The sequence below is a fragment of the Phyllostomus hastatus genome, unplaced genomic scaffold (genome assembly GCF_019186645.2).
Source record: "Phyllostomus hastatus isolate PE091 unplaced genomic scaffold, TTU_PhHast_1.1 phas_contig_329, whole genome shotgun sequence".
Classification (NCBI taxonomy): domain Eukaryota; kingdom Metazoa; phylum Chordata; class Mammalia; order Chiroptera; family Phyllostomidae; genus Phyllostomus; species Phyllostomus hastatus.
In genome coordinates this window covers 5,895,867-6,019,198 of record NW_025333854.1, presented here as the reverse complement: position 1 = coordinate 6,019,198, position 123,332 = coordinate 5,895,867, and the positions used below count along the sequence as shown (strand labels likewise).

Sequence of the window (123,332 nt, the reverse complement as noted above, 5' to 3'; positions counted from 1 at the left end):
GTTCGAGTGGCCCAGCTTCTCATCGCTGCCAGCGTTTGGCGTTATCACTAGTTATTTTAGATGTTCTTACAGATGTGTAGTAATGTCTCCTGGTGGTTTCAGTTTTTATTTCCTTAATGGCTAATGATGTTGAACATTTTTTTTCCCATGTGCTTATATCACTCTTTGGTGAAATATGCCTTTTGCTTCCTCCTTTTTTGGATTTTATAAAAAAACCTTTCGTTTTGGAGAGATCTTCACATATTCTAAACACAAGTCTTATAGTTACCTCTTTTGCAAATATTGTCTCCCCAACTGTAGCTTTTCTTTTTATCCTCTTAATCAGGTGTTTTGCAGAACCAAAGTTGGGTGTGTATGTGTTTTATGAGGTTGAACCAATCAATAGTTTCTTTTTATACACCGTGCCTTTGGTGTCATGCCTAGCCCTCGTGCTGTCAGTGGGAATCAGGCTCTCCCACGGGGTGTCGAGAAAAGCACGCCAAGGACCCGTGCACAGGAGCCTGTGGTGCGCCTGGTTTAATCGGGCAGAAATAGAAGCTGCCCCTGGGTTTCCAATGTCCCATCTCTGTCCGTCCCACCATGCAGGAAGTCCAGCCCTGCCCTCAGCAGGCCCAAAGCAAAAACCAGTGTCCAGGGTGTGTGCTCCCTATGAAAGCCTAGTCCAGTCCAGCGTCTGGCTAGCTTGGCGTGTGGTCTCAGCTGCAGTTCGCTGCTGTGCTGCAGTGTTCAGGCCCCCTCCTGGGGCCCGCAAGGGGAGTCCTCACTGCCATGGGGCATGTGGCTACTAGGGCCACATGGCCAAGGAGAGAACAGGCATGTGCACTGTGTGAGTGCAGGTCATGGGGGGTGGTGGAGGGGGAGATAGAGATAGAGATAGAGAGAATACACTTCTTTGAAATCCCCAGACTTTCATGGGCTTTGGTTGGGTTTACACCTCCTAGTTAGACTGACAGGCCTCTGTGGCCCAGTGCCTCCCCCTCAGCCCCAAACAACCCGGTACTGGAGCAGGGAAGGGACGAGTTTTAACCCCCTCAGCGGACACAGCGCTGTGGTTCCCTGGAGGATGCAAAGCTGTCGCTTCCTGGTAAAGCAAATAGGCTCGTGCTCTCCAGTTTATCAAGCTCCAAGTCTAGTCACCTTGTTTCCTTTTCTTTTCTAAATAATTAGCTAAATGCTGATGGCAACACTAGGTCCTGAAGATTTTTCTATTTTTTTTTTCCTGAAAGGTCTATGGTTTCATAGCAAAGTCTACATTTGAGTTTGATTTAATTATTGTGTAGACTGTAGGCTGAGATTCATTTCCCCCTGTGGCTGTCCAGAGACTTCAAAGAGGCACTCAAAGAGGCTCTTTCCTCCCAGCATGCACTTTCAAAAGTCTGTTAGGTGCCAGACCCCGGGCTATCTTCTTTACACGAGTTTTTTCTCCTCTTCAAAACAACCTACGAAACAGTTACTTAGCATCTGTTCTGTGCCAAGCACTGTGCTAAGCTCAGGGAAATGAGCGGAATAAGGCTTTTGGGAGGCTCGACGGAGGAAGGCAAAAGCTAGCCCCCGAGGACCAGCACGGATGAACTCACAGGGAAGGCGGGGACAGTGTTTGTTCCAGGCCGATGTCGAGCTTGGGGGGCGGGGGGCGTAAAGCGGCTCTGACAGTTAGGAAGCAGTATTTCCTGATGTCCTAAAAAAAGGAGAGCAGGAGAGAATTTTCTCAGGTTGAGTTTGTCGGGGGTGGGGGGGTCTCAAGACTCCCCAGAATGCCCTACCTTGGCAGGCAGATTATTCTGAGTTGAAAACAGAGCTCAACAGAGTCAAGGAGAGGTGTATTTTGAACCTCCCCCTTTCCTGCCTGAAGAAATTCAGATAGAAACTGCTTCAGGAAAAGGACCTTAGTATACTCAGCTTAGCACACATGAATTAAGGGTGGCAGACTGGGCGGATATAAATAAAAATATTCCCTAGTTTCCTGTGTCCCATTGTTCCTGGGCGGCCTGGCAAGGATTTGCTCGCCACACGTTTGCTTTGCTCGTCTGCGTGAATTGCTGTGCCTCCCCCTCCTTAGTCCAAAAATGACACACCCCATTTTGCCTGTCATTGGAATTCTCATGCATATGCAACATCCCCATGCATATGTGTTAAAATCTGATTTCCTCCATAAATCTGTACGATATTTGATTTATTCGATCAGCCAGAAGACCGAAAGGGGTAAGAGGAGTTTCCCTGGCCTGACAGATTTAAGACCTGTGGATGACATTTCAGTGAAAATGCCCAGCAAGCAGTTGGCTGCGTGGGTCAGGAGCTTGGGAGGAAGACTGGAGCTGGACATTAAGCTCTGGGAGTTGTCACAGCACAGTTGACATTGGACTGCTGGGAAGAGAGCAGTTAGAGTTCAAAGGAAGGAGGGCCAAGGGGACATTTGAGATATTTGCAATTCAAGTCGTGCAAGAACTGAGAATAAATGGTTACAGAAGTCAGAGGAGACTGGAGAGGGGAATGACAAAGACCGATGGAGGTGAAAAATTGTGGTTTTTGCTTTTTTTTTTTAAATGAGCAATATCTTTTAAAAAGTGTTATGCCCTGGCTGGGTAGTTCGGTTGGTTAGAGCACCCTCCCAATACCTCAAGGGTCTGATCTCCAGTCAGGGCACGTACAAGGAGCAACCAATGAGTGCATCAAGAAGGGGAAGAACACCTCTCGCCCTCAAATCAATAAATAAAATTGAAAAAAAATCTATGAAGAGATGTTTCACAAAACTGCCTAAAACATGTTTGAACTAGAGTTTTCATCAAATGCAATATTTAAAAAGTTCAGTATAAACACGGTAATTGTAATTAAGGGGTTTTATAGTCAAGTGGTTCGACATGGTTATATATGTGTGTGTGTGTGTGTGTGTGTGTGTGTGTGTGTGTGTGTGTTTAGGTGGTAGGCATTAGACAGACCAGAGCAGAGTGAGAAGGAGGGGCTAGGAGAAGGTCGTGAGCGCAGAAAGCCCAGGGCAGCTAGCAAGGGGTAACACTGGGCTGGAGCCTCACCCCCAGGGTGACCTTTCTTCCCCTAGCATATCTCTGGTCATGCAGTTTAGACCCCTGACCTTCCCTAGTGCTGGGTATGTGGTTTGGACCTTCCCCTGACCCGTCCTCCCCTGGCACGTTGCTAGTCACTTGGGTTAGACACCCCCCCCCGCCCCCACAGAGGGGGAACAAACAAGGGGCCAGAGAACAGCCCTTAAGCGTGAAGCCCCCAAAGACAGTGAGGTTCTGACCGGCATCAGATACACCCAGGCCTCTGTTGAGTCTCAGCTCCAGGCCCAGAAAAGCAGCAAAACCAGACAAGCAATGCCACGGCTGACCTCAGGACCAGCAGCATCGATGAATGGCCCCTGCCCCGGAGCCGACCAATCAGTGCAGACCGTGGCCCTGAAAGAACACACCTGCAAAGGTGATGAAAAATCGATGGGATCCTCCCCCCGGGACCTCCAGATAAAGACCCTCAGGACTGAGGACCCAGCTTGACTTTCTCAGTGCAGCCCCTCCTTCCCCGACCCCCTCTCCCCGGGCACGTTCCCTTCACCTCTCTCCTTCTCCCGAGCTCCAAGGGTCCTTCCTGGGCCTCTGTGACGTGTCTCCTCGGCCCCTCTACATCTCACTTCTTCTACCCCTGCGACGCTCTGAGTAAACTTTCTCTTACAGTTTGAGTCTTGGCTCTGAATTCTTTCTCAGCGGAAGCAGGGTCTGGTCTGACCCGACCAGTCTAACACCTGGTGCCCTTCTCACTGCCAACCGTTACATATTAAAAAGGAAAAGGGAAAACTCAATGAGGGTGAGCCTTTATTAAGAAAGCAAAAGTATAGAAGGGCATTCTTCTAATTATCCATGCAAAATGACTTTCACCTGAATTTCCCAAAAATAATTTGGAGTTTTACTTTGAACCCAAGCACTGGGGAATCTACCTGTGTTTCAGGAACACCCCCGCAAAGCCACTCTTTACCCTGTGGCACCCTGACACACGGAGGGTGCCCCTCTCCTGGGCTGAACGGCGTTCCTCCCCCAAAATTCGTGGTCACCTCTATTTGGAAACACGGTCCTTGCAGATATAATTAGCTAAAGCATCTCAAGATGAAACAGTCCTGCAGTTAGGGTGAAACTTACACCCACTGACTGGTGTCTTTATAGGAGAAAGAAGCGGGAGACTTGGGCACAGAGACACACACAGAGGAGGTGGCCACGGGGCGAGGAGGTGGCCACGGGGCGAGGAGGCAGACGCTCGGGTGATGTGCGTGCACAGCAAGGAGCACCAGGAATTCTGACAACCAGCTTTTTCTCCAGGATCTGGAAGAGGGGCGTGGGGCAGTTTCTCCCGCAGAGAGGCCGGAGGAATCCACCCTGCTGACACCTTGATTCCGGATTTCTGGCTTCCGGAATAGAGAGAGAATACATCTCTGTGGTTTTGGGCCCTTAGGTTTCTGGTCATTTGTTAGAGCAGCCCTAGGAAGTGAATACAGCCTCTGTCCCCCACCATCTTTCCAGCCCCTCAAAGGTATTATTAAATAGGTTTTTATATTTTTAAAAACATTGAGTTTTAAGAAAGATTTTATTTATTTATTTTTAGAGAGGGAAGGGATGCAGAGAGAGAGAAACATCCATGTGCGGTTGCTGGGGGCCGTGGCCTGCAACCCAGGCTTGTGCCCTGATTGGGAATCGAACCTGTGACACTTTGGTTTGCAGCCCGCACTCAATGCACTAAAACATAGAGTTTTTAAAAAGATTTTATTTATTTACTTTTAGAGAGAGGGGGTGGGAGAACGAGGGAAATGTCAACAAGTGGTTGCCTCTCGAGCGCCCCCTGCTGGGGACCTGATCCACAACCCAGGCATGTGCCCTGACTGGGAATCAGACTGGTGACCCTTGGTTCGAAGGCCAGCACTCAGTCCACTGAGCCACACCAGGCAGGGCAAAACCCACAGATTTTTATCATTGGCACTTGACTCTGTGGAGAGAAAAATGTCCACATAGGTATGCTAAGAGCCAGTTTTTAGATCTGATAACAATTCTAAATACGAGCTGATTTTCCTGAAATAACTTAAATGGACAATGACTTACCTTTGCGTTGGCTGACTGTCAGTCCTCCCGAAGTCTCTAACTAATTAATGTTGATTTGTGTACATACATTTACCTGGCTAATATTTGCTTCCTCAGGGCAAACACACTCTTGGCTGGTCTTCCGGGGAGAAAGGGGAGCACCGGGGTTGAGGCTGGACGGCGCCTTGAAATCTGTCAAGTGCCTGCATTATTCAAAAATCCCTGGCATCCGTCTCATTGACATCGTTCACTTTGTTAACAATTACTTACAAAAAGGAAGCTTGAAACAATCAGCGGCTGATAAATTGTGTACCGTGACCATCACCAGGAAAATCCAATACATGGACTCGTTCTCTGGCCTGGTTTTAACCGGAGGCAGGGAGGTGGCAACCTGCCTGTAGAGTTCGGTTTTCATCATGTATCTTCTCAGGCTCAGTGCGCATTTCGGTTTTTGGGTTTTGGACACCTCCCTGGTTTGAGGCTTCAAAACAGAGCCTAGTGGTGTGTTATATTCTTCTAAAGATTTTACCTGTTTTGCTCTTAATTACACTTTCTTTAAGTTATTTGTGGGGGCACAGTCTCCTAAATGAAAGAGGGCTTAAATTTTAATGTGTATTCTTTTTTAAAAAAAAGATTTTATTTATTTATTTTTTTAGAGAGGGAAGGGAGGGAGAAAGAGAGAGAGAAACATCCATGTGTGGTTGCTGGGGGCCGTGGCCTGCAACCCAGGCATGTGCCCTGACTGGGAATCGAACCTGCGACACTTTGGTTCACAGCCTGCGCTCAACCCACTGAGCTATGCCAGCCAGGGCTTAATGTGTATTCTAATTTTGAAGCATATTTAAAATTTAAGTATCCGGTCACAGAACAAGGTGTCACGAACACTGGCACGTATGTGCGCGTTACTGTTCGGTGGCCGGGAAAGCCGATGGGGAAGGAGCAGATATCAACCTGGACAAAGCCCTCCCACCTTGGTGGGGATGTACGATCTTGGCAAAAATTTTATACAAGACAGTGGCTAAGATTCAGAAGCAACAAACAAATTCTGGAACTTAATCCAATTTTCTTTGGGGACTCACGCGTACGTTGTAATTACTACGCAGGAGCGTAAGGCCTCACGCAAAACCTTCCAAATGACAAATGTTTTCATTGGGAGCCGTGGTCCCCAGACGCTGTTGGACAAATGAATGGAATAAATTTTATGGAATTGGAGTTTTATGGGATAGAAAATTGGAAAATTTATTTTCCAATAAATAAGTGGAATAAAAATTACCGTAGGCGTACATTAACAGAGTAAGTGAAAAGCCGTCTGTCATCTTTGGAGTTGTTCCAGGGGGTACGATCATAGGTAAGTCAATTAGATAATCCATTGAACATGTATGTAAGCGAGTGTTTCTCAGTCTTAGAACTACTGACTTTTTGGGTGGATGATTCTTTGTTGCACAGGGCTGTCCTAGGCGATGTAGTGCGTTTGGCAGCATCCCTGGCTTCCACCCTCTAGATCCCTCCCCTTTTACAGTTGTGATCACGTAAACATCTCCAAGTCCTGGCTGGCATAGCTCAGTGGATTGAGCGCCGGCTGCGAACCAAAGTGTCGCAGGTTCGATTCCCAGTCAGGGCACATGCCTGGGTTGCAGGCCACAGCCCCCAGCAACCGCACATGGATGTTTCTCTCTCTCTCTCTCTCTTTCTCCCTCCCTTCCCTCTCTAAAAAAATAAATAAAATCTTAAAAAAAAAGAAAAAAGAAAATGTCTCCAGATACCAGGGGACAAAACTGTCTGCAGCAGGAGCCACTGATTTTTAAGCTTTGTAAAGTAGCAACCCCTCAACACACACACACATTCTAAAACAAGAACTTGGTTTTTCTTCCTCTGTTTTATTGAGAAATAATTGACATGCTGTACTGTATATGTTTAAGGTATACGTAGCATAAGAATTTGACTGACACGTGTTGTGAAAGGAGTTTAGTTTCAATCCTTATCAGTTAGTCCTGGCTCATTGCACCTGCAGCATCTTGCACCCGTCCCTATGGTTACACTTGCCACGGCTCACTACTATTTTGAAACACCTGGCTGCGTCTCTCCCCCTCTGGGAACTCTTCCAGGACAGGGACAATCTTTCTCCCAGTCTGGAGGGCGGTGAGGGTCCATTAGTTGAATGACCTTTGTGAAGGTTAAACACAAGAAATATCCTCAACGTAAGTGTTTCTCTGTAATATATTTCTTTTTAAGAATATGGAATATCTGTTTTAGATTCACCAGTCTTTTAAGTCACCTCAGATATTTCAATTAAAGTAAAAAAGCCGTGCCCTACCTCCCAGACGCTTGGTGATTCAACTTTAGGGGGGATGTGCCGTTTCATACCCTGTATTTCATTCCCCCTACTCTCAACCAGGAGAGGCCTGTAGATTAAGTAAAAGAACTCTGTGCAAAGAGCAATGAAGTCCTTGAGTTCCGGAGTCCTCTACGAGTTTTGCTGAAATCAGCCTAGGCCTGGTCAGGACACTGAAAGTCCCACCAAGGGTCCTCTCCACCTGACGGATATTAATACTAACTAAGCACACAGAGTTCTCTGGGCCACCTTTGGACAGCGAGTTCGCAGACTGTGCTAAGTTTTGGGCCCGATATCTTTGCCGGGGAACTTAACTCTACCTCTCTGGCCAGCATAGAAAAACAACGCAACCCTGCCAGCCCTTCACCAGCCCCTGGCTTCCTTCCACTTTCCTTTTGGTCCTATCCCGTTACAGAAATTCTGATTTCTCCTGGAGAGGTAGAGGAAAGTCGGGTACCAAGAACGCAGCTCTATTATCCTCTTATTTGCTCCGGTGGGACACCGGAGAGGAAATCACACTTTGTAACTGGCTCTCCAGGGAGAGGTCAAATGTAGCCCTGAAAACCCCAGCGTCGCGTTTGGCTCCAGGTTTGATTGACAAGGACTGGCAGAGGGAACACGCGGAGGCGGGGAGGGGGGCCGAGGGAAAGCGGAGACAAAGAGGTTTCGGCTTCCACCGAGGACAGTGCAGGGCCCTTTGGGGTACCTGGCCTTGGCGCTCAGAGGCGGTATTTGGTGAGGTCGCTTTGCGGGCCAGAGGATCGGCGGAGCGGGCCGGGAGGGCAGCAGGGAGCGCGCCGCCCCCCCCTCCCCCCGGGCCGGGAGCGGGACCAGGGAGCGAGCCGGGTGGGTGCCGCGTCGCCGTCACGTGGCCGCGGCTGCCCGGCTGGGGCCGTGTTCTTCCGGGTTGGAGGCTCAGCGGCGCGGGGCCCGAGCCCGGGTCGGCCAGCGCGGCGTCCCCTCGCGGTCCCCCGAGCACCGCCCGCGACAGCCAGGCCTCCCCGCCGAGGTGAGCGGGGCGGCGCGGGTGCGCGCCTAGGGCGCAGCTGGGGGAGCGCGGTCGGAGGAGGCGCGCGGGGCTCCGGCGACTGTCCGGGCCCCCCGGGGAAGGAGACCTGTCAAGGAGAAGGGGGCGGGGTCGGCAGGGACCCGGGCGCCCGCCCGCGGGACTCTGGGGTCGGGAGTAGAACGGTGCCTGCCGAGCGCCCTGTCTGGTCTCTTGTGGGGGTGGGAGGTGGATTCGGGAACTGGGTCTCTGCAGCGAGCAGGGGACGAGGCGGCAGCTGTGCAGGTACAGGTCTGGGGACACTGTGGGGAGGTCGGGGTTGTCCGGGATCGTTTCGGCCAGCCCGATGGGAGGAGTGCGGGAGGTCACAGAGGACTCTTGGCAGGGATGCACCAGGAGAGGTGGCAGCTGGACACCCCGAAATTGTTCTTGCACCTTAATGGGATTCCGAGTGGGTCACTGGCTGGAGACATAGGTGTCGAGGGGAAATAGTGAGTGTAAGTCGCGGAAGGCTAATGGTGGTTTGGGCAAACCTCTAGGCGGCCCAGAGCGGGGCCGGGCTGGAGGGAGGGAGAGGCAGCGGGGGGCAGGCGGGGGATTCGAACTTTGGGGGCGGAATGACATTATGCAACCTCCGCCAATCGGCTTCGGGGGAAGGCTATAAATAACGGTCCCAGGCAGATGCCAGCCGATGGCAGTTTAGTTGCCTAGCAAGGGGCGGTACCGGTGGGTTTGGGCAAGGTCACGCCGCTTGCTACTCTAAACTTCTGTAGGCTATTTCGTCCTTGGTTGGTGTGTCCGCTGCAAAGGCACGGCTTGTTTACGCGTGCAGGCGTCCTTTATTCGCCCCGTGATGCTGGGCAGTGCGTAAGCCATCTGTTTCGAGGAGTCTTGTAAGGACAGGCTCCACTCCGACAGGTGGGGTTTGGGTGGCCACTTTTATCTGACACGCGCCCCTCTTCTCCATCGCGCCCCTGTAGCGGGCAAATCTCGGCTGTTTTTTTTTTCTTTTTTAAACTGAATGGACAGACAGTTTAGAATTACTTTCTTATAATCAAGCATGCCCAGGCAGCTTACCTTTGCTGATGGAAATAGTTTTCCATAAGGCTACACAGCATTTTATTTTCCAAGGAAATTCCCCGAAACTCCTTGGAGGCTGTGTACCAGAGACCCTGGGGTTCGGGGGGCCCTAGCCCTGGGTGTTCACTCGCTGGGTCAGAAAGTCCTTGTTGATTTCCTCTACGTTGTGCAAAGCACTGGGCCAGAGGTAGTACCCAAGTGAGTGACACTGGCTCACAACCACCCTATAAGGTAGGTGCTATTATTATTATTTCCATGGTAAAGATGAGGAAGTTGGGTATGAAGAAGTTAAGTGCCTGCCTTGACAAGGCCACACAGCCAGTACACTGCGGAGTGGGGGCTTCCGATCCCCAGGTCACCCTCTTAGCCTCTCAGCGAGCCTCTCAGCTCAGGTGCTTGTCCTCATGGTATGTAGTATCACTGAGGGCAGATAACCACCCAAACAGCTTACGTTACAGGGGGCCATAGGGATACCATATAACCCCCACCTTTTATTTTGATTTTGAGTTGTAAAGCTTCCCTCCCCTGTTGCTGGAAAGCCGTAGAAGCACATGGATACTAAGACAGCAGAGAGCTTTAACATGAAGAGAGGCAAAAACGTGACAATTACGATGGAACACTATCTTTGGTAACAAGTACCAGCCTGTGGTAACGTGGTTCAAATATTTATTCTCCGAATATCTTTCAGGGCCGTTTGTATTTGACTTGGGCTTGGGACTGCTCCTGACAATAAACTTCTCTTGATCACTGACTGTGCTGTATGTTCATAACTTGAAGCAAGTGGAATTTTGGGGAGAAATTGACCTCTGAAGGCTCTGGCCCTGCTGACATTTGGTGCCAGGGACCTGCTCAGCATCAAACTACCGTTTTCCAAGTAGGCGAGAGAGCCTGTCCAGACTCCAGGCGGTGCAGTGGGGCTTCAGCTTTAAAGCATTGCAAAATCTCATCTACCGTATTTTGCTGTGTATCGCGTGCACTTTTTTTGCCCACATTTTTGAGAGGAAAATAAGGATGGGTATTATGCATGGGTAGTACCTGAAATACCTTGCATCTGTTCTTGTGTTTTGTAATGATTTGTTACCTAAAATTGTTTGCACCATACTATGTTAAAAAATAAATGCTAAAACTTCTTTATAATACAAAAACCAAGTCTCTGACTATAAACAAATAAATAATTTAATTAAAAAATTAAAATGAAAGATTTTTTTCCCCTGAAAGTTTGGGCCAAAAATGTGGGTGTGCATCATAGGTAGGAGTGCCTTATACACGGCAAAATACGGTGATCCTAAGGTTGCTAGATCCTCATGCACCAGCCTTCCCAGGCTCTTTTCACGGAGGAGCAGACCGAGGCACATGCTCAGGTTGGACAGTGTGTGAGCGGCAGACAGACAGGGCCTGGGCTCCCGTAGCGCCAGCTTTGTTTCTTTGCTGATGAGGCCTGGGCAAGCCCTGTCAGGCCCGAGAGACCGGCAGTCGTTGGGGAGCTGGGGCGGTCCAAGGAGAGAAGCTAGGGGGAGTGGGAGGGTTCGGGGAGGACTAGGTCGTCGATAACGGTAGGACATGGTCTCCCTCTGTATTTCCCTTGGTTCTTGGCATAGCTTCAGGGACTGTTTTGAATGAGTGGCTGACTATTGAACTTGTTTGCTCTCCATCCTTGGCCATGAATGACCCTAGAAGTGACCTATGAATGAATGAGGAGGCTATTTATGGGACTCAGGAATGCTTTAGGACAGAAAGGAGATGATGTATGTGCAAACACTTTGAAAATATAAAACCTTCTATTCAGACGCAAAGAACGATTCGTATGTATTTCCGTTTGCATGCCTGAACACATCTCACACGCTCCCTGTGCCGTAGCTTCTGTTCACGTCGCCTTCCCCATCTCACACGCCTTTTCCTTCCTTTCTGAGCTCTGGAGGAGGACATGACCTCCTCTGGTGGAGAACTTTGGACCTGCCTCACTCTGCTGTGTGGCGTTGTTGCTTGTTGACTCTTCTTATCTCCAAGCATGTGACCTGCCCACTTTGATTCTCCAGATGCTCCCCGTGGCTGTGGCTCTGAAACCCGTCTGGCCCTCGGCACAGGGTTCTTGAATTCAAGATTTCTCAAGGGTCAGGTTGGGACTGAGGATTGCCCCTCTCCATGTTTCTTTCTGGTGTTTGCAAGAAGTTTGCTGCAGGGAGTTACGACAGCAGTTCTGAAATTAAAAAGGAGCTAGACCCTTCTTTCCTCAGAAGGCTGGAGGAGTGTTTATGGAGGTTGCTGTGGTTGGGTGCTGGGTACTGGGTGCTGCGGCGGCCCACACGATGGGGCAGAGTGTGAATGAAGCACAGTTGGCGGAGTCCGCTGAGCCTGACTGACAGAGTTCCAGGTCCTCTGCTTCGTCCCAATTTTGAAGAAAAAGAAAGAAGCATGGGGGAACATTGGAAATCCTGGGGATAGTGGGGGGCCTTCCATGAACCCCTGGGAATCTGCTATGGAGAGCAAGGGAGGTGGCCACTGAAGCCTAGGTCAGCAACAGCAAAGGTCAATGTCACTGCACCCAGCCTGGCTCGAGCTGGCAAAAAGTGGCCCCTTGTGAGCACCCCGGGCAGAAGAGCCCCTAGTTACACCCCCATCTGCAAGCACAAACTGGAATTTTTTCCTCTTTTTTTTTTTTACTGGAGTCATATCCCACACATGTTTAGCTTTCTTGCGAGGTGTACTTGGCGAACCTGAGTCTTCATTCAGTCTCAGTTGGGGGGTTTCACAGGATGAGCAGGCAGCCTGGCGCACGGCCCGGGAAGCCGTGCTTTCTGTACGACGCGGCATCTAAACAAGCTCCTGCTGTTCGCAGTGTTTCAGACAGTTTAGGGGACACTCAAGCGTAACTGTCATTCTATGCAATTTCTGCTGGACGTGCAGACTTAGAAATAACTTTCACTCTAAGATGAGCCTGGCCTCTGTAGCACTTTTTAAAACTTTCCAGCTACATTAAGGATCAACTCGAGGTATGTGACTAGGCCCCAAACTGAACAGTGAGTTATAATTACAATTTAAGTGAGAAAGTGGATTGCACGTTTCAAACACCTGAACTGGAAACAAACTTCTTGTTCTTCTTCTTTTTTTTGTTCTTTTAGAATTTTTTTTAAATCTTTATTTTAATTATTGTTCAAATACAGTTTTCTCCTTTTTACTCCCAGTCCAGCCCCCCCCACTCCTCCCCACTTCCCTCCCATTACCACCCTCCCCCTAGTTTATGACCATGTGTCCTTTAAGTTTGTTCCCGTGAACCCTTCCCAATGTCCCCTGAAATTCCCTTTTCTCTCCCCTGTGGTCACTGTCAGCCTGTCCTCTATTTCAGTGTCTTTGGTTATATTTTGCTTGTTTCTTTGGGAAACAAACTTGTGTAAGTAGAAGACTTGGCAGAGAAATTCATTGCAGATGCCCCCATGTGGCCGTTGTATTCCCAGCTCTTTGGATAAGTATGTTTTATGTTTCTGATGTTCAAAAGAAAGTATGTTTTTCTCAGCACATACACATTTTATTCTCTTTCCTCTTAGTGACTTACCTTCAAGGACATCGGGGACTCGGAGGGTCGGGAGCTCGGACGAACATGGCGAACCTGCTGAAGACAGTGGTGGCTGGCTGCTCGTGCCCTTGGCTTAGCCATCTGGGGTCCTGCAGGGTTCTACCTGGGAAGAAGGAGTTTTTACGAACATTTCATACTCATCAGGCGCTGCGGTGTAAATCCCCTACAAACCAAGGTAAAGTCTCACTTCAGCGTATGTGGAACCAGCCTTTGAGTCGTGGGGGCTGATCACCTCCTGATGCCTGAGAAAAGGAAAAGCCGCGTGTCACAGCCTGGTGCTGGCGGGTGATCATTCCGACTCCTTTCTTACATTGTCCACGTATAGACGTTCCAGATCGTCAGGACTGACGGAGAAGGGAAGGCGATAGAATAAGAAAAAGGGCCAGCCGGTGGAGTCGAACCCTGGGAGTTAGTGTTCTCGGTAACCCCTTCTCCTGGCAGCTCCTCCCCTGTCCTAGTCGGTGCCGGCCAGGCGCGCCGCGGATGGCTCACCTGCACCCGGGGCGGAGGGACTGCGTGTGCGAGTTCATCCGCAGCAGCGCCTCTCCGTTCAGCAGGCGGCGGCTTCGTCTCAGGCGCTCGGGCCGCAACCCCTGGATTTTGCCTTAGATGCCCCAGGTGCTCCCCGTAGGCGCAGGTCAGCTCTCCCTGGTCTCGAGAACCTGTCCCCTTCTCACCGTCAGCCCTGTTCCCATTCTGGTCCCGGCCCCGTCACCTATCACCTGGACTCCTGCACTACTTTTCTTTTTTTTTCTTAAAGATTTTTATTTATTTTTTTAGGGAGGGAAGGGAGGGAGATAGAGAGAGAGAAACATCAATGTGCGGTTGCTGGGGGCCATGGCCTGCAACCCAGGCATGTGCCCTGACTGGGAATCGAACCTGCGACACTTTGGTTCGCAGCCGGCGCTCAATCCACTGAGCTACGCCAGCCTGGGCAGCACTACTTTTCTGAATGATCTCTGTGTGCTCTACCTCTGTCCCCCTACCGTCTGTTCTCTGTGACAGCAACGTCCATCTTCTACCCAGAAATTGTCATTAGCTTCCTGGCTCCGGCAGGGTAACATCTGGAGCCTTTCGGTGGTCTGTGAGGCCTTCCCGGCTAGAACTGCCCGCCCTCCCCCTGCCTTCTGTTCTGGGGTGCAGGCCAGGAGGAGGAAAGGCTACAGGGGGCCCTCCTTAGCTCGGTCAGACTGATCCCTGGGAGCGTGTGACCCAGAGACCGGCACTCTCGTCCACACCTCACTGGCCAGACCTCAGCCGGGGGCCAGATGTCACCGTCAGGGACACTTGGACGTTTCATCTTTTGTCCAGATGGCAACATTCTCAACTAAAAATGACATTTGGTGTCTAAGGTGGGTGGACAGGATGGATATCCGGGGGCCCTTTTAAATTCAGGTTCACAGGGCTGCTTGTTGCACACGAAGGGCCCTGAGCTCCTGGGCCTGGGAATCCTCACGCCTGCCTTTAATGGGTGCCACAGCCTCTTGTGTTCCCGTGCTGAGTCCCCTTGTCAGGAGCCCTGCGCCTGCGAGTCCTCAGCGTTATCTTCAGGTACTCAGACAAGTTTCTAGAAAGCCGTATTCTCCAGTGGGATAAAACTGTGTGTAAAATAAAATTAACTGACTGCCCTGAGGACAGGACAGTTGTTCCTGTGAATAATGCACAGACATCAAGACCTCCGTATTGATTGTGTATGAGGCTTTATTTTTGTTCAGTCTCTGGTTCTGGACTATTTCCTGGATAGTTACTTTTTAATCTTTAAAAGATGAGCATTCCATTTTTTAAAAAAACATATCACTTTTTTTTAAGATTTTATTTCTTTATCTTCAGAGAGGGAAGGGAGGGAGAAAGAGAGAGAGAGAGAGAGAAACATCAATGTGTGGTTGCTGGGGGCTGTAGCCTGCAACTCAGGCATGTGCCCTGACTGGGAATTGAACCTGCGACACTTTGGTTCGCAGCTCGCGCTCAATCCACTGGGCTACGCCAGCCAGGTGATGAGCATTCCATTTTATCCTTAATAAAACCACAATTTCATTATCACATAGAAAAGCATGAAAAGTAATTCCAGTGTTTATATTTTCTCAATTTTTTCTTTTTTCTTTTTCTTTTCTTTTCTTTTCTTTTCTTTTCTTTCTTTTCTTTTCCCTCCCTCCCTCCCCTTTTCCCTTCCTTCCTCCCTCCTACAGTTGTTTTGTTCAAGTAATAAACCAAAGAGGGTCCGCATGTTGTGTTGGCTTGCTATGTCGTTAGATCCCGTTTGATTTATACATCCCCCTCCTCTTTTTTCCTTTTATTTTATTTCTTGATGAATGTAGTTGCCGCCGCCCTGAAGAATTTCTCAGGTTCCAGGTTTGCCTGGCTGGCTTCCCTCGGTATTGTTTAACCCGTTTCCCTGGGCCACGTGCTTTCTGCAACACTCAGCCAGATCTGAAGGCTGGATCAGAGTCAGGGCTGCTTTTTCTGGCAAGAACGCTTCCCGGGTGACACTGCGTGCTGTCTGCTGCGTTCGGTCAAGAAGGTCAGTCTGTGAGTGTAGAGGTGGTCGGTGCGACCCATCCATCGTGGAGCTCCGCCAGTTTTTCACTCGGAGGCTATCGCAGCCATTTGATGGAGGATTATCCACTAAATCCTTGGTTTCATCGGGGGTTTAAACTGGTGATACTTCCTCGTTCCATCTTTGTTTATTAGGCAGACTTTTTCTATAGAGAACAACTTTCCCTCTACTATCTGGTCACCCTGAGGTTGCAGTGGGAGGGTGGGGTAGGTGTGGATTCTTTCCTGTTACTCCTGGTTTCGGTGGCAGCCTGCCGGTTCCCTTATGTGAGTGTTCTAGCCGTAACAGGGGAGCACGCTCTGACTGGCTTCCTTTGGCCCAAACCTACCGTCTTCCACTCCTGGAAGCTGAGTCTGAAATGGCTGTCACTGGGCCGAACGCAAGGTGTGGGCCGGGCTGCGCTCCTCCCGGCGCCTCCAGGAGAGGACCTGGCCCCGTGTCCCCGCCAGAGCCCGGAGGCCAGCTGCGTTTCTTGGCTCGTGGCCCCTTCCTCCATCTTCAAAGCCAGCAGCACAGTGTCTTCAAATTATTCTTTGGCTTGACTCTTCTGCCCCCTTTTTTCACATCTAAGGACCCTTGGGATTACGCTGGGCACACCCAGGTAAACCAGGATAATCTCCCTATTTCAAGGTCATCTGATTAGCAGCCTTAATTCCACCCGCACCTCAAGTCCCTTCTCCTTTGCCTTGTGTTGTGACCTAGGCCCGGGTTCTGAGGGTCAGGACGTGGGTGTCTTTGGGAGACTGTTGTCCTGCCCACCACACATGCCTTCCTCCGAAGTTGACCGAGGAAGCTCTTGCAAAGTATTTATTTGTTTTTTTTTTTTGAATATCATCACGAACGCATGTATTTTAACATCCTTGGATGTATTTTATTTTTTCAATCATTGTTTTCTCTCTTTTTAAAAAGATTTTGTTTATTTATTTTTAGAGAGAGGGAAAGGGAGAGAAAGAAACATCAATGTGTGGTTGCTTCTCATATGCCCTGTACTGGGGACCTGGCCCACAACCCAGGCATGTGCCCTGACTGGGAATCCAACCGGCAACCTTGTGGTTTGCAGACTGGTGCTCAGTCCACTGAGCCACACCAGCCAGGCCCTTGGATGTATTTTACTATGTTGCAATTAATTGTTTTCGATGCTCAAATTTTGTCTTATTTGGCCATTTCAGGTTGTTTCCTAAATCCTTTTGGTGTGATCTTGATTGTCTTTCTTTGATTGCCTTTCTCTGATTGTACCTTCTTTGCCATGTGGTGTGTAGGGCCTAGATAATCGAGATTGTCACCTCAGGGAACTCTAGGTAAGTATCTGTGATTTAATTTTGTGCGTCAGTCCAGATGATTTGCCAGCCTTTTATTATTTCCCTCTCCTTCAAGTCAAGTATAAGATGCCGCATGTATTTGCCTTGAGTTTCCTCTCAATCGCTACTGCTTCAGTACTGTGGGATCTATGACTGTTCAAATGCAGATACTTGTAGGTTGACCTAAGCTCTCTAAGGTCTCCGTAAGTTACTCTGTAGAGATAATGCGACTTGCTAGATTTCCTAAACTTTAGTGAAATTCATATGAAAGCAAATCCTGTTTATCAGAAAAATCTGCTTATGCCCACCTGTGGAGTGCAGCAACAGAAGAAACTATGTACTCGAGCCGAAGCTGGTCGGAGGCGCGCGTGAGCGCTTTAACTGAATCACGCAGAATCCCACCCGCTGGTGTTTAGTGATGAGGGCTCAGTTGCAAGGACTGCTGGGAAGTGCGGGGGCCCAGGGAGCCCTCCGGCTGCTTCTTGGAGAAGTGGGATGTCCTTCTGGATTTCCCAGCTGTGACTTGCCTTCCTTCCCTGCCTCTCCACGCGATATTTCTGCTCCCGCCGCGAGCCGACCTCCCTTTGCGGACCCCGCGCCGGCCGTGCCCCCTGCTGGTCGTCATGCTGTTCTACTCCCTCCGCCTTTTCTGCGGGTCCGCCCTCCAACGTCCCGACACAGACCCTGATTGGGCGGGTGGTCACTGGCCACCCAGCGTGGCGTGTCCCCTGGCAAAGCTCCTGTACCCGTCATCATCTCGTCGGCTGCCAGTTTTTCTCACGTCCGGCCTGGAGACCCTTACCTTTGACCCAGCTGCTGACCCCTGGGTGTAACGAGCCGTGGCCGAGCATGTCAGGTCTCAGGATACGACACTTGGGCATCTGTGAGGCATGACCCGTGGCCAAAATGGCAGGAAGGTACCTTTGGGTGTCTGGTCTAGGGCTGCTCCTCAAAACAGCTAAGTACTCCTCTGTCTTCCTCCTTCAAGGTGAGAACAAGGAGCCCGTAAACCCGAGAGGGTTAATTTGAAGAGGGGAGTTAGCGTGTTGGGTGGGCTCTCAACCCAGTGTTCCGTAAGAATAAACTAAGCTGTCACGCACCTTGAAGAGATGCATTTGGTTAAATAAAATGTTTAGAATTTTCAGGAGAGTGGGCATAAAAACTGCTGGTCTTTTATTATTTCCCTCTCCTTCAAGTAAAGTATAAGATACAGCATGTATTTGCCTTGAGTTTACTCAAGGTAAATCTTACTGATTGAAAGAAGGTCAAAGAACTATGATTCTGAATCAGGGGCATCATTCTGAGCAGTAATTTATATGGACTGTCTATTGTGAAGAGATTACCCGTATCCATTTTCTGAACTGTTGTTGAAACATTTTTTTTTTTTACCAAAGGTTCTTTCTTTCTTTTTTTTCTCTTGTGGCTTTGTAGGAATTCCATATAAGCAACTGACCGTCGGAGTCCCCAAGGAGATCTTCCAGAATGAGAAGCGCGTGGCCCTGTCTCCCGCGGGCGTGCAGGCGCTGGTCAAGCAGGGCTTCAACGTGGTGGTGGAGTCGGGGGCCGGCGAAGCCTCCAAGTTCTCGGACGATCACTACAGAGCCGCAGGTGCCCAGATCCAAGGGACAAAGGAAGTGCTGGCCTCTGATTTGGTGGTCAAAGTAATTATTTCTTTCCCCCTCCTTTTCTGGCATGCTGACTTTTCAAAACCTTTCCATAGGAAAATGAACACTGATGTTGTCTGCTGTTAGTAGCGTTTCATAGTTTCAAATGATGCCTTTTTCTCAAAGACGTGGTGGCCTGTTAGGACTATTCTTTTTTTTTTTTTAAGATTTTATTTATTTATTTTTAGAGAGGGAAGGGAGGGAGATAGAGAGAGAGAGAGAAACATCAATGTGTGGTTGCTGGGGGCCATGGCCTGCAACCCAGGCATGTGCCCTGACTGGGAATCGAACCTGTGATACTTTGGTTCGCGGCCCACGCTCAATCCACTGAGCTACGCCAGCCAGGGCAGGACTATTCTTCACGTCCGGGCCGTGTGATCTCTTTAATCATGAGAAGAGAAAAAATGATCTTCCGCTTCCCATTTGCTATGTGGAGGTTTGCTTTTAATTGGCTCGGGCTCTTTGCACTCCATGGTTCGATGTTTCTCCACAGGTATTTAACTGCTGCTAAAATAGGAATTGTGGGCCTGCTCTTGGGACTGAATGTACGGTGATCTTCTGAAGGAACAGTGATTTAGCAGACGTCAGTGCTATTTTTAGAAAGGGCAGGGCTGTTCTGGAGAACGCGGCGCTGGCCTGAGAGGCGAGGAGCCTTACTTTATTATGTACTTTTAATAAAAGGTCTTAGGATGCAACAGAAATCTGCGCGCTGAAGAAGTTGAGCAGTAACTCTGAAGTAAAAAAAGTCATCTAGGGAAATGAAGAAAGACTGGATCTCTAATCTAGCACAGACACTTAGAGTTGAGCATAAACCTGAATCCTACACTGTCTGCAACCAAGGTGAACAGGGAAGTATAGAGTATATGAGCACGATTATTAGGTTAAAATAAGCTCACTTTTTCAGGAAAGATCAGCTTTTTTTCTGTATTAATTTCTCAGGAATCAATCAGATAGGGTTTTTTTTTAACATAAAGTCCACTGAGTATCTTGATAGGGTTAAATTGTAGTTCTTGCAGAAGACACAAAACCATGCTGGTTTTTTTTTTCCTATAGAATATAAATAGTAAAATGTATGTCCTGGTGATAAATTGTAATTTAGCTGAAGCTTTGAAAACTGTCTAGGTGTGCAGACAGATACTTGGTGATATGACTTGGTGTAGGGTAAAAGAGCTTAGGAAAAATAGAAAAATCGGTGCAACCCATTCTAATGTGTATTTTGGGGGTCAAAACTTTTTGAGATATCTTACAAAAAAGGCTTAGGAGGGCGCATGTAAGTCTGGAGATGCTCTGTGTTCCTTCTGGAGTTTTCCAGGGTGCGAGCGTGTTCGGGGCCCCGGGAAACCCCGTCACACAGGGACTCCGTCCTCGCTGTGATGAACCGCTCGACCCTGGGCCCGTCTTCTGAGTCAAGGTTGTTAGCATCCCGAGGAACTAGTGACCTGCAAAGCGCGTTCAAGGGGGCATTCTGTTGGCTTAACTGGCTCTGCTGGGCATCCATCCACAGCAGCCAGTAGGATCAGTTCAAAGTTGTCCTCTCATTTTTATTAAATCCACATTATAGATTCTCACTGAGGAAAGGTAGACCTTGTCAGAGGGTCTTCGTTAAAGTCCGGAGCCTCACCTCACATGCAGGACCAGATCAGCATCCGAAATGGGAGTAGCAGACAACGGTGTCTCGGCGGTAGATGGAGATGAAAGTATTGGCCCCGAGCTTGTGCTTGTTATTTCCTCTTAAACCCAAAGTCCCGGAGATGTCTTTTTCTTTCCCTATGCTTACTTGCCTAAAAGCACTACTGTGAACTGGGAGCTGAACTTTCACTGAAGGTTGATTTTAATCTTGGATATAAAACACACTTGAAAACCCTTTTAAAATGGAATTTGAAAAATGTGCCTTTAAAACGTGGACATTTGGAACTTTCAAGCATGTGGAGTGTGTACTTGTTGATTGACTTGATATTTCTTAACATAACAGAGTTTATTGTAGCTTTTTGCTTACACCCAATTCAGTGATACTTTGATTTCATCTGTCTATAAATACAGGGTCTGGCACAGATAATGCCCCTTTTGTATTGCAAAAGCTTTTATTTTATTTTATTTTTATTATTATTTTTGAAAGATTTTATTTATTTTTAGAGAGGGAACGGGGTGGGGAGAGAGAGAGAGAGAGAGAGAGGCATCAATGTGCGGTTGCTGGGGGTTATGGCTTGCAACCCAGGAATGTACCCTGGCTGGGAATCGAACCTGGGATACTTTGGTTCCCAGCCCGCGCTCAATCCACTGAGCTACGCCAGCCAGGGACAAAAGCTTTTATTACCAAATCATAAGCTTAATTCTTATAGAATTATAAGCATATAATTCTATAACATAACAACATCACACTCAAGCGCACCATATGACATTTTAAGTGAAATGTTCAAAATAAAACTATAAATTATTACACCTCTATTATTACCCTACTCACCACACACAGGCAGGCCTTACTTCTGCCGGACCTTGAATTCATCTGGAATGTTAGTGATATAAATCTATACACATGACTGGGAGATTTTAGCTTATAATGTCCTTAACTTCTCAATACCCCAAATGTTTATGCTTCTTAGAGTGAGAAGAATTGAATCTTTGAATACACAACCAAAACCTCCTGCTTATTATAATGTCTCTTAATCATACCAGAGTCACGGGTTTTGGGAGGACAGGTTCGTTGTAGGACCTGCGTGTGGTTCCCCTGCCCTGTAGTTCATTGTCACACCAGTCCCAGGGCTGTTTTAGGTGGTATGTGCTCTTACTCCGCCCAGTGTGACGCTCATCAGAGGAAAGATGCCATAGATCTTCGTGGCCTTACCCTTGTGTAGGAATTTAGCCAGGCATTTGTTGCTGGAAGATCACGTCTGGAGTATTATTTCCATCCTGGCATATTATTTCCATTGTGTTCTTTACTTGAAAAAAATGTCATGAAGGTATTTGCATGTCTAATCGGCGACTTGACTTTCTCTGCAGGTGCGAGCCCCCATGCTCAATCCGGAACTCAATGCTCACGAAGCGGACCTTTTAAAGAACTCGGGAACACTGATTAGTTTTATTTATCCGGCCCAAAATCCAGACTTGCTAGATAAACTTTCCCAAAGAAAAACGACAGTCCTGGCGATGGACCAGGTCCCGAGAGTCACGATCGCTCAGGGGTATGACGCGCTGAGCTCCATGGCCAACATCGCCGGGTAGGTGTCTTCTGTCTCCGCCCACGAGAGAGTCGCGGCGTCCCAGGCACACGCTCCCTCCCGTAGCTCTTCTCTCTTCCAGCGACCTCGCTCCTCGCCTGGCTGCAGACTGTAGCCTTTGGAGAGTGCACGTAAATTGTTTTTAAGGCTCATTTTATTGTTTCCCAGTCATCAGTTAGGAAATGGTTCTCCGTATCGTATGCACCTTTTCAATCTTCATGGGTAGAAGGCGAGGAGTATTTCTTCCCAGGGAAGGAAATAACTGACCGATTATTTGTAAGAGGAATTTAACTGTGTTTCATCTGTGTGTGCATATCTATCTATCTATCTATCTATCTATATATTTATATCAGGTTGACATAGCTGTTTTTCCCCCAGTGTCACTGAGGTCCAGTTGACACACAGCACTGTGGAAGTTTAAGGATAACATGTAGGTTCATGTTCTCTGTTGTGAAATGATTGCCACAATAAGCTTAGTTAACCTAACTTGCTGTTTTTGTAGGTCAAAAATGGTTGGATATGGGCAGTTTCCTATGTTTCAATCTAATATGTACATATTAGCAGATTTCAGCATTTTCATTAGGTTTTGCTCCAGTAAATTCATAAAATACTTAATAGGGAAAATGTCTACACTTGAAGAAGTTTCATCTGGTGCCAAACCTATGCTGGTAGCTGAAGGTGAACCGTTTTCTCTAACCTGTACGGCCAAGAGGGCGATAAGCTTCATTTGCCCCGTGCAGCACTGATGCACTGAGTCTGCCGCCTGGAGCGCCGTGTGGAGGGTCATCCTGGCTAGGACCCCGTCTGCTAGGAGGAGTCGGGTTCTGCGTAGCCCCGCCTGCCGCTGGGGAGGGATGGGCGTGGCCCTGTGAGTGTGGCCCGGTGCTCGCTGGGCTTGGAGAGTGGGAGGGATCTGGAAATCGGAGGGTGCTTATGAAATCAGCTCATCTAAGCAAGTGGCTGGACGAGATTTTAAACATGAAAACTATTAGTAGTCACAGTTTGCTAATATGAATGAGGCACCCACAAATGAAAAGGTTTGAAAAAACATTTGCGTGGTAAGAAGAATAACTCGAATAAAGCCTGACACACGAGCTGAAGGTTTTCTTAGGTTTTTATCTTAGATATAGCGCATCATATGCCACAGACTCTACGTTGGGTTTTAGCTGTTCACTTGGGACGTAAATGAGACCGATAAAGAAAAATGACAAAGTGAAAACACACTTTGTTGTCCTTAATGTAATATGGCAAATGGTTGGTTTAAAGATATTTTTTTGGTGATATAAGTTATATATACAGGAACAAAATAAATGTTTGCCATATTTATTTAGTTTGTAGAAAAGTTTTGCAATGAGGGACTTAAACTTTTATATAGAAAATGTACAATGTAAACTTTTAAGGGTGCTCTTGATTTTGTCATGTGCAATGTGCATTTGGGAAAGGTTATCAAAACCAGTAGCTCTAGAGTAGTGGTTTTTAGCTGCAGAATCTTTTGAGCAAATGAAATGTGATGAGGCAAGGGAAACAAACCCACTCAGGACAGAGTGGCCTCAGCTGGGCTGAGGGATGGAGGGGTGTGCAGAAACATGTTTCTTCTCTGTCCCACCCACTGGGGCTCCGGGGCTGGATGGAATTTGAACTTGTGGGGACCCATGGAACACAACTTAAAGAATCGCTACTTATGTCCTGAGCTGACATGGGCAAAGGGTATAGTTTGAGATGTATTATCTAGCATAGTTGTCACACAACATGTGATAAATCATTTTCCGTCTAAACCACACACACACACACACACACACACACACACACACACGGCCACACTATGCTGAAGACACGTTCCTTCCAGTTCATTGATGTTGATTCTGAGCTTTGTTGCCCCCACCAAAAATAAGTCCACTTTCACCTTTTCCCCACCATCAACATTTTCTTGTGCATTTCCTGTGGAATCAACTTTGTTATTTTTTCAGTGTAGCAACTGCATCTTTTAAAACATTAATTCCAAATTTAGTTTCTTACAGTGGCCTTTGAATCTTTATCATGTTTGCAAAGTTCTGTCACTTGGATTCAGAAATAGACTAACAAATCATGTAATCTCTAAAATATTTTCTGGCTTTAATATAATTTAACTTAAAACAGTGCATGCTTTTGCACCAATTATTATGTCAAGTAATATTTATTTTGTAAAAATATGATTAAGGTTTTATTGTAAGCCAGCAGGTGGGCCTTACCATTAAATTGTTGCATTATAACATGAAGCTAGAGTGTGTGTTACTGAGTGAGAATGTGTAAAAGTGTCTTTTAGGCCTAAAACGGTATGACAGTGAAATTCATGTAATGTGTTAAAAATATCCTGTTAAGGAAAAGACGGTGCATTTTACCAGTTTTTATTGCATGGGGTGTGTGTTTAGCTAAAAACACTAATACTTCCCGAGCACTCACTGTGACAAGCTTTGGGTAAGTGCTTTTCCTGCATTGTCTCGGTCAGTCCTCGTGGCAACACTGAGAGATGCTCTCTCGTCCCCACTTCACGCACGAGGAGAGCAAGGGCCGGAGCGTTAAGGACATGTGGCCGCGGTTGCCCCGCTGGTCGGGGGGTGGGGGCGGGGGGCCTTGCTGTGACCCGGGCCCTCTGTCTCGGAATCCCATGCTTTCAACCCGTAGAGAGCAAGGGAGGTGTTTTCTTTTCTGTATTCGTTCTGAGGTCGGAGTTGGGATTTTATTATATACAAGCATATAGCAAACCCAATTTTTTAATTTTAAAGTTTTTGTCGTATTATATAAATGCTGTATCATCACCAAAGAAAGCTCAGACAATATAATAAAGTAAAACAGAAGGTTTGAAATACCTGTGGTCCCAGCATCCAAAGAAAAGCATTGTGAGCATTTTCTTGTCTTTCCTTCATTTTTTTTTCCCTATCACAACTGACCTTCTGCAGTATTTGCTATAAAGAAGGTGGGGAATGTCAAGGATAAGACTATGTCTCTTAGGTTGGATGCTGGGTTAGCCGTCTGGCTCTGCCGTTCACTAGCTGGGGGGCCTTGGGTCGGTCTCTTCCTCTCTGTGTGTGTCAGTGTCCTTACCTGTAAAATGAAGATAATAATTGTACCTATGCACCTGATTGTTGTGAAGGTTAAAGGTGTAAGTGTATCTACAGCACTTAGAACCATTTCTTGACCCATAGTAGGTACTCTATAAAATGTTAGCTATTATTCCTTGACGATTCAGTTATAATGGGTGACTCATGAGGATATATGAGCCTAACATCTTTCACTTTATGGGATTATTCATGCATTTGTTTCTTTTTCTTTTTCTTTTTTTTTTTTTTAAGTTATAAGGCCGTGGTACTAGCAGCAAATCATTTCGGACGCTTTTTCACCGGTCAGATCACAGCTGCTGGGAAAGTCCCTCCGGCAAAGGTAGGTGAACCTTGGTACCGTTCTCATAGTAGGAGCTCCTTGGTGGCGAGGGTGTGTAGGGGTTTAAAAGACAGCCATTTTCCCAGTCTGTTATGTCACCTTCACCCTGATGACCGCTGTGGCTTGTACAGATGGATGGTGGGGCCTCAGAACTGCTTAAGATTGCTTGAAAAAAAAAAAGATGGTTGAGATTCAGAAACATTCTAGTCTTTTTTCTGTTTTTGATTTACTTGAATTCTTAAAGGGATTTTGGATAACTTGTTCTGTGTTTCCCATTTATTACTATTTTTTTAAAGCTTCAAGGTACCATTTAGCAAATTCTTTTTTTTTAAAGTCTATTTTTTTAAAATTTAACTTTTGAAGATTTTTTTAAAAGATTTTATTTTTTAGAGAGGGAAGAGAGGGAGAAAGAGAGAGAGAGAAACATCAATGTGCAGTTGCTGGGGATCATGGCCTGCAACCCAGGCATGTGCCCTGACTGGGAATCAAACCTGCGACACTTTGGTTGGCAGCCCGCAATCAATCCACTGAGCTACGCCAGCCAGGGCCTCCATTCAGCAAATTCTTGATTTCCCAATCATTGTGACATTTTGGTTCATTGAAAAGATTGTTTTGGTTTCCTCACTTTCTGTCTAATTTTGGGTCATGAGGGCAGGAGACGGAGGTGGTAGAATCAGGATATTTGGCAGGTGGGAGAGGGTGCAGTTTCTTTCATCTAAATTGAGAGCAGAGTGGAGAGTTGAGAGGCAGGGGTGGCCAGGTGGAAGAGTAGATGACGTTGTGGTCCCCCCAACCCTTCCTACGCACGGTGACAATATGAGCACGTCGGAAGGCACAGGAAACAGGACTTGAACTGTGGGCATCCACCTGCAGAGTGTACCTGTCGGTGGGGTGCAGGTGCACACGGGCACCCTGCGTTTCAGTGCTCTGTCATTATTCATGCAGCATTCTCACACAAAGTAAATCACCTAGGAAAATGAGATAAGCACAATAGCGGCTTTGAGCAATCTAGTTCATTGCTTTCAAAACAGGTCAGGCGGGGAAAGCGTTAAGCGTTTCAAGAGAGAAGGAGTATATTCCTCTTGTAAGGTCACATTGCTTTATTCTAGTGCTGTTCCCTCTTTTAAATTGTGGGGCCTTTTGCCAGAATATGTTTGTTCCCTCTGGTCCCTCTTTGTCCCCTTCCCTGTAGACGTGCCCCTCCTCCCCCCCCCCAAATACCCCCCCCAAAACCATCACCATTAAGAGCAATTCAGAGGATTCTTGAGACGCTGCCCCGGGGTCGCTGGAGCACCATTAGACCAGCCCAGCGTTCTGAAAGAGGGGAAGGAGGTGTGGGCGTGGTGGGTGGGTAGGAGTCCGTGAACTTCACTGTTCCTGTGGGTGGCATTCTCTCTCTCTGCTCTTTTTTTCTCCCTCCCTCTCTCCCTCCCTCAACAAGGACTTGCCTTCAGTGGACTGGAGAGCATAACAGGGCTTTTCCTGGATGGTTTATTCCGCACCGGAGACAACGGCTTTCTCATTTTGTTTCCTCGAAGGCAGGGGAGACTCTTGTTTCTGAGGAATTCTTTGGTTCCCTTGGCTCTGAGCCTCCTGTGGTTAGGGAGATTAATGACATTGCTTTGTGTTTCAGGTATAATTCATTCAGAATGGGTCCCAATTAGGCAGCGATTACCTGCCGTTCCTTTCAGAAGCACTTGAGCTCAAAATTGGGGCTGGAGTAGAGGTGTCACCGAGGTTGTATCCATCTTTGAAACTTATTTTGGTATTTTATGAGCTTAGTAAAACCTCACCATTTAAAAAGCGAGGGGTTAGCTAGAATGCTACACTGGGAATGTCAGTCAAAGGAGCTTTTCTGAAAGAACCCGTTGACCTGTAACACATATAATAATGCTGACCTTGCTGGGTGTAGCTTTTACCCTGAGATGCTGATTGTCGGGCTATTTTTGGTGATGGTTGACGCCTTGGCCAGCAGTGTCCCTTTGGTAAATTTTAAAGGAACAGTGGCCTTCAGTTCAAGAGCTGTCTCTCCACTCAGTACATTCTGGGGGGGGGCTGGTCATTGCCACCGGCACCACCTGGTTTGTTACCGAGCGCTGCCTGGGTACCAGGCCCTGAGAGTTACTAGCAGACGAGCTCTCGTCATCAGTGGATAATGACCGTGACTGAACACATACGGGCTCTGCCTTCCTTCCTAGATCCTGATCATCGGCGGGGGCGTTGCGGGGCTCGCCTCTGCAGGGGCAGCCAAGTCGATGGGGGCGATTGTGCGGGGATTCGACACGAGGTGAGTGCCGTCCTCCTCGTGACGGCTGTCAAGGGAGGGACACGTCTCAGGTGGATGCTCTCCGTAGACTTTATCAATTCAAGGCGCTCATGGAGAGCTTTTAAAATACGTCCACTTTTTCAAAGTCAACTCAAAGTGCAAACGTATTACTTAGGGGAAAACATTTAAAGACCCAGACTCAGTACACCAGATATAATTAAAAAAAAAAAACAAACCCAAAAAACAACCACCGCAAAACAAAAGAATTGAAAGCTCACACTCTGAAACAAAACATGAAGCAAGTTTTGTTTCTTCACGTGGATTAGCAGAGAGACCAGAGTTGTCTCTGTCCTCAGCGTCTACCCCGTTGCCCTCCTGTGCCCTGTCTCTGCTCAGAGTGGGTTGGCACCCGGCTGGGTGTGAACACCGGTGTTTGTGAGCCTGAAGGAGGAGCACAGGAGACGCCCTAGAGGACACACCGGGGTGTGTGCGGGAGGGGCGTGCTCTGCATTGATTGGATGGAAGCAGTAGAGCTGACTGGGCAACAGCAGATCCCTCAGGCGAAAGTGCTTGACCGGATTCATTGTATATTTCTTTAAAGCGGACATATCGACATTTTCCCAGAATTTCGTTAAAGAGAAGTTCCATTGAAATGAATCTTCCTTTCAGAAGATGCTGGATACTGGATTTCATTAAATGCTTACTGAATATTGTGGTCATTTGTGTTCTAGTTCTTCAGGTTGAACCACGTAGTTGCGTATTTTCAGCTGAGGTCAGTGGAGGAACAATGCCTCCGCTAACCCGCAGCATGGAGTGATCAGAAATAGGTACCACCACTCGAGGGTGGAAAGAATGTGACTTCTCCGAGGAAAAGGTGTTCTGTAGAACATGGCTCGCCGTGCTTGCCTGGGACTTGGAGAAGCGATGTGCTGATAAAAAAAGCTGTCCTGCGGAAATAGGAAAGGGCATTTCCAAGGTCGCCAGGACGAGCGCTAAGGAGAGCCAGAGTTGTGCGTGCCATCAGTCCTGCCTTTTCATTTTTGGAGTTTGCCGATGTGAGGTTTTGGAAGACCCCCCCAAGCCTGGGGAGAGCGGGTGGTTCAGGTCTTCCCTGTGGTGGACGATATTCTTAAAACGGAAATGTATATATTTTGCTTGACTAAGGGATGATTTGAAACTTCGTGTGGGGTCAACCACCGAGAATTTTTTAATTGAGCTCATTGGTTTAGATTGAGTATCGAGAAGACAGCTAGAATATAGCTGTGGCTTAACTTCGTTTTTATTGACCTTCATTAAGATACCTCAAGTACCCAGGGAAGAAGGCAGTGGTTTAACTGATATAATACTCTTCTAAGAATTATAGCCCATGAATAACTATTTCGAGACTGAGGGTTGGTATCATGTGATAAATATGTAATGCAAGTGTATTAGAAAACACACTTGATTTTAAATTCTTTTTGGAAAGCCGAACGGTATATATTTTCAGTTAAACATCCGAAAACCTAAGGACAACACATTGGCCAGTGATATTAACAGGGTATGATTTTCGAATCCTTTCAGATAGCTGGGAGATCCCCTTTAGAACAACAGTGAGTGTCTTGCCTAACGCCTGTATTACAAAGTTGAGAAACATAAAAGCACCATTTTCTTTCTTACCTTTGTCTCTGTGTGTGTGTGTAGTGTGTGTGTGTGAATAAAGTTTTATTTACAAAAGTAATTGGCAGGTCAAGGGCTGTAGTTTTCAGATACCTGTCCTAAATGCTTACTCTCTTTCAGGCATTGTGCTAAATGCAGATGAAAAAAATAGCTTTTTTCAAACACGGTTTAATTAGCACCTGGGGCCAAAATCATATCGGTAAAATATGTCTAAGTGAGAGTCATTCATGTGAGAAAAGTCCCCATAAATCGAAACATTTACCAACGAAAACCTCCACCCGAGTGATTTGAATGAAGCCAAATCTTAATGCTGGTCAGATTTCTTGTCATCATTGACCGGGGAGCCTGGTGAAGCACAGTGGGTTACCGGAGCTGGAAAGAGTGAAATCCCTCTTGTCCTTTGACTAAGAAGTTCCTGTCGTTTCTTTAGTGTCAAAATTACCTCCCTTTAGAAAAACACTTCCACAGTGCAATCAAAGTCATCAAAAGAAAGCCCCCACTTTTGAACACAGACAACCTCTTCTTTTTAAAAATGCGCATGTCAGTGAGGATCTCGGGTCTGTATGAAGGGCTTGAACTATAACCTCTGCTTTCCCTCCTGCGATACCAGAGCCGCAGCTTTGGAGCAGTTCAAGTCCCTGGGCGCCGAGCCCTTGGAGGTGGACGTGAAGGAGTCTGGCGAGGGACAAGGAGGGTACGCCAAAGAGATGTCCAAAGAGTTCATCGAGGCCGAGATGAAGCTGTTCGCTCAGCAGTGCAAGGAGGTGGACATTCTCATCAGCACTGCCCTCATCCCAGGTGTGTGCCGGCCCCGGGCCCCGCCGCAGCGCTGTAGCTCATGATGCCGCCTTCCGGCGAGGGTCAGTCCTTGTTGCACGTGGGGATTTCTTCAAGTGGAGCCCGGTTTGCTGTCTAGAACGTGAGAACGCGTGTGCGAGAGGCAGGGAAGACCAAACCGCGGCAGCCCCTAGAGAAAAACGGTCGTTGATGATTTGGTGTATTTGCTTCTGGTCTTTTTTTCTGCATTTTTTTTTTTTACCAATACATTTCTTTTTTCAAACTATTTAAAAAATATTTTTAAAAATTTATTTATTTTTTTTAGAGAGGGAAGGGAGGGAGAAAGAGAGAGAGAGGAACATGAATGTGTGGTTGCTGGGGGCCGTGGCCTGCAACCCAGGCATGTGCCCTGACTGGGAATCGAACCTGCGACACTTTGGTTCGCAGCCCGCGCACAATCCACTGAGCTACGTCAGCCAGGGCTTTTTCTGCATGTTTTTATCTGTGTGCACAGATCGAGTTCTTTGAACACAGATACATTTGTACATAAAAAAAGGTGATATTGGTACATAATTTCCTCTGTTTACATCCTTGACAAAGTGGTTTTTTAAGCGATTTCTGTTCTCTTTGGTACGATGCTGCCTGTTTATTGTAGGACACGCACACAGTACTGGAAACTGGAGAAAAAGTGCAGATCTGAAGCCCCACCAGAGAGGACTGTTAGGAATCTTTCCGTGATCGTTTTTCCAGATGTGTGAGAGGAAGAGAGGAGAGCTTTGCGTGCGTGTGCTTACTTATGGACTTTCCAGTATATTCAGGTCCGGCACAAATAACGCCCCCCCCTTTTATTACAAAATCATAGGCGTGTCATTCTGTAACATAACAAGGTCGCACTCAAGCACACCCTATGACAGTTTAGGTGGAACGTTCAGTATAAAACTGTAAATTATCACACCCGTCTCATCACCCGACCAGCCACACTCACGCAGGCCTCACTCCTGCCGGGCCCTGTCTTTCTACTTCAGGATATGGCACTTTCTCCCTGTCTGATTTTCCCCCTTCACTTGTTTGGTCTTCGCAGTCAAACTGCGAGCTTTTTCGATGTCAGCAATCACTTTCCGGCCCATCACGACATCCTCTTCTAAAGAACAGTTTTCACTCAGTGATAGTTGCCAAACCAGTAAGCACTTATTAATTAATCAACACTAGCTCGATCTCGCCCTTTCATATCCCACCTTTCACAGTCGCACCCCTCCGCCTGTGCTTGTGGTGTTGGGTAGTGAACAGCATGCCGACTGTGACCGTTTCCCTTCCTGAAAGACGGGGGGGCGTGTAATGAGAGCTTGCGGGGTTCCTCATGTCTGATCCCCCAGAGGAGTCCCCGCCGTCGCTAGGGAACTGCGGACAGTCAGCGGTTGCTTTCTCATGAGGTCCGGGCCGGTGGGGGAGAAGGTCTCTTCTGCCCCCCCTCCCCCGCAATTGCGGCTGTGAGAGACCCAGGGGCAGGAGGGTTACCATACCTACGGGTTTGTGGGGAAAACGTGCCTCCCAAGCCCCTCTTTCTGGCCTCTGTGTGTGCCGGTGATGCCTGGTAGGTGGGCTGGTCTCTGCAGACACCCCCATCCCGCCAGAGGTGGCTGCCGGGTACAGGGGGGTCACAGGGCTCAGCCCGCGGAGGAGGACGAGGGCGCCGTGAGTGCAGAAATGAGGCCTGCAGGTGGGGGCGGCTCAGGCCGGCCAGGGCCCAGGGCGGCGTCTGCGCCTGTGCCGTCCGCCAGAGGGGAGCCCTTCAGGATGCGTCCTGCTGTGACTCCTGGCCGGGCTGCAGCACAGGTGGCTTTGGAGGAGGGATGGGGCGGCCTTGGTGCGTGCGCCCTCTGACCTTGGAAAGGGAGCTGCTGCGGGCTGGGGAGAGGAGTCACGAGCTGGCTCGATGCGTCAAGTGGCCAGCAGAGGGTGCTGGAGCATTTGTTCATACTGTTGGTCAGACTTGACTGAGGAACTGAGGTTAGTTTGGACACAGCGTGTAGAATTGTCACTGATCATGAAGCTGGAAGGGAGTGATAGAACTCATGACTTCTTATCTAAAACACGTATTGACTTTTAGGGCATGCCCTCCATAATATCTTATTATCATTTTTTAAATGTTTACCTGAGGATATGTTCATTTAGAGAGAGGAAGGGAAGGAGGAAAGGAGAGAGAAAGAAACATGGATGTGAGAGAGAAACATTGATTGGTTGCCTCTCATATGTGCCCCGACCAGGGATCGAACTCACAGCCTAGGTATGTGCCCTGACTGGGGATTGAACCCACACTTTTCTGAGTATGGGACAATGCTCCAACCAACTAAGCCACCCAGCCAGGGCTATTACTTTTTATAAATAGTTTATAGTAAGTGAACTTTAGTGGAGGGTCAAGTTGTGTAATAAGTTTTTTTTTTAATTGATTATAGAGAGAGAGAGAGAAAGGGGAAGAGGAAGCGCGAGAGAGAAACGTCGATTTGCTGTTACTCTTATTTATGCGTGCATTGGTTGGTTCTTGCATGTGCCCTGACCGGGGGTCAAAGCCGCAACCACTGGTGTAGTGGGACAATGCTCTACCCACTGGGCTACCCAGCCGAATGCGCACTGGGCCTGTGTAACAAGTCTTAAGGAAGCCCTGTTGAGAAGTTTAATCGATGTGTTCCACTGAGTCTCTCCTGTTTGTAACCTTTTCTGAAGCTGCGCTCTGCCTCAGTGCATTAAACTTACGGAGACCCGTGCTCCAGGCCACGGCTCGTACTCAGAGAGCTGGTCTGAAGAGGGCCTTTCTGTTGATTTTTACTTTTTTGAACCGCCCCCCCAAAAAAAGTGAATTAAAATATTATAAGGGAGAAGATGATCTTTTTAAAGATCCTTTATATTTCTGGGGGGCTGAAACCTGAAAGTATGAGCACTAAAAAAAAGATTGAAAAGATTATGTATGAGGGGGAGGCCCCCCCAAAAACTTGGAATTATCTTCTGGAGGGTGGGCCCTTTATAGTACAGGCTTCCCCTGCTGGGTGAGTGTCCTCAGAACCCATCTGCATCAGTGTACCAGCTGGCGTTGTTGTGAGAGGCTGTGTTTGGTTCCAGCGAATTTTTTTGAAGACTCTTTCAACGTGTTTGCCCATCTCATGCTGGGTGATTTACGAGCGCACCTGCCCACACCGAGCTGAGTGTTCAGCAGTTCTCGACCAAAAATGGCATGACACCCATGCCCCACCCTTCCTGTCACCCGGTCTCACCCCTCCAGCGACGTTTTTTTGTTGTTTTTCTGGATGAAAAAAGTCCTCAAAGGGAAAAGTTTTCCTGATGTGGAAGAGGTGAAACAGAAAACAGCAGAGGCTAAAAGGCATTAAAATCGATGAGTTCAAAAACCGTTTTGAGCAGTGGGAGAAAAAAAGTCTCGGTAGATGTATTGCATCAAATGGAGAGCACTCTGAAGGTGACTGAAGTTGCAACATGGAAGAATAAATATACAATTTGTAATAGATAAGTTCGGGGTTTTCTGCCCCCCCTTGGAAAGGCACGAGTGCCCTTGGGAAGTCGGTGTCCTGGGCCTTGTCCCTCTGCGGGCTTTTGTCCCGGGCCTTCGCCTGGGCCACCTGACGGCGCTCTGGCTCCTGGAAGTCTCTCGGGGCAGAAGTTATTCTGAGGTTTTCCTTGGGTGGGATCCAAAGGGGATTAAGCTAAATGTCAGAAGTTCTCCGAGTGGAGGCTCCTGAGACGGGGATCCTCGTGGCGGCCCTGGAGGCCTGGCGCGGGCGACGGTGTTCAGAGGGACACGGGCGGCCAGCTTCGGGCTGCGATGTGACCCCCAGGTGGCCGTCCGTCAGTGGGCTCGAGAAAACGACCATGTCCCACTTAGGTGGGTTGTGCGGGGAGCGGAACTTTTCTGGGGCCTTCGAACTGCCCTGCTGCCGGGGATTTTGTGCCTCACCGTCGCTCCAGCACCTACACCCCCAGGGTGGGGCCGGGTGCCGGGTTAGAGGCTAGGATGTCACGCCGTGTAGGTGACTTCAGGATGGGGCCTCGCCGACCGTCCCGTTGGGAGGTGCTCTGCCCACAAGGACGAGCCCCCCATCTCCCTGTCCAGCTCTTTGACCTTGGACACCACCCTCAGAAAGCAAGGCAGCCCTGTTCCCGGGGACTGTTCAGGCTGTGCTCGTGGTCTTCTCTGCTGCACCTTTTGAGACACGAGAGGTTTTTCCCCAGCATCCCTCGTGTTTTGGAGAGACTTTTCACAGACTTGGAGTGGGTGATCGGGAGGAGGTTGAAAGTCTGGTCAGGGAGTTAAGGAAGGGAGAGTCGGGGTGGGGTGAGGAGGCATCGGGGAGCTGTAGCTCCGACTGCGTGTAGGCAGGTTCCCCCAAATTCCAGTGAGAACTGAGACTGTGGAGCTCACACCAAGCCTGCGCTGACAGAACCACCTCGTGGAACAATCCTAAGCATCAAGAGGCCATGCAGCTTTCCCACTGTCCCCTTCCCGCCCTCAGGTCTTGCCCTCGTTTTGTAATTGAGCCAAAGCTGGTGGAAGTCCTGGGGTTTGTTCAGTCATGGGGACTGTCTTGGGGCCCCGCAGTTCCCAGCATCCTTAGGGAAAGGCGTCTCACACAGTCAGGATCGGGGCACACCGGCCCCCCACGCCCAGCCTGTGCTGCAAAGCCTGCGCTCCCTGGAACGGACTCCTCACCTTTCAGTTTCTCGTCCCGATTTAGCTTCCGGGCCTCGCGTCAGACCGGTTTATTGCTCTCTGGGTCTGATTTCAGTCACGCTGGCTGCCCCGACCTCCTGGAATAGGCCAAGGACTTTCAGGCCTTTACACACTTTGTTCCTTCCCTTGGGAATGCGTCCCTGCCCAGCCCCGCCTCTCAAAGTCCTACCCACGCCAGCGAACACCTCCTCCGTAGTTCCTACCATCATCGCCTGCTCCACTCGGTAGGAAGCCCTCCTTTTCCCTCATTCACAGCCCTTGGCCAGGGCCTCCCAGGCCAGCTGCTCTCAGTGTCCTTGCCCTCGGTTGCCCTCGGTTGCCCTCGGTTGCCCTGTGCCCCTGTTCACGCGGTGAGAGTGTTTGCTGTACCCCGTCCTGGCGCGTGCTTGGCACGGAGCCTTGCCCCCAGCAGTGGCTCAGCTAACGCTGCCGAGCTACTAACCCTGGTGCCGTTCTTAGGTGTTGGTGGGCACAGTTCCTTTCATTTTCCCAGGGCCACCCAAGGAAAGATGGAGAATGCTCTGTCGACCCCAGTTTTGGAGAGCAACACTGCAGGGCATAATGTAAGGCTGGGAAGCCAGCAGTTTCATTTTCCTCGGATGAGTATCCAGAGGCGGATTTGCGGAGGGGCACGGCAGTTCTTATGGGCCTGACGTTCCAACAGGGCGAACCAGCCCGTGCAGGTGGGCGGTGAGATGCCCCTCCGCCTCCCCCTGGGTTTCTGCACCGGTCACTGCTCGGGGGACGGGATGACCCTCAGGTCAGCCAGGCCCACGCTGGAGCAGTTCTGGAGGTCGTTTCTCCCGCGGCTCTCGGACTGGGTGGAGAAAATGAAAACCAGAGCGGTGACAGGAGGAGGCGAAGGAGGCTGGCGAAACACCCGCGGAGCTCAGGGTGAAACCGTGCTCCTAAAATGACATTTCTGAGAGCGTGGATACTCTCGTTCGTTCGCAGGGTCTTCTCGCGCTCTGTTTGCATTTAGTCAGCGTGTTCGATACGGCGTCACATCGAGGAGTATCCCTGTCTTCCTACAGTTTGTTCGCGACACATGTATTTTGGTTTGGGTAAATGGGTCCCGTGATTTACATGACCCATCTCGTTGCTACTATACTGTTATGTATATATGGCATGTTCTTGTGACCGCAGGAAGTTTTTCCCGACCTGGTCTAATTCGATGCCTCCCAGGTCGGGAAGTTAAGGATTTCTCCATCTGATTACGTGCCCTTGAGTAGTTCCAGTAAATCATGCAAAAACGCTCTTTGGAAACATCATAAATTTTGTGGTAAACCCATTTCATCTCGGTCTCTTGTTCTTAATATTTTTAGTGGCTTCCTCTTAATTTCTTTCTTTGGTGACGCCCTTGAGGTTGTCTTCGAGGGCTCGGTGCCTTTCCTAGGAGGACAGAGTCCGAGAACAGTTTGGGTTCGGAGGACCGCGTCGGGCCCGACTCACTCGCAGGGGTGCAGTGCGTGGCCGGCGGTCTGGTAGATCTCTCGTCGTTGGTGTTTCGTTGAAGCTCGGTCCCTCTTTCTGGACTTAGCGCTGTAGAGAGACCAAGGGTATGTCCTTTTGCTGTACGTAGCGATAAGCTGTTAAAGCAATTTTTAGAAGTGAGTACATTTTTTTAGAAGTTTCTAATTTTAATACTTTTATAACTGCATCTTAGCATTCGATTAATGAGCAAATGCAGGACTGTGAAAAGATACTACGAACTGAGTCACTTTTAAGGATGGATCTGTGCGAGTCAGCCGCGGTGCCAACAGGGCGTGAGGGAGGCGTTTTGTCAGGCTACAGTCAGGTCTCGGTGCGCGCAGAGAGAGGGTCAGGGACACCTCACCCGGACCTGTGGCGCCCCCACTCACCCCAGGTAGTGGCCGCCCAACCTGGGAACTCTATACTTAAAATTTTTAGATGAGTGCTTCTAATCCTTCGGCTAGTCTAGTAACGCAACCGTTCACTAACCTTCCAATGCAGACTCTTTTAGGCCTAAAACATTAGACCTCAGGGCTATAAGTGAAATTTTCCTTCCCTACCTAGCCTGTACTTGGTGGGCACCAAGTAAGTATTAAAATGGATGTTTGGATGAGGGCTGTGAGTACGTGATGTCACACCAGTGCCCTGACAAAAGTATGGGAACCTACTCCTAGCTAGGAGGGACCTGGGTGATCTTACCAGAGAGTGATCACCAGGAGGAACCCAGAAATGGTTCAGGAGGTAGACCATCAGGCCAGATTTTCCAGCCACAGTTTGTACTGTGCCAGGAGATGTATTGAAAGTTTTTCCTCTCATTATTTTCTATCACAGTGATATTTTGGGGGGATGGGAAGGTGGCTTTGTGGAAATGTAGCAACTTTGGTCTTTGTATATCTCATCCTTTGTAGAAAAATGATAAAATTAACAGAAATGGACAGTCGAAAGGGGAAATCCCAACTTTGTCTTTAAAAATAACCTTATCTGGCCCTAGCCGGTGTGGCTCAGTGGATTGAGCACTGGCCTGTAAGTCAGAGCATCACTGGTTTGATTCCCAGTCAGGGCACATGCCTGGGTTGCAGGCCAGGTCCCTAGTTGGGGGCATGCGAGAGGCAACCACACATCTATGTTTTTCTCCCTCTCTCTCACTCCCTTCCGCTCTGTCTAAAAATAAATAAAATCTTAAAAAAACAACCCTATCTGCCTTTTAAAATGAACTGTTCCAACTTCTTCTACAGTTATGTCTTGAAACACCTGATATGCTCACTTGATCTTTTACCTTTGTATCCAGGATCTGTTCCAGGCTGTCTCCGGGGTATGTGGGACATCTCTTTGTATTTGAAGGTTTGCATTAATCATCGGATATCTTTTTTTCTATGTGTTACACTGTGAAAAAGCTGTACTCATCCCCCTGTTGGTTATCCACCCTCAGTTCTGTCTGTCTCCCTTTGCAAGTGTGGCGATGCACTTTTTGAAAGGTTGTCTCAACCTTTGCTTCAAGTGCTGTGGCAGGAGGGGCAGGTCACTTTGAGTGAAGCCATTCCAACTGGTCAGTAAATGGATTAGTCTAATGGCATTTCTACATTATTTTAACTTTTCTAGTACAACTCTCTCTTTTTAAAAAGATTTTATTTAATTTAAGAGGGGAAAGGTGGGAGGGAGAGAAACATCAATGTGTGGTTGCCTCTCGTACACCCTCCCTGGAGACCTGGCCTGCAACCCAGGCATGTGCCCTGACTGGGAATCGAACCAGTGACCCCTTGCTTCGCAGGCTGGCACTCAATCTACTGAGCCACACCAGCCAGGGTCTAGTCTTCAACCTAACCTATGTCTTCAACTTAAAGCAGAAACTGGTTGTGATTATGCAGGAATACTTTATTATTTATTTTATAAAAATAGTATGTGACTTTTGTTGGAAACCCACTAAAGCGCCAAGTAGGCAATAGGTCATCTATAATCCCTCTACTTAGTGAAAAATACTATTAATACTTTTCCATTTCCTCTCAGCTTTCTTTCATGTATTTTATCATGTTAGATCAAAATATAATATCTTTCTTACTTTCTCCATTTAATATAATATAATAAAATTTCCCCTTAATATAATATCAGAGTCATTAAGAACTCTTTGTAAATAAACACATTTTAATGGTTTTATAGAATTTTCTTGTTTGAATGTACTGTATTTTATTTAACAGTTCTCTCAAAGTTGGGCTTTTTATTTTCAGTTTTTGTCTACTAAAAACAATACTCTAACATTTTTCTGCATTATTCCTGTGTCTGGATTTTCATGAATTTTCTCAGGATTAACCGGCTCTTAGAAGTGGGTTTACTGGGTGAATGGGTAGCAACATTTTGGCCAGTTATGTACTCAGTGAACTACACTTTTCTGAACAATTGTTTAGCTCCTAATCTCACCAATAGACTGTCTAGCTAATTGTTTCATTTCAATATTTTTATAATTTTTGACTCTTTGAATTAGAGGGACAAAACAAAGTATCTCACTTTTTTACTTACATTTCTTTGATTCTCACCGAGGGTGGACATTTTTTTTTTTTCATTTGGTTTCCATTTGTCTTTAAAATGACCAGTTGTGTTATTGTTCATTTATCTACTAGGATCTTAGTGTTTTGTTTTATTTAAACTTCTGTGACCTTTCAATTAAGTTTTTGTCATATTTATGCTTTTTTGAGGATTGTTCATATTTAAATCCATTGACGTTTTCCTTTGTAATTTTCCCCATTGCTTGAAGTTTAGGAAGTACTTTCTAATCCAAAGACTAGAGAGATATTCACCAAGGTTTCTGGTTTTCTTTTCCTTTTGGGGTTGATTATCTTATATTGGAATTAATTTTGATCCATAGAATGTGGAGGTTAGTTTGAAGCGTGATATTTTGTCTGGGTAGATTTCCCCCCGATACCTACCTCATTGCCTTATTCCCTTTGTCCCTTCCCCTGTGTGACGCCACATTTATCACATGTGACACTTCTGTCACATTAGCCATCAGGGCAACATAACACAACATTTTGAAATTGCCTTCTCAGCCTTTTTCTGTCTCTTGACCTATTCTTCTCAGGACTTGTTCATTCAGACTTCTATGTATTACCCTGCTTCTTTTTTGGCCCTGTTTTTTTTCCCTTCTGCTTTTAATTTTTATCTCTGCACTTTGCAGAATTTTCAAAAAACTAATCCACATGTGAACTCTGGAAGGCAGCTGCTCTGTTTCATTCGTCATTGTGTTCCCTTTCACCCTCATTTGATTTTTTAAATTACAAAACTAAGTCAAGCTCTTATAGAAAATTTAGGAGGTAAGGAAAAATCACAAAGAAGAAAATAAATTAGTCTCATCACTCAAAGATATCCTGGTATTGTTAAACATCATATTATGTAGAATTTAATAGAAGCTATATAGTATAAGTAATAGTTTGTATATGTATGAGTATACATATATGTGAGGCATTTATATATGTAGCATAAATGTGTTATTTTTACTGAATGGGAGCATCTTATACATACTATTTTGTTGCATGCTTTCTTTCTTTTTTTTTAAATCCTCACGGGAGGACATGCTTATTGATTTTAGAGAGAGGAAAAGTGAGGGGGAGAGAGAGAGAGAGAGAGGGAGGGAAACATCAGTAGGTTGCCTCCCACACATGCCCTGATTGGGGACCGCAGCTCAGGCGTGTGCCCTGACCGGGAGTCAAACCCACGACTCTTTGGTTTACAGGATGATGCTCCAACCAGCTGAGCCATACAGGGCAGGGCTGTTGCGCGCTTGTAAAATAACAATTCCATATCGTAAACATCCCTCTATAACTTAAGTAAACTTCTTAAACGTACCCAGAGTTATTTGACTAGACGCTAAATAAATTAGTCTATGTGAAAGAATCTGCTATCTTTTCCAAAGGGACTGGATTTCAGAGGGGCATGCAGGTGCGCGTGTGTGTGTGTGTGTGTGTGTGTGTGGACGCGGAGGGTGTCAGCAACCGCAAAACTGTTTTGCGGAGGTTGAATGAGTCCAAGAAGACAGCAGGCGGTACTTCAGACATTTTCTAGGGAGCCTAAGTGGTCTTGGCCACTGGCTGTCTCCTAAAATGGGCAGCATTGCAGTCCGGGGAAGGATCCTTAGCTGTAGATGTCTCAGAAGAAAGATAGAGTCCAGAATTTCGAGGGCAGGAGAAACCAGATGCCAAATCAACTTTGTGAGGGCGGCGGCCGTAAAGTTGGTGCAGTTAGAAGACAAGCCGGTGGACCCGGATCCCAGTGGGCTGTGGTCAGGAGACTGGTGTAAGCCACGCCTGCCTGGGACTGCTGGGTGCCGGGGGGTGGGGCGAGAGCGGGAACCGGCCAGAGGCTGGTTACTGGAGAAGAGGCTCTGGACCGCAGGTCAGCGGGGAGGGCGACGGCAGTGAACACACTATTTACCTGGAAAGAGCAGGTTTGTGCTCTACCTTTGCCACTTCCTGTGGCTACAGCCCTACGGCCCATGGTCGCAAATCACCGTGGAGCTGACCTGTGATTTGCGAAGACTCCTCAGATGTGTGTGGGATGCATCCCTGAATTCCCACGCTCGAGTAAAGGTTCGTTTCGTAGTGAAGATGTCTTTGTTGGTCTCCCGTGGAGGGTTCGAGGAAAAAAATACTTCCAGAGAATTTTGAGAAGTGATTAAACTACTAGGAGCTCAGGGCGTTGTCTTGGGGGAAAACATCTCCTCATTCTTGCTTTTTCTTGGAGACTCAGGAGACAGACCCGGAGGTCATCTGACACGCCGTGCGGCAGCCGGCCAGCGGGGCTGGGGTGGAGGGTCCAGTGGGGCGGCAGTGCGAGAGAATGTTCGACAGAGCCCTTCGACCTCAGCCTGGGGTCCCTCATAGAAGGAGGCCGAGGGTTTGGACTTGATCTTGGAAGCACAGAGTGTGCATCAGAAATAAAGTGGGTACTATACAAACATCCACTTGTGTCTTTAGCACTTCTTTTTCCACATGTGCTACCAATAAAGGCAATTTTTCTTTTAAAAATTATTTATTGATTTTAGAGAGGGGGAGGAAGGGAGAGACAGAGACCTTGATTTGTTGTTCCCCTCATTTGTTGTCCTCCTCTTTTTCACCCAGCCTTTTTATCCACTGGCTGGTTGCTGTGTGTGCCCTGGCCGGGGTCAGACCCGCAGCCCTGGTGAATCAGGCAGATACTCCAACCAGCTGAGCTACTCGACCAGGAGTATTTTTTTAAATCCCGTTTATTCCAATCAACGAGACAAAAACAGATTACAATGCAGATTTCGATTTGAGTAGGTTTTCATTTATAAAATGAGTGTTTTCACTAAAATTTTGTAGGCACGGATTTGGCAACTTTCAAACGAAGAGATAAAGATGATTAGCCTGCTAGCTCTTTGCTTTTCTGACACCAGTGCCACAAGTTTCTTTTATTTTTTTGGCACAGGTATTTACATTGTTTCATGAATCTTGAACATGTATGGACAGTATGGGCCTCCCTTGAACATGTGGATGTTTATGAGCTTGAAAAATTCTTGCATTTGGTGCCTTATGTTTTTTTTTTAAGATTTATTTTATTTTATTTTTAGAGCGGGAAAGAAGGGAAAAAAAGAGAGAGAGAGAGAAACATCAATGTGCGGTTGCTGGGGGCCGTGGCCTGCAACCCAGGCATGTGCCCTGACTGGGAATCAAACCTGCGATGCTTTGGTTCGCAGCCCGCGCTCAATCCACTGAGCTATGCCAGCCAGGGCGATGCCTTATGTTTTATGTAAGAATTAGCGAATGAATTTAAAGTGCGAAGTATCTCCTGAGGAGGATGTTCCGTGAGGGATTTTGTGTTTCTCTACCAGTAGATTCCCATCACCGGGCGTAAGGCCTGGCCCACCAGAGTGGTCGCTGTGTGCGAATGGAAGTGTGTGCGTGATCTCTCAGGCTTCTGGGGTTGCGGCACCCTACTGATTTCATTCACAGCACTTTATTCTCTCCTAATTTTATTTTATTTTATTTTTTTAAAGATTTTATTTATTTATTTTTAGAGAGGGAAGGGAGGGAGAAAGAGAGAGAGAGAGAAACATCAATATGCGGTTGCTGGGGGCTGTGGCCTGCAACCCAGGCATGTACCCTGGCTGGGAATCGAACCTGGGACACTTTGGTTCGCAGTCCGCACTCAATCCACTGAGCTACGCCAGCCAGGGCTCTAATTTTATTTTTTAATCACAGTTTACATTCAGTCTAATTTTGTATGAGTTTCAGGCATACAGCATAGTGGTTAGACAATTATATACTTTACAAAGTGGTCCTCCCGGTATTCCCAGCACCCAGCTGACACCACACATAGTTATCACAATATTCTTGACTCTATTCCCCCTGCTGTGCTCTACATCCCCGTGACTATTTCGTAACTACCAGTCTGTGCTCCTCAACCCCTTCAGCTTTTTTACCTAGCTCCCAAGCATCCCTCCCCTCCACCTCACCAACCCCAGCAACCATCAGTCTGTTTTCTGTATCTATGAGTCTGTTTCAAAGTGTTTATTCACCTATTTTGTTCTTTAGAGTTCATACGTAAGTGAAATCATATGGTATTTGTTTTTCTCTGTCTGACTTAACTCACTTAGCATAATAACTTCTTGGTTCATTCATGTGGTCACAAATGACACAAGATTTCATTCTTTTTTATGGTTGAGTAATATTCCATTGTGTGTATGTACCATAGCTTTTTTTATCCACTTGTCTATCGATGGGCACTTGGGTTGCTTCCGTGTCTTGGCTCTTGTAATTAATGCTGCAGTAATGGGTGCACATATTCTTTCTGGTGTTTTGGGTTTCTTTGCATATATTCATAGAAGTGGAGTCACTGGGTCATAAGGAGGTTCCATGTTTAATTTTTGGGGTGACTCCGTACTGTTTTCCACAGCGGCTGCATCAGTCTGCATTCCCACCAAGAGTGCTTGAGGGTTCCCCTTTCTCCACATCCTCTCCCGCACTTGTTGTTTGTTGACTTATTGATGGTGGCCATTCGGACAGGTGTGAGGTGATATCCCCTTGTGATTTTAATTTGCACCTCTCTGATGGTTAGTGACGTTGAACATCTTTTCACATGTGCATTGGTTGTGGCACTTCCTTGACTCTCTTTGAAGTGACCGTGTGCTAAATTAAGGTGGATGAGTAGAACAAGCAGGAAAACTGGTGACATTTGTTAAGATGATTAGGAATATTCCACTCTGTAGTTAATACATTTGTATCGAATATTCCCTTGACATCTGTGGTTTTCATGAATTGTCCAATTTGGGTGCATATAGTTTCCTTAATAGCTTATTATCGTGCTTTTTGAAAAAGAACAAGCAAAGTGTTTCTCTCTTCCGGAGTGCTACTGGGTTTAAGCCCTTTGGGAAGAGTGGTGCTTTGGTTCCCACGCTGCGCACAGGGCTCTGTCCTGCACGCCGGCCTCGCAGCCCACGGGCTCATTGCTTCCCCAGCAGAAGGACCAGTGTCCCCCACCCCCGCCACGTGGACTTGAGGCATCTCGGGGAAGAGTTCCAGTTCCAGACGTTAGCCTCCTGAATGCCCAGGGACGACGGTCATGCTCAGAATACAGTTTAAAAAATTATAGTTTGTGCTTTTCTTTTATTTCCTTAGGTAAAAAGGCCCCCGTCTTGTTTAGTCGAGAAATGATCGAGTCCATGAAGGAAGGCTCCGTCGTCGTGGATCTGGCCGCCGAGGCGGGCGGGAACTTTGAGACCACGCGGCCGGGGGAACTGTACGTCCACAAGGTACGGGGCCGCTGCCGTGGTTCGTGGGAGCCTGCTCGCGCCGTGAAGTGTTTAGAGACACTGAAGCCTGAGATGAAACGCTAGAAATAAAGATAGAGGCACATTTAAGGCTCCTTTTGGAATATGTATTTGTTTGTGAGTATGTGTAGGTATTTCTTTTTTTTTTAAAGATTTTATTTATTTATTTTTAGAGAGGGAAGGGAGGGAGAAAGAGAGAGAGAGAGAAACATCAGTGTGCGGTTGCTGGGGGCCGTGGCCTGCAACCCGGGCATGTGCCCTGACTAAGAATCGAACCTGCGATGCTTTGGTTCGCAGCCCGAGCTCAGTCCACTGAGCTACGCCAGCCAGGGCATATATTTCTAAAGATGCAGAATTTCTAAACTCGCCCTTGCCCGAGACTGGGACTTGTTCTGGAAAGAGTGTGAGCGTTCGGCCGCAGAGCTTTCTGACGGTGTTTGTGTCCATTTAGGGCGTCACGCACATAGGCTACACAGACCTGCCCAGCCGAATGGCCACGCAGGCCAGCACGCTGTACTCCAACAACATCACCAAGCTCCTGAAGGCCATCAGCCCTGACAAAGACAACTTTTACTTTGAAGTGAAGGATGACTTTGACTTTGGTACAATGGGCCATGTCATCAGAGGGACTGTGGTGATGAAGGTAAGCAAAAAGATCTGGTCCTTCCTGAGTTTTCACTGTAGGTTTGTTTTGGGTTTTCTGCTCATGGAAGAGTCCTGTTCTGGAATTGAGATCTATTCTAATAGAGTGTTGTTATGTTGGGTTTGTGCCAATAAAAGTTGTTTGAAAATGTGGAATGATTTAAATATTGCAAAGATATATATATATATGTATATATATATACATATATATGTGACTCACCTAAAATATGCATTGCTTTTGAAAAACAAATAAAACAAAAAATCAGAATTGAAAAAAGTAAAAATGAAGTGTTTTCTCAAATCCATCTGCTTTTAAGGGTTTGATCTGTATTTTCCATGCGTGTTTTATGCACACACAAATTACAACTATGCCTGTGTGTGTAATAACAATGTTGTATATTTATGTACACATGCATTATGTATTTATATAAAGTGATAAGCTATGCATTATTAGAATTTATTTAAAATTATTTTTAAAAGAACATTTTATCCTCCACATTGTATATTTTTGAAATACTGGGTTGACTTCAAAAATGCTGTTTTTCTGGTTTCTGTTAGGATGGCAAGGTGATTTTCCCTGCTCCCACACCCAAAAATATTCCTCAAGGTGCGCCAGTGAAGCCGAAGACCGTGGCTGAGCTGGAAGCCGAAAAAGCGGCCTCTGTGACTCCCTTCAGGAAAACGATGACCACGGCTTCCGCCTACACGGCAGGTGCGGGCCCCGCTCGTCCCGACGTAGCCGCGGTTCTTTGACTTGAGAAAGTGATGAATTCACTGTCGACACTGTTAAGTGAAACACTCGTGCCCATCTTTGGATTGCATTTCGGAATCGGGCCTGTTGGGAGCACTTTTTCGTGCACGTGTTCTTTGCCCCGCCCCCTTTGGGAGTGGAGATTGTGGGGATTCGCTGGCCGGGGCGATAGGGGGCGCTGTGCTCAGCACTGGGATGAGTGTGTGTGAAAGACTGTACAAGCTAGACCTTTCCTTTTAGAAAAACATCTTACATGTAATGGTTACTGTTTTTCTCTGCATCAGGGAGAGACAGTAATGATGTCCATCAGGTTGTGCTGATGTTGGGTGTGTGGAAATGTGGCTGCTTGCTTGTGGGCGCGTGCGTGTTTGGTGGTTTATCGAACCGCGGTTGCGATGACCCGCACAGCTGGGAAAGACTAGGAGGGGCCCAGCTGCTTCTGCGGAAAGCAGGCCCGCAACAGGGGCATGCAGCCTTTGGACGTTTGAACTGCTTGCCCGGTAAAAAAAACAAAAACCCAGTTTTCAAATGCTTATCTTTTTCTTTATAATTTAATGTCAGTTCCTTGCTTTTGAATCCATCTTTGTGAAAACACTAAAGAATTACTGTGATGTAAGGACAGATACTCATTCTGGCTATGAATTATTGAGTCTGACATAGGGATAGTTGATATTATATTGGTGTCTCTCCCATAGGATGAATGAAAAATGTTTAGACCTGCCCTGGCTGGTGTGGCTCAGTGGATTGAGGACTGGCCTGCGAACTGAAAATTCATCAGTTCGATTCCCAGTCAGGGCACATGCCTGGGCTGCAGGCCAGGTCCCTGGATGGGGGCATGCGAGAGGCAGCCAGCTGATGTATCTCCTGTACATCGATGTTTCTCACCCTCTCTTTCTCCCTCCCTTCCCATCTTTCTAAAACTAAATAAAATCCTTTAAAAAAATGTTTAGGCCTGCTTAGAGCCAAAACAAAAACCAAACAAAAGCAAGCTATCCAGAATTAAGGACCAGCACCAGCGGAGAGAATTCTTGTAGCCTCAGCATTCTCCCCACTCCTCTGTGAGGCCAGCTGTTGTAAAGCCAAGTACGTAACTAACTCTCCTTGAATAAAGAGCAAGTCTCAGCAAAATGACCAGAAGACTCTCTGGTGGTGAACATTGTGAATAAACGGGGCAGTGTCCCTACTTGCACTCACTGGCTAAAAGAAAAGAAGCCAAATTTTTGTAGTGTACATGGAGAGTATTATCGGAAGCATTACGAGTTGCCATCTGTCTTCGAGATTCTTGAGGAAACACAGAGAGGCATGCACGATGATTTGTTTTTCTGTTTTTTTTTTTACATTGGTTAAGGCAAAGTTATTGCATTTTCATGGCTGTGGCAATAGCATATTCCAGGGAATAAGAGGATGGCCTTATGTTTGTTTTGTTTTACCTTGAACTTCCTCCTTTGTGATAAAAGCAAGTATTTTTATTGTCTATGTGTTGAGGAATCTATTTGAACAGTATGCTTCAAGGAATTTGATTTTCTTTTTTCCTCTTTTTTTTCCTCTGCCTTTCTCTTTTTCCTGTTTTATACAGACTATAGAAATAGCACAATCGGCATTATTACATGTATTATAGAAAGGATATTAGTTTCTTAAGTAGGTGATAGGAACACCTTCAGCCATGTGATTTCTTATCTTTTTCCAGATGAGAACAAAGAGGTTTAATAACTTTGCAGGTGAGGATACTGTAGCACAGGGAGGTTCAGTAACTTGCTTGAGATCACACAGCTAGCAAGCCGTAGAGTCGGGATTCGAAGCAGGCAGTGTGGCTTAAGAAAAGGTATCCTTAACCCTAGCCCTGCACCGCTCCTCCCCTGATTCACTGGAATCTGCCATACAATTCTACCTAACTCTCCCTCCAGAGGATTCCCAGGCCCTGCGGGAGAAATCTTGTGGGTGAGGGAAAGAAGAAATTAAAACTACAGTTTTATTGAATAATTGCAGGTAAAATTAATGTTCTACCTGCACCACTTCTAGAGAAATAGTTCATATCAAGGGGGAAAAGGAGCTCAGTCGGGAGAAGTAAGTTCCAGCTCCCTGGTCACCCATTGTCCTCTCATGTCTCCTGACCATGGGGCCAGCCCTTCCCTCTCTCCCAGAACTGCTGTCCACATGTTTGCCGGCCGGAGAGGCGATAATTAAAGATGCATGTTCAGAGCTGACTGTTTGTATTCTGCACATTCTTAATTTAATTTGTGTTTTTTTCGCCCCCCTTTTCTTTGTGCACTCCCGTTTGCTGACTCGGTGCTGAGGCTGGAGCCGGCTGCCCCGGCCAGCAGTCCGGCCCCGACTCGGGAGCCATTGCAAAACTCTGTCCCCGGTGGGTGGGAGCCATGTGTGCTGGGGAGGTGCCGGAGGAAATGAAATCCTTCCCACTCTTTTCAAACCCCGCTTCCTCAGCCACATCCGAGGGGACATAAAACTGTCCTCGCGGAAGTCCCGTCCCGTGAAGGTGGTGTCTTGCCCAGGTAGAGGGAGCCTCGGTGGGTCTTCTGTAGGCCTGTCATTTTGGGATAAAGACACTTGTGCGAACACACGTGGCACCATCTTCAGGGAAACCTAAACCAGGGAAGGGAACGAGCCACACAAGGGAAAACGTGCAAACAGTTGCACGTTTATAAAGGTGACTCATAAACTTGAATAGATCTCTACAGTGTATTTTATTTTGAGGCTTGGTGGACACGAAGGTGAGTTGTGTTCACGGTACCTCTCACCTTGCCTCTGTCCCCCTTCCCAGTCACGAAATGTGTCCAAACTCTGCTCCTTGCTGGCGAGTGGGTGGACTCGCAAAGCACTGACTGTGCCACGTCTGTTTCTGCGTGTTTTGGGGGGTGTGTGCTTCTCACGGTCCACGGACACCTGCCTGTCAGCTCACCCTCCGCCCTCTCCTTCTCCAGGGCTCACGGGGATCCTGGGCTTGGGCCTCGCAGCTCCCAATTTGGCCTTTTCCCAGATGGTGACCACCTTTGGCTTAGCCGGCATCGTGGGCTACCACACCGTCTGGGGAGTGACCCCCGCCCTCCACTCACCGCTGATGTCCGTGACCAATGCCATCTCAGGTTTGTTAATCGCCTTCCCTCGTCCCGACTGCGTTTCATGGGTGTAGAGCGCTCGCCATGAGGTTGGTGGAGTCTGTGTTATGGAGCCATGTGAGGTTATGGAGTCTGTGTGCGCACCTTGTACGGGTTGGCATCGGGGCTTGTGCTTGGCGACGTGGGCTCCCACGGGGCCCTGGGGTGGGCAGGCTGCCTCCATTTCAAGCCATGCAGGCCGCTGTTACTGCCTTCAGTTATGATTTCCTTCAAAGCAAGGATTCCTCTGATAGCATTTGGAAACCCGTGTTTCTCCTAAGATCACAGCCGCGGCATCCTTTTGGGGCCCTTAGATTCAGCTAAGCTTTCCGAGTAGCCAGTGTACTGTGAGCCACCCCGGCCCCAGGCTCCCGACGCTGATGGGACAGGAAACACAGCCGGCCGGCAGGGCAGCCTCTGGCGTCTCTCTTGGTGCGAGTCCTCACAGAGGCCCGTGCCACCATCCACACCGCTGCCCTGGAGCTGTTCCCTTCGGCCCCCAGCAAAGGCTCAGTTCTAAGGAATGAGACCCAGTGCTTACAGACATGGGAGCTGCCCTGCTTGGAAGCGTCCTGGCCCCAGGGGGCCTCTCTCGTAACCTTGTTGCAGGCATAGCTTTCGGGATCTCTGCGGGGATAACGTGTCCAATTCCAAGAAGCACTGTCCTCGGGAAAGCCCCTCCCTCACCATGGCTTCCACAGCGCTGATTCCAGTCTGGGGTAGTTCCTTCCAGTCCTGATGCAATCTTCCCTCCAGGGGCCCTTCTTACCGTAGGCCCTGTGGCCTGATAACCCTGTTGATTCATGTCTTTATGTCGGGGAAGCAGAGATACAAAAGATAAGGGAAGGTCAAGATTTTGTGCCAAAGGAGAAGGGGTTTTGTTAACTCTTTGCCCAGAAGAGTCCTCCAGTGGGGATGGTGTGTGAGAACTTTCTGCCCTAGGAACCGGTGCGCGCGAGGCCTGACCCCTGTGCCGTCTGGTTGGCGGCGTCACCCTAACCGTTGACCACCCTGCTGCTTTCTCCACAGGGTTGACTGCAGTTGGGGGGCTGGCGCTGATGGGAGGACATTTGTACCCTTCCACGACTTCTCAGGGCCTCGCCGCTCTTGCCACGTTCATATCCTCGGTCAACATTGCAGGTACGACGTCGGCGCAAGAAGCCGCGGTGCTGTTTTGAGTGGGGACATGAGAAACGAATAGAAGTATGAAATAGGCATTCCGATGTTAAGACTTTGTGCCTTGAACGGATGTTTCACTCAGACTGTAAATGCTGTCTGTGAGGGGAAATTAGTTTGTTTTGCCTGTCTGTGGTTTTTAGGAATGCTTCATAAAACCCCCAGGGCCCCCCAAAACACACAGAGGGGTGTCTGGCTGCAAGTTAGCTGGCCAGTTACTAACGCATAGTTTGGCGCTACGTTGATGAAGCGCTATCGCCATCACATCTCCAAACGAGTGTAATTTGAGATAAAACTTGAGCCTTTTGCCTTAGCCTGGCTTGTGTTCATCTCTAAAATCTGAAAGCCCAGCACATACATCTGTGCGTGAAACTCATTCGATGTTATTTTGTAGCTAAAGACCCTTTAACGGGTCCAAGAAACTTGGTGCCCGTTGGTGTGGTCCTTTTTGTTTTTTTCTTTCATTACAGGGTTTATCAACCAGGGTAACCTGCTGGAAGATAAATCCTGGCCTTTCATGGGTTGCATTGCTAAGCTGTTTGAAAGGCTATTTACTTGTAGTCATGCGGAAATAGTTGGTTCTGCACCAATAGCCAATTTAGGGGATTTTTTTCCTCCTTCAATGGAACGGGCTTGAGTAATAAAACAACTTCCAGTGTTGATGGCCTACAATGTTACTCAAAAGGATGTTTATCTATAGATGATAAAGATGTGCTTAAAATTGAAGTATTGTAGCTCTTTAAGAAATCATGTTGCTCAATACGATGACCTTTGTGTTTTCTGTTTACTTTGCTAAGGTGGCTTTCTGGTGACTCAGAGAATGCTGGACATGTTTAAGCGTCCCACGGACCCCCCAGAATACAATTACCTGTATCTGCTCCCCGCCGGGACCTTCGTTGGAGGATATTTAGCCGCCCTCTCCAGTGGTTATAACATTGAACAAGTAAGAGGCTCTTTGGAAAGTTTTGTTTTCACCACGTTTTCTTCCCCTAAGTAGAGTGATGGGACAGTGTCATCACCGACGTTCAAACTCCATCAAGCAGATACCAAAACGACTCTAGAGACATGTCAGTCAAGTGAGACGTTTCCATCCCCGAAGAGTCAGGGCCGTGGGTCCTGGAGACAGGTTTACCCGCTAACTGGATGCACAGGTATGGTGTGGCTGTGTGTCCATGTTTTTCCACACCTTGGAAGAGACGAGGAAGTTGTTAGTCTTCTCTTTATGTGCCTGGCTGGATTAGTGGAGGGACATGAGGAAATAATCAGTGACAAATTTGAAAAGCGTCTGTTACTAAATACTATCAGTCCTTTTCTTTCTTCCCCCCTACAATTTCAGTACATCATCTCTTTTTAAGAGATGTTATGCCAATTAAGTTAACAAAGGTAGTTTAAAAACACATGCTCTATAGAAGCACACATAATCAAGTTGAACTTTGAAAGGTCTAAATGTAATTACAACACTCCACTTTGAACTGAGCATTTTCCATTTCTTCGCCATGACTGGCACTGGGCCGCGGCCTCCCTGACAGCAGGAAAATCGGGTCCCCCCCCCCGACTCCTCCCATTTCCGGCACGTGGCGTCTGTCGAGTGAACAAAATCTCTTCCGACGACACTCGGAGCTGTGAGTCAGAGAGGGGCCTGTCTGACCCAGATTTGCTGCTATTTGCTGATCCATCCGACCTTGGAAAAATTACGTAACCCCTTTAAGCTTTGGTTCTCTCACTTGTGAAGTGAGGCCAACGAGTCTCTCCTCCCGCGGGTCTCAGGGGACTGAGTTGCAGCATCTGAGATGCGTGTGGCCTGGTCCCCGGCACTTAGGGCGCCGGCGGTTGCTTCCTTTGTGGCATTTGGTTGGGTCCCGTAACGACATAATTTAGGGTTAGGTGCTTTTCTGTGCCTTGTGGGTTTGATTGAATCCCGAAGAAACCGATGGACACGGGAGGTATAATTGCAAGTACGATGTCCTTAGCATTCCCCGTGGACGGGAGAGTGTATTGAAGAAGTGGAAGAAGAGTCCGTGTTGGTCTCTCTGTTGCCTGGATTTAAAGTTGTCTTTGGAGAACCCTGTTGGCTCAAGAGGGGTCCTCCCTGTGTTAGTACACTGAAAGTTTTGATTGTCTCTCTCTCTCTCTCTCTCCCCCTCTTCCCCCTCCCTCCCCCCTCCTTTCCTCCTTCTCCCTTCTCCTTCGGGAAGATCATGTACCTGGGCTCAGGCCTGTGCTGTGTTGGTGCCCTGGCCGGCCTTTCCACCCAGGGGACTGCTCGTCTCGGCAATGCCTTGGGCATGATCGGTGTGTCCGGCGGCCTGGCAGCCACGCTGGGAGGCCTGAACCCGACCCCCGAACTGTTGGCCCAGATGTCCGGGGCGATGGCCCTGGGCGGCACCATAGGTAAGCACTCGTGGGCTTCGGCCTCTGCGTGAACCTGGGCCCGCCTCTTAGGCCGCTCTTAACTCTTATCAAAGTACTTACTCAATTAAATGTTTTGAAGTGTTTGCGTTTGAATGAGAATTATGCCAACTCTGATGCCTTTTCACCAAAATAAAATGCATTGTATTAGAAACAGAGGTAGTAACGCTACAATACTTTTCTAGATGATCGTTTTCTATCTCAGCTCCCGAGGTCACCCCTGTCTGTTGTGTCTGCGGGGCAGAGACACTGGGCTCACCTCCTCCCCACCCCGGGCTGCGTGGCCCCGTCAGTGGCTTGGATTCGGCCGTGGTGGCTGTGTTTGCACCATGGACATCACTGAGTGCTATCCATCTGGGCTGCTTTATTGTTTCGCCGATTGTCCAGACCTTAGAAAGCGATGGGGAAAGTGTTAGCTATGCAGCTTAAACCGGAAAGTGTGCTGTGTCTGTAGCCCTTACGGCGTGAACGGCACAAGAGACTGAGCCAGTGTCCCTCCGGTGTTCGCAGACTGGGGCCAGACCCAGCCAGGTGGTCGCCACGCGGCCGACAGTGAGTGACGTTCTCACGTGCGTCTTGTCTCACTTTCGTCTTACTCCTCACTGCCGACAAAAGTGTCAACCCAAATTCACCGGGAGCCATTCTCGGTCATCGGCAGACACTAGGTTGGCGGTGACAGTCGAGTCTGGCCAACCCCAACAAAAGCAATCTGTGAAAATCAGCTGGCCATGTGCAATTTACAGTAAAGAATATGACTGTGTATTTCATTATCACTCGCAAACGGTGTGCTGCACACCTCTATGTCCGTGAAGGTCGAGCGCATATCTACACACACAGATGTTTTTGCCCAAGGCGCTGCTGGTTAAACACTTACCAGCGCCCTGTTCTTCGGCCCCCTTTACCCTGGCTGTGCCTAGAAAGACGCTCGCAGGATGACCTCTGCGCTGTGGGTCCGGGCAGGAAAACCCTCAGGCATGAACTTAGCCCCTTTACATGACCTAGCTAGAGGCGTGAAACTCCCTCAGCGTCTCCCGATGTGGACATTGACTCCCCAGACGTGTGCATTTCACAGCCTTTGGCCTTGGCCCCTGTCCACCCACCTGCAAACCCAGGCCTTCGTCACATCGGCTGTTTGCTGTGTGCAGGGCCTGGGTCTTTCGTGCCGCGGGGAGAATGTGGGGGGGTTTGATCCCGTGAGGTCACGCTCGGCCAGGGCGTGCGCGGGGGCTGGGAAGGGCGGGGGCTCCTGGGAGCTGGGCCTTGCTCAGGTGAGTTGAAGAACACCTGCCCCTTGAAGGGGTGTGTGTGGCCGGTGTCCTTAGCGCCCATCCAGTCCCCCTAGAGTGTCTTTAGCCCACCCCAGCAAGCAGATAATTGGTGGCGGTGACAAGGATGGAAATCCTTAAGCGTGGTCTTTCTCGCGGTGACCTCTCAAGGGCCCGTCCCGTTTTTTTCATTCCTCTTTGGCCTGCGTTTCCCGACAGGACTGACGATCGCCAAGCGCATCCAGATCTCCGACTTACCTCAGTTGGTGGCCGCCTTCCACAGCCTGGTGGGCCTGGCGGCCGTGCTGACCTGCGTGGCTGAGTACATCGTGGAGTACCCGCACTTCGCCACGGACGCGGCGGCGAACCTCACCAAGATCGTGGCCTACCTCGGGACCTACATCGGCGGGGTCACGTTCAGTGGGTCTCTCATTGCCTATGGAAAACTGCAGGGTAAGTGGGCCCACCCGACAGGGGGCTGAGTTGCTCTTGTTCAGGGTGAGGGGGTGAGAGGTCCGTTTCGAGTTCAGAAAATAGCTTAACAGTAGAACCTGTTAGCTGAGGAGTTTGTGTAGCACTCAGGGTAGACAAACGTTTTTTTTTTTTTCCTCTGTAGAGGTGGCTTCCCATCATCATCACGAATTTCGTATCGCTTGGAAGCTTGTTCTTCTACGCACAGCTGGGGGCAGAGACAGGGCACAGGCTCTTGCCCAGAGGGGCTGAGTGATGTTTCAGGATACCGATATGTACGCGCAAAACGACATCTTCCCAGTGCTCGGTTTCCAGAATAGAGGGAGGCTTACTGAATAAGTTTACGTGATTCGTACACAGCACAGATCTGAAAAACAAATACGCGTTTTAGGGCTCTAGTCTGGCTACTTCTGCAACTGCTGAAACCAAGCGTGAGAATAGAAGCAAAGGAAAAAAAAAAACCCCACACAGGCTGCTTTCAGGGTTTCCATGAAAAAGCGAATCTCTAGAAAAGCTAGCTTGTGATTTAAAAAATCTCGTCTCGCCTCTCAGTCATCGAGTCACTAAATTTAAGGGGGAGGGGAGACTTCCATGGAAGTTAAACGTTATAGAAAGAACGTCGAGGCTACAGCATATCTTACAGTTTGTCTTTAGAAACAGCTAGCAAGCCAGCGTCTTCTCGCCTGGGCTCAGTCGATAGCCTCAGAAATGCTTATGTGCTAGGACTCCGTTGTGACGTTTTAAATAAATAAGACATTTAACTTCCATGTCGGTCCTATGGGGGAAAAAGGGACCTTTTGCGACTCTGCGACCTGAGTAAAGAAATGAATGTGGTCGCGTAGAGAACAGCGGGGTGGGGGGGCGTTGCGTCCCTGCCCCCTGCAGTCTCCGCTCCCTGCGAGAACTCTCCTCCGCTCCCCCAGTGCGGCACCACCTGGTGGTCCAGAGCGGTATTTTCAGTGCCACGTTTTGGTAGTTTCGGGTGAGGCGGCCTCCACTCGTGCGCGTGGGGTTCTGACTGCCTGACTGCCGTGTGCCCGGCTCTAGGGATCCTGAACTCCGCGCCCCTGCTGCTCCCCGGGAGGCACATGCTGAATGCGGGCCTGCTGGCCGCCAGCGTGGGCGGGATCATCCCGTTCATGCTGGACCCCAGCTTCACCACGGGCATCCTCTGCCTGGGCGCCGTGTCGGCGCTCTCCTCCGTCATGGTGAGTAGGGGTCCGGGATGGGGAGGCCTCCGAGGTGGCGGTAGGGTATCCGATTAGAGTCTTGTCACACGTTTCTCGCGCTTCAGGACCCCCGACGCAATCAATATGTTTTAAAATGATGTTGGGTGTTTATGTTTTTAGAATCTGGAAAGTAGAGGAAAGTGTAAGAAGAAAATCACTTTTTCTACTTCATCGCTCCTTTTAAAGTTGTCACATGTGACATCTTTATTGCTCTGGGGTCATTTCACTGGATCAGTGTGTTTTTAAAGGCCAAACATTCATTCATTCATTCACTCATTCATTCATTCATTCATTCATATTTGTTGAATTGAGAGAGAGAGAGAAAGAGACGTCACTTTGCTGTTCCACGTACGGATGCACTCACTGGTTGACGCTCCTGTGTGCCGTGCCCGGGGATTGAACCTGCTCCCTTGGTGTGTCCAGACGGAGCTCTAACCAGCTGAGCTACCCACCAGGCCAAAACGCCACGCATTTCCATTCCATTCATTGCGTGCCTGCTGTGTGACGAGGCCTACAAAGCAGTTTCTGCAGTGAGTGTAGGGTAGTGCCTGCCCATGGGTCGCTCCCACGTTCGTTGGCAGCCGTGGTACCAAGTCTAGTAATTCTGTAAAGTGAAAGGCGCTTCAACAACTGTTCCGTGAGGCAGTTCCGAGAAGCCTTTCATGACAGGTCTGTTCTCCTCTTCCTCTCTGGTTTGCCCACTTAGGATGTTCATACGTACAGTGTTCTTTAGCCGTCTATATTTACAACGTATCATTTTATTTTACCAGTGCGTGGTGCTGTAGCGTACCGCTGTGTTGTTAATGAGTTGTGTCACGTTTATCTGGCCTCGTGTGTACTTTGTAAGCAGGGTTTATGTTTTCAGATTTTAAATAATTTAGTGTTATAGATATGTAACAATGGCTTATCAAATACTGGCAGAAACACGAGATTTAGTGTTAAAAAGTTACTGATTTTTATGTAATCCTAAGAGTTCGGCCATGATTTCAATACAGAACCTTTAGAACACTGAAAAGTAACTTAAATTTCTATCTTTCTATGACTACTGATGATCTAATTTTATTCCGGCTTATGTAGCACTGACTTTTGTTTTATTTTAAGCAAAAGAAAAATAGTTTTGATGTTTTGTTATCCAATAGGGCAGAAGAAGTAAAAAATTTCTCAAAAATCAAACCTATAGCATTGAAATGTAAAACTTCAAGGATTGTTAGCTTTGAGAGGAGGTGAATTCAATATTTAAAAGATACTTAATGAATCCATGAGAATGTCTGAGCAAGATAAAGCATTTCATAGACTAATATAATTGGCTTCAACGTCAGTAAGTAATACAAGAATGCATCTATATCATAAGAAACTCAGAATATGTAGGAGTATCTGGAATACAAAGCAGAAATCTCTCCACCATCCCTTTTCCTTTCTGATTTAGTGATTTGGGGTCACATCATGGACTTCGTGAAAGATAGAACCTTTGGATTCTGTTGTATTCCTCCAAGGGGTATTGATTATCGCTGTTTTAAGTTTTTGTAGGCACCTCACCAGGCTGGGTCCAGATTTCAAAATCTGGCTCCCCTATGGTAGGGGCAGCTGCAATCTTTTAAAAAAAATTTCAACCAAAGTTGACACTCAGTGTTATTTTGTATTGGTTTCAGGTGTACCACATAATGGTTAGGAAGTCACACTTTACGGAGTGCTTCCCACGATATTCCCAGTCCCCACCCGGCACCACGCACAGTCATTACAATATCATTGACGGCATTCCCTGGGCGGTAGTTTCCACCCCAACAACCTGTCGTTATTTTATCCTTAACAGGATCGCATGGGGTCTGCCCACATGTGCCCCGTTCAGGAGTCAGCCAGGGATTTGGGCAGAGTTTATGCAGAGAATTTCAGGCTTTCTTTTCATAGCCTCCTCCTTTGCAGGATTGATGTTCTCACTTTCCCACTGCCTTAGCCACCCTGACCCCTACCCTTGGATCCTGAGTCTAGGGAGACTGCGGGCTTGTATTGTGTTTTTGCCTTTGCACTTGGCACCAACGAGGCCCTGTCCTGGGGCGAACACCACAAGAGCTGGGACATTTCCTCAGTGCTCTTGCGTGTTTCCAGACCCCCGTCCAGGCCGGGCCTGCTTCCCAGCACTGCCTGTTGGGGACTACGGGACTTTTTGTGGTGGGGGGGTGGTCCCGGGTGTCCGTTTGTTCCGTCTGTGGGAGAGTTGGCCAGGTGGGGGCGCCTGGTCGTTACCGGCCGAGAAACTTGCATGTTAAAGTATAGTAACTGGAGAACTGGGAATGGTTAAGAACCAAGACGCTCCAGGTCAGAGGCTTTCTTTTTTACTTTCCGAACTCTGAGCTGCGCTGGCCTTTCTCCCCAGGGCGTGACTCTGACGGCAGCCATCGGGGGCGCGGACATGCCCGTGGTCATCACGGTGCTGAACAGCTACTCGGGCTGGGCCCTGTGCGCCGAGGGCTTCCTGCTCAACAACAACCTGCTGACCATCGTGGGCGCGCTCATCGGCTCCTCCGGCGCCATCCTCTCCTACATCATGTGTGTGGTAAGGGGCGCGCGCCGGGCGGACGCGGGCGTGCTCGGCGGGCAAGGACGCGCCAGCCGGTGCTCCCGCGGGCAGCGGCGGTGACTGTCCCCCTTTATATTCTCTGCAGCCGGGGGACCAAAGGGTAGTATTTGCGTATGTTTGCTAGGCTGCTTCTAGGGGACTCCAGTGTAGACCGTCAGGAAAATTAAGTACGAACAAGAATCTTCTCACTCTCTCTGAGACAAACACTGAAGGTGTTGGTTTATTTCCTTCTCTTGTATTTTTTTTTTAATTTTTAAAAGGTTTTATTTATTTATTTTTAGGGAGGGAAATAGAGAGAGAGAGAGAAACATCAATATGCGGTTGCTGGGGGTCATGGCCTGCAACCCAGGCATGTGCCCTGACTGGGAATCGAACCTGCGACACTTTGGTTCGCAGCCTGAGCTCAATCCACTGAGCTACGCCAGCCAGGGCTCTTCTCTTATATTTTTTAAGTGTATTACATGTCTGTGTATTTACTTGTTTGATCATAAGGGACACTTTTACGTTTATTTTTTTAATCTTACAAACTAGATATTCTTGCCATTTTCTTATCATTAGAAATGCTTTTTAAGATATTATTTGAAGGGACTTTATCCTAATCCATCACGTGGATGTACGAAATATATTTAACCTTTCCCTAATGCTGTCCCTGGTAGGTCGTCCGGTCGTTATTTCTCTCTGTGTGTACATACGTCCTCTGCACTTCGGGGCTGTCGCCGGGAAGGGGCGTGCTCGCTTCCCGGGCTCTTTGTGCTCCTGTCCCAGGGGTTTCCGGAAAGCGTGCTGCCGTGCACCCCCCCGCTGGTCGTCCGTGGGAGTGCCCTCCTGCAGTTTTGTGGTCAGCATGATTTTTCTTAAAAAAAAAAAAAAGAAAGAAAAGAAAAAATGAACAAGACAAATACTCTCTAGCTTCCTTTTTTAAAAATTCTCTTCCTGATGACCAGCAGATATCCTGCAAATAATTAGAGGTTTTGACCAGAAATCTTTCTCTAATTATAGATATTATTATGTAAATACTAGTTTTGAACGACTGTGCAAGTTCAAGCGTGAAGCTGAGTGAAATCGGCATGTGAACTTTACACTGATTAATGATGCAGAAGAGCATGCTTATCCCGCCTCCATTTTTATGACACTATTAAGAAAACTCATGTCTTACAAATGAGAATTTCTCTTATATTTTTAAATGAAAAACTCATTGTAAATTGAATGCTGGATTTATCCTTTTTCTATTAAGAAATAAGTTCTCCTTGGTCATGTTATAAAAAAAGGATTTGATAGCCCAAGTTCAAAACAAGTTAAGAGGTTTTAAAATCATATCCCTCACACTGTTCAGGGAATTTTGGAAAGCCTATTTGAAAAGTGTCAGGCTTTAGGTTTTTTTAAAAACAACAACAACAAATGTTTATGATGAAGAAAACATTCCTTTAGTTTTACTGGAAATAGTTTTCTCTCAAAGTGAACCTTGAACCCTTCCTGAGTTTGACTTGGCTTCACGTGGTGGATTTGAATGACCAGCAGGGGGCAGCAGATTTTCATTAATACAGTTGCACAAAATACTGATTTCAAGTTAAATGGGCGGCTTTACGTTTTAACAGAGCTAGTGGCGCTCTGGCATGGGGAGAGGAGGGGAGGACTTGTACCTGGATCTTGGAGTGGCATCATGGGTACCTTCTCGCCTTTCTTCTTTTTTTCTTAAATGGCTTTCTTTACGTTCTTAAGTTGATCAGTACTATTTCCCCAATTTCTGTCTGTCTGTGTCTCCTTTATTTCTTCTCCATTTCTTTTCCCTTCTTCATTTAATCTCTTATTTTTGGTTATAATAACTGTAGTAACTTTGACAGTGGCCGTTCTACAATAGTAACTAGAATAAAGTAGAAAGAGGCACACGTTGAAAATACCCTTTTCTGTGTATACTTATGTATTATTATATCCTTTTTCTCTTAATTTTTTCCATTTCCTATTTCTTGATCTGCTTTCTCTACTTATTCTTTTTTTTTTTGTTTCTCTCTCTTTCCTCTGCTTCAGGCATGCCATTTACTGTCAGCATCCTGCAGATATGTGTTTATTCCTATACTGTGTATAAGGCTAAGAAGGTATTCCAGCTGTTTGTGGCCATAAGTATCACCCTGGGTCAGATTAATACTCTGTAGTAGCCAATTTCATTAATGTGGATTCAAAGACAGTTGAAGATTTCTTTTTAAAAATTATTCAATTATGAAGATAAAAGACATTTAATGTGAGAAATTTGGAAGAAAATAGAAAAGGACAAATAAGGAAATAAAATCATCTCAATTTCCGTTACCACTTAACTGTTAATATTTAATAATCTAATTGTAGTTTTTTTCACAGGCATATGTTTAAATACACTCTGTGTTGTTTAATTTCCTGACTAGCAGTCTTCTAACAGTTCTTAGTGTCTGCTAAGAGGGTATTATATCATGTAGGTACCCTGTAATTTATTTACCCAAGAACATTTTATGAGCTGTTTTTGCCTTTTCTTTTCCCTGCAGTACATGCTCCTTGTGCATCTTTGATGATTTCCTTAGGCCAGTTTCTTTTCAGTTACATTGTCCAAGGGAGTAGGACCTTTGTGTTGGCTGCTGACATTGATAAATTGATGGCCACAAGGGGTTCTCTGCAGAGAGTCCTCCCCCGTGGGCGATGCGCGGAGTGGGCGTTTTCCGGAACGCTCTCTGCCCCTCCGTCTCGTCACAGGCCGAAGACAGCAGCGACAAGAACATGCCTGCGGAGTGTTTCCGCTCCGAAGATGGGAGTTTCCTTCACTTCTCGGTTTTCCTGATTTCTGGCTTTTCACAGTCATCTTCTCTGATGCTCCGCCTGTGCTTGTTTGTGATAAGAAATCGTTTCTTTTTTTTTTTTATGAATGAAGACTATCTTTTTTTAAAAGATTTTATTTATTTATTTTTAGAGAGGGAAGGGAGGAAGATAGAGAGAGAGAGAGAGAAACATCAATGTGCGGTTGCTGGGGGTCATGGCCTGCAACCCAGGCATGTGCCCTGACTGGGAATCGAACCTGCGACACTTTGGTTCGCAGCCTGAGCTCAATCCACTGAGCTACTCCAGCCAGGGACAGAAATCGTTTCTTCATGGCTGGTGCCGAGCAGCACGGGGTGGGTGCTCACCGTCGCCCCGCACCAGATTGCCAGCACGATGCCTGATGCCGGTGCTCTGCCGGCAGTAGCTCCCTTCCTCCCCACGCTAAGTCCGGAGGCAGGAAATGCTGTCCTCATGTTGCAAGGAAGGCATTTTAAGATGTCACTTGTTATTTGCTTTGTGTTTGTGGAGCCTGACCCAGCACATCCGAATGAATATAATAATTGTTAAATAACTCTTAGATGCAGACTTTATCCGTTAGCTCCTTTCGTATTTTGGAATCCTCTCTAGATAGGTCACGGTAGCAGAGGCACCACCGTGTCTCCGTACCTGTTATCATCACCAGTAGATTGACCTTCCTCGTTTCACTTGGTGCTGAGATGCGCAGGCCCACGCCGGAGCAGGGTGGCTTTGCTCTGTGAGAGGGAATGGAACGCGCCGAGGTGACGGAGCAGCAGTCGCCGACACTGAGGACACCGAGTTTTTGCTCGGACGGCGAGTCCTCCTGGGTGTCCCCCGAGCCCACTGGTGCGGCTGCACAACACCCAGGATTGTAAAAACCAAAAAGTGTCAACAGCGTTCAAAGAACCAGCTCCAAGGAATGATTTGCCTTATATCCAGATGTCATTAGATATTATTCTTTTTATGATTTTATAGTCCATTTACTTGGGAAGTGGAACAGCATTTTCAGGCCACATTTTTTTGATTTTTGCATTTTGCCACTTGTGTTCAAATGACAATAGAACAGAATGAAGGGGATCAGTGCCAAACTAATTTTTTTTTTTTTTTTGCCTTGTGACCAATTCATTAGCACCTACAAAGCACTGAAATGAGAAATGCTAGTGAATGGCATATATGTTGTTATTGCTTTGGTCTCGTCTCTTTCGTGACCTTTTCTTTGTTTTGATATTTTTTTCTTACATTTTGCTTAGAGTTATTTGAATTAAGGATCCCTTTAATGTAGCATACCAATTTCATTATAGGGCTTAACAACTTGAAAGGAACAGTCTTGGACAGTGTTGCAAACGCTTTGTCTTGGAAGCTGGGAACTCTTCAGTCTGGGGATCGGTGGTCACACGATAGTCTCATTAATCACTCAAGCACTTAGACAAGCCAGGAAAGGAAAAAGAAAAGAGGAAACCACGCCCTGAACCCTAAACATTTGTTGAAAATACGGTGTTGCAACGGTAAATTCAGAGACAAGAAATAATTTAGTTTTTAAGAGACCACATGGAATTAGCCTAATGGCGATATAATTGTGGGTATGTGTCTAACAAGTTGACTTTGATTGCTGAACTACCGTGTGGTTCCCCGGCTTCCCCTCTGAGATACTGTCGGATGAGGGTATGCGTTAATTAGGTGCCCTTAGGAATTCTCCCCTTCTTCTCCGTTTTGTTTTATGGGAAGTAAAGAATGGTTCCTTTTAAGTCAAGTTAGAATAGAGGGGTTGTATGCCTGCATCTGTCGCTGTGTCATGTCCCTCTGTCCCCAGTCCCTCTCAGCAGTGTAGGGACACATCTGCCCTGAGGGGGCAGTGGGCGGGGCTGTCCTTGGGTGGGGAGTCCTGTTTTTTTCTCTGTCACCTATCACTGCAAATCTCCAGGTGCTTTTTCGCTTTTTAATAAGAATGTATCTTTTTTAAAAAAGTAATAGATAATTATATAGCTTATAAAGGGTATAAACAATGGATCAATGATATATTTATCACAGGGTTTGATAATTTTTGGAATTTTTTTGAAGTGATAAACTCAGTTCTGGCTATGTAGAATGACTGCTTTGATCATGCTTGAACTCTTAAAGTGCATTTGATTGCTCAAAACATCTAACTTCCTGTCTTTTCATTTTTTTAAATTGATTTTTAGAGAGAGGAGGGGAGGGAGGAAGGGGTGAGTGAGAGAGAGATTGATTGATTGTTCCATTTTGTTGTTTGCTCATATATTCATGCATTTACTGCTTGTTTTTTGTATGTGTCCTCATTGGGGGTCGAACCCAAAACCTTGGCCTATGGGACAATGCTCTAACCAACTGACCAGCCAGGGCTGTCTTTTCTTTTTCTTCTCTTTTACCACCTCACCTCAAGGGGTTTACAAATGAACTATTTTCTGAATCCAACCGGTTACTGGCACATTTCAGTTGAGCTGTTTGTGTGGGAAGGACATCGTTAGGTGATGATACAAGAACAACAAGTGCCTTCCTACTGTTTTTTCCACGATGATGTTTCCAGGTTAAGTGGGTGGGTATGTAGTTTAATGAAACAGCATGTAACTTATCTATCTTTTTGGAAGTAAAATATTTTAGGAGTCTCATAATGCATCCAGTCACTTCTACTACAGCTTCACGAAGCGGATTTGGAAACTCAACAGTAGCAATTTGTTCATTTTTCTTTCTTGACAGCAGAGGGCAGCAGAGCTCTAAACGAAATGAGTCCCTACCCTTTTTTTCTCCCGGCTGCTTCTGGACAGCCAGCAGCCGGTAGCAGGACTCACCTGAGAGATCTCGGAGGTCGCCTTGCAGAATTGCACGCCCCTGTGCTTTCTCTTCCCTCTTGTGAAAGGTGCGGGGGTACGGAAGCGCCACCTGCTCCATCAGTGTGCACACGGCAGCGACCAGATCCGCAGTTTTCATTAACTTCTTAATGTAACTGGTCACTTTCCATCAGGTGCCTTAACAAATTTCACTCTCTTATTGCAAATACACTTGAGTATAGTTGATTTTGTAGAAAAGTGTAGGTGGTTTCCCAGATGCCCTCTTTCCACTTACCTTTTTGAAATCATTTTCAGAAGCTCGATCAAATTACGTGGTTAAAATGTTTCGGATGGTCAGCTACACCTCTTTAAAGGGTTCTGAATATCACAGACACAGCTCATTCTCTGGAAGTTGCGTGGATTAAGTGCTCACGGCAGATCTTTCTGCGTTCCAGGCCATGAATCGCTCCCTGGCCAACGTGATTCTCGGCGGCTACGGCACCACGTCGACAGCTGGTGGAAAACCTATGGAAATTACTGGAACACATACAGAAATCAACCTCGACAATGCAGTTGACATGATTCGAGAAGCTAATAGCATTATTATTACTCCAGGTAAAGGACAAAAAAGCAAAAGCAAACAAACAACCTGTAATAGCTGTTGCAGTTGACCTAGCTGGGACTCACTGGGCTAACTCGGACTCATCTAACTGGGACCTGTTTGTTTCTGAAAACATAATGGGAATGTAGAAGCAAGCTTATCCTTACAAAATGAAGAAGATTGAGAATTCTCAGCTTAGCTTAATATTTTGGGGATCACACAGAGATTCTACAGATTGATGAAGTGTACCATGTCTTTCAGTGATTCTGTACAAATGTGTAAACCATCTTTGAGTCTTGGTTATTATTGATCATTTTTGGGCCTATTGTCAGGATTAAGTCAGATACAGTCTATGGAAGGCTCTAGCTCACTCTTCAGCCTTGCTCAGTGAATGTTAACCTGTTTCTTTTTAAAGGTAAATACTTAACAAATCATTGCGAAGCCCGTGGTTTCCAACAAGCCCAGGTCCCCTGGCCTAGTAGGCAGAGTCTGGGAGTCTCAGTGTCTCGCTTTGGCTTCATTTTGCTTCGAACAGTTGACAGGACACTGGTCAAGTTGTTTGATCTCTTTAAGCCTCAGTTTCCCCCTTTTCCGAGGCTGAGTTCAGTCCCTCCCCGCTGTGACAACAGCATTCTGTGGTGTTGCAGGGAGACCTTGGTTTCTGATGAAGGTTTTCCCTCGCTCACGTTCTTTCATAGGAGTTTTCCGTAAGGAAAGTCTTCTGATTTGACATGGGGGTAGTGTGGTTGGTTATGTACTAAGCCATCAGTAAAGGTAAGCATAGCTGCATGCTCAGGTGCAAGCCTTCCCACCCGGGGCCAAGGTCATCTCCTGGAGATGCCGGACACATGGGCTCGGGGTTCCGGCGGTCTCAGAGCCGGGGCAGCTGCCGTCTGCCGGGTGTGGGAGCAGACACATCCTTTTGCTGTAATGCCCGGGACACCCCCGCATGAAGAGTTGTCCCCGCCTGGGTGGCGCTGGTGTTAACCTGTTGAGAAACACGGTGCTGGAGGTGGAAAGATATGACGGACACACTCTTCCCTGTGGGCACTTCGCACCTAGTCGAGGGTCAGACGGCTGATGCAGGTGGGTTCTGCAGAGAGCCGAGCTGGGCTGTGTGGACGTTTTTCTGCCCCAGGGAACAGGGGAGATTGTCGGCAGCTGAGGATTTGTTTTGGGCCTTGCAGGGTGGGTGGCGCTGGGAGTGGGTGGGGGGAGACAGAGGGGATAGCTTGAGAAGAGCCTGCGACCCCGGGGAGATGGGGCAGGACAGTGGGGCTGATGGGCGACTTCACAGTCCAGGGGCAGAAGGTTAGAGAAGAAAGAGGACCGAGGCTTTTGGCTGCACCTGCACCAACATCAGAAATCTGGAGGGTTTTGGCTGTACCTGTACCAATATCAGAAATCTGGAGGGTTTTGGCTGTACCTGTACCAATATCAGAAATCTGGAGGTTTTTTTTTTTTTTGAGCAGAGGGCGAGATTTTTAAGTTCCTTCTTGAAGACATTAAGCTTGAGGTGGAGGTGAGGTGGAGACAGGGCGGTGGGCATGCTGCCCTGGGGTTTGAATGGCAGGCGGAGCTTGGGACAGACTGCGAGCCATCGGAGGGCAGGGAGGGCGGGGAAGCCACGGGGCGGGGCAGGCCGAGGTTTCCCGAGGAGAGGGCCAGGCAGGGTCCAGGCCGTGGGGAGCTTCGTGGTGCGAGGCGGGCAGCAGGAGAAGCCCGGGGCGAGGAAGGAGGAAGAAGAGAAGGAAGAGAGGAGGGGAACCAGGGACTGCAGTGTGATCACAGCCTCGTGTGCAGAATGCAGAGGGTCTGAACGCATTTCCGTGAGAGAGAGAGAGAGAGAGAGAGAAGACAGACAGACAGACAGTGGGAACACAAGAGTGTGGGAGGGGCGCCTGGCACTATCAGACCTGCACAGCATTGGGGACGGACCCTGAGATTTGGAAGTGGACATGTGGGCCAGTAGTTTAAACAGTGCACATTATAATTTGTGCTTTCATTTCTAGTCCTGCTGTTGGGCGGCTGGTTTGGGCATAAAAAATGACGTGATCAAGAAAGAAATGAAAACATTTCAAACTAAAAAACATATTTCAAACTAAAACCCACCTTCTCACATGTGGGTCCTTGTCCCTCGCAGGCTACGGTCTCTGTGCGGCCAAGGCTCAGTACCCCATCGCGGACCTGGTCAAGATGCTCTGCGCCCAGGGCAAAAACGTCAGGTAGGCGCATGCGCGGGGGCGGGGTGGGGGGGTGGGGGGGTGTGCAGGGTGTGGGGGGGGGGCGGGGACGTGCGAGAGGAGAACCGCTGACTGTTCTTACAGGACTGCGCCTTTTGTCCGCAACCTGAAGTGCAGTTTCTGTGAATTAAGAAAGGAACATTGTGCTTACTGAATAAATAGGAAGAAGAAAAAGGTAACCCCAGTCTCTAGGAGCCTTTTGGGCCCCTTCTCACCACTTAAGCATTTGTTTTCCGAGCTGAGAGTGGTCGTCAGGTAACTGTGACTGCGTACTCATTGAACAGCACCCCTCCCCCCATCTCGGGTGCCCTGCAGGTTCGGAGACACTCCTCTAGTGACCCGCTGCAGAAGTACCCTGAGAGCACCCGTCTCCCCCTGCCCCCCCCACGCCCCGGGGGGGTTGTGAAGGTGAGAGCAGAGATTCACTTCGGGAGATGGGCTCACGTCCTGGCCCCGAGGCCCCAGTGGAGCCGCTCCAACATCAACCACCGGAACGTTTTGGGAAAACGGGAGTGTTCTGGAGCGGCACGCTCCCAGTACGGTAGCCCCTAACCTCTCGGGGCTTAGCCCCTAACTTTACCGGGGCTTGGACTGGGAAATTGAGTTAAAAAAGTAAAAAAAAAAATTATTAAATTTTCAATTACAGTTGACATTCAATATTTTGTTGGTTTCTGGAGTAGGGCATAGTAGTTAGATATTTATGACTATTTCTCAAAGTGCAGTTTTGCATGTGTAATCCTAGGTAAAGAAAGTAAGTTGCAAAAAACCCTGTTCTAGCCTTATTCTTATTACCTGGTGTTCGCCGTCTCTGTCTAATAACGTGGAACCTAAATATAGGCTTATTTTAAAGATTATTTATTTATTTATTTTTAGAAAGAGGGGAACGAAGAGAGAAAGAGAGGGAAAGAAACATCAACGTGTGGTTGCCTCTTGCATGCATGCCCCCTACTGGGGACCCGGCCCACAGCCCAGGCATGCACCCTGACTGGGAATTGAACCGGCGACCCTTTGGTTCACAGGCTGGAACTCAGTCCACTGAGCCACGCCAGCCAGGGCCATATAGGCTTATTTCAGAAAGGCAGATTTTATGCTAATATTTATTCCAGGATACTCATTAATGGGGAGAAACAGAAGCCCTGTTTCTCTGTGGTTTGATTTAGGGAAGAAGGTCAGGCAAGGCCTTTGAGCCACATCCAGGTGTGGCCGTGGCCTCTGTCGCTGACACCAAAGGAAACCGTCACAGGCGAGAGGTCTTTGAAGAGGGGGTCCCGGGAAGCCTGTGCAGGGGCTGACAGTGGACTCATTCAGCTCTCGTACTCCCAGGGTGGGAGAGGCGGCTGACACTTCTCTTCTTATGAAACCATCCACTTTATGAAATACAAATTTCAAAAAAAAAAAAGCTGTGGCTGCCAGTTGCTATTTGGGCAAAGGACTCTGCTCTTGGGAGGGTGGAAGAATGGCAAAGGGGAGCGCTCTGCACTTCTAGATCATTCTGAAGGGCCTTGGATAGAGAGTGGGTTTGAAGGATGTGACCGTGGGGCCAGTGGGAGCTGACCTTCGCGCCTCCTAGCGTCTGTTCTTCGCACCTTGGGATCCCTGCCCTGGAGCTGGGTCGGGAGGCGGCGGCGCAGGCGCCGTGCGGACAGCTCCCTGGAGGGAGGGCAGACTGCCGTGGTTTTGGGGGGAGCAGGTGCATCCCCTTGAGAGACGAGATAACTCTGGTCAAGTGAATTAGTTTGTTCCCCGGGATGTTAAGGTATGTTGACAAAACTGCCGATGTCCTTAAATAAAGATTCCTTGTAGATGCCAACCTTACACTTTTGCCTGAGGGCGGATGATAAGAACATAAGCCGGCCCTGGCTGGTGTGGCTCAGTGGATTGAGTGCCAGCAGCCTGCGAGTGAAAAAGTCGCTGGTCTAATTCCCAGCCAGGGCACATGCCTGGGTCGCAGCCCCGGGTCCCCAGTGGAGGGTGTGCGAGAGGCAGCCAATCTATGCTTCTCTCCCTCCCTTCCCCTTCTCTAAAAATAAATAAATAAAATCTTTAAAAAAGAAACAAAGAAAATAAGTGAAATGGTGTGCCTCAGACTAGAACTAGTCAGGATGTTTGCAGGACTGAATGCAGAGCCATGAGCTTCAGCTGGAATGTCTCAGCTATTAGTAGTGGTGAGAGACTCCTGATAAAAGCAGGGCATTACCTAAAATGTTCACCGTAGGTGGCATTTTCTTTCTCTCTCCTTTCTTTCTCTCCTTTCCCCCACCCTTTCTTCTCTCGCTCCTTCCTCCGATCTCTGCCACCCAGCGATCTCAAGTGTGTGTGTGTGTGTGTGTGTTTTACGTACGAAGAGTTAAAACACTTTTGTGGCAGGGCGGGCATCCCTGGGCTGTCTAGGGCTCCCCCGGTTAGCGTTTCCCGAGAGCGCTGCAGACGGAAGGTCAGAAAGGCCGTGGACTCTGTCTCTCCACTCTCCCGTGAGAAGCCTCGTTGCAGTAACCCGCTCCTAGTTTCCCATGGGCTCTGAAACGCCGCTTCCCTTTCAGTCACGCTTGCCGCTCAGAGCACTTGCAGACCTACCAGTGGAAAGGGTGTGTCGAAGAATGGCGAAAGCACGATTTTCCTGAAAAGAAATGGTCTCTCTGTATTCAATCCACATGTGAAAAGTCGGACGTATTAGCAATGCCTTCTGTCACCACATAAATGTTTAGGAGATGAGTGGCAAACATGGGAACACGAGAGAGGAGGGAAAATGATTCATTCGACGTTGCTGTCTGCGTACCGCTGGTCAGCCGCGTCTGCTGGGCGCCGTGGAAGACCGGTCCAGTGTTGGGTGGGTGCAGAGCGGGGGGGGGGGGGGGCACCGTCGGACTGCTGGGCAGCCAGCCTGACGGCAGGCGGGACGTGAAAGGAGGGGAATGCGCGGGGGGAAGAGGTGGTCTGGAAGGGAAAGGACGGGACCGCTGGAGGTGCGGTTCCTGACCTCATCCAAGTTTGCATTTTGTCCACGAGGACGCACACACCGCCGTTGTCGGCCGGCATCTGTCCCACTGCCTGGGACAAGTGGTTGTTTGACTGCAGGTTTACAGGAGATATTTAATTGTGTTAGTGTATAATAGATTTTGTTTTTTTTTTACTGCAGTAGGTTGAACTTTGCACATGGGCTTTGTAACAAGCTATGCAAATCTCACATTTGATTTAAATGGGGGAGAGCGGTTCTTACTAATGACATGACAACTGTGGATTACATAGTTTTCCTTTCTTCTGGGCGAAGATTTCTTTTTTTCTTTAACTTAAAGGGAATCGTAGGAACTTTGTTGATTTTGCTTCGAGCGTGTCGTCATCTTTTCCTAGAAGAAACGCGTATTTTCTCTACAAAGTGAGGAATCCGTATGGACAAGCCGCTGGCTGCTCTTTCAAGAGCCAGACCGTCTTTTCCAGCAGGAGATGGCTGCCGTGGTTACCTCGGGTTTTAATGAAAGAAGTCTGTATTTACAGTTTGCGGTCATTTAGCCCTTTCATCACCCCGTGGCGCTCCCGCTGTGTTCATTGAGCACAGCTGCGGGGCTCCGGTTCGAGGAGCGCGCCGGGCCCCGGGACCCCAGCGTGCCCAGCGCCCAGATGTGGCGATGCGTTCGCACCCGTCCCTGGTGGAAAGGTGCCAGTGCGGACGTATGACTGTCATCAGTGAGCTACGCCCTCGCGGTGCCAAGAAAAATCGCATCTGTCACGCAGACTGCCTGATTTCACGGCCCGTGACTGATGTCGAGACGCCCCCGTGTGCCTCCCCTGCGGCCGCAGCCATAACATGGTCATGGGCGGCTGAGGGCGGGTAATGCGGCCCAGGTACGGCTGCTGCCCAGGTGCCCGGGACGCCTCTGGAGCTTACCTAACCTATGCTGATTTCTAAAGCATTTCAGGGGGAGAGCTTACAGAGCATAGACATTTTTTGTCTTGGTTTCCCAATCCTTGCATTGATACGATAGGCTTTTCCTTACAAAACAGAGCTAGTGTTCCTAGTGAATAATCCCTAGGAACAGGTAAAATTTTTTTTTTTTACCATTAATCGCTGCTTGAGTTTCTTTTTGTGAAACTATTAGCTTGGATTATCACAGAAGTTTTTTGAACTTATCAAACCACCTTTCAACTTCTTTGATTGACTAACTGATGCTAAATATTGCTTTCATATTGATGTTCAACTGTATCTCTCTATTCATAATTTATTGATAGAAATTTATCACTGGGCACTGAGACTGCAAGAAGAATGTGTTAGCCCAGTTCCCATTCTCCAAGTTCATAGTGGTAAAGAAAACAAATCTATAAACAAACGCAGCAGCCGATGAGCTCCGTTCACTGGGACAGTTTGCTAAGGGAAGCAGCGCAGAAGTAGGGAAGGAACGCAGAGGAGAGGGGCAGGTAACCGCCCAGGGGACGTTGCAACCCACTTACACTACTCGTCACACAAAGGTTTTTTGCAGGTTCTTTTAAAGATTTTTTTTTATTTATTTATTTTTGGAGAGGGAAGGGAGGGAGAAAGACAGAGAGAGAAACATCAATGTGTGGTTGCTGGGGGCTGTGGCCTGCAACCCCGGCATGTGCCCTGACTGGGAATCGAACCTGTGATACTTTGGTTTGCAGCCCGCGCTCAATCCACTGGGCTACGCCAGCCAGGCTTTTTTGCAGGTTTTTAAAAATAAATATTAATTTTTTCTTCCTCTGTCTCAACACATCTAGCTGCCAGTGGTACTTACAGTTTAATAGTGTTTTACAGTCTTGTCTGACACGGCTGGAGGTGTAAATATATGTTATTTTTACTCAACACCCCATTTTTTGGAGATTCTGAAAGATTTTGTCGCTCTAACTTTATTTTCCCGTATTTCATGGATTACATGCAGTGGAAGTAAACAGTGTTCAGCTTTCTTAGATTTGTTGTGTTTTGGGGGTGCCGGAAGAGGTAAGACACGCAAATTTATAAAGCAGTAAAGGTACATGTTTCCAAAGAGAACAGAAATTGGGCCGGACGAAAGGTTCAGTGGGCTATTTGGTGAAGAAGTGGACATTCCTTAGCATTTCCTGCCAGCTCTGCAGTACTCTCTTATCAGACATGACTGTTGGTGAGCATGAGTGACCATTCCCCGCACAAGTAGTCAAGTGCACACTGCATTGTGCCGGGCACTGTTCTGGGTCGGGGGGACATGGCCAGTGAACGCGCAGGCCAGCACGCTGACGCGGCGGAACTCACCTTCAGCGGGAGGCTGGTTAACAGGCTTTCGGATCCTCCGAACTGGGAGTCTCTTACAACCCCGTTGTGTTTCCAGTTCAGGTGCCAGGTAAAGGGAAGTGTCACTTTCAGAGTCATAACTGGCCCTGTCTGGTGACAGTTTAGCCAGTGCTTCTGGTTTTCTGAAAGAATATGGGGTGTTTCTTTGCCTTCCTGAGAAACACGGTGGCCGGAGAGAGGGGGTGTGGTGGGAGTTATCTGTGTAATTGATCCAGCGAGTGACACTTGCGGCGGAGTAGAGGAAAACCAGAGGAAGCGTGGGTCCTCATTCACATCTCTGTCCAACCTACGTACGGCATTGCCAGTGCCCTCTCAGGTCAGAGGTGACTGCTGTGGCCGTCTTCCTCCTGGGCGTGGACTGTCCGCCGGACTCCCTGTCGCTTTACACCGCCCACCACCGAAGACTGTGTTAGAAGCCTGTGACTTACTGCTTTTCTGCAGCCTCCGCCAGCCGTGCATTCCAGACTCGCTCCTGGGACTCCCTGGCCGTCAGGGCGACTCTGGGTGCTTGGTGCTGGCGTTAGTCGTAACAAACCCCCCGGGCCAATTTTATTTGGGAAGGTCCGTGCAAACGCAGCGGGGTGTAAAGAAGTAAAAGCCCTCTTCTCGCTTCATGCTCTGATCCTTCAGTCTCTTGCTTACAGTTTGCATGTTATGGTGCTCGCCCGCCATGGCGTCCCAAGAGCCACTCAGCAGCCTCAGACAGAATGAGGCAGTTACGTGCAGTTTGCACTGAATCCCTGCAGCGTGTCAGAATGTCATCGTCTAGGACAGCAGCGGCAAAGGAGAAGTTTGGCTTTTTCCCTGGTATCATTCTTCACAGCCTTGCTGGTTATTTTGGAATAAAAACTGCTTTAGCAGTGCTTCCGATTATCTCTGGGGTTTGGTAGCTGGATCGGGTTAGGTGGTAGAAAAGCTGTATCTGGGCCCCATCTTTCACACTGTCCTCCAAGTGACATGGTCGGTTAGGGTTTGCACTCAGTGGCCCGATCGCATCCCCTTCAGATGACGTCTCCTTCTTTGGGTGGCCTCCGCATGTCCACATGGAAGATGTGACTGTCGCCCTCCACCACACATGTCCTCATTCCCCGTCATAGAACACGGTCTGCTATTCTCCACTAGAAAAACGGCGCCCCCCGGGACATTGTCACAAGCCCTTTGACCTCTGTCATTGTCTTCCTGGAGAGAGACGGGCCGTGGCTGAGCACCAGGCGTCAGATCAGAGCAGCAGCTCAGCCCTGGTTCGCTGACAGGAAGATACAGACTGTTCTCTCATCCTGGCGGGTGGACCGTCCCGGGGAATGAACTGAACATTTTTTTTTTTTTTCATTTGGAATTGTATGAGTGAGTGCGTTTGGACCACTGCTTGTAGGAAGGACTTTCACAACTTTGAAAGCTGGACGTCTGTCCTTTTGCCTAAGAAGCTTCGCCAGAAAGTTGGTTCCCTCGTCGCTGTCATTAATCAGGCTTTGTGGACGCGGTCCGCCTTGGGAGGAAGACTTGTCTCCACTCCGCTACCACGTTCCCCTGGAGATGGAGAGGCCAGCCCCACCCGGCTGGTGGTCCCGGCCTTTCATCCACGAGGGCCGTTCACGTCACAGTGACCCTCCTTCCTGTGTTATCCCAAACTCCATCTGCTACAATTAGTTCTTCAAAAAATAGTCTTTCCTTGCACGATCAGCAAGTGACACGGAACTGTCAGTCAGATATTTGGATCAGAAAGTGAGAAACGAAAGGAACCTGCCTTTTTCAGGTGCCACCTTACTCTTCCCCGGGGAAATGCACAATTAAAAAATATTGACTGTAGGAGCAAATCTCTTTATTACCTCCACAGGCCCTTCTCAGAATGGTCCTTCTGTGGCAGAGTGTAGCACTGCCACAGGCAAACGTAGAATAAAAGGTCCTTAAGGTGTAGCCCGTTCCAGGGATGACCTGTTGCCACCCAGGGGAGCTCCCAGGCCGTTCTGTGGCTGAACAGTGGGTGCGCATATTTGCTGGGATGCCACATGAAGGGTTCCCACCATAAGAAACAGCTGGATTGGAGGGTCGTTAAGGGCTACGTTAACTTTTAAGGTTTTATTGGTTTATAAATATTTATGATTCAAAACAGGAAGAATAAGTAGGCTTCTAATAAAGGGACCCTCCTTTTATTTTTTTCCTTTGCTATGTTTTTTTTTTTCTCTAGTTAATTTGTCTTACTCCTTGGAGCTGAGAAGAACGATGGTATTGGATAGGCAGAATTCCAAAATCCTGTCAATGTGCATTGTCCTGTAGTTTGATTTTTAGAATAGAAAACACAGTAACAGAAAGGAAATGAACCCTCTGAATATCTTGAGTATGAAAATAGGTTTTGCACAGTGATTCCTAAAACATCGAAAGAGATTAAAACAATCCGGAGATCCTTTTCACTGTTTATTTGCAAGAGGCTGTAAAGTGGGGAAAACAGTCTAAGTACTCTAGAACAGGGCGCGGTTGTCCCTGTGTCGGGACACAGGGTCGGGAGTGCTTGGCTCTCCTTCGCGGTTTGTTATTGAACTGAATCTGGGTATTTCCATCATGCAAGAAGGAGAACGTAGTTCCTTCTTGCATTTGAACAGTTGTGGTGGGACCCATGTGGCTGTTTTATGCTCTGGAATGTTCTCGCATAGTCAAGAGCAGCTGACACAGTACACCCCGGCCAGGACATATCTGTGTCCAGGCAGCGGTCGGGGCACATTGTCTCCGAGGCCCACAGTCGTAGAAGTTCCTCTTGCTGTGTCCCCTTTAGAACATGTGGTGTCTGACATCTAATTTGAGGTAGTGAAAACGTTTAAGAATGAAATTCATATCATATAAGCGAGGCTTAAGGTTATGGTTTTTTAAGAAATTGCTTCTTTACCAAATTTTACCCAGTTCATACGATATTCATGGATAGTTTTTGTATATACTTTTATTTGTTTTTATTCTTTCTTGATTAATTTAAAAGGCTCTGAAGATCAGGTTGTTTCATTTGAGTAGATTATTTTACAACACCCCCCCCCCCCCCACACACACACAAAGCTGTGCCTGGGTCTGTGTTTACTGGTGAGTGAAGACTTAGCCTTTGTTATGTGATGTTCTATGAAAGACTTGATCATTTTCATGTGTGAGAGAGGAAAATAGCAAAAAGTGTTAGAAATTTTCTCACTTCAAGATAATTGAAGAGACTGCCCTGACTTGATGACGTTGTCAGCTGAGGAAATGACACTTTTTGCTCAATAGTATCTGTGGAAGGGTTAAATATGGCCTTCTGAAATCTGACTCTGTCAATGTCAGTCTGTATTCGAATGTTGGTTTTGACCAGGTTCCCAATGAGTGCAGTGTTCACCATTGTTTGCCTCAGTCTGTGTTGACGATAACACTTCTCTAGTCTTGCTGTAGTTGTAAGTACAAATAATTTGTTTTTTTATTGGATTGTATTGATATTTACTAGGATTTCAAGGTAAAAATTAGAAAACCAACTTAGAAAATGCTGATATCAAACCAACATTTGTTTTAATGTAAAAATGTGTTTCTTTTTATGTAAATGATCACTAAAATGTGCATTTAAGTGAAAAATACAGGTGATCATTAAATTACCAAAGTGTATTTGCATATAATGTCATAATTATAGGTTACCTTTATTGACGGCTTGTGTGGGCCAGCCCTTGGTCGATCTAAAGCACTTTGCATGAAAAGCTCTCTACAGAGGCTGTCTCACCGAAATCTCACAGCGATCCACTGGAGACTTTTTTTTATCAGTCACACTGTGCACGTGAGGACAGAAGGCACACAGACGTAAATTGTCCACATTTTAAAAAGGATTTTATTTATTTATTTTTAGAGAGGGAAGGGAGGGAGAGAGAGAGAGAGAGAGAGAAACATCAATGTGCGGTTGCTGGGGGCCGTGGCCTGCAACCCAGGCATGTGCCCTGACTGGGAATCAAACCTGCAATGCTTTGGTTCTCAGCCTGCGCTCCATCCACTGAGCTATGCCAGCCAGGGCTTCACATTTTTTTTTTATCCTCACCTGAGGACATAGTGATTTTAGAGAGAGGGGAAGGGAGGGAGAAAGAGTGGGAGGAACCATAGAACATCAATTGGTTGCTTCTTAACTGGCTGAACCCACAAACCAGGCACGTGCCCTGACCGGGAATCGAACTGCAGCCTTTTGGTTTACAGGACGACGCTCAGCCAGCTGAGCCACACCAGCCAGGGCACATTGTACAAAGCAAATGTTTCGAACTCAGGCAGTGGGACTCCAGAGCATTTAACTGCTACTCTATATGAATTCCCTAAGCTCTTTGTCTAAAAGGAGGTGTAAAAAGTTTATGAGTCAGCACGCCATGTGGGGCACACTATGTTGCTTAAAACCCCCCTCATCTTAGTTGACCACTTAGGTGCGAGTGCCAGGCACCATGGGAGCTGCTGAATGAGCTGCGGCTCCGTGCTCCAGGGGCTCTCCATCTGGAGCGCGCAGCCGTGCCCACCAGGCACGAGGTCACGGGCATGGGAAGAGCAGGTGCACACAGGCAGCACGGGGCCAGGCGGAAGGTCTCCTGTGATCTCGTTTCAGTAGCTCTTTCCCTTCTGTAGGATTCTGTTGTGGTCAGGGACAGTCGACTCTGTTTTGTGAAGCATGTACACAATAAAAATTATATTTTTGTAGTTCAAAGGGAAGAAGTAACAGGCCAGTAGGTTTTGCAGTTTGGAATTCTGGATATTCTTCATGTGATGATGGAACATTGATGAGCTTTGGCCGGCGGTTCCTGGAAATTGGCGGTGATGGCCAGCCGATGTCTGATATAATTAACTTTAATCCGTACTTTGGAGATCAGCCAGTTACACGGGCCAGAATTGTTACAGACTCACATTGCCTCATCAACGTGCACATACATATTTCTATAAATGTAGCGTGTTCTGTTGTTTCTCTCAAAACATTGGCATTCTGTTGTAATAGCCTCGCGTGTGTTTTTCCTCCAATCTTAGCATCTTAAAGTTTAGTATAATAAATTATCATGCAAACAGATATAAAGTGATCTGTCCTTTGGGATGCTCGGCATAACATGTTGGTTAGCTTTGTGATTCTTTACCCTTCGCATCCAGCTCAAAGGGAACCTCGTCTTCATGAAGTCTGCAGTTAATCAAATATTACAATGATAACGAATACATTTAGAGGTTTTTGATTTCCGATTTGGTCCAAGGCACCTAAGTGAAAGCATGAAGATGATATAGCCAGATGGATTAATTTAAAGATAAGGGCAGTATTAAAGGCAAATAGAGTTAAACAAACAAAAAACTGGAAAAACAAGGAGGACTACAACATTGAAATCCAAAAGTCAATCCCAAAGTGTATGTTGGCTTCTTCAGCTAGAAGAGAAGCCCTGGTTCATGGCAGTCTAGGGCTGGAAAGGGGGTTTGTGGTAGGCTGAAAAATGGCTCCCACGTAAGTCCATCCCTTAATCCTCAAAGTCTGTGAGTGTGTGGCCTTACACGGCAACAGGGAGTTTGTGGGTTAAGATGAGGACTTTGAGATGGGGTAATTATCTGGGACTATTCAGGCACGTCCACGTAGTCACTAGGGCCCTCCTAGGAAAGAGGAAGGAGGGTCAGGGTCGGAGAAGGAAATGCGACAGTGGGAAGAGAGGTCACGGTGATGCAGCTACAGGGTCGGGGGGCAGCCTCCTGATGTGGGAAAAGGCAAGGAATGGGTTTCTGGGGGAGACCCAGCCCTGCCAACACCTTGACTGCAGTGCAGGAAAACCGGGTTCAGACTTCTGGCCTCCAAAGCTGGATGAGCATGAGTCTGTGATGTTTTAAGCTGCTAAATTTGCGGTCATTGGTTACAGCAGCAATAGGAACCGAATTCAGACCTTACGTGTCATGCAGTGCAATGACTCTTAGTCTCTTTCTTAAGTCTCACCAGTTAGGTTTTGGAAAAAGGAAGGGACCCGGGGAAAGCAGAGAATACTTATTTGTGATCAGAAGGATAGGGAGATTAAGTTTTTGGTGTCTGAGACTATTATTAACATCTCGGAAGACTCTCAGATGAGTAATTCATGGCAATCAATACTCCAGGATCGAGGTAGCATAATGTCTTAGGTTCTGGAAGTCCCGAGTCCCACCTAAGCTGCTCCTTTCTTATTAGTAGTTCAGACCATTGGTTTCAGTCCCTTCCCCACTCCCATACCATCCCAGCGCTAGGACTGGCTTTATCACGGCAGTGGCCAACCTGCCATCCTTCGCATTTCTGTGTGAACTACTCTTAACTCCCCTTTGTGCCGAATGGGTGGTTCGTACATCGGCTCTCTCTCCCTGGTCCACGGAAGTCTGTAACATTCCCTCACTAGCGCATTTGTTTTAAATTAACAGAAAGATTTTTTTAAAAAAAAATTAATTCCAATTCTTTCTTTTGCATTTGAAGACCATTTTATTTTTTTCTGTTCTCCCAAAATGAGGACTATTTGCTCAACTTCTGTTTTGTTTGGTCTGCTTGAAAGTAATGTTTTGCCTTTTTTCTAGCCTGCCAATTTTTTTTTTTTTTTTGCTCAGAGTATGCTGTTTTCTAAGTCTTTGGGTATTTTGTGTTTTTCTTGAACCTCGGTTGCTTTTAAGCAGCAACTCCCTGAACTAAATCTAGTTATCTGGTTACGTCATTGGGTCTGGTCAGTGGCAGAGGTGAGAGCACTGGTTTGTAAATGCGGGGAAACAAACCTGTATTAACTTGGAATGTTGACTTGAAGTGGACACGGTTGACATGCAAACTGGCACTACCCTTGAATGAAAATCAGCTGACTGGTAATACGTTAGACCCTCCATAAAGTGAAATGACCTTTCTAAACTGCAAGTTTTGATTTTAAGATGTTCTGTTTGAAATTATTTCGTCCCATCATTGTTAAAAACAAAGGACACATCAGGCCCCTGCAATTTAATTATAGGATCTCTGCTGTTGTTGGAGTGTGTTCTCTGGGCCTTTGGTTCTCCCGCATAATACTTAGAAGAATGTTCAGTTAGTACCCATGTAAACCCAACGGTGCATTAAAATAAGAAATTACAGTCCCAGTGTTGTAAGTTCTTCTTGGCTGAGATTTAGTTTGTTAATCTTGGTAATCCATTTTGTTAGGTATTCACAAGGCACTGCTAGCTGAGGAGAAAGAGAAATATGCACTCTGTCCACTTAATCAAATGCCCGTAGTGTAAAAAGTATAGATGTTTACTATTTCCAATCATCACTCATTCTTATTGATCCATTTCAATAAAATAGCTCTCAGAGAAAGCACTGAACGCCTTTAAATTTTTTTCTTTCTCTGCTGAGGTAAGAGTAAGGGATGAGTACATTGCTCTGAGCTCTGTTTAAGATCTTGCAAATGCCACTTGTCAAATTTACTCCCTAGATTGAATGCATGCTGCTGATTTTTATCCAAACCAATTTTATTACGATGGTTACAAAATAGTGGTTTTGTAACCCACCACATTTATCAGCTGATGGTCTGCCACTGTAGGGTAGAGCCTCCCTCCCTCCCTCCCTCCCTCCCTCCCTCCTTCTTTCCTTCCCTTCCTTATTGACTTATGAGTCTGTTATCAGTCTTGACCAATGAATTCCCATTTTCTCCAGTGGTTTATAGTCTGCGGCTATCCTTATTTATTTTGCTGTTCAAATTACTTTCTTATTTTCGCATACTTTCGTGTCCTGCGTGCCTTCAAAGCTGCATGGCCCAGCCTCTCTCTCAGGTGCATTTGTTTTGCCCTGGGCTCTGCCCTCTTTCTCACTTTAAGTAAGGATCACCCACAGTCAGTCTTCCCTCTTTTTTAAAGTTTGAATTATTACATTATAAGTGGCCCTACCTTCTCTGAGCCTGACAGTGTATTTTTCTCACCGCTGCTGTTGCCCATGAACGTAAGGGATTATTCAGCCATCCTGTCCTGGAAGACACTGCCCCTCCCCATGTCTTGTCCTGAAGTCATGGCCACTGGCAGGCTGAAGAGTGTGTGTTGGTTATTTTAATATAGTGCATTTTCTTTCTGAGTCTGTCCTTTTATGTTCATGTGTACAATGCTGTTGTTATTAAAATATTAAAATGATATTTATGCTCAGATTTAAAGTTGAGTAATAATTCCCATTTACTTAGGTACCCAGAGAAATTGTTTTCAAGTGTTTTATTGCCACTGTAAAAATATGAACGTTTTAAAGCGGATATCTGAACTGGAGAGTCCGAGGGACAGCCTGGCGGTGCTCCTGGGGCCGCCTTCCCAGCGGCGGTGGGGAGGAGCCGTGCGGCGGGGCGTGCCTCGTGTTCCCGCGGGAAGAGTGCGGCCATCGGGGTCAGCCTTTGCCCCACCGCTCTTGTCTTCCGGGGCGATCGAAGAGTCTGGTGTGGAACAGAGGATGGCATTAGGATTGCAGCAATGTTGTTCTTAGAGACCATTTAAAAAAATTTTTTTTAAAGAAGTCACTTTTTTTTAAAGATTTTATCTATTTATTTTTAGAGAGGGAAGGGAGGGAGAAAGACAGAGAGAGAGAAACATCAATGTGCAGTTGCTGGGGGTCATGGCCTGCAACCCAGGCTTGTGCCCTGACTGGGAATCGAACCTGCGACACTTTGGTTCTCAGCCTATGCTCAATCCACTGAGCTACGCCAGCCAGGGCTGATTTTTAAATTTTTTCACTCAGGTGTTGAACTGTTATGTTCCCCAAAATGATCGGAGAAGTTACGGTTACAGAATTGAAACCTGGTGAGAGGGTGAGGTTGGGTGAGCACCGTCTGCAGTAACCGGATAGCTGCTCGACTGCAGGGGCCCGCTGAGGGGAGAGGTGGCGACTTCCTTTCAAGCGAATCTTAGATGATTAGTAGTTTATTTTATCCTGTTTGTTTCTCCCACCCAGCTGTAGTCATGTTTTCGAAGTCTGCTTCCCCAGCATCGAAGGGGTTCTGGTAAAGGCTTTGCATGGTTGTGGTACTTTGCATACAAGAGACATTTTCTTCCTCCTATGTCTATGTGCCCATGCAAATATTTAACTTTTTCAATAGCTTGTAGCATTGTTGAACATTTCTTGGCTCTCAGTTTTCCTCGAAACACACAATAAATTGGATCTTGGGACTCCTTATTTCACCCATTCAAGCAGAGGTAAATAAGTATTTCTCAGAGCTCCTCTACACCGAGTTTTTATAGTCCTAGGCATGGTGTGGGCTTATACGAACAGCTGGTCACTGCTCTGTGGGAAAACTGAGGCAGGGAGAGTCAATAAGTAACTTGCCCAACATCATACAGCTGGTTAACCTAAGCTGTTAATTAAACGAAACCTCTTAAATTGCCTGACTCTACTGACCACATCGTATAGTAGTTAAAAGTTCAGATTCTCTGGAAGCAGCCTAGATGCCCATCAGTAAATGAATGGATCAAAAAACTGTGGTACATTTACACAATGGAACTCTATGCAGCAGAAAGAAAGAAGGAGCTCCTACCCTTTGCAACAGCATGGATGGAACTGGAGAGCATTATGCTAAGTGAAACAAGCCAGGCAGTGAAAGACAAATACCATATGATCTCACCTTTAACAGGGACCTAAACAACAAAACAAAGAAACAAGCAAAATATAGCCAAAGACACTGAAATAGAGGACAGGCTGACAGTGACCAGAGGGGAGAGAAGAGGGAATTTCAGGGGAGAATGGGAAGGGTTTACGGGAACAAATTTAAAGGACACATGGACAAAAACTAGGGGTGGGTGGTAATGGGAGGGAAGCGGGGAGGGTTGGGTGGGTGGGCTGGAATGGGAGTAAAAGGGAGAAAACTGTACTTGAACAATGATTAAAATAAAAAAAAAGTTCAGACTCTTCAGAAAGAAGGACCTGAGTTTGAATAGCAGTTTAACTATTTACTGAAAAGGCTCAGCAAATTGCACCGTGCATCCTAAACTGTCGGTCGTAGCCATTATGCCACAATGTGCGCCAGCCCCTGTGGTATACATCCTTTTTCTTTCATTGTTGCTTTTATTTGTCTACATTTTACTGTTTATACTTGCATACATTCCTGCTCACTTTTTCAGGTATGGGAATGCAGCTCTAAAACCCAGTTTATTTAAGTAAATAAGTAAGTACTAGATTTGAGTCAGCTACCCTAAGTTCTAATTCTTGATGGAGATGGTTAGGGACAGACTAAAATAATATCTGAGAAATTACTTATAAATGATATCACAATATAAAAGCAAGACACGTTAATTTATTTCAACTATAGTTAATTTAAACTGTGCATTCTCGTAGAAAAATATTAAGAGGAGGAGAAACGAAACGATGCTCCATTGCACAGCCACCTACAGACCGCTGTTTTGTTTCCTCTTAGCCCAAGTTCCGTTGTTTTTTTAAAACGTAAATTGGTTACTTAGGAACACTCAGTCATCCCAGGGGGAGGATTATGTAGAGGGGAATTTGGTAAAAGAGACTGTCTGTCACTTGATGTCCTTCCTTTTTCCCAGTCACAAGCCTTCCAGTAATTCGGGCTCTTCACGATCCATCGGTTTTAATGCTGTGGAAGGGTGTGAGTCAGTTGTCCGGGTGGTGTCGGGTCGTTCTGTAGCTCCTTTCAGGTCTGGCGGCCGGGGGGGGGGGGGGGGTCTGTTCCTGTGCTTCAGTCTGTTCCTAGCAGGACCTGTGTCAGGGGTGGGGGGGTGGCCTGGCTGGGCGGCAGTTCCTGCGCGGGCAGCAGCACACGGTCAGCGGCTGCATGTTTTGTTTGTGAGAGAGCGGCGTGAGCTGTGGCTGCAGGTGCCCGTGCAGACGGACGTTCGTCAGCGGTGGATCCGAGGATGTGATTTTCTTGCTGGGCCTTGTGCGTCTAGATCACACCCAGCATACTGTCTCCCCTTTGGGGCACTGAGGATTGAGCTGGCCAGTGGCCAGTGGAGGCGGGGACAGGTAACTAGGACACCCTGCTGGTCGCTGCATAGTTGAAAGGATTGAGGATGCTTTGCTCAGTGGGCATCCTAGGATAGCTGAGAGAGACTCCCGTATGAAGGAGGGAGTAGACTCGTGGTCCCAGATGGCAAAACTGCGGACCTGGGAGAGCCCTGAGGTGGCTTCCCTGGCTTCCTGTAGTGAGTGAGTGTGTGTGTGTGTGTGTGTGTGTGTGCATGTGCACACGTTATATTGTCATTATCGGGATTGTGTAGCAAGGCAGTAAACCTTAGGAAGGAGTAAGTTTCTGGTCACTGAAGGAATTTAAGCTGAGACTGGGTGGATCCCAGCCAAGGGATTCTATAAAATGCATTTCTTCACTGGATTCATTCATTCACTCGCTCACTCACTTTTTACTGAGCCCTTGCTATGTGACTGGCCCCGTGCCCCGTGCTGGGAGACAGTGATCAGTGCGATGGGGGAGAGTTGGATTCAATGACTGCAGAGACCCTGTTGTGGCCGTGGCTGAAAGAAGTGACTCGATGCTTCAGTTTCTTTTGCCTTGACAAAGTGCGGAGCTCTGCTTCATGTGTTTCTCTGCCTTTTAAATACTCCAGCGTGTTACACATTTCTTCTGTGACGTGGAGCAATGCTTCGTCTCGCTCTCTGGAAGACTGGAGGCCATAACTATGTCCCCGATGATGTGTTATTTCCCCACTTTTGAACATGGAGGTTAAAGTTGAATGTAGAGTCAGATTTTGGTGGAATAATGTTGATTTTTTCATGCCTACTGCTTAATGCCGTGCTGACTTCCATACGTTTTTAAAGATTCAAGATATATCAGAAAGCATAATGAAAGAACACTGCTTATTCAATGTAAGGTGATATTATATATTAATATTGTTGAAAGTTCATTGTACTTAAAGCGTGTATAGAAGAGTCAGGTTCTAAAGTTACACTTATTTTTCTGAGGGGCGTTCTCGTGTGTGTGTACGGAGCTGTGGATCTCCAACTTCAACATTTGCAAATGGACCGCATATCGGGGCTAATTCTGTTCCTGCCTGTGGAGATGAGATAGTACCAGCAGAGGCAGGGGTGCCAAGAACAGACCGTGCAGATCGGGAGGTGATACCGGGGTCTCTGTGCACTTTGGCCCGTCGAGTAAGGCCAGCTGTTCGTGTGTTTCATGTCCAGGTTTGGAATCCACCCAGTCGCCGGCAGGATGCCTGGCCAGCTTAATGTGCTGCTGGCTGAGGCCGGGGTGCCATACGATATTGTGCTGGAAATGGACGAGATCAACCATGATTTCCCAGGTAAGGGATGGGGCTGATGGGGACGTTTACATCTTCTTAGGGTGAATAAAGCTATGCCCGCCTTAAGACGTGGGTCGTGGGATCGCGGAAGACCTCCTCGTCAGAGGGAGAGGAACCTGCTCCCAGTAGGGACGCAGTGGAAACCAAATAAATGAACCAGTACAGACTGGAGGTCGCCAGCTTTGTAAGCGGCGCAGCTCGTTGTGTCCCTGTGCGGAGAGCGGAAGGATACTGCAGGTCCTGGGCGGTGATGCGCAGCGGGCCTTGCGCGGGCACTCGGAGCCCACCTGGCTCTGAAATCCAGGCCCCGACTGTCTCTCTCTCGTGATCTGGAACTAGGTACTCAGTGTCAGGTTCTTCATTTGCAAAACTGCTGTTGGTGATTTAGTGTCTCGTTTTCACCGTGTTTATTGGTTTCCAGTTGTATCAGTTCACGATCAGTAAAGCAGGGTTCTGTTTCCTTTGGAGTGCTAGGACTTGACTAGGTGAGGTGCTGGACTTCGTGGCCGTCCCTGGGTATCGAACGCTAATGACATTTGGCCCAGGGTTGTGTTTGTTAAAATTAAACCGGTTCCCTCTGGCGAGCATCCACTGTAAACTTAAAAAAATATTGTTTATTAGAGAAAAACAATGAACTCATGTGCACGTCTAGATTCACATGGCATTTTGGCAGAGTTCTAGGCAGTTTGTATTATAGGGCTTAAAGAGGGCATTTAGGCCATTTTAGTTTTATGCCTTCTTTCAAATTTCATTGTTGCTTAATTATGTGTGAAAGCTGCCAGTTTCTGGAATTATAGACACAGCTTTAACATAGTATAGACTCTTAGACCATTTTCTTTTAGACATCAAATTGCATTTAACTGGTCACTTTAGAAGTTAAAAGGCGGAATGCAAACATTATAAAATAATGTGACTGGCAAGATCATTTTGGGATAGCGAAAGAACTAGGTAAAGTCACATTAGGTAGGTCCATTGTGGGGAGCAAAAGCATCGTAGCACACACGTTCCAGCCGGGATGCCCAGGTTCCGATGCAGGGCGTATGGCTCTTTAGCTGTGTGACATTGGCTGAGTTACTGAACCTCTCTGGTAAAGCTCTTTGTACAGTGCCTGGCAGAAGTGTAGGTCCTATAAACACTAGCTTTCGTTGTTACTGTTTTTATAAAGTCAGACCACAGTAATTCGCCTGAGGAGAAGTGAAAGCGACTTCCTGGAGGTTTATCTTTTCTCTTTTCTTCTTTTATTACGCAGACACTGACTTGGTCCTTGTCATTGGAGCCAATGACACCGTCAATTCAGCGGCTCAAGAAGACCCCAACTCCATCATTGCAGGCATGCCGGTGCTCGAGGTCTGGAAGTCAAAGCAGGTACAGTGCAGACTTGTGCTCGTGCTGTGCTCGACACCCGCTTCACGCGCACACACAGAGCTTTCCCGGGTCACTCCGCGAGAAGCGACAGAGGCTTAGGAGGCCCGGGGGTTCCAGTGTGTTTAGGGTCCCGTTCTCTCGAGCCAGCCTCTGCGCACTCTGTGGTCACCAGAGAGTCCGAATGTGTCCCCGGCCCTGAGCGGAGCTGGACGGGACTGTGTGGCGGGGGGAGCGGGTCTGTGACCCCTGCGGAGACCAGAGCCCCGGGCTGAGTCTGGCTGAATTCCAGCGTGAGTCCAGGGAAGCCGGTGGCTTCTCACCGGGACAGCGAGTCAGCATCGTCGCCCTCGTGCATGCAGACGAGCACGTATTTCCATTTGGTGTTACTGAAGGGGAATTTCTGTGTTGTTCTGGGGTGTCTAGAAGGAAGGTGCCTTCCTTGGAAATCTGAACAACAGCACGGCGCGAGGAAGCAAGTTGTGCGCGTGCACTTGACTTCTGAAGGAGTGGGTGGCCAGGTGTAGGGGGCTCAGAGGCTGGGTCAGTTCCCCTCTGCCCCAGCAGTGGGCACGTCTCTGCACCGCTCCCGAGTCACAGCTGCTTTTTAAGAACTATAATTACAGCCCTGGCTGGTGTGGCTCAGTGGCTTGAGCATGGGCTGTGAACCAAAGGGTCGCTGGTTGGATTCCCAGTCAGGGCACATGCCTGGGTTGCGGGCCAGGTCCGCAGTAGGGGGTGAGTGAGGGGCAACCACACATGGATATTTCTCTCCCTCTCTTTCTCCCTCCCTTCCCCTCTGCCTAAAAATGAATGAATGAATGAATGAATGAATAAAATCTTTTTTTTTTTAGGATTTTATTTATTTTTTAGAGAGGGAAGGGAGGGAGGGGGGGGAGAGAGAGAGAGAGAGAGAGAGAAAGAGAGAGAGAGAGAAACATCAATATGTGGTTGCTGGGGGCCATGGCCTGCAACCCAGGCATGTGCCCTGACTGGGAATCGAACCTGCAATGCCTGGTTTGCAGCCTGCGCTCAATCCACTGAGCTATGCCAGCCAGGGCGAATAAAATCTTTAAAAAAATAGAAAAAAAGAACTATAATTATAGAATGAATGTACATTTCCCCTTTTAGTTTGTTCCTCTTTATTGTACATTCGTAAATTTAAGCCTTAGTGTTTGTGGTGCGTGAGTACATATGCCATGCACTGGGTCATGTGAGTATGAAGCATTATCGCCTTGGTCATTATTAACATTTGAGAGTTGGCAGAGGACATTATTGTACTAATGCCGTTTGAAGCGTAAGCCTGTGGCACTGCTTTCATTTTTGGATCGATGACCTGTCCTAGAGGACCACAGAAAGGCTTTTCATTGCTTAGGAACTGCCTGGGTATTGAATAGGACGTCACCCTCCATAATCTGTGTAACTGTAAACGCCTATAGCCCATCAGCATTAGAGATGCACCAGCCCCTTCCACTCTGCACTGTGGTATTATTAGTTATTAACACGCCCCTTGTGACAAGTTGGATTGCTCTTTGAGCTTCTGTGTTAGAACTTTCTGATGTATTTTGCCAAAGTGATAGAACAGGAATCATACCATTTTTCCCACTCAACTACATTTATTTTAAAATTTTTAGTAGAAGCTTACACACTCTGTTTGTTCTCTTTAGCCCATTCATAGGAAGATGCGTATTTTTCTGACTAGTAAATGCCATGCAAAGTCTTTATGGACAAAAGCGCTAGGAAGAAAATCACTTACAGTCTTCTCACTCAGTGATAAACTATTGAAATGACTTTTTCTCTCATGGGTATAAAAGTATGGGTCCATTTAAAAAAGTTAATGCAATGTAAGTGTGCATTAAAAACACTCCTTGTGTATTTGAAAAGTCTTTGAAAGCCTGTTCCGCGTTAGGGCAGGGCCGTGTTCGTGTGCCCAGCGCCTCCTAGCCAGATCTGTTAAACGCACTCTCTGCCTTCCTCTTCGGCTCCAGGTCATTGTCATGAAGAGGTCCTTGGGCGTTGGCTACGCTGCAGTGGACAACCCGATCTTCTACAAACCCAACACGTCCATGCTCCTGGGCGACGCCAAGAAGACGTGTGACGCGCTGCAGGCGAAAGTTCGAGAATCGTACGAGAAGTAACTTCCAGAGGGGACGCTGTTGTCTCTCAAAGCCACCTCTCCAGTCGTGGGAACAGGCAACGCAAGTATCACTAGAAACAGCCGATACACACCTGGGGCAAGGCTCTTGGAAGACAAGGGAGGCCCTGAAGGAAGCAAAGCGGACTCAGGGAGACTTTTCAAGAGCCACCATCCCTCAGTTTTAAAAAAGGATCGAAAATTCTGAATGTCTTTCTGTGCATATTTTTTTTTTTTGGTGTTATGAATAAAAAGTATTTTCTAAAAGGAGAAAGAGCAGCCTCATTTTGTATGTACTCCATTTGGATTTTTAAAAATCCCTGCTCAGTAGCCAGTCAAGCTTTAAGAAATTAAGTCTAGGATTTGACGATTTAACCCAACACGGATCTGAAAAATCTAATGCAGCGTAAATACCACAGGCACCTGTGGTTATGGTTTTTCGACAAATGTGACTAATTTGAAACTTTCATCAGCTCCTGAGCCATCCTCTGACCTCTGACCGTAACCTGAATCATCCATACCACATGGGCTTCGGTCCTCCAAACTGTACTTCCAATTGTAGATTTCAGGGGTGTGTTTTCTCACTTCTATTTTGATACAGTGAAAGATGAGGTGGTCTTCCAGTGATGCTGGAAGCAGTTAAATCATTCGCTATGTGTGTTTCATTAGAACACCAATGAAACATAATGTGAAATCAGTATTAGCTGTATTTTTTAAAACCCCATTTGTAATCGGAGATCTCTTTAATTTCAATCAATTTATAATGTGTAGTACTGTACTAAGTGCACTTGAATGGAATTCAACTATTTGCCTAATAAAATGAGTTCATTATGTTTGCACAGTGCCGTAGCAATTGTCTCTGGCGACAAAATGCTAACATTGAATAGCTCTGCTTGTTATTAACATTCGGGGAAGACTTGCTACTATAAAATAGATGAAATTAACCTGTATTAAAAGTTCACTTCTCAAGAAATTATTAGTTTTATTCCCCAAATCAGAGTGTGCTTTGAAGTCTTATGTAATTGATCACATTCAGGAGAAATGGTGGCATTTTTTTTTTTAGCTACCTTTTTGTTTGAGCACCAGTAAAGATCACGTCTTTTTTTGCAGTAAAAGTGTAGATTTTTTTGTGTGTGACTGCTGCATTGCCAAAAGCTCTGTATAGGTTGGATGTGTGATGATTGTTTATAATACATGTCTCTGTGTATAATGGGGCACTGAGTTTCTAGAAACAATTATTAACACATAAGAACTATCTCGGAAGCAACAAAAAAGAAATAACTGGTGAGAAGGTTTTTTTTTTAAATAATATTTTTTATTTTAATTGTTGTTGCAGTACAATTTTCTATCTTTTACTCCCATCCCAACCCACCCACTCAGCTCAGCCCGGTGAGAAGGTTTTTACTGTGCTGCTCATGTTTTCTGAGTTTACAACTCACAATACCTGTCGGTTTGGCGATCAATTTCGATTTGGCTATGCATGCAATTGAGATTGTGTGTATGTGTGTGTATTTGTTGTGAGGCAGAAACGACTCCTTTTTAGTTTTTTTTTTAAAGATTTTTATTTATTTACTTTTAGAGAGGGAAGGGTGGGAGAAAGAGAGAGAAACATCAATGTGCGGTTGCTGGGGGTCATGGCCTGCAACCCAGGCATGTACCCTGACTGGGAATCGAACCTGCGACAGTTCGGTTCGCAGCCCGAGCTCAATCCACTGAGCTATGCCAGCCAGGGCTTCCTTTTTAGTTTTTAAGTGATAAATGTGATTTGCTAATGGGGCTCAGGTTGTAAGGGACCTCAGGACTGAATTGTATCATGCATGTTCTCCTGGAAGAGGGTAGGTAGCATTGCTGTGCCCTTCCACTTTTCTCAGGGTAGCTGTAGATTCCTCTGGACAGCAGCAGCTTGGGTTGTTTTCTTTAGGAAATTCCTGCATTCACCGCAAACCAAAGAAATTATAGTTGGCTTTATTAATTTATTTTCATCATTTACATGAAATATTTTTAAAATTTAGGATGATCTCATTCTTTGATACTCAGTAATCCTTTGTTATCAGTTTGTGTTAGTTGAATTGAAAATTTATGCTCCATTTGGTTTTGTTTTACTTTTTGGTTAGGATATTTGAAGATTTTTTTTTGAAACATAATTTCCTAAGTCAATACTCCAAAAGATACTCCAAGATTGCTGGTCTTGGATTATTAATTATGGTGAAGTCCAAAATCAACAAACATAAGTTTCATCTCTTATTTTTATTTTTTTTTAAATCCTCAGTCGAGGATGTATTTATTGATTTTAGAGGGAGAAGAAGAGAGAAAGAGACAGACAGACAGACATGGATGTGGGGGGAGATCGATTGCCTCCTGCGCACGCCCCGACTGGGGGTCCAGCCCCAAACCTCAGTGTGTGCCCTGACCAGGAGTCAAACATGAACCTTTTTTTTGGTGTATGGGACAATGATCCGACCAACTGAATCACCTGGCCAGGGCTCATCTATCCTATTTTTTAAAAAAGGGATTTATTCTGGCTGGCGTAGCTCAGTGGATTGAGCTCGAGCTGCGAACCAAAGTGTCACAGGTTCGATTCCCAGTCAGGGCACATGCCTGGGTTGCAGGTCATGGCCCCCAGCAACCTCACATTGATGTTTCTCTCTCTCCCTTTCTCCTCTCTCTAAAAATAAAAATAAATAAAATCTAAAAAAAAAGGGATTTATTTATTTATTTATTTATAGGGGAAGGCAGGGAGAAAGAGAGGGAGAGAAACATCAATGTGTGGTTGCCTCTCATGTGGCCCCCACTGGGGACCTGGCCCATAACCCAGACATGTGCCCTGACTGGGAATCGAACCAGTGACCCTTTGGTTCACAGGCCTGTGCTCAATCCACTGAGCCACCGCAGCCAGGGCCCATCCTATTTGATTGTTCCTCTTTTTCTGATCGGTCATAACAACTGATAATAAATGACTGACTTTTATTCTTGTATTGTTGACTGTATCTTTTTGGTGTCCAAATATAAATATCTCTTTTTCCATTGTATCCTATAGTCTGGTGTGAAAAGAAAAAGAATCCCTTTTAGGCAGTGAAAAGCTAATATTGATTTGTCTTTTAGGCCTTATTCACCGTCCTTTATTTTTTCCTTAAATCGGGAGCCTGTGGCTAAGTGACTCACCTAAGGAAAGAGCACGGATAAGCAGATGTGGGATTGGAGTGGAGCGGACAGTCTCTTCTTGCTTTTGGGCCTTCCCTGAGTCGGGGGGGTAGCAGTTAGGTATTTGGTCAAGAACATGGAAAGTGGGCCGTGGACTTTCTGATTCTGTTCGGGTCATGACCACCCCGTCTTGTAGATTTTGCTGTTTTCTCATCCAGCGCAAATGTGGGATAGATTATGGATCAGTCAGCCTTAGGGTTTAGTTCAATTCCTCTGATCACAAACACTTTTCTGTATAAATAATAACTCATAATCCCTGTGTTCATCTGACGTACGGGCAAATGGTCCAGTCCCTGAAGGCCCGAGTCTTGCGAAGTAAAGCATTTCAGTGCTGGAAAGCTGGAGAATAGTTCAAATGTCTAATTTATAGCTCTTGCCAGTTTTCGAGAGTCTTTGCAAACAAATGTTATGTAGGGTCAGAATGGTAAAAATCCCCCAAAACTCTTCACAGGAGTGGCAGCAACTTGCATAACCCAGCTGCTCTTCAGATTCAAAAAAGAAGAATTAAGTTAATTAATAAAGAGGAACAAAAACTTTCTTGTGAAACTTTGTTTAGCCAAGCAGCAAAAATGGCAACACTTGAATTTCAAAGCCCTTAAGATTGCTGTTCTTAAACTCTTATCTCTTAGTGACATATTGGGCTAAGGAGTTGAACTGCGTTCTTCACTATGTAAGTGATTATAGACATTTAACATGGTGTATAGCGTAATTCTGAATGGAAATCTTTTGGATTCTGGTAAAACAATGATGTAGGTGATGAGACAGAAATTAGATATTTAAAACTCTTATATATAATGATTAAGATAGTGTTAGGAAAAAATAGGTCATAATAGATAAGTTCTTGGGGCAAGAGTCAAAATCATCCTGGAGAGGTAGAGGATGGTCAGTTCACGATTAGGGAGAACTTTAAAATCTTGAAGCCTAAGTAATGGGGAGATAATACATCTTCGTTATGTTGATTGTCAAAGCCTTGTTCTATATAAAGTATTTGCGCTTCATGTTCTTGCCAAAGATTACAACCTTGAACTTTGCTTTCTGGTTCTTTCCAAAGCCCATTTGTGAAGCATAATACTAATGGAAAGATTGCCTCACAGATGTGAGCTCCAGTTTGCCCCTGGGTCTCTCACATGTCACCCCCGGATCCAAGCAGGCCCCCAGGAACTGGGCGCTCGGGCAGCGTTGTCTGGGTCATGGTGGATGAGGAAGACGTGAGGTGCTGGGCTGGAGAGGGCCTGAGCGATGCAGCCCCCTAGGGTGACCAAGTTCAGGGGCACATCCACGTGGCTGCAGTAGGATGGCGGAGGGCAGCAGCGCTTGTCTCGGGCTGTGGGAATTGAGGCGGGGCTGTGATCTGGAGCATGCAGGTGACTCGCAGGGTGACGGCGGCTAGTTCCTTACTGCCACCGTGGCGACGCGTGGGGAGGGAAGTGAGAACTCAGAGAAGGCGGTTGGAGTTGCTTCTGGAGGCCAGGTGTGCAGGTGGAATGTTCGGATCTAACCAGCCTGTTCTCTGCCTCCTTCCGTTGCGTGGAAGAGGAAAGACAGACCCACAACGATGGGATGGGATGCAGGGAATGGCCGCGACCCATGCACGGGGACCACTGAGACACTCAAGGGGGCCATCATTTTCTATCCTACTTTGTTTTTGGTTTACTATAGGAAAGGCAGAACCTGGAAACTCCTACAATAAAGTGTACAACTGAATTTTGCCCGGGAACTTTAGTCTAAACCAGTCCTTCTCTGGAACGGATTTCCCAAAAGCCAGTGAGTTGCCAACAGCCAGCCTTGTTTTCCCCGGAGGGAGCACCCTCCCCACGGGAGCACGGTGCTTCCCCCGCCCCGTCACAGCAGGGCCTTGTGCCCGGTCGGCTCTCCTGCCACCTGGTGAGCCTCATCCCGCCCCACACACGGGCAGGGGCCTCGCTGGGCTGGGGCTGCACGGGCCCTCCCGGAACTCCCCAGAGACCTGGGAGAGAGGGTCTAAGTAACCCCCTTCGAGCATGGCAGGAGGGAGGTGATTCTCTCCCCACCAGCCTGGAACAGAATGTCACACACGCCATCCTGCCCCCCCGACCCTAATCTGCAGTTTCAGTTTCCACGGTCAGTCGTGCTCTGAGAATATAACATGGAAAATTCCAGAAATCAACAGTTTATCAGCTTTAAATTGCGCACCGTCCTGAATAGCCTGGTGAATTTTTGTGTGCCCTGCTCTGCCCCACGCCGACAGGGGACCTGAGTCACCCCTTTGTCCGGCATCTCCACCCTGTACCTGTGGAGTAGCCGCCGTGCTGGTCAGATTGGCAGTGTGTCCAAGTAACTTTTATCTTACTTAACTATGGCCCCAAAGCCCAAGAGTAGTGATGCTGGCAATTCAACCTTTTCAAAGGGGAGTGCTTCTTTTAAGTGAAAAGTTATGTATGCAGAGGAAAACCCAAGGTATTGCAACATACAGGGTTGGGTACTCCCCCTCGTTTCTGGCGTCCACTGCGGGTCCTGGAACACAGCGGTCCTGGATAGCGGGGACGGACGCCCTCTGAGCTCGCTGGAGCACCATGCTTCAGAAGTTACTTGTTCGAAGAGGCCTTTGAAAGGTTTCAGGGCTTTACCGATTCATGGAAAATTTTGCTCTTGCAAATTATAGCTAACTCTGTGGTTTGGTCCCTTTGGTCTATAAATGGGCATGAGATTTAGACATACTTCAGGTCTCCCCTTGTGTCTGATTGGGGATAACTGCTTCATTGCTGTTGGCTATAATTATGTAACTGGGAAACACGGTCGTGCAGAGATTAGAATCATTAGTGTAAATGAGACCAATAGCACGTTCAAAGACCATAACAGAAAAATCTGATGAGGGTTCTGTACGCATGAGAATTTCGAAGTACCTAGGCGGGCTTCGGTCCTTGCTGGAAGCATCTTACCCCGGATGCTGTCTGTGTAAGCGGCACCAAAGCATGGATTTGGGAGATGAGCCCAAGACGAGCCGTTACGTAATCGCATTGCTGTGGAGGTGTGACTGCTTTCTGCATAACCAGTCACTTTCGGTCACGCTTACATTTCTAGGGTTCACGTCACCTTTTGGTAAAATAAGCACGAGGGCCCGTTGCCCTGCAGAGCGGAGGAAGGGCAAAGCATGACTGTGTGCGTTCCACACTGACCGCGTGTAGGCAGTGTCCCTTGACTGAAGGTGTATCTGAGCTTTGAAAAAATTCCGGATGGAAAGACCGCCCCTCATTCATGTTGGCAGCTCGACGGGCAGGGCGTAGTGAGAGGAGCTACTAGCGATCGAACGCGGACTCATCGTGTGCTGAGCAGCATCCTATCCCGGGCATCTGCAGGAATGAGCAGAGCGGGACCAACTCGGATCCGGGTGAGAGCAAGACCCGCTTAGCCACTCGGTGGGCGCCATTTGTGACAGGAAGAACCATATCAAACCAAACTATTGACGTACGTGTGTTTTAGCCCAGCTGCAAGTCCATCAAGAAGATGCCGACTGTTCCCAAGAGGACGGGAAGGACGGTGTCCACCCACCCCCCTGGAGGAAGCAAGCGCCCACCCGCTGCGTTCAGACAGCCCTGCAGATGGCGCGGTGTGCTCCCCCGCCTTTCTCTCTCTCTAAGCAGCTGCTGCTGCCGTGTTTGCCTCAAAACCAAAGCCTACATCCTCAGGATGCTTCTCTTCCTGGGGAGCAGAGTAGAGGTGGCTTTGGCTCAGGTCCCCTGTCTCCTCTTTTGGGACTTGCTTTCCAGGACCAGACCTGCTCAACCTTCCAACCAGCTTGGACTTTCTGACACCTTCCCACCTGGCAGCCACGCAGGCCGCAGCTTTTTGCTATGAATTTTCATTGCTCAGGTCCTTCACTCAGATGTGCCAACACAGGACTTTTCTTTTTCTGTAACCAAACCGAATTCCTCTCTTGAGCTCCCATTTTCCCTGGGGATGGGAACTTGACCTTAATTTGGGGTGTTTCCTCCTCCTCATTCTGCCCCTGGGGGTACATCTTTATTCAGGGGCAGAGCGGGGTGGCGACCGAGGTGAGTTACACGGCATCCAAGGGTGAGTGGAGTGGGGCGGGCCCTTGGTCTTCCTCTGTCCAGTCTGACGTCCTCTGAGATGAGTGTTGTCCACTCAGTGTTGGTCACAGTATCTTCGCCCATTGACATCCTCCAGTTCTTCTGGGGGCTAAATGGGAGGGAAGAAGTTACAACAAGTTTAAAGCATATGGAATAGGAAGGAACAAATTCACAAGGTAGGGGGTATGGCAACCAATATGCATATTTTGACAAATTTATCCATTACCACAATCTGTCTTTGGGGGTAAAAATTTTAAAAAGGGTTTTATGTGAGAATGGAATATTAATGCATTTGCACAAAAAAAGTAGTAGGTGCTCTATTATGTAGATAATTTGAAATGGAATGGATTCAAATGCCTTTAAGTAGCCCTGGCTGGTGTGTGGCTCAGTGGATTGAGTGCTGGTCTGTGAACCAACAAAGGGTTGTCAGTTCGATTCCCAGTCAGGGCACATGCCTGGGTTGTAGGCCAGGTCCCCAGTAGGGGACATACGGGAGGCAACCACACACTGATGTTTCTCTCCATCTCTTTCTCCTTCCCTTCTCCTCTGTCTAAAAATAAATAAAATCTTTTAAGAAAACCAATAAAAACCAAGTGCTTTTAAGCAAAGCATTTAGAGGAGCCATTTGATTATTCCTCTGAGATGGACTGAATTGCTTTAGATATCTGTGCTTTTAAAAACGTAGTGAGACATTGAATTGTTCTGGAGAAGGTTTTTTCTTTCTCGCCCCTTGCCCTGCGAGGAATATTAAATCCCCTGTCGTCCAGTTTCTACTAGCTTATCAGCAGTGCTTTGGTGTCGCATATATAGCCAGACGTTGAGAAGAACCGCTCACTCACAGTTGGAGCGCATCTGAAACAAAGATAGAAGGGCCAAAATACAGCTCTTTTTGATCATTATTGTCTTTTTAAGCACACAAGTTAGCATTTTTAGTCCATCTAATTTTTTTGTACTAGTGCAACTTTTTAAAAAAATGGTGATTTCTGTGTATGTTATTAATTGTAATTTTCACTGGAGAAATTGGCGCAGAAACAAATATCACAATCTTCCCATAATTACTCTGTGGCAGATGGAACAACAAGAACCATATCTTCTGCCAATTAATTATATTTCTCTCTTAAATTACTAGTGCTTGGTCATTTCAAAAAATGTCATGGTTCCTATTTTGTACATAAGCTTTCTGCTCCTCTGGAATAATATATATATTTTTTTCTCCCGAGAAATGAAAGAAGTTGAACAAAATGGAACAAAGAAGAAAAACATGTTTAAAAAAATGGCCATGATTTAATATTTTCATGCCATTACCTGAGCATGAAATTAGAATTGATTGCAAGGGAGAATGTGGGGCAATAAGGTAGAGATTAGCCTAAGAACTGTTTCTCATGCACGAGCCCGGGGCATGAGGGGCGTGTCCACGGGGCACGGAGCCCTCTGCACCAGAACACGCACCTCCCACGGCACGGGCTGTGGGGCGGGTGGGGGCGGGGGAAGCCCCCAGGGAGAGAGAGACCAAAGGAGCCTTCATGAGGCGGGTGCAGCTCAAAGGACCGGTGATTTTCTTAGATTCCAGATGGAGGCAGGGGATGTCCACGGGGTGGAGAAGCAGACGTCCTTAGAGTAAGATGTTTGCAAGGAATGTGGCCGTGAGGGGTTGCAATTCAAATGAGGAGAAGCCGTGAATGCCCTCTCTGAGATCTGAGGGTGATGTGAGAAATTGCTCACACCTGAAATGTTTTGAATTCTGGTCCCTCCGCCTCTGACTTCATTTGATCTCCCGTCCGTAAAATGCGTGTGATCGAGGAGGGCCAGCGAGAAGCCCGACCAGGTAACAGGTGCATGCGACACGGGCCCTTGCTGGGTCGTGTGGGGTGCATATAAGGACAATAAAGTTATGATTCGGTGTAAGTGTGAAAATGACCCGATTTGCAAGCTACGGCAACCTACGGTAGCTGTGGGAAGAGACTGATTATTGCCGCCTGGGGTAAGCGGAGTGCACTCTGGGGAGCTTGTGCAGAGGAGGGTCCTGGCAGTTGAGCAAGAGATGGTTAGTCAGTCCCACAAGGAAGAGACAGGCGTTTAAACGGAGGAGAAGGCATGCGACAATTCACCGAATCAAGACACGTCAAAGGCAGTGATTCTCCTGAAATACGCAACACAGTGCTGTGTTTTAGTGAATAGTGTTTAACGTTTTCAATAAGTGCCATCGCTATGGGATCGCCATGGTTAGTGTCAGCGTGAAGAACAGGGTTGGGGTCATAACTCCTGGAACAGTCCCATTTTAAAAAAATGCCTTTCAATGGTCATTTGTCAGTTTTCATGCTGGCTAGTCTCCCCTTTCTTCTGCTGCTGCTCTCGAGCAAAAGCGGAATAAAAAATGACATTGCTGGGAACTCCCACAGCCTGCTCCCGACCCCGTTTCGCCAGAGCACGCGGGAAGGAGGGGATCTGTGCCTTGGTGACAGGAGGCTCCTGCTCCCAAGAAAACGTCGAGTCCCCGGGGGGGACAGCAGCAATTCCGTGGCGCGAGTTTCTCTGCCTTTTCCTGGAGTCTGGTTTTTTTCTTTTTTTCCTTCTGGGTTGATTTCAGATCAGTCTAGCAGGTGAGAAGCAGCACCGTTTGGGAGGGGTGATGGGCATGGTTCCCGCAGCGCAGCGTCCACCGCGCTCAGCCGGGCGTACGTTTCCCAGAACTTCCTTCCCTGCCCGGTTTTGGGTTTTGGGTTTTGGTCCAGCCCCAGGAGAAGCGCAGTGAGAGGTGGACGGGGAGGAAGTCTGTTCAGACCCCGTGCACACCCTCCGGGATCTCCAGGCCTGCTGCTGGGCTTGACCGCCCGGTGGGACCTCAGCTCCTCCCGTTCCTGCTGGGTAGAGAGACCTTCTTAGCTTCTGGACACCCTGGGCAGGACACGTGCGCAGGTCCGTGGGGAAGGGCCCCAGCTTCTGCAGTGACCCGTGCGGCTGAGCGGGAGACACAGTCGAGGGCTCCAGCTGGTCTTTGCTCGCCTACTGCCCCCTCACACCCTCCAGCAGGAGCAGAGCCACAGCCGTTCCCAGTCTCCTTCCCAGCCTTCTTCCCAGCGCCCCCACTGTGCGGAGCTGCCGTCCCAGTGACCCGCTTTCGTCCTTTCACGCGGAGTGCTTCTGCTCCCCTGACCAAGCCTCCACTGGCACAGTTCCCTGAGTGCACACCGTGAATTCTTTTCTGAAGAATTATGTTTTATTGCTTATGCGATTCCAGTCATTCCAGCGTTTCCCCCTTTGCCCCCTTACACCTGGCCCCCACGACTAGCTCAGGCAACCCCCACACCGTGTCCAGGTCCGTGGGTCATGCATATGCATTCTTTGGCTGCTCCTGTCACCTTCTTTCAACCAGCCCCCACCCCCACCCCTCCAACAGCTGTCAGTCTCTTCCACGTTTCTATGCCTCTGGCTCTATTTTGTTCATTTGCTCATTAGCTTCCACATATAAGTGAGATCATATGGCATTTGTGTTTCTCTGACTGGCTTATTTCACTTAGCAGAATAGTCTCCCGTCCCACTGTTGCAAAAGGTAAGACTTCCTCCTTTTTCACTGCTGCGTGGTATTCCATTGTGTAAATGTACCACAGCTTTTGTATCCACTCATCCACTGGTGGGCCCTTAGGCTGTTTCCAGATCTTGGCTATTGTAAATAATGCGGCAGTGACCATAGGGGTACACAGGTTCTTTTGAATTGACGTTCCAGGAGTCTTACGATATAGCCCCAGAAGTGGAATCACTGGGTCAAAAGGCAGTTCCACCTTTAGTTTTCTGAGGAAACGCCATCCTGTTTCCCACCATGGCTGCGCCAGCCTGCACTCCCACCAACAGCGCACGAGGGCTCCCTTCTCTCCGCAACCTCGCCAGCGCTTGTCGTCGGCTGATTTACTGGACCCGTCATGAACCCTCACATAGCTGGTCTGTGGGGAGGAACTGGGATGGCGTAAGTCGTTGGAATCACAGATGATTTAACATTTTGTTTAATAATTCCAACCATCTCGCCTCACAGATGGCAAAATCGGGTGACTCATATTTCACTGTCTTTTACAAATGAGTCGAATGATAAATGTACTTGGTGATTCTTCGATATAAATATTTGCTTTCTCCAGAGAGCACAATTTAATGCCATGAGGGACTTGAAGACACTTGTAAAGTTTGTTTTCTTTGTGGCAGGGAGTGGGGGGTGTGTGTGGAGAATGTTTGCAGATGTGATAAAAGGAGGAGGCTAAGTATTTCTAAGGATGCTTTGCTGATAGTGTAGGTGCACATGCAGAAAAAGACATAACCAGTTTTAGCAATTCCCTTGTTCTTGCATATGGCAATCAATTTTTTTGACTCCAGGCTTGTGATTTGCTTTGGCTAATGGGGTATTAGCAAGGGGCATGCAGCCTGAGGCTGAGAGTCTGAACAATGAAATGCTTTCCTACTTCTTACATGAGAAATGTTTGTGCCTAGATGGAGTGTTTTATTGCTACTGTGGGCAAGCAATTAGGCACCCAGCATTCTAAAAGATCTATGAGAGGTTTCGTAAAGGGAAGCGAAGGCTGAGGAAGCTCGGCTGAGGTCAAGACTTAGTAGAGCAATGCGGACCCCTCTGCAAGGCCCGAGCCATTTACATTTGAACTCACAGATTAATCGCCAGCAAGAAAACTAGTGGGCACTACCAGGAGTCCCAGCATGCATTGTAAAAACGCCACTGGGTGGCTGTATTACCTGTTTTTCCATGCAATAGTAGTTAAAAGCTTCCCTTTCTTTAAAACTTAAACCATTTCGGATTTATTAAGGAAGAACTGTGATGCACCAATAGACTTTACAGTTCTCAGATTTAATGGAACAGAAAAATGACGCAGAGCGGGCTGACTAAAATGAGCAGAGAAAAGGAAGTGCTGGCGTTCTGGGTGTTATTTTAACGTTGCCAGTCTGACTTTGACGGGGCGGAGCAACAAGAGCGGTTGAGATTCTGCCAGTGTTCCGACTATGGAGAGTGTTTTCACAGTTCCCCGAGGGTGGTGGGTCGAAGGCCTCCACTTCGGTTTCCTTTGGGATAGCTGCTGTTTGTTCTTCGATTTGGAGTCTCTGGGAAGTGCCCAACCTGGAGTGGCCTTTGCCCACCTGTGCTCCTAGTGGCAGGGAAGAAGAAGCTGGCTCCAGGGGCACAGAAGTGTAGACGATGCTGGATGAAACCAAGTTCAACAGGATTTTTCTTCTTTTCATCACAGGATGGATAACATACACTGTACATCCCTAAGATATATATACAACATTTCCTGTTTCCATCTGATTACTGAATTTTACAATTTAATGAAGCATATTTATTTATGCTTAACATGCTCTTTAGAATTTATTTCTTTTAAAGATTTTACTCATTTATTTTTAGACAGAGGGGAAGGGAGGGAGAAACAGGGAGAGAAACATCAGTGTGTGGTTGCCTCTTGCGTGCCCCCTACTGGGGACCTGGCCTGCAACCCAGACATATATCTTGACTGAGAATTGAACCGGTGACCCTTTGGTTCACAGGCCAGCACTCAATCCACTGAGCCACACCAGCCAGGGCACTCTTTAGAATTTAAATGTGTTTTACTAAACACTTTGGCAGATGTAACCTAGAGAGAAGTCTCCTCTTATGCCTATGGGGACATATAGGCATTTTACCAAATCCCTGGTGACATATTTCTCCCTTGTCCTTTCCCATAAGTGCTGTCCCCTCTGATCCTGCCGTTCTAGTAAATACTTACTGTGTTCCTGTTTTTATAGCTGCACTAATTGTAATAATAGCCAGCCACTGTTGACCACTCATGATGTGCCAGGCCCGATTCTAAGAACTTTCAGAGCAATAGCTCCCTAATCACCCACAAAACAATCCTTGGAGCAGGTATCCCATTTTACGGCCGTGGAAGCCAGATTCCAATGAGTTCGGCAGGTGGCAGGTTCTGGACTTGAACCTGGGTGGCCCGGCTCCACTCCGATCCTCAGTACTGTGCTGTCATGGAACTGGCCTGCCAACTAATTTTCAGAAAACAACTTCTTGGTAAGTTGGGAACTACTTGTAATTTATGAACTCTTCGGGTTGCTAAACAAAGAAGCAAAGAAGAACAGATTAATGTACCAATTTGACATTTGCTTAACTCCATGCATGTGTTTGGCAGAGTCAATTTTTCCGAGAGATTTCTTCACCTTTTAGCAATACGGAGTCTGTCATTTTGGGGTCGGGGCCCTGAAAGGGGTCCTGTGCTTCACTCGAGGATGAACTAGTCACTCTAAAGGGCACGTCGCTCTTGAGTTTTCCTTTCCTTTCTTTTTTTTTTCTTTTTAAATGCCGTAGCTGCAGGCCTTATAGTACTCAGGCACTCAGATCCACCCAGTGTGCTACAAATAATTCAACTACAAAACCACATCATGGTGCTGGTGTTAATTACCATGCCTTTCCACCAGGCAGTTACGCAGTAACTGTCTAGTAACCTGTAGTGCCATCTGGTTGGGGCGGGATCTCCACCCTGCCTCTGTTTCTGGTCCTGCTCTTCGTTCTTCTCTGGTTCTTCATCATCCTCTGACCTTCCCCTTTGTCCCCTCCTGGCCCATGTCCCCTGAGGAGGTTGCTTTTCTGCAGTAGAGCTGATGGGGTTTTTGCAGAGAATTGTCTGTCTGTAGTTGCTCACAAGGTAGACCCCTCTCTCCTTTTTCCTGGCTGAATAATTCTGCCAAACTGTGTTCTAGTTCTTCTGTAACATCCAAGAGCCAGTCTTTCTGATATGCTTATTTACACAATAAACGTAAAAGTGAAATAAAACACAAACGCTTGTGGGTTATCGGAGGCGGAGCACAGCTGCAGCTGCATGGTAGTCTAAGACGTCACGCGTAGTGTCCTTACGCTTTAATTCTGGCTTTGTGTTTTGCTCTTAATTGTGTAAAATCATCAAAGCTCTCTGAAACAAGAGAACTTAACATTAATTCAGTCTTAGTTCATCTTCTCTACTTAAAAACTGTTTTCTTTCTTTTACCAATCAAAGGTCTCCAATGGGTAGTTTCTTCTTGTTCATGCTCTCTCCATCCCTCAGAAACCTCTGGTGTTGGGTACTGTCCTGGTTACCGAACTAAAATCTCTCTCCTGGAAGTCAACAACAACCTCCTTAGCACCGAATGTGCATCTCAGAACTCCCTTTCATGGACATCTCTGTCGCATTTGACACTGCCGATCAGCCAGGACGGAGGATGCATCCTCTGCTAGGGCGTTGCTACTGCCGTTAATACGGTCTATGAGCACATCCCTCTCCCTCGCTGACGTGTATGACTTAACTAAGACCCTCGACTGTTTTCCCACATGCTCTGCTGAAAATTAATCTCTGTCTCATGTCCACTCTATAGTTTTTTTTTTTTAACCTTGACTCCTTTGGGCCCATTGTCTATCCTTTGGGATCAGGATCCTGAGTCCGCCACCCAGAGAGTTGACGAGTCCTAACCTTGCAGGTCACCTGCAAGTATGGCACCAATTTTTGTATTAAATTCATTGAGGAAAAAAAATTGTCCTGATTTTGAAAGGCTGGGAGGAAACTGGGTAGCACACGCACCAGACCACTCTCCGGGGCTGGCTTTGATCTGGCATTTAGGACCATCCAGGCATAAACAGCAGTGTCCTCACTTTTTGGTCCAGAAGGGTCTCTTTACGTTTTTGTCGAATGTCTTCTCAAAGTACACACACACAGGAAATGAACTAACCTAATCAACCTACAAAAACAGGTGAGTTAGTTTCGGTAGAACTTGTTCCCTGCAAACTGGTCGTGATTCCCACTCAACACTGTTCCCTTTTCAAACTGCTTATCCCCTGCCATTTTAATATTTTGTACTGAGTGTAGTTGAGGATGATCGGCATATTTCTAGTTCATGGTTTGCAATATCTACTTCTCGCCCTTTCTGGAAGGTCAGGAATGTGTCTGCCCACGGTCCGTCTTTTATCGTTTCTCCTGCCTGTCTGATTTCCTCCAAGAGGACTGACAACGGACTCAGCAGTCTCAAGGCACTTTTGAATTGCACATACGAGTCACATTTCGGAGGCCTTACGAGGTGATTTATGAAGTCCTCTCTTCTTCCTTCTTTAGAAAAATTTCACTTTCCTTTGCAAAGACGGAAGGACACGGGGGTTTGAGGAAGTCAGCTTTCTCTCCGCTCCTCGTCATTGAGGCAGCCCTTGCCAGAGTCCCCAGACGTGTACCACTTATGATCTCAGCTTTCTCTAAATGCCATTTGATGAGCCCAGGTGATTGCTCTATTTTTCCACAGTCTTGAGTTTGTCTTGTACTTTTGCTTTCTTTGGCACCCTTCTTCTACCTCTGTGCCACTTTTTAATATTTTTCTTGGTGATGAATCCTTTTGTCATCTTTTTTCGCTTCCTTTCAAAGTTTGAGATCCTGGCCATGCCATGCATTGCCTTTCTTGCATAAAATGTACCTACAAGCGTCAGCTAAGATTTTCCAGGTTCTGTTTTTTTTAAATTAGAGCAAGAATCTAAAAATATCTTCAATTCAAACTAAATGTAAAATCCTTCCCAATTTTTATAATTTTTCTCCAATCTTCTGTATTTAATTTGAGGCTAATGTTTGAACTTAGGTTCGACCCATCGATATTATATGTACTTAAGCTGTGTAATTAATATTGTGCAACTGCAATGTAAACTGGCGTGTTTCTATAATATTTGGGAACAAAATCCAATGGCCTCTTGTGAAGTGTTCTACTCAGCGGGTAGGAACAGAAGTTGTGGCTGTCTTGGAGTAGGCGTAGCCCCAAGTATTCAGTGGGCAGTGGGCATGCGTCGGATATTTTACAGATGGGGTGGAGGGCTCCAGTTAATGGGATGAGTCAGTTAAATGGAGGTTGACAAGGAAAGCGGCTGCTGGAGGAAAAGATGCTCTCTTTCCCGTCTGACGAAATTGCCAAACGGTAGCCAACTCTGTCTGACCCTTCTGAGTCGATACACTAACTCTCCTCTCCACCTGCCATACTTTCTTTTCCCTAAAGTCTTTCTTTTACCTCTACTCGAGTGCGAGCCTTTTGAGGGCAGAGATGGCCCTTGACCAGTGAGTAGGGAGGCTGTATTAGCATCTTCTTTTGGTGTGCTAGGTGAAAGGGAGCAGGAAGGAAGCAGAGTTTGGGCTGGTACGGAGAACGGACTAGGACCAGCTGCCCTGGGATATCGCTGCAGGGAGACACGGCGCTCGAACTGCTGCCTGCGAACCTGCAGGCGTGGGGAGCAGAGAAGCCAGTGGGAGTGGGCATTAGAAACCAAGCGAATTCTCAGTTTCTAAAAATTCAGCACAATACCAGAACTCAAAATACACAATGTGTATAACCTTATCTGCCATGTTCGCATTGAACAAGTCTCTGTTTTAGAACAATGGTAAAATGGGGCACATTTGGGCTTTACTTAGTAAGATGATTGCTAGTAGGAATTACTCTGTTTCTTCACTAGGTGGTGCTTGTGAGCCAATTAGGAAAAGATTGAATTTATGCTTTATTTACTTATGGGGAAACGGGAAATTTGTGAATTAAATAGAATGAGGCAATGAAAAATCAGAAAAATTTAAGACTGCCCTTTATAGTTGCTAGACTACTTGGAGAAAATTTCATCTTCCTTTCCCGTAAAAATGTTAAACACTTGGAAGAAAAAATAATACTCATTAAGACCATTATAGTCGCCAAATTCTAAATGTTTTGTAGACTAACTGTCCAGCCTAGTGAATTAAAAAAAATCTCTTTCCTCTCCTTAAAATACAGCCTAACTATTTGGCTGCAGCAAAACCGTTGTCTGTGATAAGAGCATCGTTTCATTTCCTAATGTTACTTTGTGAAATGGGTGCTTATATAGATTTTAAATGGTGTCTGATAGGCAATATTCCTTTACTTCTAGTCAGAGGCATTCAAGAGTGGAAATTCTAAGGGAAGGCTCTGGGTTCATACAGCTTGAGTTCAAACCCAGGACTTGCTACTTATTAGCTCTGTTATCTTGATACACCATCTCTCTAACCTCCCTTTCCCTTATCTTGCCAAATGTGGCTGCCATAGTTTCCAGCTCATAAGATGGTTGTGACAATACAGCAAGAGAATTAAAACAGTGCCCGGCACATAGTAAGCCCTCAAAAAAAAAAAAGTGAACTTTCTTGCCATTTCTGCATCATAGCCCACAGAACAATCACAGGAAATACCAATTTAATTAAATTCATGCTTCTCTCCTTTCTTTCATTGTATTCCTTCCCTGCCTCTATGCACGAAACTGACTTGTATTTTACCAAGCATTTCTTCAGGCAGCAGACTGGCCCTTGGAGCTCAGTAGAGGAATTGTGGTCTGGTGCATGGTGTTGGGGGTAGTAGCTTAGCTTCTTCTGAGTTTTGTCTTCTCATGGAAGGTGCTGAGAGGAACGTTGCACTGACCAATACAGACTTCTCCCCAGGGGAACCTCAGGTGCCCACACAAACCGGCAGGTGCCACGTGGCTGCCCAGTATCACAGCAAAGAAAGAAAAGTGTATGGGGAAGAAATTATTCAAAAGAAACTTGTTTTCTTCCCCAAACGGTGGCGATACGGGCGTGACAAAGAACATAGGACGAATGTCTGTGTGGACCTATCAAAACTGAAAAGGGGCTATGTCCACATGTGGGGAGAATCACGCATTTAGGAGTCGCAGTTCCAGTGTGCCGGGAGTCTGCAGTGCCCACGGGCCCCTGTGCCCCAGTGCACAGCTCTCAGCATGGGACACAATGGACCGTAGCTGTGTCCTTCGCTCTTCAGTGCAGGGGGTGACGTGAAAATGAGCTACGTGATTTCTTGGATGGGCACCAGCGGTCACAAGGTAGCAGGTATTCAGCAAAGGGTCCCTCTGTGTTGCTGGGTGTGGTGGTAGGAATTCTACCTGAAACACCGCACTTAATCTTCAGCCCAGCTCCACCCAAGAGCCATTACGATCACCCCCCTTCTAGCACTGGGGCATATTACATAGCACATTCCATAGGCAGCGAACCGGGCAGCCAGTATTCGGACGCAGTGCTGTCTGATTCCAGAGCCTCGGCCTTTATCCGCTACCCCGGGCCGTCAGTTCAAGCAGAGACGTTGTTTGAGCCGATTCTGGAATTACAGGCAGCACCCCGATGACACGTTTCCTAATTGGCCTTTCCTGCGGAGACAGTAACTTGTCAGCGTAGGGCATTATCCTTCATTCGTTTCTCGCATGCCTGCGTAGCCCAAGACTCCAAACTGTCCTTCCTAATTTGAAGATGACACCGCCGCGTGCGAGGCTGCGGCTGGGAAAAACCAACATCTGACGAGCCGTCTTTCCACATCGTGTATACATGCAGATTGCTTTCCCGTCTGTGGCTCGAGCCGCCTCCGTTGGCAGAGCCCCACTTCTGGGTCGCGTGCTGCCACCGCGTGGTTAGCTGGAGCTAACCCTGTACTCGCCAGTGCGCCCTCTCTTCTGAGGGTCCCCAGCCGTCCTTAGCCTGTGGGTGGGCGGGTCATCAGAAGGCTTGTGGCCTCTCCGGTTCTATGTGCAAGACCTGTTCGAACAGGGTGCTGTGGTCCTTTTTAAATACGCGTCTGGTCCACTCGACCTGAGTTGTGATGATTCCCCGTTTCAAGGCTAGTGGACCGAAGGAACTTGCAGCCACAGTCGTTGGATCGCGCCGTTTGCTGTTCTCCGGCCTGCGACGCTTGCGCACGGGACCGGAGGTGGTGGCTGTGAGTTCGAGTTACGAGGAGGTTCTGTGCGTCTCCTGGTTGTACAAGACTTCCTCGTGGTCAGGGGCCTGACCGCTCTGCCAGGCCTGCTAGTCTGTGCTTCTTATCCAGGCACCTGTGACCGATTGTCCATGCAGAAACACAGCTGGGCCTGGGGTTGGGGATGGGCTGATGGCAGCGGGTCCGATGGCCTGACGTTCACCGTCGCAGGAAGCGGCTGCAGTGGGATTTTTCTTCTTCTTTACGCCTCCTCGGCCCAGCAGCACCCCCTTCCGCCCCTCCTCCCTTTCTGGAGAACGTTTGTTGACTGCATGCTGTCAGCTGGGCGTTAGGCTGAGCCGGGGTTTCTCTACCTCAGCGCCTTTCATATTCGGGCCCAAATAGCCCCCGAGGTGGGGGCTGTCCTGTGCGTTGCAGGGTTTGAAGCAGTCTCCCTGACCTTGACCTGCCGAAGGCCACCGCAGCTTCTCCCCGCACCGCTTGGGTCCAGACAATCAGCATCTCCAGACATTCCTAAATGTCCCTGGGGGGCAAATGACCCACCATGGAGATACCACTGGTCAGGGATACTATCTAATTTGACCCTCAAAATAACTCTGCGAAATAGGTAGGATCATTTATTTTATTGCTTCCCATTTCATAGGCAGGAAAGTGAAGGCTTATAATGTTAAGTAGTTTGCCAAGCGTCATATGAAGAATACTGCTGGAAGCTGAGGTCGTAGCCCAAACCTGCCTCCAAATTCCGATGTCTTCTGCCCCTCTGCCGTGCTGATTGCTACTGCGTGCATTTCGGATTCTGTTACTTTTGCAGGGGCTGCGTCCTCTGATAATCCACTGTTTAAACTGAACTCATCTCCTCCCAGACCGTATGTAAGTAGTTTCAATCCCTGAATATATTTTAGTTTTTTGTACTTCTATGCCCTTGCTCATGCTGCTCCTTCCACCTGGACGCACTTTGCTTACCCTCCCCGTTTAGAGAGGGCAAACGACTCTCGGTAGCCCGAGCCCTCTTGCCGCCTCCCCTCTGGCACTGGGCCGGTCATGGCTCACAGACGGGTCCCGCTCCTCCGACAGTGCCGTAGTGCCATGCACTTACAAGGAGAACACAGGTGACAGTAAATGTCCTGCTAAAAATATGAAAAGGAAAGAAATAAGATTGTATTCTGAGAGTTAAAATGCATAAAAAATACACCCCGTATCAGATTAGAGATTTACAAAGTTACTTTGAAGAAATGAAATCATTTCCTGGTATACAAGCTTTGACTATTTCTTGATGAAAGTATTACCATATTCAAAGAAAAAAATTGTGCATTAGAAAAGGGCTTGAAAGTGTAGAAATAAAGTCAGAAACAACCGTTGATGATATTCATTCCTGCACTGTGCAGGCATAAAGTGGGTCTTACCTGGTCCACGGAAGCTTCCAGTGAGTCTGCCGGTTACATCCACTGTGAAGGTGAGGACATCAGCGTAGAAGAGCAGATACTGTTAGGGGTTCAACCCATCCACTAAACCATCAGTTTCCCAAAGGATGGAGTACACACCCCAAGGCTGAAACAAGAAGGTTCAGGTGATACACACACATGATTAAATAACACAGACGCAAATGGTGAGAATGTAAACTACCTACAATTTGCCACAAGACCTTCTGATCCCTCAAGCAGCAAGTTTCATTTTGAGGCTAGGATGTCTTTAATGCCTAACACGCCCTAGACTCCCTGTGAAGCACAGACCTGAGATCACGGAGGAGTGGCTAATAGATAGAGAACATAAGAGGTCTTATCAGTCCAACATTTAAAGTTTGGGAACATAAGGAAAAATCAGCAAAGGAGACTGAGTAAGAGCAGCTCCTGAAGTAGAAAAAGAACCATGAGAGCCCTGGCTGGCGTAGCTCAGTGGATTGAGCGCGGGCTGCGAACAAAAGCATCGCAGGTTCGATTCCCAGCCAGGGCACGTGCCTGGGTTGCAGGCCATGGCCACCAGCAACCACACATTGATGCTTCTCTCCCTCTCTCTCTCTCTCTCCTTCCCTCTCTAAAAATAAATAAATAAAAAATCTTTAAAAAAAGTCTTTAAAAATAACTAAAAAAAAACCAAACCAAAACGAAAAGGAACCATGAGGCAGTGATGTCTCATCAGCAAGGCAAGGCACTGATGCAAGAAGAAGAAACTAATGCTGCTGATGTAAGAGGGAGTGAAGGTAGTGCCACATGAGAGCACAGAGGCAGCAGCAGACGCCCTGACCTTGATCATGTGAGAGCAGGCGGAACCAGGAGCGCTTGGAAGACTGGGTCCCTGATGGACGCCCGGGCAGTCCGCCCTTTCTAACGGGCTGGAAGGTGGGGCATATCGGGTAGCAGATGGGATGGGGAAATGGGGAAGTCACACTTCTGACAGCTTCCGTCTGCTCCGTGAGAGAGGAACTGAAGCCTGGAGCCGGCAGGGAGGTGGCAGAGGAGACGTTTGCCGCTGGAACAGAGAATGTGAAGTAGATTTCTGGGACAGGAGGGCAGGGGAGGGGGGAGGGAGAGGAGGATTGCCAGGCAACATCAAGAGCCCTGTTTTTAAAATATCTTTAAAATGTATTTTATTGATTTTACTATTACAGTTGTCCCAACTTTCCCCCTTTTCTCCCCTCTGCCTGGTAACCCTATTCCGTCCAGCAACCCCCTCCCTTGGTTCATGTCCATGGGTCGTGTGTGTAAGTTCTTTGGCTTCTCCATTCCTACACTGATCCTAACATCCCTCCGTCTATTTTGAACCTACCAATTTGTGCTTCTTGATCTCTGCACCTTTTCCCCCCATTCTCCCCCTTCCCCCTCCCAGCTCATAGCCCTTCAAATGATCGCCACATCTATGATTTTGTTCCTCTTTTGGTTGTTTGCTTAGTTTGTTTTTTAGATTCACTTGCTGACCATTGTGCATTTTTTGCCATTTTAATGTTCATAGTTTTGATCTCGTTTTTCTTATATAGTTAGTTCCCTTTAACATTTCATGTAATAATGGCTTGGTGATGATGAACTCCTTTAGTTTTACCTTGTCTGGGAAGCACTTATCTGCCCTTCCATTCTAAACGATAGCTTTGCTGGATAGAGTATTCTAGGCTGTAGGTCCTTGCTCTTCATTACTTTGCATATTCTTTGCCAGTCCCTTCTAGCTGGCAAAGTTTCTTTTGAGAGATCAGCTGACAGTCTTATGGGAACTCCTTTGTAGGCAACTCTCTGCTTTTCACTTGCTGCTTTTAAGATTCTCTCTTTATCTTTAACCTTTGGCATTTTAATTACGATGTGGCCTGGTGTGTTCTTCTTTGGGTCCAACTTGTTTGGGACTCTTTGTGCTTTCTGGACTTGTATGTCTATTTCCTTCATCAAATTAGGGATGTTTTCTATCATTATTTTTTCAAGTAAGTTTTCAATTTCTTGTTTTTTCTCTTCTCTTTCTGGCACCCCTATGATCTGAACATTGGTACGTTTGGAGATGTCCCAGAGACTCCTTATAATATCCTTGTTTTTTTTTTTTTTAAAGATTTTATTTATTTATTTTTAGGGAGAGGGGAAAGGAGGGAGAAAGAAAGGGAGAGAAACATCAATGTGTGGTTGCCTACTGGGGACCTGCCCCACAACCCAGGCATGTGCCCTGACTGGGAATTGAACCGGTGACCCTTTGGTGCTCAGGCCGGCACTCAATCCACTGAAGCACACCAGCCAGGACTATCCTTGCTTTTTTTTTTTGAATTATTTTTCCTTCTTGCTGTTCTGATTGAATTATTTTTCTGCCTTATGTTCTCAATCATTGATTTTCATATTAGCTTCATCCCCTCCACTGTTGCTTCCCTGTAGACTTTTCTTTATTTCACTTAGTGTAACCTTCATTTCTAACTGGGTCATTTTTATACTGTTGCAGTACCCAGTGATTCTCTGAGCATCCTGATCACCAGCATTTTGAAGTCTGCATCTTATAGGTTGCTTATAAGAAGATTATAAGCAAATCTAATTTCCATTTCATTTAGTTCTTTTCCTGGGATTTTGTTCTATTCTTTCATTTGGGCCATATTTCTTTGTCTCTTCAATTTGTCAGCCTTTCCTGTGTATTAGGTAGAGCTGTTGTGACTCCCTGTCTTAGTGGCATGGCCTATTGTAGAAAAGGCACCCATCCGGATAAACATGGCTTTCTTAAATTCTTCATTGTTGGACTTGCATACAGCTTGATTTTCTGGTGAATCTGGGTGATACTTATTTTGTAGTTCAGTTGTAATTTTTGCTGTAGCTGTGCGCAGAAGCAAAGCGTGTTTACTTATGCCTCCACCTTGGCTGGAAGTCTCCTAATCTTCCAACGGCCAGCTGAGTGGTCCAGGCAGTGGCCCCTAGCATATGCCCCCAGGAGCCCTTTGTAGGTAAATCAAATAAGTGTGGTGAGACCCATTGTGTGGTGGCCTGCTTTTCTCTAGTCACATCGCGTTTTTTGGGCTAGGCACACAATGCACAGAGGTTTAGATTTTAGTAGCATTAGGAATCTGTGAGAGGGGCAAGGGAGTTGACTTAGAAGCACATACAACATGCTAGGTTGTAAAATATTGCTCATATAAAGTTCTCAGGGGTTTTGTATTAAATTAATAGATTATAATGTTTTCTAACTTAATATGTTAGTCTGTTGGTAAATGAGTAATACTAAAATGTTCAGATTAGGTTAAAACACCAAACAAATAAAATCTAACAACTTTACTGATGATTTCATATTTTTGTGTGCTATCAGTTGATTGGTTCATTCTTCAAAGACTGATTGTCATGCATGTGCCAGGGTCTCGGTTCCAGCGCTGGTGCACAGGTGAATGAGACAGCATCTTTACTGGCTCAGAGTTGTATTTTTATTATTTGATAAATAATAAGAGCTTATATAGTAATCACAAGACAGAATCCTAAATACTAATATATGATAGGAATAACAAGAAGCGTTCTGGAATCTGACTTACTGAGCTCTTATTCGAATTCCTCCATGTGCTAGCTATGAGATAGCCAGAAAGTCATAGAACTTTTCTGAGCCTTGGTTTCTGTGTTATATAAGGGATATAATAATAGTACCTTAATTATAGGGTTATTATTAGGATTAAGCTACTTGATGCATATTAGACACAGTAGAGTTATTAGCCCATGATGAATATACGGACAAGCTATATTATTATTAATACCAATTTATACAGTATTTTGCAAATGTCAGAGAAGGACCAACTAACTGAAGGCATGTTTATACTATTAGTCTGTTCCATAAATGGTAAGTTTGCAAAGCAATAGGTAAAAGCCTACCCAAATTGTTACACACTAGAAATAACCTTACTGATAAATTAGAGAAGTTATACTATAAAAAATGGACCAGGTAGTTTTTGTACGACACGAATGAAAGGGTAAGTGCATTTAAGAGACAAGATAATGGGTGAGCGCTCAAGGTGGGCATGGCCATTGGGTTTGTACACCAGGTTGGGTAGAAATTGGTGGGCCAAATGGTCCATTGGCAAATGGACCAATGGAAATTTCATGAGTGCCAGTAGGAAAGAGAGCTGAGACTTCCACTGACCAAGTGTTCTCTCTACCCCAGGGACTCTGGGTAATGTAGTTTGGCCTTCGTATGTGGAGTGAGAGATCTCCTCCTATCGCATCAGAGGAGACGTGTATTCAGCATTGATAAATGATCCATAAAGTATTCATGTGTTGTGATACAGTTGAAACAATCTTTAAAATGGTTTATTGAGTTCCATTATTTCTAATTCTGTTGCAAAGTAGTTTCAGAGCCTCCCATCTCAAATGGCTAGAACGTTTTGTCAATCTAACTCACTTAACTGTAATACCTATTATTTATTTAGTCCTCATTGTGTGGTTTACTAAGTGCTGTGTGTAAAACTTTTTTTAACCCCACACCAGCTTTGTTAAATAGGCATTTTCACATCCACCTGACAAGGAAGAGGGTGAAGCTTGGAGAATTTAAGCAGCCTGTCCAGCAGCCGCACACCTGGGCCCTGGGTGAGCGGCGGGAGTAGGGTTCGAAGGCAGCTTGCCCGCCTCCAGAATCTGCGTGCTTTCCATGACTGCTTTTCTGGAAGTTTCGTTTGTATCATTTGCAAGGGTATCCAGTGTTCTTGCAGATGCCCTTTATGGACCATTTTCTTCTGATGGCACTAAATATTTCCTGAAAGGGACGTCACATGTGGCCTGGGGGTTATTTGACAGCGTTGTTTGCCCCAAGCCCGCTGGCCCGGCTGCGTCAGAGGACTGTGTCCCCTGTAAATTGGCCGCGCCCCCGACCCTCTGCCACTGTGGACATCTGTGATGAGACGAAGCGTCCAGCAGCTTGGGCCCCCGAGGCAACGGGATCGTAGCCCTCCCTGCTGGCCAGCAACGAGCCTGGGGGGTCAGAAACAGTTATGCCCCTGAGATGTTTCCGATTGTTTGTTGCTACAGCAAAGTCGAGCCTATTTTGATGGATATCACTCTTTCATATTAAGGATATTAACCCTTTGTCTGTGATAGGAATGTCAGATAATCTCCCCAGCTTATCATTTGCAGTTTTACTTTGCTTATGGAGCGTTCCGAGTTGCAAAAGTGACAGTAGTTGCGCCTTATCCGTGGTTTCCCTTTCTGAGGTTTCAGTTACCTGTGGTCAACCACAGTCTGAAACTATTCGCTGGAAAACTCCAAAAATGAACAGCTCGTGACGTTTTGAATTGCCGGGCAGTTCCGAGTAGCGCGATGAAACCTCGCGAGGCTTGCTCCCTCGGTGCCCCGTCCCTTCCTCAGCATCTCCACCCTGCCTTCCCCTGCCGCCCCCCCCCCCACACCCCCCTGCAACCGGCTTCTGCACCTCTCAGGGCCTGTGTTCAGGTCACCTTTATTCTACTTAATGATGACCCCAAAGTGCACGAGAACTGATGCTGGAAATCCGTATATGCCAAAGGGAAGCTGCAAAGTGCTTTTTAAAATTTTTGTTTATTTTATTTATTTTTAAAATTTTATTTAAATTGTTGTTGCAGTACAATTTTCTATCTTTTACTCCCATCCCAACCCACCCACCCAGCCCTCCCCTCCTCCCTCCCTTTTCCACCCGCCCCTAGTTTTTATCCATGTGTCCTTTATACTCGTTCCTGTAAACCTTTCAAAGTATAAGTGAAAAGGTGAATGTTCTTGACTTCATAAGGAAAGAAAATAAAACGATATGCTGAGGTTGCTGAAAGCTATGGTAAGAACAAATCTGTCTTTGAAATTGTGAAGAAGGAAAAAGGATACACAACTAGTTTGCTAGTAGAGAGAGCACATTTGCATGTATCACAGTACATTGTTACAATTGTTTTATTTTATTATGAGATATTCTTATTCTCTTACTGTGCCTAATTTAGAAATTAAACTTTATCATAGGAAAAAACGTAGTATGTATAGAATTCAGTACCATCTGAGGTTTTAGGCATATCCTGGGGGTCTTGGAATGTATCCCTCGTGGGTAAGGGGGACAATTGTATTATTAGTAGTAGTAGTATCAAATTTGTAAAAAAATATACTAAACTTCTCAGTCTTTTCCTTTATTGCATCTGGGTTTTGCATCATGGTTAGGAAAGTTGTCCTCACTTCCATGTTACTCAGAAATTCTGTCATGGTCTCACGTAGTATTTTTATTTTTATTTTTATTTTTATTTTTATTTTACATTTAGATCCCTTATTCACTTGGTGTGAGAGCTGGATATGTTTTTACCCCCATACAGCTCTTTAATTGGCTCCAAACCACTTTTATTATCTTCCAACCACTCATTTTCCCAAACTACTTGTGATGCTGTGTTTACTACACATTAAATTTCTATATGTATGTTATTCTATTTCTGGATTTTCTGTTTCACTGGTCTGTTTATGCATGAGCCAAGATCATATAATTTTAATTATAGGGGGTTTAAAATATATTTAATGTCTATAAGACCGCATCTTCTCATTGCTCTTATTTTAAGATTATTGCTTACTGTTATTGCTTGTCTGTCTGTTTCCTCCAAACGTTCTAACATACTTGTCTAGTTTTCAAAAATTCTGAGAGCTGTGTTTGTTTGGATTTCGTAATTTATAAATAAAGGTAGGGGGAAATGACATCCATATGACGCGGGGTTCTCTTCGAGGCCCTGGGATGCCTTTCCGTGCGTTCTGCTTTTGTCAGAGCCAGAGCCTTTTGTAATTCTCGGATAGGCTTTGAACATTCCTTCTAAACGACTTTAAAAGTATGTTTTTGGGTTATTGCTGTCTTGATAAGGCAGAAAATATTTCTTATTGATTATTTTTAAGTTAGTGGAAACTCTGAGTCCTTACTGTATTGCAAGATGACAACAACACCCTAGGCTATCCACGGTTAATCTGCAAACAAACTTTCCTTTTTGGAATAATTTGCTTTTCCAAACAAGAGGAGATCTCCTGTCACTTGGAGAGGAGATATCTCAGGCTGTGGGAATGAGAGGAACTGTATGGAGAATGAAAGCTAGTGGGATTATAATCTTCAACTCTTCTTTTTTTAGGTTTACATATTTTATAAATAGTTTCTGCTTGATATGTCCCTCTCTCAAAGCACATCATCTCTCTTTCCATTCCTGCCCCTTCTCACATGGCGTAAAACACATTCCCCACAGTACGGAACATTCTGAAAAATTGCTGTAAAGTAATATTAGATGTAACAGGAAAACTGAGTTCATGCATTGTTAAGTACATACAATTCACATGTATATACGACAGGAACCCAGCCCACTTTTGTTTGTATAAACAGGGGGCACACGCAATCCTGGAGGAGTTAACCACAGATTACAAGGCTTACGATGGGGTGGGCCTGTGAAACGGGACCCCTTTCTGGAGCAGGTTTTCAAACGACCGGTGCGAGTGAAATTAGCATCACCAGAGAGTCGTGGTCTAACCTAAATCCAGGGCATTAAGTATTAACATTTTACCCATTTTTTTTTCCCTCACAGAAAGAGTTTCCCCTTCAAGCCGAGTTTTGCTAAGGTAGTAGATACGCTTTAAAACACTTTTAGGTGGTCCCTTCTCACACATAGCTTTCTGAACTCGAAAGAAAAGCTCGTAGGTGAGACTTTGCGCTCTTCCCACTGTCAGAGGCCATGCCCATGGCAGAGGGGCAGTGCCGTCGGGGTGGGAGCGTGGGCCCTGGAGTCACACACCAGGGTCAGCCCTGGGTCTGCCAGCCTGTGGCTCTGTGACTTGGACGAATCAGTGACTGGATTAATCATACCTGCGACCTAATAGGGTTGACATGAAGGTTGAATGAGCTGTCCTTTTAAATTCTTCGAGCAATGTCTGACAAATAGTAAGCTATATAACTCTGTGATAAATTAGAAAGAAAATGTATGCACTCCCCTTTTCTCTCTCCGTTAGCATCTGAGCTCAAATGCTGTTAAATCGAAATCATCACCAAAGACACCCTCGCGTAGATAGAGGTCGGGGTGGGATTACCCAGGCTGGGAAAGGCACCGCTCCCCTGCCCTTGCTGAGGTAGCCGTGGAGGGGTTCCCCGGTGGGCTCTTCCCACGGGAACCCCACGCTTTCCCACCGTGTGGCGAACCCTTCCTGCTGCCGGAAGACTTCTCTGGGTTCGCCCAGGAGAAGAAGCGGGATCCCACAAAGCTTGTGGTGGAGCGGGATGGCTCCGTTTGCTGCCTGGGACGGAGGGCCCTGGAGGCAGAGACAACAGTGACAACACGAGGAGTCAGCAGAGAGGCCGTCCCACTGCAGACCGAATCAGCCCTGTCCACGCACGTCCCACGTCCCATTTCACGAAATGCGTGGTCCTTACTCGTTAACTGCCTCTTCCTGCTGTGAAGAAGCATAAGTGCGTGTCCATGTTCGTAAACAGACAATAATGGGAGTGTCTGTCTTTTGAATTATATTGAACTCCAAGGAAAATGAGAAACAATACAACTCAGCATCCACTCTCCATTAGTCCTTCTTGTATTACTCCCAAAAGGGACACAGAACACCCTTCACATGCGGGGACGTGGTTCTCTCCAGTGTCACCCTTGGTCTCTGCACGTCGCTGCACCTCATGCTCAGGGAGGCCCCGAAGGGTGACGTTGACCGGCAACTCGGGCAACTGTGTGCAGGAGTTCAAGCGGCACGAGGAATCTTCAGGGCCTTTTCCTGACCGTCTGCTTTTGGAGACAATTTTAACTCTAGCAGGAGAAGATTTAGTGGCAAAAAGCACTCGTACCAGATGAAGTGCCTGCTAGAGCCCACTCCAGCAGAATGCCCTCAGCTACGGCTCCCCGAAAGGGCTCAGAGTCTCCGTGTGTTGCATCTATATCCTAGTGTTCTCCTTTTAACCTTTTGCACGCATTCCCTTGTTCATTCATGTATTCAACAAGTATTTATTTAGCACCTACTACATACTATGCAGTATTCTGAGGCCTGGGGATACCGTGAAGGACAAGGCATGGGGCTTGCATTCTAATGGAGGAAAATATATAATTGCATAATTAAATAATATACCATCAGGCAGTGGGCAGGGATTGGAAGACACGTATAGCAAGGTGAGTGGCTGTTTCACATAGGATGATTTGAGAAGGCTTCTCTGAGGCGAGGACAGTTAAGCACAGGCTTGTGTAAACTGGAGAAGGGAGCCGGGACTTCTGGGGAAGAGTGCTTAGGCATAAAGAACACCAGGGACAAAGGTCAGTAGTTGGGGGATTCTTGGGGCCGTTCAGGAACAACCAGAAAGGGAATTTGGTTAGCAGGGTGAGTGTGGGGAGCGTGCCTGGGTGATGAGGTTGGAGAGACGGCCAAGGACCGGATCATATAGGACTTGGTTGGCTGGGGACTTAATTCTTTGTGTGCATGGGAGCTGTTGGAATGTTCTCAGCAAGGAGATGAACTCAGACAATTGGTCATTCTCACTGTTCATTGGCTGTTGTGTGAAGCGTGGACCGTAGACGGGCAAGAGTGGAAGCAGAGAGACCGGCTGGGGACCGGCGCACAGTTGGCGTGGTGATGGGACCAGCGAGGGGCGAAGGAACACACAGTGTGTGTGCATAGTCCTTCTTTCCTTCTTTCTCTGTCCGTAGGTGGCCTCGCACCTTCACTCTGCAGATATGGCCGTCGCATCTATCCCATTGTCTGTGCCTCTACTGGGATAGAACTACTTTATAGACGGGCAGCGAGGTAAATCCCCATCACCAGGGAGATGACTGGTTAACCTGTGGCGGATACTTACTAGGAACTTGCAAATGGCCATGAAAGGAAATGAGTTAAAATAATACTTGGAGGGATTTCCATGATGTACTCTTAACTGAGAATAAAAATAGTCCGTATGTTTGTATGTAATCTCATTCTTAAAAATAAAAAATATTCCCAACACCTATATTAGCATATGTATCAAATCGGCACATAAACACACGTACATATTATGTATGTGCTTACATAGGAATGTATGAGGGTGCAGAAGAGTATGAAATACACAGACAGGTTAACAGGTTGTTGACATCGGTTACTTAGTTGAGGGCAGATAGGCTTAAACTGCACCTGTGAACTCTGATGGCTGAAACCCTGAAGTAAGTAAGGATAGATCCCGGCACAAAGCAGGTGGAATGAGCCTAGTGTGGAACACAGAGGAGAGGATCTAGAATTATACCAGCGTTAATCTCTCGTCATAGTGATTAAGGGTTATTACCAGTTCCTAGCCCTGGCTGGTGTAGCTTGGTGGATTGAGTGCGGGCTATGAACCAGGCATCGCAGGTTCGATTCCCAGTCAGGGCACATGCCTGGGTGGCAGGCCATGGCTCCCAGCAACCGCACATTGATGTTTCTCTCTCTCTCTCTCTCCCTTCCCTCTCTAAAAATAAATAAATAAAATCTTTTAAAAAAAGGGATCATTACCAGTTCCTTAGGGAGGGGGAGTCAGAGTCGGATAGCAAAACCTGACGTTCATCTTTTATGTGTAGTTTTGTACAATTAAGTATAGTGACGTGTATACAGTTTTCACTCAGAAATGTTTGGACATAAATTGATGTTAGAGAATATTTAATTCATAGCTCCTTGCGTCTCTCACGCATGCATCACGTAAATGTACCTTCTGAGCATGTAAATGAGATGAGTCAGACGGCGACTCCCAAACAGTGTGTGTGTTCAGCCATGTGAGCAACCGAGCAGAGAGAGAGCCGCAGGGTGCGGAGGGCAGAGAGACGTCATCCACTTTGAACCCCGGGGTCTGCTCGGGAGAGAGGTGTGACCGCGTAGGCTGAGATTTCTTAAGCCGGTATCATATACCTTATCTCTAGGGAACTGTTCTATACTTTTGCCCTTTGGCCAACACTTTTCCAACGAAACCTGTGTTTACACAGGAACATTTGGTCTTCGTCGTCACATTTGGTAACGAAAGCAATTCCTGTATTCGAACCTCCGTCACTGTGATGATCACCACCCTGGGGAGGAATTCTGGGAAGAGGAGCGATTTCTTCACCTCCTGACCTGTAGCAGGCGACCATCGCCAAGAAACTTCTCCTTCTGGCCAGACTGGCTGGGCCCACGCGCTTCCCCGAGTGGAGCGTTTGTCAGGTGAGCGCACGAGGGGCCCCACGGTGCTTCGGACGCGCTCTGCGGGTCCCTGAGCTGTATCCCTCCATCTGCTTCGACTCTGGAAGTGATTGCATGTGAGCGGTAACTCTTGGGGGATGGAGGAAAAGGAGAGGGTTTTTACCTTCTGGAAAGGCTGTTCCTTCAGTTTGCAAAAAATTGCCAGAAAACCCCATTGTTTACAAATTTTTCCATTGTGTTCTGTTTGTTTGCCAAGAAAAATCTTGCACCATACCAACTTGTGTTAGTAAAACAAATGGCTCCTTTCACAACACAGCTCGGTGTATTTGTGTATTTACACGAGTTGTCCAGCTCTGCTCTGGAAGGAAAGATTTAGCCACGTTCGCACATGTTTTGTTTTCCCTTGTGTGTAAGCTTTGACCTGCTCTCCAACTAGCTCCCAGTGAACCCGCGGGCCTTGGATTAGCTGTAGGCATTTTGCTAAGCCTTTGGTTGGATGGGGCTTTGCTGGGTTCCTTGAAATGAATAGGGTGTTTCCAGGGAGCTTGAGCGAGTTTGAATATCCGGACAAACTGTGAGGGAAGAAATGGCGGTGGACGATGATGCTCTGTGGGCCCCACTCTCCTGGGAAGACCTGAGGCTCGCGGACGCTTGTGGGTCATTATCTCACCTGGATGGGCCTGCAGTTTTCACCGCAAGAATTTGCGCCACAAGAATTTTTAAAACACGCACCACCTGACTGTTTGTTTAGTCAGGGGCACTGACCTCTTTTCCCTGAGACCGTCAAATAAAAAAGGACAACAGCCAACACAACAGCAGTCTGGTATGAATGAATCAAAATTGTACCTGTTTTTGTCAGGTTGGCAAAAATATATTTTTCTGGCGTGCAGCAGAGTTTTAGTGTGATTCGTTTATGTGTGCCATCAGTTGAAGAAGATTGAAAAGCACTGGTGCAGACTAACAAATAGCAACTTGCAACAGACCCGCGGGCACGGTGCCAGGATAGCAGCTTGGCTGGTGCTGGGACCCCCAACCCCCGGGCCGTGGGCCGGTACCAGTCCGGGCCTGTCAGGGCCTGGGCCGCAGAGCAGGAGGTGGGCTTGAACGGGATGTGCTTGAACCATCCCGAAACCCATCCCCACTCCCCAGTCTGTGGGAAATTGTCTTCCATGAAACCCGTCCCTGGTGCCGAAACGGCTGGGGACCGCTGGCCTGGAGGGCCGGAGGCAGAGAGCCCGCGCTGTCCCTGCGGCCTCCTGTGCTTCATCAATCATACTCCCCGGTCCTGTCAGGGTTAGTGTGGGGAAACTGTTTCAGAAGGCTCAACAATTTTGTAATTTATAGGATGCATTTCTCCAAGGAGTCGAAAGAAATTTTCAACTAGCCTCACACTGGTTAAAACCGAAGCCCTTGCTCTCTGGGTGATCTTGGGCAAAGGACTTCATTTATCTAACTTTGGCTTTCCTCCTCTGGAAAATGAGGCTAATAAAGTCAGTTTCATGAACCCATGGCGAGGGCCATGTGGAATAACATAAACAACTGGTGTGGGGCCAGCCATGTAAAACAGTCTTCTGTAAATAGGAACTGCTGCTATTACTATTGGTGCTTGCGTTCGCTTTGGCTGCACTGATGCAGGTTAGTCCTACTTCCACGGATACGAGGGATGGATGAGTGAGTCTGGATGAGCCCATAGGTGGGTTGTTGTTTTGGTGGTTGATGCACCGAAGGTTGACCTCCCAGGAAGCGGAGTGTTTCGTTCACAGCAAGGAGAATTTGGCCATCTTCTGTGACCACTTCTGACTCTGGGTGGGAGCCAATCTTGGAGCAGTTTTGGAAGTCTCAGCGCTACACTGTGAAATGATGCACTGTGCTGCTTCCCAGGACATTTGCTTAGCATGTGGATGTGCACTGGAGCGTGATCACACCCCACCCCACTGGGGCCAAGACCAAGGCCAATACAAACCACCAATGGCTTAAGATGGAAATGCTAACATTAGCTAACCATGTTGCTAGCATTTTGGCCAGTGTGGGAAGGTCCGTACTGGAGTCGGTGAAGGATGATGGGGTAACAGGACGCCTGCAGGCATTTAACATCAGTTAAGCTTCATCGTCCTCTTTGGTGTGTGCCCGGTTTTTGGCAACGGAGGAAGGATCAATGGGGAGGAGCCAGGACCATTCTCAGCTTTCTGCCACCGGGGTGGGGGGAGTGAAAGGCATCCACTAGAGATGCTGAAAAATCGCCCTGCCTTGTCAGAACACACCACGCACGGGATTCTTGAACAGGACGCTTCCGCGAATAGTGAGTCAGTTTTCTCAATGCCAGCTTCACAGGGCTGAGTAATAAATCATCTGAGTCCGGGGAGTGTTGATTGCTCTTTCTGGAAAGGGAGTAATTTTCCCCCCAGGGCTCGATCCGGTTCTGAACTTTCTTCCACAGGTGTGTGTGCAAGAAACTGCGCTTGCGTCAACAGTCAGAGAGCGGGGCCTGGTTAATCGGTGAGAGTGTTATTGGATGATACTGCTGCTCATCTGTAATTGTCCTAAACAGTAGGATATCAGCTTTCACCATGCACATTGTGAGTACTTTTTAAAAAAGATTTTAATTTTTTATTTTTAGAAAGAGGGGAAGGGAGGGAGACAAAGAGGGAGAGAAACATCAATGTGTGGTTGTCTCTCACACCCTCCCCACTGGGGACCTAGCCGGCAACCCAGGCATGTGCTCTAACTGGGAATCAATCCCGTGACCCTTTGGTTCTCAGGCTGTCACTCAATCCACTGAGCCACACCAGCCAGGGCTGAATACTTCTTTTTTAAAAAATTAAGTTTATTGGGGTGACATTGGTTACTAAGATTATATAGGTTCCGTGACTTCCAGTCAAGATGGAGGCATAGGTAGATATGCTTCATCTTCCCGTGCAACCACAGAAAGAATTACAAGTAAACCTCAAAACAAATAACACTCAGAACCATCAGAAAATTGGAAACTGTATGGAAGTCTGACAAGGACTGAAAGAAACCACATTCATCCGGATGGGTAGGAGGGCAAGATGCAGAGATGGGGGGAGGGGCACAGAGAAGAGGCGGTGGCGGTGGAGTGGGCGGTCCCACATTCTCACGTGGTGGATAAAAGTCAGGAGGGACACCTTGGGAGCAAGTGACCTCAGCCCCAGGCCAGACTGCACAGCTCAGGATTCCAGCACCAGAAACATGTATCCCCATAATTTCTTAAGAACTTAAGTGCACGGCCCATGGACATGAACTAAGGGGGATGGAATTACTGGAGGGAAGGGGGTACTGGGTAGAGGGGGTTCAAGGGGGAAATTGGGACAACTGTCATCAAATCATCAATAAAATATATTTTAAAAAGACTATAGAGGTTTCCAGTGTACACGATTTCTGTGGTACACGATCTGCATATTGCCTTGTGCGCCCCCCACCCAAAGTCAAACCTTCTCCCATCCACACGTATTTGGCCTCTTCACCCTTTATCACTCCCCACCCCTCCCCAGTAACCACCCTCCTGGTGTCCGTGTCTGTGGTTTCTGCTTGTTTTTCTTCTCTGTTCACTTGTTGCTTTCCGTTGTATAGCCCACACATGAGTAAAGTCGTATGGTTTTTAACTTTTCCTGCGTGACTTATCTCACTTAGCCCGGTATTCTCAAGGTCCATCCCTGTGGTCACGAGTGGCAGCGCTCTTATCTTTTCTCACGGTGAGCGGTGCTCCACCGCGCACGCGCACTGCAGCGTCTCTGCCCGGTCTTCTATCAGAGGTTACTGAGGGCGCCTCCTGGTCTCGGCCGCCGTAAGCTATGCTGCAGTGGACATAGGGGTGCGTGTATCTTCCTCCATGTGTGGGAGACTGTCATGCCATGGTCTACTAACAGATACATGCAAACTCACCATAAAGCTACGCTTTCAGGTTAGCTTTAATGCTTAGGGACTTGGGGACCAAAAGCGCATCTCGGTCACAGCACCTGCGTGTCTGCTTGCCGTGTTACAGAAGTCCACCTGTTCGTGGCCCCGATGTGTGTCCCACCAAGAACCCTACAATTTGCATCCTGAGAAAACTCTCAGAGGTTTTCAGTCCTATATTTTCATTCTACAAGTACTGTTTTTGTCACTTGTGGATATGGTAATTTATAGTTAATTAACAATTAATAATAGTAATACTATGTGGCACACCTTTAGCAAGACACAGGACAAACACGAAATTTCTTTACTGAGCTCCTTTCTCCCTCTCATTTTCTATCCTCTTCGTTTGTCTTTGATTTTTTTTTCCGTGGGTGTTTTCAAGTTATTTTATCTCGCCATAGTGTAAGTTTCTTTGAAAGCTGTTTAAATCCTTTCTGAAATAGGTCATACTACCAACAGGCAAATAAAAAAATAAATATTCATTTGTAATAATTAGACCACCCAGTTGAAATATCCTGGTAGTTTTCTCCTTGAAAAGGCTAATAGCATTGTTCCTATTTCATCATTTTCCATTCCTTTTTTTTTTTTTTGAAACCATTATCCTGTGGCCTTGACAATGTCCACAGAAGAACAAATAGTCCCTTTGCTGCGAGAACTGCCAGCAAGCTCATAAGGAAATTGTATCATAGGTAACTGGTACGAAGGAGCAAAAATATCACTTTTTTTTCTTTTTCTGGCTTTCCTGAAGCTGCTAGGCCCAGGCCGTGGCCAAATCTTACGAGGTATCACATCTCACAAGGGAACTGACTGTGGGGCGAGTTCTTCACCCTTCCGTGGGAGATGCCACAGCTCATCATGTCAGACGCGGAGCAGGCCCTTGCCAGAACTCGGAATGGGCCCCAAAATGATGAGAACAATGTATCAACTTGGCAGATTTCGGCAAATGGCA

The 123,332-nt window shown here is 47.1% G+C and overlaps 1 protein-coding gene across 4 annotated transcripts; it reads left to right on the top strand.

The window, feature by feature from the left end:
• The first annotated feature begins 7,840 nt into the window (after positions 1-7,840).
• NNT (nicotinamide nucleotide transhydrogenase) lies at positions 7,841-87,758 on the top strand. 4 transcript variants are annotated; one of them, XM_045839871.1, is made up of 22 exons: positions 7,841-7,995; positions 13,036-13,239; positions 18,348-18,577; positions 21,578-21,795; positions 25,125-25,212; positions 27,411-27,499; positions 29,745-29,932; positions 43,742-43,875; positions 44,345-44,536; positions 45,094-45,247; positions 48,226-48,387; positions 49,429-49,539; positions 50,373-50,518; positions 51,771-51,966; positions 53,469-53,702; positions 54,768-54,928; positions 57,321-57,500; positions 63,559-63,718; positions 65,848-65,929; positions 83,305-83,423; positions 84,673-84,788; positions 86,774-87,758. In XM_045839871.1, exons 2-22 carry the CDS (start codon positions 13,089-13,091, stop codon positions 86,921-86,923), a joined length of 3,261 nt encoding a protein of 1,086 aa, XP_045695827.1. In that variant the 5' UTR covers positions 7,841-7,995; positions 13,036-13,088; the 3' UTR covers positions 86,924-87,758. The 4 variants fall into 4 exon arrangements, with proteins under 4 accessions (XP_045695827.1, XP_045695828.1, XP_045695825.1 ...); XM_045839872.1 differs by lacking the exon at positions 7,841-7,995 and adding an exon at positions 8,031-8,142; XM_045839869.1 differs by lacking the exon at positions 7,841-7,995 and adding an exon at positions 8,260-8,416.
• Positions 87,759-123,332: the final 35,574 nt, after the last annotated feature.

What these genes read in the sequence shown, in the direction of transcription:
- NNT (XM_045839871.1), top strand. Translation starts at nt 13,089, where the DNA reads ATGGCGAACCTGCTGAAGACAGTGGTGGCTGGCTGCTCGTGCCCTTGG. An exon ending in TAAATCCCCTACAAACCAAG is followed by an intron (nt 13,240 to 18,347) that starts GTAAAGTCTCAC and finishes GTGGCTTTGTAG; the next exon opens with GAATTCCATATAAGCAACTG. An exon ending in GGGAACTGTACGTCCACAAG is followed by an intron (nt 43,876 to 44,344) that starts GTACGGGGCCGC and finishes GTGTCCATTTAG; the next exon opens with GGCGTCACGCACATAGGCTA.